Source organism: Sinohyriopsis cumingii, chromosome 4, assembly GCF_028554795.1.
Source record: "Sinohyriopsis cumingii isolate HCF-2022 chromosome 4, ASM2855479v2, whole genome shotgun sequence".
Lineage (NCBI taxonomy): Eukaryota > Metazoa > Mollusca > Bivalvia > Unionida > Unionidae > Sinohyriopsis > Sinohyriopsis cumingii.
The window spans coordinates 139,098,708-139,242,886 of record NC_142964.1 but is presented as its reverse complement, the minus strand read 5'-3'; the positions used below and the strand labels follow the sequence as shown (position 1 = coordinate 139,242,886).

Below are 144,179 nucleotides of genomic sequence, written 5' to 3'. Positions count from 1 at the left end.
CCATACAAATATAAAAAAATTTGTGTCCGCTTACCAAGAGACCAGAGACAATTATTTGGCATGACGATTAAGACGAAAATGGCAATAACATTAGTGGGTGAATTTTAAGTTTTCCTGATATTAGAAAGTATTTTGTTGACAACAGCTCAATCCCTAAATAGCATAACGTACACAAAACATTTGCCAGCATGTTATAACACATAAACCTGATGCAATAAGGAATTTTTGTTTTAAAAATGTGACAAAAGAAAGAGAGTCTAGCGATGAAAGTTTCTTACACTTATCATGCAAGTCGAAGTTCGAGACTGAATAGACGAGAGTAATTGTTTTCGTAGAAACCAATGTTGACATTTTTCGGACTGAAACCTCGCAACATTTTTTATACTGTATCCTTCCAAGGTATACCATGTTTAGAATAACAAATAAATCACTTTATTCAGAAACACCGAATATTTAACTACTTCAAGTTACCTTGTTACGTCTAGGGTCTTGAAATAAATAACAAGACAACCCAAAACCCAACAAGCATTTATTTCCCTAAAACATAAAATCAAACAAAGTGAAAGAAATAAGAATATGTTACAGTATTTGAGTTCCAAGAGTATTATCCTAAATTCTACTTTCAATTTCACATCAATCCAGAAACTATTCAAATATATTCCGATCTAAGGTTTTAATGTGCTTATGTGCTAACGCGATAGCACCACTGAATAATTACAATTCTAAACCCAAACCGTTTTAGTTCAAGATGATCCCGTGAATGTAGAATATCACTATGGTCCTCGAACGTTTCACATAATCCAACATACTTTTTAGATGTTTAAGTCCTAAAACAACTTCACTATCATCGAGGTACTATCTATTTTAGAATAAATATTTTCCGATCTGCAAGTGCAACAAACATATTATAAATAAATCACGATTTCCCTCACGACTTTTACGAAACTGGTATATGAATTGAATAAACTTAATATGAGCTTTAATTCACTAATATATTCCCTATGTGCGCACCAAATCAACAAAATCTGAATCACAATTAAAAAATGTTCTCGAACATTTAAATTATTGGATTGTGAAATAATCTAATAGTGATGTTCTGACCTTCTCAAATCATTATGCCAAACAACAGTTAATGCGTGCATGACATCTTTACAGGATAAATGTACTCCTAGTATCGTGTAATGTTTTCGTGGTCACCTTTCATGGCGTACTTGACCGAACTAGTTGTGGACTTGATCTTAGCAATCAGCCTTGATCTATAAATAAAATTTTACACGTAGTTTTACTAAAACACTGAATTTCAAGCATTAGAATATAAACATCATAAACCTAAAATACCTAAATAAACTATATAATACATTAATATGTAATACAGATATCCGTAACAACCTTTAAATGATAAATTTGATTGATGTTAGCACCAAGCACTGTATCAGTCCACACTGCAAAGGAGTTCTTAATCACATTAGTTTTGGACTAAATAAGGTCATAAATCTATAACACCTATTAAGGCCACAATACCTATTTGTTAGAACCTATTTTTTCAAAGACAAAGTAAGAGTGTCAGTGAAACAGAGATGCAAACAATAAACAATAATGAATTGTGTCACGAACAGACAAAATAAGTAAACGTTACATTTTACCAATACCACAAAAAAAACTTCACTTACTTCCACTTGCTCTTAAAATATTATTCACTACACATGATGAACGAGCTCTAAGGAATTATTTACATTCTGTAGAAGCTGGCAATAACATCTTATGTTAAAATGTATGGAAATAGATTGGAGACTGACAAAGGACATCAGCATAAAAACATACTCAAACAAATTAGCTATATTTCAATAAAAGTTAGAAACTGTTCAAAGTCAAAACAGAAAAAATGGTTGGACATCTCATATAACTGGAAAGTTGTGTTTTTTTCAAACAAAAGTTAAATATCATATGTTCAAGCACAATTGCGATTGTTTGAAAAGTTGAAACGGTAATATAAATGAAAAGGTGTTGTAATTGCTTCTACAGTCCCTGAAATGGGTATACTTATATTAACTGTTGCTCTGTCTGTATGAAATTTTGCATAATATATGTGATAGAGGATCAAATGGAAAAGAAGATTTTATTATTTACAAAAGAAAATTAATAAATAAATGATTTTTTATTATTTGAGTTAGCGAGAAAAGCAGCACCTGCTTTCCCCATTATATCCCGTAGTATAATAAGTAAGTGCCTGCAAAGTGTTTAACGCTTTTTTTCTTTTCTAGCTGAACATGTTATGTTCTTTGTTTCTTTTTTATTAGTTGTCTTGTATTTGCAGTTTTACTCCGTATAAACAAACCCCAGGCAACAGTAGTTAAGCTGGAAGTTCTTAATTGACCGTCACTAGTCCGGTTCTTTAAAAACATCATAGCAGTTCCCACAACTATTAACATTAATTAAAATTGTTCTCTGCTTATTTCATAATAAATATTGCTTTTTTGATGTTTCTGGATAACATGTGCCATTTGAACGTACGAGTAGCGAGGCGCATTAACGGATCTGACATTTAGATCGTTTCAATTTTAGAAGCGTAGCTTTTTCTCATTTTGTCTTCGCATTTCTTCTATTCAGTTTATTGCCGTACTGTCAAAGATTGTTTATAAGCATTCGGCATACCACTTTTTGTTAACATGATCTGGAAGTGAGGTTCAGTCAAAGTGGAAACTCGTCTTTGTGCATCTTAAATTGTTCTTGTAGCAATCTATTCTAGCCATTTCATGATGATGTCCTTCGGAAATAAAAAGATGCCGTCACCATAAAAACAACGTAATCAAATTTAACTTCTGTTCTGACATTGCCTTATGTACACTGGTCATACTATGCTATAGGTGAGTCCTGACAATGCTGTAAGAATCCCTTGAAATTTTAGCTATGATATAGTGGATGTTCTTTTCTCGGATTTTGGTCTAGTACTGTCTAGTTTAATCTGGGATTTTAAATCTGATTGGACTTCACATAGTATCTCTCTCTCTTTCTCTCTCTCTCTTTCTCTCTTTCTCTCTCTCTCTCTCTTTCTCTCTCTCTCTTTCTCTCTTTCTCTCTCTCTCTCTTTCTCTTTCTCTCTCTCTCTCTCTCTCTCTCTCTCTATTCGCTTCATCAATTAGTACAAGGTTTATGTTAATCCCAAACCATTACTATTTTTATATTCTTTCTTTATTCACTAATGAAATGTGTTTATCTTTATCATGTATCATTCAGATTTAATTACTACTGAAACGTTTATTTCTTATTGATCCTTCCGCTCTTTATTTAGTACCGCTGACCTTGTCAAGGGGAAAATACATTTGCACAGTATCGCATGACTGACAAAAGGGTGGGGCTTAACTGAAAGTCTGATTACACATTTTAGACTTCGTCTCTCTCAAGTTCTTCAGAATTAAGCAGCTTTCAAAGATTGACATCATCATACAAAATTCCACAATCCTCGATACAATTATTTTCTTCTGAAAGTTACAAATTGTTTTCAAATTTGTTTTACAAATTGTTTTCATTTAGATGCTGAATATATAACGAGAGTGCTGCACGAGAGGTTGCGAGAATTAGGGGTCTCGCAAATGGCCAAAGAGTGACAACAGGAACTCGACAAAAGGTTTGCAAGTTTTCAGTCCCAGATCCAACCAAAAACATTTTCTAGAACCTTCAAGCTTACGTTTAAGGTAGTCCTTCATCTATTAGTACAATGTGTTTGTAATTCCCGAACCACGATGTGTTTTTATTTTCTTTCTTAATTGAGAAATAAAATCTTTATTATGTATCGTTGTAGCATAATTGCTGCCGAAATGGTAATTTCTTTTCTTTGATCTATCCCATCTTTACCCAGTGTCACTGACCTTGCCGACGGAAAAGTATACTTCAACTGCATCAGATAACTGACTTAAGTGTTCTCTAACAACCAAAGATGGAAGTCTGAGTACACATCGAAAGTTTCGTCTCTCTCTCCATTTTTTCTTAGTTAAGCAATTTCAAGGAGGGGCATCATCATACGAAATTTCACACCTTTCGATAAAATTGTAAAGTGTCAAAATGTTTTCATATAAAGAGTATGTGGCTTAAGAGAATAATGGATCTCGTAAATGGTCGCATGGTGACCACAAGAAATCAACAACAGTCTGCAAAACTTCACTCCCAAATCAAACCAAGAATATTTATAGAATACACACGCTTTTTATATATATAAACACTAACTTTATGTGCCATTGTTTACAGCTCTTTGTCTTCACATTTATTTTAATTCAGATTTTTAAAAAAGTTATTCTAAAGTCTAATTGGTGTATTTTCCAGTTTTCTGAAGGAAACAATCACTTAAGAAATGTAACTGTATCTTCAAAAGCTTCACAGATCATTTAAATTAATATCAGTCATACCCAAAACGTGTGTGTACTTGCGTGCATGCGTGAGTGTGAGTGCGAGGGCGCGCGCCGCGCGCGTGTGTGTCTGTGTGTGTGTGTTTCGGGGGGGAAGGGGATGTACAAATTCCACGAGTTTGAGAAGAAAGCAAAGCCACTTAGAATCAGCAGCTTTGTTTTTAATCAAATCTAAAAATATGTTCTCCTATTGAGTATTTTAAAAAATATGGATGACACGTGTCTCTACTAACATTACAAGTTTGTGCAATGATGTAAATAACAAATATATAATCTACGTAACTTTTATTTTATCAAACAACACAAACAGCACATGCAAACCCCCCAGAAATATGTTAAGTTTCACGTCATGTAGTAATCCATGGAAATTGCCATGGTTCTGCTACTCTTTCCCCACCGAACTTCATCCCACAACAAACTGGGAGTCACAAGGCTGTGTTTCGTCATCAGTCTTCACCAAGTGTCCATTGCAACCGTCCTCGTGAAGTCTTATCTTACACCCTGGTGTGTGAAAAACACCGGCATGAACACCATACCTGCGGAAGCAACAAACTGATACACAGATGGACAAACCATTGAAAAAGGATTAAATACAATTTACGGTTTCATGACATTTCGAAATGTAACTCCTGGTATCGATCTTCGACTCGAACTTGTTTTTAACCACTATATTTCGATAAATATATTCAATTTGAACTACTTCAACTCATACACGATTACTTCTGTTAGCTTGTCCTACAAATCTCAACCACTCTCATTCAGTTTTAGTTCATCCTGCTAGGTAACGAATCTTGAAATCTCATTCGATCTTCCATGAAACAATTCTGAATTCTTCTATTTAAGTACGTATAATTCAACTCACTCGCTCTTTCTATTCGGCTGAGATTTCGATCTCCCACAAAAGACATTGCTTAGTTATAATAAGCAATAATAATAATAATGAATACTGAACCGATTGGTGTTCCGTCAGTTATCACCACATAATTTATCCCAAATGCGTTACTTAGGTTAATACACCTGTATAATATATATATATATATATATATATATATATATATATATATATATATAGCACATAACACCCAATACCAAATGACGTCATGAAGCCTTCTGTGGTCAAGGGGTTATGACGGAGACATAACAATGTGTCTCAGTGTAATCGAAAACTTTATTTGGATATTTTTTCAGGATATGTATGTATGTATGTATGTAAGTCGAAAACTTAAAGATAAACAAATCGAATACTTCGCATAACTTGAATAACATACTCAATACTGGCCTAAAGTCTTTTCTTTCATGCTATCAAGAAAGAAACTATAAACGGTTTTAGGTTAATTTTCGAAGTTCTGCTGTGTATATATCTTTTAGTGTTTGACCATTTCAACGTTTTCCAACTTACGCACAACAACTCATTGTTCCATCGGCATGGCACGTGCAGTCCAAGCATTCTGCTTCGATCCTGAAGGAGCCAGGTTTGTACTGGGTACTTTTGTATTCGCATACATTGCCGGCATTACCTTAAAATGATGGGAGATGCATGAATATAACACTGACGAATCGCCAAATTAGCCTCGCTAATTGAGCCCACTTAAACCCAGATAGCGGAGAGCAAGGATACCAATATTATAGCTAAGGCTACGTTGAGAGTGCGAAACTTTAAAATGCGATAAAAACGCGGTCAAGAGCCATAGAAAGCAACGGAATCTTGAGAAACCATACTCCATCATCACTAATGTTGAACAGTGGAAGCATACAATGCCCACTTTCCCTCCTAGGCGAGACATGATTATATTTTTTTTTGTTTTGTGTTTTTCTAAACCTTGTTTGGATAATAGGAAATGAGAAGAAGAAACAAACGAACGACCGAACGAGAGAAAAGGACAAAAATTACTTATAAGGAGATCTGCTGATGTACTGTATTGCAAAGTTGATACAGCACTTCGTCACAGAGCATCCGCTTTCACGCTTTTATTTTTATTGTAATTATTCTTAGTCAATAAAATATTAGATGTGAATGTATCCTTCTCTTCAATTCAAAATTTTAACCACGTCTGCAGACGCTTGCCTGGTGCAATCATATACATAAACAGAAAAGAATAAACAACCTGCAGACATTTATCGAGCTCAATCCCTTTCACAACATGTATTACAAACAAAACAATCACATAGGGAGTAGCGTTAAAGCTCAAAAGAAGGTAAAAGTAAAGGGGAATGATTTGAAAACTCGAACAGCTTTGATGTCACGGACATACAAACTTGCATACAGCGAGCCAGCTTAGTTATGTTTTCTAACTAAAAACCTCTGCCATAGGCTATTTCTGTTTTATTTGTTGATAATTCAAGTTTATTTTACAAAATTTAAACTTTTCGTTATTGTCAACAAATAATGACGAGCTAAATTTATATACAATACAGAGTATTCTTGATTTTGGTTTTTGGTTGTTTTGTTGTCGCTTTATGTTTTCTAAATCCTCTTGCCCTGTTAAAACTAAATTTTCTTCAAATTGTTTTTTTTATCTATTATAAATGTAATAATACAAATTACAGTACTGCTTCTGGTGACACAGAGCATCATTTCTTCATTTTACTCTCAAAACTACCATTAGTATCAACAGAATTAACGAAATAATCTAAATATTGCCATAAAGGTATTCATTAATATTACCAGAATTTTTTAACTTGTATAATGGCATGTCTGTGATCATTTTCCTTCCTTTTTGTATTACACAGAATGAAACAGACCTTTGAGTAAAAGATACTACTATCTCAAAGTATAAAGCAGTCAGGTATTACTCTAATTTAGTCCATGTATCTTCCTTTTTTATCAATTTTTCACTAAAACCTAAAGGACATATATTATCATGACTGGGTTCTGCGGTTGCTTTGAAAACCTTATACGTGTATAAAGATTTAAAAGATATCTTCGAAACCAATTCCCATTTTGGAATAATTCGTGAAGCCAGAGACAGAAAGGCTTTAAGTAAATTAAGTGTTTCATCACAAAAAATAACTATCGAGACTGGTTTAAACTTAGGAAATGTAAATTTTTAGTGAAGAATGATGTCCAAGATGAATACTATTATGACAGTTTGTCCTTTATACCTCTCACTTAGAAAACCTTATGTTGATCCCTATTCTTGACAGACCTAAAAATTTACAAACTACTACATTTACTTTAACGTAAAGAGTAAACAGCTTTAAAATACCACGACAAAAGTGTATATAACTGCATTCCAACAAAGATTCTCTCTCTCTCTCTCTCAGCGGACTTATTCATTTATTTATGCAACAATGTATTGTATTTGAACTATATTTTGCAATGACTATGTGCTTTTTTGCATAAGTTAAATCAATACATTACTGTTCCATTAATGAATCATGCAGTCTTGCCTAACTTTTAAAATATTGATAAGATTCTCAAACTTTGATATTTTCTTTTCTTTGCGCAAAATTATAATTTTCTTCCATACGATAAAATCAATGAAAGTCCATTGTTCACAATTTATTGTTGTCTGCAATTTTGTAGCTGCAACTTGCGCGAACTCGTTGCAAATGTTGAGGCACAAATCTCGGTATCAGAATGAACTTTTTCATTTTAATTTAATTCCTTGATGGGTTAAGCTATGTCCCGCACCTTGTTCATACTCATTTCAGTTTATATAACATGTGTGACTAAATAACAAGTACAATTTCATCTGCAATTGTAATGAAAACTGAAATGTCAAGTAAGTGTGTGTGATATGCACGACATGTCACTTTGTGTTACAAGCATCCAATCAAAACCTCAAAAGGTCTTCCTCAGACTGTCATTTTGCTATATTTATCACGTTTATGGCCGAACCTTTGTTAAGAAATGGTGTGGCATGATGTTACGAAGGTATGAAGCCTCATAAATAAATAATATATTAAAACAATTTCTTCTTAAAATTGTTTTAAATGTCATAGTTATGTCATAGTTATATGCAAGCTATGTCAGCCTGGTCAGGGATGCATAAACCTATTCGAGTAAAGTAGTGAGACTTTTACCAAAATGCACTTATCAGGCACAAAAGCCATAAATCCACTAAAATAAATGTTCCATGTAAGCATCAGCAATATGTCACAGATATTTCATTTAAAAATTTCAAGCACATCTTGATTTAACAAAGTTTTACTGATCCAAGACCTCCGTCTTAAATGGATTCAAAGCCTGAAGAAAAACTGATTGGAATAAAGGTGTCCTTAATTTCATCTGGGAATAAAGTATGAGGGTAGTGACCACTCAACACCCCTGTAAAATAAGCGAAATCTCACCAACCCCATCCAATGGTTTTGATTGGGGAATTTTCTTTACAAGGGTATCAGTTCTCTGAAAGCACGAAATCTGGTAAACTAGAATAATTGTTTCGTGCAAAATAGTGATGTAGGAACCTCAAAAGCAACCCCCGCAACTCTGTGTGTGTGTGTGTGTGTGTGTGTGAAATTCCCATGGAATAATATTACATATTGGACTGGAGCCCATTAAATACTTGTTACACTCTTGATTTAAAAAAATGCTCTATTTCTTTCAAAATATAATAATTTAATGCTGATTAACAGGTGGAAAATGGACAATATGTAAAGAAGATATGAAGGAGAAAAGATAGGATAATATTGTCCTGAAAGTACAACATCTTTAAAAAATTTTGATAAGAACTATAATTGTCCCACTAAAATAAAATCTACATTAATGCCGTCTTCATTTTTGTCCAACTCAAATTATGCTAGATTTGACCGTCTGTGACCAATGTATAATCTTAAAGAATTGGCTTTGAGGGAGTGGATAATGGGGTAGGAAAGATCGCTGGGATTGTCATTGATGTCTTCTTTGTATATACAGAACTGTTTTTGCTCCCAATAGTATGGAGCATATAGACGCGGAAAGTAAAGCTATTTTACCCAGTGAACAATATGAAGATTCAAATATAGTAGAGGTCACACTGTTGGAAGTTTCTTGATAAGATGGCAGAAACAGCATACAAAAATCTGGTGAAAATAGCAAGAAGACAAATAAAGTGGCATACATTAAAGAACTGTGCGCTGACTTTGTTTCTTTTTTAATGAGTTTTCAAAGAACTCCTAGCGTCGGTTTTAAACTTTGTTCTTGGTAATGTTTGCTACAGTAACATCATGTTCGTATACGGTGTTATAGTTTAATTTTACCTGTTGCCGGTGCAGTTACGATGCAAAATGATTCAGCCCGATGCAAAACAGTCAAAACCAACAGTAGAAGCAAGGGCGTCTGTCTCTTTATTATGGACATCATTTCTGTAACGGACGGGAAAGTAACTAGACACCCAATATACATGCATGCATATTTAATACTCTACAGCGCGATTTGATTGTATGAAACCATCCTTGTGATAAGGCATGTATGAAAGTTCACAGTGACAAGGGCAGCTATTTAAAAACTTTAGAGAGAAAGGTATGTATGTATGCATGTATGTATGTATGTATGCATGCATGCATGCATGCATGTATGTATGTATGTATGTATGTATGTGGTTTACCGGCACATCAGTGCAGCATAAAAATCGAGGACGAAGGCAAAGAGGGCAAATCCTTAAAATACAAAGCAAAACGATCCAAAACTTTCTCATCAAGAGATGCATCCCATGGCAAAAATGTTGCTTCCATTACTTGTCTGTTACTACATGCAGCTATTAGCATATGGATAACCATCAACGTAATTTTATCATCCAGTGAATTCCAATGGGTTTAAATTCCTCCCGTCTAGCGAGTGAGTTCTGTTGCACTTTGAGGCCTTGCCTTCGACATTGTTTCATCCCTTCTGAGTGCCTGACCGAACGGATTCAACCTAAAGTTCGTGCAAGACTTTAGTTATCATAATTCGTCGTCTCCCGGATGGTGGATTTAATGCCATTTTGTCCGCACATAATACGCTATTAATAGCGGGTAGTATATTTGGTGGAGGAAACCCCGGGGAAAGCCCGGGAAAAACAACCTACCACGAAAGGCTATTTGCAAACTTTCTTACATACCCACGATGACCAAGGCGAACCTCTGAACAACAGGGTCAGAGGTCATATGTCGGCAATCTGTAAAGGCGGACACCTTAGACAACTCGGCCATCTCAAAGCCTCTCGCCTTTTTCCTGGAAAGTGTTGTCTTAGAGGCAGACCATTTTTATTTTTTCTTTGTTGTGAGATAGAGGAGGCCGAAATTTACTTACTTTTAAACATCACTTTAACATCGTCGACAATAATGGAACCAACTATCTGTTTACGATGACAAGGCAAAAATCCAAGCATTCTGTCATAATAATATTATTCAAAAGTTCAGCGAAATACAGCAAATTATGCAGCAAATACATGACATTCCAAAACCTGTAATATTAACTTCAACATAATACCTGAATGTGCGTTATGTCGTGAATCAGTCTGATAATTCCATTTATGGTTCAACAGAATGTACAAGTACATTATTGTGTTAGGATTTACGTGCGATTGCCTGAAAGCCAGATGAAAAATGTCCATCAGATGGGAAGTTGGAAACTGGCAACTCCAGCATCACTATGCTATGTAACTCATCATTACTATGCTGTGTAACTGTAGAGCCAAATTATTTTACCTTATCATATTCAGCTATGGTTGGGAAATCTCTAAAATTAGGTTCCACTGTCACGATACTCTGATTGATATGTCTCTTCTTTACAAATGTGTATCGCAATTTAAAAAAAGTTAAGATCAGAAGTTTACCTCACAATTAAAACGTATGCCTTAGTCGTCTTATTTCTGTTGAAGTTTATGACACTTTTCACCTGTTTAATAAAATGTTACTATTTCTTGTTTATAACAGAATCGACCTCAATAAGTCACATTTGATAAAACCCTGCGAGTTAATGAGGCTGTGTAGAAGAGAGATCACAAATACAAGCAAAACAGAGACTTGTCCGGTGAAAATAAAAAAGCACTGATCCTTCAAATATAAATTTTACTAAATCTAAGACAGAGATTAGACCTCTTCATTACTTTTTACTTTTATTATTTCTGGGTATGGGAGGGGAAATTGCTGAATCTAAATATTTGGTACCACTCTTTCTCGTTATGCAGTCATACATTGTATAATAAGCATGACATGTTTTAGAGATACATTGTATAATAAGCATGACATGTTTTAGAGATACATTGTATAATAAGCATGACATGTTTTAGAGATACATTGTATAATAAGCATGACATGTTTTAGAGATACATTGTATAATAAGCATGACATGTTTTAGAGATACACTGTATAATAAGCATGACATGTTTTAGAGATACACTGTATAATAAGCATGACATGTTTTAGAGATACACTGTATAATAAGCATGACATGTTTTAGAGATACGTTACCTCTCAAAGTAAATCGATCTCCGAATACCAATGAATATTTAGATGGAAACAGGTTTCCTAAATTCATGGGAAGTAAAGGCAAGTCAGCAATCACTGCGAATCTAAAAGGCACAATAACATCTTGTTTGCCATCAAATTCATCAGGTTGTTTTGTTTTTCAACTTTATAAAACAAATCCCCTGAAATGGACACGAATCTCTATTACATACTCATGTTGATGATCATTGTTGTAGGGTATATGGTTTAAATAACTTTAAATAGGCGATAGATAAATCATGTAGAACCAATAGATCTGGTGGAGAAAAAAATTGCATCTGTGGCTGTCTCTAGGAGTTACGGGTATTTGGTTTTCTCCGACGTCTTGCTGATAATATGTGGTTCACCCAAATGATCCCAAGGTGCGGCTCTTGGTTCATTCGAAATGCAGTTACAATCACATGTTGAAATCAGTCATTTTCTCGCAAACGAAAAGGAAGAAAAAAAAAGAATTTGTAAGACTTTCGCGCCAAGAACATGTACATAGCAAACTATTGTAACATGACGCTGAAGGTACAAAACAATAAAACCAATTATCATATGCTCATTTTTTTCTCCGTTAACTTTAAATTGTCAGAATGGTGCAGTATTTTTTATACTGAACACCTTGATATTGCACGCACGCATATTATTATTATTTCCAAGACATGTATCGGAACTATGTTAATTAATATTTACATAGTTCTGTCCATTTCCTAGACAGAGCGCGATGTACATAAATCGTGTGCAGATAAAACCAGTGAATTTCCAATTGAGAATGTCATCTGGGGAGCAGTTTGGATATCGCCTTTGTGGCTCACATTGGTCCTGTCAGCCCAGGCCACCCGAACCGCTTCAGCTTTCATTTCTATCCAGTCAAGTCAGGCTGATACTAAGTGATTTTTGCCTTACGTATTGGTAAATATACCATATTAGAGTGACGCGTGATAGGAAGTAAACAACATTTAGCATTATGCTCTAAACAAAATTTTGAAAACGGCAACTGTACGTGACTAAAATCGACAATCTGTAGACATAGTCTGCTTTAGAAAGATAGATGTCTGAAAGGGACGACAAATGTTATGGCTAACAATGCAAAAACTAGTTTACGTCCTAAATCACTTGTTCTTCAAAATCCCTACCATCAAAGATTCTGACAAATTATTTCATTCTTTTGCACAAATGATTTACGTTCATCTCGCTATTTTGGAAACGGAGATAACAACGCCAAATACTAGCAATTAAACTGATATCCAGGACAGACGAAACTCGATCTACGTAAAACTATGTTCCAAAATGTGAAATTCTATGTGTGTTAACAGAAAGAAACGTGTGTGTGCGTGTCTGTCTGTCTGTCGGGGACAAGGTAAAAAAGTTACAAATTCCACACCTTTAAATTAAAACACAAACCCGCAAACTTGCCCACCTCACTGTGAATATGCAAGCTGAAAAAATCTGCTGCTTTGTGGACAAATCCACAAATGTGTTCACCCTGACCAGGAATTTTGAAGAGGAAGTAGCAGTTTTGAATACAGTGGTGCCAAACAAGACTGGAATTATGAGCATTTCAAAATATATGGATGACACCTGTAATCTACTAAAATTACAGGTGTGTACAATCATGCAATAACGAATATCGAATTAACGTAACTTTCATTTTAAAACAACAAAAAATAGCACATGCAAAACAGAATTTTATTTATTGTCACATCATGTGGTAATTCTTGGACGATACCATAGTTTCAATACTCTATCCCCATGGATCTTCAGCCTATCACAAAAGGTATTTCGCAAGGTTGTGTTTCGTCATCAGTTCTCACCGCGTGTCCATTGCAACCGTCCTCGTGAAGTCTCATCTTACACCCCGATGGCAGCTGAAAAACTCCAGCATGAACACCATACCTGGGAAACAACAGATTGATACATAGAAAAACAAACCATTAAAATGGATGAAGTAATAAACTTTTTTGGTTCCATGCCATTTAGAAATGTAACGCGATTTCTAGCACTCCAACTTGATTACTGCTGCTCCTCGTATTCCACTGGATCTTGATGTTAACCACTCCATCTCGAGAATTATGTTCAGTTTCAATTAGAATTCAGTTTTAATTACTTAATCTCAATTAGGATTACTTCTATTAGCCTGTCCCACTTTACTCGCCCACCCCACTCGACTTCGATCATTCAGACTTTATCGTGATTATTTAAGCTCAATTGCATCACTACAACTAAGCTTCAATTCTTCCTGCTCGATCAAGAATCTTAAGATCTATCTTCCACGAAACAATTTCAACAGTCTTCTTTTGATTACGTATAATTCCACTCGCCCCTCATTTCGATCCTGATTGGTACTCCCGCGGTGGATATTGCTTTGTTATTTTAAAGAATACAGAACCTACTGGTGTTCCCTAGGATATCCACACATAATTTGTCACATGAATACTGCATTATTTAGGTTAACACACCTATATCATATCCTTTTTTTATATAAATGTAGCACGTATAAGGCCTCATAGTAAATAACGTTATGAAGTCTTGAATGATAGATAAATATTTGACTGAGACGTAAGAATGTGATTGATGTCATTTAAAAATTGACTAAAATGTATTGCAAGATTAATAAAGTCATTAGACTTGAAAATCCAGTACATACTTCATGAATTTTCTTCGCTTTGTTACGGCCGTGTATGCATAGTGTGTAAAAGATTTGAAAGTACTAAGTTTGATGTATACTGCAATTTTGTGTCCACTTTTGTAACGAACCCAGCTGTACTCAAACATCCGTATTGCAAGTGCCGATTCAGCATATATTGGCATTTGTTCAGGTCTCCAATCAATAATTACTGAGCAACTAAACAGGGATACCAGTCTCGGGGGGTGGGAGGAGGTGTCAGTTAGATATCGTTCTAAACACTTCTTCTGTTTGTGCCTTAACACCATTTTGAATTGCTCTGGCAGGTCCAAATTTGCTTGCGTCTACCCTGTACAAAACTGTTGATTACGGTAGCTGACACCGGAACTTCGCTTCTGACATATTTAACGCGAACAAGATCCTAAGCACCCCATCTTAACTGTCCACATCGTTTACGCTAACTTCAGTTAAAAGTTCATGTGCAAAGATGGGCAATGTGTGTGCTTTGTTTTCAAACGTTAACACTGATATCTATATATATATATATATATATATATATATATATATATATATATATATATATATATATATATATATATATTAATGAGTGACCTGAGCCCTTCAAACAAACCAGAAAATTTACTGTAGGGTCTAGGTTTCATGCTGCTATTCCGTCCACCGTAAACATCCTTGAATATTCACTTCTGCACTCAGCGTTTGCTCACGGAAGGAATATAATACACATCATTAACACTTTTCCCCAAAAATATTCATACTTCACGTACAGTAGGGTAAATCACGTTGCTTGCCCAGCCTTTGAGACTATTGTCCGTGTTCTCAATAAATTGCTCCATCTTCAACAGAGCACCACTTTGCGTGGACATATGAAAAGCACTTGTCTCCATCTAACCATGATATATCGCTCTTCTTCTTTGTGCGCAGATTTTACTAACAAGCGAGCGTACTGACTGTATTACTTATCAGAAAGTAATCTTTTGGCTACGAAGACTTGAAACGTATATTTTTTCCCCACAACATCTCCCCGCAAAGATATGTGCCGAAGAGAAATGGAAAACAAAATTTAGAAAAACTGATTAAACAACACATACATGTATCATATACATTTATATCAGTATGTATGTATGTATGTATGTATGAATGCTTACAATTTTACCTATCATTTATGCATGTTCGATTAAAAATAAAATACATGCATGACTAATTGGTAAGCTGTAAGCAACTGTACGAGACCATGTTGACTTAGTCACTCAAATATCAACAAATCGAATACTTCGCATAACTTGAATAACTTGCTCAGCACTTATACCTAATTGTATTCTTGCCTGCGATTTAAAAATATACCTCGAAAAAAATGAAAGTTGAATGTGTTTAGCCTTTTTAGTTTTCGATGTTATGCTTTGTCTATCCATCTTTTGGTGTTTGTTCATTTTACTGTTTTTCTGACTTACCCACAACACCTCATTGCTCCAGTTGCAGTACACGTGCAGTCCAAGCAGTCTTCTTCAAACCTGAAGGAGCCAGGTTTGTACTGGACACCTTTGTATTCACATACATTGCCGGTATTACCTTAAAATGATGGCAGATGCATGAATATAACTGACGAATCGCAAAGTGAAGCGTAGCCAAGCTACTATGAACCCCCACCACACACACACATACACACACACACACTTCCGAAAAAAGTGAGTTTGCTTAACTAAAGTTAGCAAGGATACAATAATTTATTCAATGTTACTTTGAATATGTGGATCTTTGAACGACCGATCAAAATGTCATTCAGCTATCGGTCAACTTCCATAGAAAGCTGCAGAATAGTGAGAAGCCATACTCTATCAAGATGGATGTAAATCCGGGGAAGTACACAATGCCCGCTGTCCATACGAGACTGGTTATGATTATATGTTTTGTTTGTTTTGTTTTGCTTGTTGGCGGGTACCTTCTTTTGCATTATAGGAACTTTTAAGAAACAAACAAACGAATAAATCAAAGAATGAGCGAAAAGAAAGACAAAACAAATCACTTTTGAGTACGTCTACCTGTGTAATGTTCAACCTTATTAATACAGCACTTCATCAATGATCATCCACTTTCACAATTTCCAGTTGTAATTAAATTATTTTCATTCAGCAAAATATTAAATATTATTTTATCCTTCGTTTCCACTTAAAATGTAACTACGTCTGCCGACGCCGGCCAACATGCCCATCTGGGAAAGAGGAACGACCGGCTGGCATCTATCAAGCCAGGTCAATACCTTTCATGTTATATATTGCAAGCAAGACAATCACGGATGGAGTGGCGTAAAATAAACAGGATAGTAGATGTAAAGTGGCAAATTTTGAAAATACGAACTGTTCAGATGGCACGGACATGTGGAGTTACACACAGAGACCAAAGGTAGTCATGTGTATAACTAAACTCCTCCTTTGGTTATTTTTGTATAATTTGCTGATAAATCTAATTTACGGTATTTGAATATGTATACACTTTCCATTTTGTCTTCAAATAATCACCTGAACTAAATTTATATACAATATAGAGTATCCTTGTTTGTGCTTTTTTGTCTGTGGCAGCTTTGTTTTGTTAGCTTTTGGTGAGTTATTTTTGTTGTAGTTTTGTTGTTTTTTAAATCCTTTCATCCATGTTAAAATTCGATATTCTTTGCATATTTATTTTCTTAACTATTTTAAATGTAATAATACAAATTTAAGAACAAGAAAATCGATGTTGCATCTGGTGACACAGTAAATCATTTGTTCATTTTACTCTCAAAATTACCATAAACATATCCATTAATATTACTAGAACTCTCTCAAACGTACCATAAATGTCTGCAATAATATTACCAGAATTTTCTAAGCTTCTACGTGAATAGATCATTATCCTTCTTTTTGTGTCATACAGAATGGAACCGACCTTTATTTTAACAAAAGATACTTCTGATCTGAGGATACGGATAAGTATGGTATTGCCTTAATTAAGTCCATGTATCTTCCTTTTTATATCCTTTTAACCAAAATCTAAAAGACACATATTTCATTCTGATTGGAGTTCTGCAGTTGATTCAAATATTTAATATGTCAATAAACATTTGAAATATATCATATAAACTGATTCCTGTCTTAGAATAATGGCTAATGCCAGTCACAGAAAGGCTTTAAGTAAATTACAGGTTTCATCACATCCATTAAATACCGAACATGTAAACATGTAGGTAACGAATAGCATGAAAGGAAATGTGAAGTTTGTGTAAATAATGATGTCGAAGATTAATACCATTTGCATTAATCTGTCATGCATACCTATAAGTACTTTTTGCATAAACTTATGTTATATTTCAGTCTTGCTACACTTTTGAAACATTTAATATAATCGTGGCTTCGAGTCTAGGGTTTGGCCAATGTGGGTATGTCAGAAAGATTGCCAATAGCTTCCTCTTGGGTCATTGGTTCTTGCTGGGGTTTTCCTAGTTCTTCTTCCACCAGTTATACTGGCCGCCATGTATACCCGTACGTGTGCTGAAAAATGGCGTTAAATCCACGACTATGTCATGCATGTTTGTTCCTCAACCTGCCGATTAAATTTTCAGTTTATATTACATCTGTGACTTGAAAACAAATACAATTTCATCTCGCTAAAATATTTTAACAAAAGTTTTGGTAGCGGCTCGTTAGTATTGTTAAGCAAAATCCACAATTTTAAAGAAACTGAAATGCCAAAAAGAGTAGGCTTGTCATAGTCGACATGTCAATTGCCCTTATAAGCATCCAATCAATCGACAGACCTATTACTATATCTATCATGTTAGTGGGAATAATTCTAGAAAGAAAGTGTGACATGGTGTAAAGAAAGTATATTACCCTCAAAAACAAATAATATATTAAAAACTACTTGGTCTTAAAGTAGAATTAAAAATCATTTGTACTGTGCACGCTATGTCAGCCTGGTCCGGGGTACATAAATATATTCGAGTAAAATTGTTTCTGTTTTGGGAGTTTATCGCCTTTTTTCAGTGCAAGATAGACTATACATTTATCTGTCAATATAACTGGTGAAGGAAGAACCCGGGAAATCCCCAGCAAGAACCAATGACCCAGCAGAAGCTACTGGCAACTTGGCAAGCTTTCACACATAGTAACATTGGCCAGAGACTCGAACGTACGAGGGCAGGGGCGAGATGACAGTGATTGGTAAAGGCAAGCGTTTTAGACCTCTCGGCCATCTAGGGTCCCAAGAGTAAAATAGTGAGACTGTTACTGTAATGCAGTTATCAATCATTAGAAGCCAGTAATACACTCATTAGAAGCAACTAATCCACTCAAGCAAGTGTTTCATGTAAGCATGATCAAATCTTAAATCGACTCAAAGCCATAAGAAAAATAGATCTGAACAAAACTTTCCGCATTTTCATCTGTTAGTAATGTAGGAGGGGAGTGGTTACTCAATAATGTTGTAAAATAGGCATAATCTACACACTTCACCTTTAGTTTTTGATCATAACGTTTTTACAGTGGTATCAGTTGAATCAAAGCATGAAATACAGTAAAACAGAATAAAAGTTTTATGCAAAGCAGTGGTATAGCAACCTCCAAAAACAACCCCTGCAACTGGGGACTGGGGTCAATTTCTCATCAAATAACATTTTCGTTTGCGTAAGGAGTCCATAATTTGTAATTGCACCAAAAATACAAATATATTTTATTGCTTTCAAATATAATTATTTAATACTCATTAACAGCTTGAAGAAAAAAAAACAGTATGGCAAGAAAATGGGAAACAGTAAAAGAAAATCGGCTCGGTTGATATTGTCATTAAAATATTGCATCTTCACGAAGGTTTTGTAAGAAATTTAACTGACATGACTATAAAATGAGATCTACATAATTGCATCACTTTTTTCAAGTTCAAACCATACTCAAGTTAGTCGTTTTTGACAATGTCAAGTTCAAACCATGCTCAAGTTAGTCGTTTTTGACAATATCAAGTTCAAACTATGCTCAAGTTAGTCGTTTTTGACAATGTCAAGATCAAACCATACTCAAGTTGGTCGTTTTTGACAATGTCAAGTTCAAACCATGCTCAAGTTAGTCGTTTTTGACAATGTCAAGATCAAACCATGCTCAAGTTGGTCGTTTTTGACAATGTCAAGTTCAAACCATGCTCAAGTTGGTCGTTTTTGACAATGTCAAGTTCAAACCATGCTCAAGTTAGTCGTTTTTGACAATGTCAAGATCAAACCATGCTCAAGTTGGTCGTTTTTGACAATGTCAAGTTCAAACCATGCTCAAGTTAGTCGTTTTTGACAATGTCAAATTCAAACCATACTCAAGTTAGTCGTTTTTGACAATGTCAAGATCAAACCATGTTCAAGTTGGTCGTTTTTGACAATGTCAAGTTCAAACTATGCTCAAGTTAGTCGTTTTTGACAATGTCAAGTTCAAACCATGCTCAAGTTAGTCGTTTTTGACAATGTCAAGTTCAAACCATGCTCAAGTTGGTCGTTTTTGACAATGTCAAGTTCAAACCATACTCAAGTTGGTCGTTTTTGACAATTTCATCTTTACGTAGGGGAGGTTGTTTGGATTGTCAGTGAAGGCTTCTTTTTAAACACAGAAATTGTTTGCACCCAATAAGATGAAGCATATATACATGGAAAACAAAACTATATTTTCCCAGTCAACAAAATCGGTGTTTTAAATATGGTATATGTCACGCTATTAGAAGTTCTCCACAAAAAAATAGACAGAAACGGCATACAAAAATCAGGTGGACAGAGCAAAAGGACAAATAAAGTGGCATACAGTTGACGACTGTGCGCTATTTAAGAATTCTGAGCGCTGGTTTTATACCGTTTTTTTGGTATTGATTGTACAGAACCATCGTGTTAGTATACTATGTTACATTTTGATTTTACCTGTTGGTGGAGCACTTATGAAGCACGATGATTCAGCTTGATGCAAAACAACCAGAACTACCAGAAGAAGCAAGGGCGTGCGTTTCTTCATTATGGAGATAATTTCTGTCACGCTGGGAAAGTAATTAGACATCCTATATACATACATATATATACATACATTACAGTGCGATTCGCATGTATGACACGATCCTTATGATAAGGCATGTTGCAAAGTTCACAGTGGCAAGGACATTTATTGTATATAAAAAACATAAAAAATAAATGTGTGTATGTGCTTTAGCGGCACATCAAGACAATCCAGAATATATGGAGCCCAATTAGTCTACATATCCCAAAACCAACATATTAAACAAGGACGACGGCAGAAGAGGCAAATACATAAATGCATAGCAAACAAGTTTAAGATCTTCTCACCAAAAGATGCATCCCAATGAACAAATGTTGCTTCCATTACTTGCCTCTTACCATATGAAGGAAGAAGCATCAAGTCTATAATACATCTTTGAACCTGAAGTGGTAAGAAAACTAAGAAAAGGAAACAAAAGAAAAAAAATCCCACGAATTAAGACAACGTAGACATATGAATAGCGACCTAGATAATTTTATCATCCAGTACATTCCACTGGGTTTACATTACTCCCGTCTAGCGAGTGAGTTCTGTTGTACTTAGAGTCATTGCCTTCAACATTGTGTCTTCCCTTCTTAGTGCATGTCCGAACGAAATAGGGCATTAGTGCGTTAGTGCAAGACGATAGTTACTACAATTCTAATTCTACCGGTTGTGAAATGAACGCCATTTTGTCTGCACATAAACAATATTCATTTGGAGTAGTTTATTTGTTTGAGGAATAACCCAGAAAAACCACTGGAAGAACCACCGACCCATGGGAAGCTATTGGCAAGCTTTCTCACATACCCACGATGACCAAGCCGGTTCGGACCCACACGGACAGAGGTGAGATCTCACTGATCTGTAAAGGCCAGCGCATCTGCCACTCAGCTACCTCAGGGCCCCTCGCCTTTTTCCGGAGAACTGTTGTCTTAGGGACGGACCATTTAATTTTTCATTGATGAGAGATTGAGGGGGTTGGATATTATTTATTTTTTAAACAGCACATTAGCATCGTCGACAGTAATTGTACCAATGTTCTTTTTACGTGGAAAATGCACCTAATCCAAGCATATCAGAGTACATACTTTAGTCATAATAATAGTATTCAAAGGTTTCAGCTAAATACAGCAAATTATGCAGCAAATACATGACATTCCATAAACTGTAATAATAACCTCAACATAAATGTACGTGCTGATGATACCGTCGTCGCATCCGTCATAGCTAGAAAAAGTGACATCCATGTCTAGCGAGAAACAGAAGAGATATAATCTCTGTAATGCTTGTTGCCTGAATGTGTGTTATGTCTTGATTACTCTATTTATGGTTGAACAGAACGTACAAGCTATGGAAACATCGTGCACTATTGTTTCACGTTTTACGTGCGGTTGCCTGAATACCAGCTGAAAATTGTCCATCAGACGGGACGTTGGAAATAAGCAACTCCAGCATCACTTTTCTAAGTCAACGTACACCCAAGCTATTTTACCTTATTATATTCAGTTGTGGTTGGGGCATCTCTGAAATTAGGTTCCTCTATCACGCCACTCTGGGTTTTTCTCACCCATGCGACAGAGAAATCTAGCTGTTTATCTAAACTTACTTTTCTTGTCTCAGTCTAGTCATCTCTCACCAGTCGTCTCAGTCAAGGTGTCCACGCGCTCAGAAATGCTTTTTTAAAAAAGTAACCCTTTTTATCGTCTGCTGTGCCTGACGTAGTTGTTTCAAAATCAAACAACAACAACAGCAACAAATACATAACAAAAACATAGGAACTTAAGGTCAATCCATTTTTGAGAACACACCATACAAAAACATTTCGCGAGAGACAAAAACACACACGGATACGATGTCGATCTTTTTGGTATTTTCCTAGTTCGTTCCACACAGCATAGTCAGTTTTATCCTATATGCAGGCCTTGCTCGGTACATTTTCAGGTCAGCATCAATAATTGTATACAAAGCTACCGAACAAGTTTTAAATACTTCGTGTGAAACACATTATATACTGTTAGCTACATTTAATGACGCTGACCTGAAAATGTACTGTGCTACAGATAGGATAAAATTCTCAATGTTTTGTGAAATGAACTATGACAGAAAACACGGATCCATGCACATACACTATAGACCTATACACTTCATAGCCTCCTAACTCTCTTAACAACTACAGAAAACTTAGTAACAGCCAGAAATGTGTTATGTCAAACATGCTTTATTGTAATTTTGTTAAGCATATCAGTTGTGACATAGTTGTACCAAAAATATACCTACAATATTTAATGACATGTAATGCACTTACCAGCCAGAATGAATCATTTATCCGTCAACACATTAATCCATAAGCAAATTTAACTGTAGTACTTACCATATTTTCAAGACAGAAAAATAAATTTTCAAAGAATCCGTGAACTTGAAAGTGTAGCACATCTTTTATAAACGGGGATAATTTTACAATCAATATTAAGGACAACACAAGTATGTCATAAATAGTTTCACCTCCAAAGAAAAGGAGAGATATATATACGATAGTGACGCAGATCACTAATTACCTATGAATAATCTAATGCAACATGTTACTCTTCGTTACAGTATGTACTAAGTATAACTACAGTAGAGCTGAATACCCTGTATCGTTTCATTATTTACAATATAACTTTTTAAAATTGGAACTGAGAAAAATGAAACAGTTTCTTGTAACAAATATGAATTATTTAATGCCAATTTTATATAATGTCCATATATTAAATGTGATGATACATCATTACTATGTCACGTTTTATATTGTTATTTTTCTTTGCTCACGCGTATAAACTGTGTACTTTGGATGCAACGGCCACACTACAACCCTCATTAACAAATTTGTATTAATGAACCGCATGTAAACATTTGCACGTGATCTATATTACACTAGTGAAGAGTTCTTTTACTTTAAAGGAAAATATTGGGTAAGAAAAATAATCTACGTTGGGGTTTCGACCGAGAAAAGGAAATCCCAGTCGCGGGGTTACAAACCCCAAAATAGATTCTAAATATCTCTTCCTTGTAACTGCATATAACAAAACATGTTTAGATAAGAAGTATACCTCACAATCATAACGCGTGACGTAGTTGTGGCATTTCTATTAATATTTGGGACCATTTTTAACTGTTTGAAGAAAATTAATAAAATGTCACTACTTGCTGTTGATAACAGAATCGACCACAATAAATCACATTTGATAAAACCGTGAGAGTTAATGAGACTATGCAGAAGAGAGATCATAAATACAAAAACAAAAACAAACAGTGACTTGTAAAATAAAATCAAAAACTTATCTTTTCACGTATAAATTTTACTAAATCTAAGAATGAGATTAGACCTCTTCATTACGTTTTTCTCTTGCTATTACTGGTGTGAGATTGGTAATTACTGAATCTAAATATTTGGTACCACTCTTTCTCGTTATGCAGTCATACATTGTCAAATAAGCATGAAAAGTCTTAGAGAAACGTCACCCCTCAAACCAAATCGATCTCCGAATACAAGTGAATAATTAGATGGAAATAGGTTTGCATAAATTGATGGGAGGTAAATACAAGTCAGGAATCAATGAGAATCTGAAGGACACAACAACATCTCATTTGCCGTCCAATGCATCAGTTTGTTTTGTTTTTCAACTTTTAAAACAAGTCCTCTGAAATGGACACAAATCTACATTACATACTCACGTTGAAAATTGTTTCTGTAGGTTACATGACTTAGTTAATGGTATAAAATATTAAAAAAAAAACGTTTAATGGGCGGAAGATAAATCAAGTAGAGTCAATAGAACTTGCGAAAAACAACCAAAGGCAGCAAAAGGTTTGCGTCTGTGGCTGTCTCTAGGAGTTACAGATAATTCGATTTTATCCGACATCTTGTCGATAATATGGGGTTCACCAAACTTCTCTACTTGGGAATCTTGGTTCATATGAAAGACTCTTACCATCACATGTTGAAACCAGCGACATTCTCCTAAAAGAAAAAGAAAACTATACAATTTATAAGACGTTTGCGTCATGAACATGTGCATAGCAAACCGTTCTAACATGACGCTGAAGGCACAGGACAATAAAACCAAAGTATTTTTCTTGCATGCGTAGGAATTACTACCATCTGCACCATGAGTAGACGCACATGGTGAAAAAAATCGTCCAGGATGTCTAAGTACTGTGTTATTCTCGATCTTTAATTCAAGAGACTCTGATTAATTTTCATTTAATTCTGGAGGTTTTTTTCGGCGATTTCATCCAAGTTTATATTATATCTATTCTGTTTCTCTATCAGCTGCAACTACATCAAAACCATATAACAGAAGGTTATTTCCTTCTAAATGATGTGCCGTTTACTATTGTCATAACTGTTATATATTTATTGTGCTGGAATCACATATTTGTTTCGTTCTTATTATTGTGTTTTACTTATGTGCTACAAAAGCTGATACTACCATTAATTTTTACTTATAGTGAACATCAACGGCATCATTATAAATATGAATTAACACTTAATACGAAGTATACTAGGTTTATTTTTGCTGATTGGTAATGTACGATGACAGGTATAAAATTCAAGATAAATAATATTCGGTTTAAATTTTATTTACCAAGAGCCACAAGTTATATAGAAACCACTTTGAAATAATCCTTCTTACTGCTGTGTTAAATCCGGTAAAGATTATTGGAAATACTATACCATAAACAATTTCTTATTAACGCAATCCAGCAACTAAAACACTTTCACCAGATGACACTGTCTCTATAGCAGCTTCTAACTAATTCAAAACTTTATTCATTTATGTATTTCTTTCTTATCTTTGTATAATGTTGGTTCTTCTTAATCAAATAATGTGTAAAATCTTTTATTTTGGGCAGACATTCTTGTGCTGTTTTTTCATATGGACTTTCACTCACGTTCTAACGATACCGGTTACGCTATTTATTGACTAAACATTTTGTCAGGCAACGTCCATTTGCTATCAGGTAGTCGATTATAAACTACGGTAATTAAACTGGAATTAATAGATTTGCTACATCTTTGATATCCATCGTTGATGGTGGACAAGTTATAAATTTCAACAGCTTTTCAAGAGCATGAAATAGACAACATTACGGGTATATAATTCCTGTGAACGTGTATTAAGCTGCCCACCATGTTCAACTCTATGTGGATCTTTCTATTTTTTGAAGATGTTTTCTCGGGGTCTTTACCTTCCTTGTTTTTATCTTGCTTCTTATCATGTCTTTCCTCCATTTAATTTACAAGAAAATATGTAAAATCGATAAATGTAAATCTGAATAAACATGAAATGCAAGATGATTTACAGTGTTCTTTACAAAATAATTTTAAAGGTAATTTGTTCAAATAATAAAAGGCTGGCTGTGTTGAAAGGGAGGTTCAGAGTGTGAAGAAGGAAAAGACATAACCGAGATTAAAAGACGTCATAATTATTGAAGACCAAGTGGGGAAAATACTTTCAAGCTGGGTTAACCAAAACAAAGAGCTCATTTAAAACAATACTTGGAATAATCGATACACAAACACTATAATGATGAAAACTTCAAATTATATAGTGAAATAAGAGTATAATTTTACGAGCATTGAGGCAAACAATTAAATCATACGCATACTTAAATATTATCTATGTTCCACCAATTGTTGGCTTTTTTTGCGATGAGTGTGGCCGCACAGTTCACCTATTTTGATTTGTCTTATTCTGAGCAACAAAGACGATGTTTTCACTGGTCAAACGCAAGAGATATGATACTGAGCAAACACGTGTCGAAAATGCCATGATGTAAGGGAGAAAAGATCAAGAGCAAACGTTAATCATTCAAGACGGACATTTTTATCATTTAGGAAATCTTGAGCAGTGTTGCTTAATGTAATTTTTTTGTTAGACTTTATTTAATGATGTAAGAAGACTTGACAGTGATAAATAGTGCAACAAGTGTGATTAAAACCACAAATGTCTCAACAATAAAACAAACAGTACATATTTTATTCATCAAGCATATTTTCAGCATTTGCAGATTATTTTCACTTCTTCTTTAGAAATCTTTTGATTGAAAGTTATCAAATATCACTCAATAAAGGTGGAGAAATCCCTAGTTTAAATGACAAAAACAATCTTATTCAAATACCACAGAAGCACGTGGAGATGAGACAGATACCGATAAAAGTTCGCATTTTGGTGACCTTTGGCATTTCCAGTCCAATTAACTTTAGTATCTTATCAGATATATAAAAAATCTTTGCAAAGTCCCTTTGAGAAATTTGAATGCTCTTATATGGTGGTTATTAGTGTCCAGCAGATCTTCACTTAGGGCTGTGGAGATCTGATCTTAATCAGATTGATTAAAAAAAGTACTGTAAAAAAGTACCTAATTCCATTTGATATCGAGCAGTAATCTTTTACTCATTTTGTAAACTATTTAAGTTGTTGTTTTAAATAATGCTGCTCATTATTGAAATTACCGTGAAAATTGTGACATCTAACAACTCCAACATTTACGACGTCTTCTTGAATTGTTTCTGTTCCATTTTTTATAAATCTGTTTTAGCTAAGTTTCGTTCTTTTATGTCTTTATATGTGCCATCTAAATTAAACATGTGCAGTTCCTTTTGCACTCTTCAATATCTTTAGAAATTACGTTATTTTTAGTTTGTCTTCATTAGATCCCAATTGTTCTAAATGTAACTTGTCCTTTTATTTTCTATTGAAATAACGAACTGTTGCAGGGAATGGTAAATATTTTGATGCGCATAAAAAACCAGAAGGCGTCACACATAGATAAGGATATGGTAGATATACATGTCCAAACAGAAACTGAATGTCCTGTCATTCACGCTGGTGATTTTGTATGCAAAGAATGTTCATTAAAAAACTAAACTAAACTGATTATTTAGCGGCAAATGACTTCATAATAAAATAGTCCAGATGTATTCATATCGACATTCATGGTGAAATATAATTAAAATCCAGAGAATGGTGAGGTTTCTCTTAATTAAGGATCATCCGCAATGATGATCCTGAAGGTTTGTCAACTAGAGCGATAGGGAAATTGATGAGGATTGACTTTTATGAGCGATTTAAACATTGAGAATTTAGCAGACCAAAATCTAGTTCATACTTCCACTACAACATGTGAATTATTTCAGGACAGCCTGAACAAAGAGTAGCTGAACTATTTATATCTTATTGAACCTACTGTTGGATAAAATTTTCGATGACTCGGACTAATTAAATACGACAATTATAAACAAAAGCACTGAACTGCATGAAATAAATCATCAAGCAGGCGAACTTTCAAAAACCTGTCTTCAAACTAAAGAAGTCAGAGCTAAACAAGACGATACCACTTAGAAAAAAGAAGACGTAACTGAAGAAAACTTTTGGAAGGGTATATATCCAACAAAATATAAATTAATTATTAAATTATTTATGCCACAAGAAGCAAACAAGAAGAGAAAGTTTAAAGGAGACTGTTAAAACTTTTGCACCAAAGTTAGAAGCTGTAAGAATGGAACTTGAATATTCTGACAAACAAATAAGATTTTAAAAGATAAAAGCACAAAATAAATCATAATGAAAAAGTATATTTCAAAATATACTATACAAAGTAAAAATCAGGAGAGTTAGAATCTCTTAAAAATATCAATAAAAAATATCTTTAGACTAATCATTAAAAAACACTTAACTTTTATTAGAAGAAAAGGGTGTAAAACTTAATTCTATAGATGAAGCAATAGCTATGACAATATCAACATTTATTCTTACAATTCCAAATTTGGTAAAATTTAACTGGTGGTGTCCAACAACATCTACTCCTACTGCATATATTTCATCAAAGCGAATCATTCAGTGACAAATTGAAAAGGGCTTGGAAAATATATCCCAGTACCTGTTTGGTTTGGATCATCATTGTCTTGTGTTGTTTGTGCTATGATAAATTGGATACCTAATAGATACAGAGGCACCACCATCCTATCGTCACCATAATTCTTACCTAAAGATTTTGTACTCACCCTGTCATCGTTTTCTCTGATTCAAATTCGTGTCACATTGTTGCGGGTTATTACTTCATTGTGCATATTATGGCTCAATCTCAGCTTCAAAGAATAACTGGATGTATATGAACCAATGCTGCCAGCCGTTGTCACTCAATAAAATGAGAGGCCGTCACCACCAAGGGCATGGCCGATCTCACTTGTGTCTCATCTTTGATGACCTCAAATTACAAAACTTGCGTACCATTAGCCTTTCAACAGTATCTGATACTGTCAAAATAAATTGTAAATAGATGCTCTATTTTGACACTGTGCACCTAACAGGCAGATTAAATCTAATGCTTTGATTTAATATTAAAACAATTGACATCTTTCAGACCATTGCTATTTTGAAGAAAGAGGTATTTCCAGTCGGTTGGTTGGTCTTTGTCTGCCATCAAATTTATATAAAAGCTGACAACATCAACCTTCCATTGTATTGAACAGTACTAGCCCCATCATTATGTGTACGATTAGGATGATTTAACACATAATTAGATGTAGGCACTCCCAACCTTTTATGTACGGTTTTATGTTCTGGCTATTATTTATCAAGTCTTTTGCCTTGATATATTTCCAGTAATTATGTAGTGAAATTCCAAAATTGTTTCATAACATTGCTACTGTTATTTCATTTTAAGGCACTGTCATTGGGTAAATGTAATTTGCCTTTAGTCAGCAGTTTTCACACCTTGAAATAAAAATGAATTTTGTGTAGTGATTTGACTAACTCTGGGTATGTTTTGTCTAATAGATGCATTAAACAAATCCCACAACCAGCTGTTGTCATCCACAGGTTTTAATTTACGGGATTCTGCCAAAGTTTAATGTCATATTGTGATCTGTATCCTTTTATAAAATAATTACTGTCAAATTGTATAGTCTAGTTATTAAATATGTTGAGTAGACTGCGTGTAAAACCTTGAGTTTCAATACAGTGAATTCGAATCCCATTAATGTTGCTCACCAATTGTTTGGATTTGACTATAATATTGTGTTGAACAATGCTGAACCAGAGATAAATTTCGCTTTTCGTGTGCATACAAATAGAACCTGATTTTTCGCATTCACGCCCAATTTTCTTTTGACTTTTCTCTCTGATCTGTGTATTTCCTCTAGTGTAATGGCAGAATAATCTTCATTCTAGCACAATCTTTGCATCTCTGTTATTTTGTATTTCGTTTTTTTTTCCATTTCTTCTACAATATTTGCTTTATCATTTTTGTAACATTTTATAGCTGGTGGGACCACAAAGCATATGAATTCCAGCATTACGCAGGCACTAACAACTCAGAAGAGTTTTTCAGGTACATGAAATATGTATATGGACCGTCGAAAGTCTGCAGCACCACGCTAATCTCTTCTGACGGGACAAGGACAAAAGATAGTAACACCAAAATGTGGAAGGAACACTTCTCCAACCTACTGCATATGCCCTCCACCGTAGACTGCAGCGTTAGACGCAATTGTCCCGAAGCCAACTATCTCGGACCTGGACTTGCCCCCTACCACGGAGAAAGTCGAGCGAGTCATCAAAATGATCAGCTCTGGCAATGTACCAGGCGCGGATAGAATTCTTGTTGAATACTTCAAAGCAGCTGGCCCTAAGGTACTTGAGGCACTTCACAGCATTTTGATCAGCATTTTGGAGGAGGAGTTCATGCCACCGGAGGTCAAAGACGCAATGATTGTCACCTTATACAAAAACAAATGGAACAATGCTGACTGCGGAAGCTATCGAGACATATCACTGCTGTCGATTGCAGGCAAGATTGTGGCTCGCGACCTTCTCAACCGTCTGGTCGGTAATGTCTCGGAAGCCTTACTACCGGAGGCCCAATGTGGCTTCAGGCCAGATCGGAGCAGGATCGAAATGATCTTCACAATGAGACAGATACAGAAAAAGTGCATTTAACAAATCATGAACTTCTGCGGTGTCTTCATAGTCCTCACAAAAGCCCTCGATATGTTCAACAGAGATGCACTATGGGTCATCTTACCACGAATAGGTTGCCCTAGGAAATTCATTAAGATGACCCGACTTTTCCACGACAGCATGACTGGACTCGTTCTCTACAACGGAGATGACTCCGAGCCATTCAACGTTTCTAACAGCGTGAAGCAGGGTTGAGTTCTAGCCCCAGTATTAGTCAACCTATTCTTCACATCTGTCCTGAACCATGCTACACGTGATCCCCAGAAAGGAGTGTACATAAAGCACAGACTGGATGGCTCTCTCTTCACCTTTGCCGACTGAATGCCCGGTCCAAATCAATGGATAAAAGTATTCTTGAAGCACCTTTCACGGATGACTGTGCTGTCATGGCACACACGGAAGCAGATCTCCAGATCATCCTTACTCGCTTCGCGGAAGCCTCAAGACTCTTCGGACTCACTATCAGTCTTAACAAGACAGAGATGCTTCAATAACCTGTCGCAGGCACCATAGCTCGCCTCCCAACTGTGTCTGTAGAAAACACCCAACTGAAAGCTGTCGATCACTTCAAGTACCTTGGAAGCATCATATCTTCCGACAGATCGCTAGACAAAGAGATAACAGAACGCATCAGCAGCGTCAATCAATCATTAGGACGTCTCCGCTTTCGAGTGTTAAATCACAGGAATATCAAACTGTCCACCAGTTAAAAGTATATAAAGCAGTTGTGCTAACAAACCTCCTATATGGAAGTAACACCTGGACAACGTACAAAAAGCAAATCAGGCAACTTAAGCGCTTCCACACGAGAGCCCTGCGCTGGATTATGGGCGTCAGATGGCAGGACAGAGTGACGAACCTATAAGTCCTGGGCAGAGCAAGCTTAACTAGTATCGAAGCGATGGTCATAATAGCCCAACTCCGGTGGATGGGTCATGTCATCCGTACGGAGATTTGGTATGGAACTCTATCTATTAGACACAAAAGAATTGGTCGTCCGAAGAAAACATTCAAAGACTCCATCAAGGACAGCCTGAGATGCTGCTTGATATCTGTGACAAACCTTGAGTCCTGCACGAAGGAGAGACCTGGCTGGCGTGCAGCTGTTAGTAATGGGTGCAAAACCTTTGAGGATGTCCGCAGAACGAAGTCGCCGACACCAGGGAACGCAGGAAGGCCTCAACGTCAAGAACGGTTCCCTCCAGTGTATACACTTCTCCAGGACATGCGCATCTCGTATCGGACTCATCAGTCACATAAAGACCCATCATCGAAGAGCAGAGCAGGATTGACTTCATCGAGCTTGATGGTCAACCAACGAACGATCTTAGATCAGCTTGTAGTCTTGTGGATGTTTTCGAAATGTAGTTAGAATCGAGTTCATATTTTTGTTTGTTGTGTCTTTCATTTCTTATCGCATTTTTCATCTTTACCAATTGTTTATTTAACAGCGTTCTTTTTCAATGGGCTTTCTCTAATTTTTCTTCTTGGTACGTTCAATTCGCATCTCGTGCATATTTTAATGTCTTCGATTTCTAATGCGATGTTTTATCCCCATATTTCTCACATTTTAGAAACTGGTTACCATTCCAAAGTTGTAATGTTCCCTTTCTGTGTATTGTACCTGGTTAATTTATTCTAACACAGAAGGTTTTCTGCTAGCTTCCAACTGTAGACGATTCATCATATCCTTTCCAATTAAACAAGTACACATATTGTTCCTTTGATTTGTATGGTTTTGAAATCTTATCCACCTTTTATACGTATAAAGAGATAATGCTTGTTCTTAAAACATACGAACAGTACCATATCTCTTGTAAGCTACCGAATCGCCTAAACTTCATTCCTTGATTTTCAATATTTCCTCGCTAATTTGAAATTACAACTATTTCCCATATTTTATATTTAGGAGTTCCAAATGTACTTTTGATTTATTTTCATGTATATGTATGTGCGATAGAGTTACTGTATCCGGTCAAATCATTTTCTGGCTGCATCTTGAGTAAAACATTCATTAAATGAACAGAACAGCTTCATAACAATCACAGTAAACGTGACTATTTCTTATCCATTATGTTGACAGATTTTCATAGTACATGTTTGCCATATGCACAGCCTAATGTATATAAGTAACTTAACCTCTGATATGGAAACAATCCTCAATACTTCATGTGGATTCAACATGCTGTTGAAATATGTTTTATGCACATGTAAACTACATGAATGAGTATTTGCTTAATTTAAATTAGATTGGAATTTAATTGCATAGCTAGTTGATATCATAATAACAAATGGTACAGTAAGACTGAATTCATTATCACACACGTATGTATGTATGTATGTATGTATGTATGTATGTGTGTGTGTGTCTGTGTGTGGATGGATGGATGGATGAATGCGTGTATTGTAAATAAATGTCACTTTACAACTGGTAGGCTTGTTTATCCCTACACTGATTTAAATTCCACTGGGACTATTCTTGTGACCTTTTCCTTTTGTCAAAAAAATCTTTTTATTTCTTAAACGCATTTTCCTCATCAAACTGTAGGCCTGCTTTCCCTCATTTGATCGCTTCTGTGAAAGTACCGTATATGGTCATCTCTCTCTCTCTCTCTCTCTCTCTCTCGCGTGTTTGAGAAGACATATATCGCTGTTTGAATGTTTTTGCATCCATCGTCCTACGTTTAGTGATTAGCATATACATTTCTGTAAATAAATCGTTTTCTTGCTTGTTTGTGTAACGTATATTATACTGATGAGTTAATCATTATTCCAGTTCAGATGGATTTTATTTTCAAATATCTTGGCCCCATTTAATTTATTGTCACAACTGACTATCATTTTGTAAGTGTCTGTACTTTCATGATGGTAGTAGAGATGTTTTGTTAAAAAGTTGTAGTTTGACCATGAAAAAATTATGTTGAGTGTTTTAGACAGTTTTGTTTGGGGTACAAGGATGTTTAAGCGGTTTATATCCTGATTCTTTCGCAGCTCTCAATTATCTACTACTTAGTGTTCTGATCGTTCGACACGTGGAAATCGTAAAATAGTTTGGGTTTTTAAAAAAATTGTTCATCCAGTATAAGGAAGAACTTAATACTGAATAGAAATTGCCACGGATGTGCTAATATTTTATTTTCAATCATGCATCATTTGGTAGATGATATATGAAAATAGGAATTTGAAGAATTTAAAAGTAGTATGTTGATTTTTCCTTACAGACAGACCAGCTGTAATCCAGTAAGATAACCAAGGGAAGTGGGCAATACCGCACAACCGCCACCACCCTCCGTGTCCCAATAGCACATCTGACATAAATAATAATTCATTTTCAGTTGTGCAAATAGTAAACATTTATTGATAAAATTCATGAAAATACACACATACGAGGATGTATGTGACTATAAACGTTGCCATTTCAAATTGTAGTATAGGTAAAGGAAAGTATGGGCCGACCGTGTCGTTATAATAAGAGCACAACACGCTTTTTCGTATAATCTGTCAGCACAAAGCTTGAACATTTTCCTGGCGAGATGTTGGCACCGCATTGAGATAACATCAGGAAACGAATTTTGTCTGCGTAATTTTATTATCGGAAAAAGCTTTACTGCGTTCTTGTAATAATGCCCGAGGTGAGCCCAAAACTCTTCTTTACCTATACTACAACTTAGAGATCCCGATATACTTATTTACACAAAAATGATAGCACAAATTTTAGAAAAATATGATGTCAAAAGCACAAGAGTTACCTCCTTTGAATGCATGAAGGTGACAAGAGTTATCTACCTCCCTTGTATGCTCGATGTTTATAGCAACACAACATACGCAAATTTGCCTGGCCACACACTTGGCAACATAAGATAGTGTGGGTTTTTTATATACATCCTGATGACTTAGCTATAGTGATTATTGGATAGGCTGGTATCTCGAAGAGTAGGGCAATTATATCTTGCCAAATGGACTAAGACGTAAGTAGGAGGAGGAGAACCGTTCTAACCTTTGATACAAGCATAACAAAACAATTGTCGGAAGTCGACAGGATTTATATGCTAAAATCCCGCTTTCGAAAGCTGTTAAAACTAGCCACCGGATGCAGTACGACAGCAATTAGGATGTTCCTTAGTTGCTAAGGAACTAAAAGATTATTCAGTGCAAGCACCCGGTACGAGATTGCTTTTTCAAAACAAAGATTGGCGCGCATAGTAATGCTAAATGGAAGAATTATTATATAATAGATTGGAATGCTATTTTGGTCAAATTTGTGAAAGCAAATCAAATGAAACCGAAGTCACCAGAGTGGTAATGGCTCTGCCAACCACAGGAGAAGCCTCTGCATTCTTGGGATTCCTCCATTTTGATTGCTTGAAGACATAGCTAGAAATGAGCTTGGCAAGGGGCACACATGTCATTTTTCCTTGCATATAGGGAACATAATTGAGCCCGTGATCAGAAAGTATATTTGAAATTACAACACGCGAAAAAGTTGTTGGAAACGATATCTGTTTCAGAAGTATCGGTCGTTCCAGATACAGTCAAGACGGTTACAGAGCAGACGAAAATACATTTCTGCTTCTAGAATTAAATTGTCCCTTTGAAAAGGAAGTTTGCAAGCTGCATGATTATTATTTTCCGCAAGTTTATCCGGCTTGGAAATCTCCGTTATAATATCATATAGTTTGCTTACAGACACGAATTTTCGGAAGAGCTTGCTTGATGAACGTGGATTTTATCCAGAGTATAATTTAAAAAAGAGACTACGGTATATATGAGAAGAATCCGATCGCTTTTGACAACAGACATCATAAAGAAGAATCAGCATTGTTTCTGAAGAAATATTTCTAACGTGAATACGACTGTGTGATCACGGGCGTCAAGTATGAGTGTATGACCACAACAAGAAGGTCCATATCTAATCCTAGTTCATCTAGTTGCTTTTTGTAAGTTCTGGCTCATTAAAGACATCCTATGGTCATAAAAATTTGTTGTAAAGTCCATCTTAAACCCTTTCCTTCAGGAAAGAGTGTTCTCTTGTTGGAACCATATCCTCTCTTTCCTAGCGGCCATGCTTAATGACATTAAGAAATACCTTCAGTATTTTATTTTTGTTGGGATCAGGATCAGGATGTGATGGATCTAATAATAGCTTTGGAGAATACTCCTCGTCTAAACTACTTTTTATTATTTTATACAGATGAGGCACGATTCTTTTTATGGTGTCGCTGGCGGTATCCTAAGCTGTTTGAAATGATTATTTTCTTTGCTCTCTCGCCTGCAGCATATTTATGTTCGAATGTATATGGCTACTGATAAACGAGTTATTCCATTGCAGAAGAAAGTATGTTTTCCTTTTTTTTTTTTTCTACGTACTTGATAACATGATGGTACGCCTCTACTATCATTTCGAGATTCTCTGGTATGGGATATTGTGCTTGTTCTGTAACTGCAGTAGTGAATATTCAATATCTGAATAATGACCTGGCAACTTGTCTTTCAACATATTGTAATAAACCTGCATAGTCTGCGTCTCACGTAGTCTCAGTAATCAGATTCTGATGCTTCAGGAGTGCCAGGAAAGTTTCCTGGTGATATCGCTGCTTTAGCAGATGTTCTGATCATACCGACTCTAACATCAACCTTTGTTTAATGAAATCGGTAGCATTGTATTTGTAATTGTGGTTGTAGTTTGTTCTTATGTAATTATTTTCGATCGCTTTCAGCAAAAAAGATGACAACTCAGCAGCTACGTTGTCGATGATGAGCTTGAAAAGGTAAAGATTATTACATTTTTCTTAATAAAATCTTTATTGGTGTCATATCAAATGTACGATAATAAATATGACCGGATATTTCATCACCAGGATCGCCTGTACCGCCAAAGCGCCTGTTTGGTATACATTTTTTTCACTGCCAAATGTTGCAAACTCTAATTTGTCCTCTACTAATACAATTCCAACGTGCTTGAGTGCTGCGGCAAGAACATTGATGTCGCATTTGTCATATCCTTAACATTTTTATTTTTTATTTTTTTGTATATTAAGCTTCTGCAGTCTTAATTGCAGATTATGGAATTTCGTCTTCTTATTGCTTGCTCTGCTTCATGCTTCACGATTTCTCTTTGAGGATCCTCATCTACAGGAGATTCTGGTTCCTCATATTTTTCTTCAGATAAATACATCACCTTGAGTATATTTTCTACGTCATCATAGTCTAATGAAAGTTCTCTGTAAAATCTTCTCTGCTGACTCTTTCTTGCAGTCTTTCTTATTTTTAGATTTCATCGTCTAACTTGCGTGTCCTCGCTTTAGTTCTTTTTTTCTTTGCTCATATTTGTGTGTTTAATATCAAGATACTGTTTTCTTGCCTGGTCTGTGTTATCCGTTTACAAGTCTACATTTTTATTAATCCGCTCTTCACCTCTACACATGTTGTGCTAACCTCTAATGAAGGCGCATAAACACTACTCGAAATTCTGAATTCTTCTTGCGGCTTTATAGTTACTGGACTATTTACATGCACAGATGATTTCTGTTAATAAATTTGCCTTCTTTGTGATCTAAAGGTAAAACGTAGTTAATCACCTTCAGACAAATATGATGTCATCCCCATATACATGATGTTCGCAGCTGGATTATCCGCTAATATGTAATCTGCCCTTGACAAACTTTTAATATGCATTTTAGACGTGAAAATACAAAGTGAAAATGTAAGAGGAACTTACGGTAATCCGAATTAATAACAAATAATCCTAGAATTACTAGCACAATTATAATGAATATAATTCGGAGTAATCTTTAGTGGTAGCTGAAGGTGTTGATGTGCTGTAGTGGCCTGTATTTTCTAATGTAATAATGCATGATTTACCTGAATTGCAATGATGTGCCAAAAGTCTTTTGTTGAATCACAGTGATATAATTAACGATTTGCTTGTTTGAATTCACTATAATTCCAAGTTATGTCTTTTTCCAAGGATATTATTGATCACTTTGTATTCCCAGCGAAGAAATAACTTGAATTAGGAAATACAAGCCAAATGAAATACTGAACACAACAACTGATACTTCTTCAAGCTCTTACAGCACGAATGAATAATTTCTAGATGATCAAGTTGATATATTTTTAAAATATAAGACACAAAGGAAGAGCCTGAATGTACGACAAGTTCAGTTCCAGAATAATTCAAGCTATAATTAGACAAAGTTTGCTATTGAAATTATAATATAAAATGTAAACATTAGGAAGACCCGGCATTTTATGGGAAATTTCCAATGTTCTGGACTCAGATTGAGATAAACATGTTTACAAAGTCAAAATAAATGATTATGGTCAGGTAGAAAATGAACTTGAATTTTGGACAAGTCAGCTATAAACTACAATTTTACATATATAGCATATAACGAATAAAAAAAGAGCCATCAAACAATACAAATTAAATATACATATGAACAACACGTGCAAATGAATACGTTTCCTTCAATTCACCACGTTCTGAATATGGTCGTGCTAAATAAAATCAGACTATCTGCCTACTATCATCTGACGCTATATTTTGGACGACAGCGTTAATATGCGAGCTCATCGCCACAACAGAAATAATGCTGAGGATATCTCAGCGCCAGATGCTTTTGAGGAGCTGTACCTGAATGAAAAAATAAAAAAACCAACACCTGAATTACTCACAAAGACTATTTTGCGAACATTCTAATGCCACATATGTGCAATTAAAATTGTACCACTCGTTGTTGATTGGAGTACGGTGCTTTTATCGTGGCTGAGCAGCAGTAGTAAATGGCGTCTGCATTTGTGCCAATAGAGATTCCTGGATTTCCCATAGAAGCAAACGTTTTTTGTTTGCTTGTTTCCAAATTTGTGGCTACTACATGACGTGCTCTAGTGTTTACCTACACTACCTCTTCTGCTTTTATCCCCGATGTGGCTAGCTCGAGATTTTCTAACATGTTATTTGTCATGTCACCATCAAAGTTATCCACAACAAGATTTTCCGGGATGATGCCGCGATGACATTCAGTTACGAACCTATGTGCAAGTATTGTCTTTGGTTTTGTATCCGTAACTGTGACTAATCAAACTCGCAGTACGGTTACACTTGAAACTGCTGTCTTATTTCACCACGCTCACTAGCCTCGTAGTAGTTGTATAATGGTGGGTACTCCAGGCGAGCAGAATTCACCGTGATATCGTCTGTAATTAATGTTAAATCCGGTCGCAGCAAACAAAATAATATGAAATATAGCATAAGACAGCCACACAAAATTCTACTCTGACGTCATAAAACAATACAAAAACCAGCATCCACGAATAGACGACTAATATTTATTTCGTATCCCGTTGCAACAAAATAAGACAGAACGCCGGCTGGTACCTAAAGAATCATCTGCATGAAACAAAGAAGCAAAAGATTCTTCTTCGCCCATATCAATATTCGTTGTGCTTACCGGACGTTCTGTCTTCTTTTATTTTCAAACTTCGTCTCACAAAATATTCATCCGTGTTGGTACTGCTTCGAGGTTTTCTAATCTTTTATCCAATTTGCCGCCATTCACGTGATCAGTTATGATATATTTCGGTACCAGACCATGCCAACACTCAAAATAAAACTATGCGCGCGCACTATTTTTATTTTTTTTTTTTTTGCATCTACCTACATGAGATCAAAATGTAACCATTATTATGTTAGAATTTTATGACGTAAGATTATCGTAAAGTTCTGCTCTCAGTTGCATCACATAGATCAAATACAAGTGTTCTCTGCAAGCCACGATATATAAATAAATAAATAAATAAATAAATAAATCTCTTGCTCTCTAATTCTCTCTTTCTCATTGCACTGTTTATGTAAACACTGATATAGATAAAATAAATGTCAACTGGATATGTTGTATTCTTAAAAATATAATTTATGCGAGCGAGTTAATTCTTGTGTGCAAACAAGTGATGTAACAGTGCACGAAAACAAGGGACGTAATTCTTGTTACCTTAGTGCGCTAGACATCATTCTTGTCTAAAATCATTATGGGTGTTTTGTGTAATCATAGGCCACTGCATTTGTATGGGAAAATATAAATGGTTTTTTTTCTGAACAATACTTCAGGACTTTAGGAGTACAGCATTACTCAAAAACAAAATTCATTGTTTCCAATACAATGTAGTAACCTTTTTATTATATACTCATTTGGTTTTCTATTTAATAATGAATAATATAAAAAAAACAACCTACAAGAAACAAAGTAACTGAATTTATGTTCAATTCCAACGTAAATACACAACTGTAAGCTCAACAATAATGGTAACAGTATTAATGCGCTCATAGCATCGCCAGAGACATTTGTACTTGGTTGAGCGCTCAGTCATTCGTTTAAAAAAATAAATCTCATTTTGGTCTAATGAAAACTAAACTTTAAGTCATAAATGAATGAATGCGCATTGAAGCAACTTTTACAATTGGTCGAACAATTTATGCTTGCTTTCCTTGTTGTGATGGACTGGATTTATTATTTGGGTTAATTCCGTAGGATGTACATGCAACTGGAGACACTAGCCTTGATGCAGCACTCGTAATTTTTGTTCAATCACTGATTAGTCGGAATAATAATATGGGAAAGGTATATGAATTCATTTAATCAAAATTTTCAAACAAACGCACGATTAAATATTGTTTACTAGGAAATATCACATTAATTTCGTTTTCAGTGCACTAAGGAGAATGTGAATTCTGTTTGGAAATGTTATCGAAGATACAGTACAATTTCGCGATGTGGATCAGTTCTTGGAACCCAAGTAATTCTGATAAGCAAAAATAACATAGAAGTACATGTTGAGGAAATTCAGGATGCACAAAGGTAAATATATTTATTGCCATTTATTACAAGTTAAAGGCGACATGTGTTATGCCCTGTCTCTTGCATGCTCTTTGTTTCATGGACTCAAACTAATTACGTAACCTGTCTGACTTCTATCGCTACTTTAAATTCACACATTATGTCAAAACGTAAAACATAGAAAAATGCAAAACAGCTGCGGTGCGACAGTCCATTTAGCAGCGAAAATAATACATTTTCGTCGTCTTGGCTTATTGGCTCTAAGGCTCTTGGTTTTTTTTTACCAAACCCGCGTTCTTCAGTCGCATTTTTTTCCTTTGAATTTAGTATTTGGACTCGCTTGTAAAATGGGACGTATTTAGTCGGGGGGGGGGGGAGGAAACAAGTTCATATTTTCCCATACATGTACAGTAAAAATTGTATTATTTGCTCATTTCGGATTCCTACCTAAGACATAATGATAAAAGAACATGCTACAAAAAACAAAATAATTGAATGTATGCTGTATTTCAAAACAAATACACAACCATAGATTCATCAATACACAATAACTATTTTAATACACACATAGCACCGCCCAGCTAGCTTTGACTTTCTTCGCGCAGTCGACATTAGTTTACAATATTTCTCGTTTTGGTCTCCTTAAAAATGAAATTTATAGTAATTTTTTTGAATGAATGTACAATGAAAATCTTTTCCAGTTAGTCTGGAATGGATGGTTTTGTTGTTTTGTTTTTTATTTATTTTTTTCTCTCGTTCCAACTCAAATGTCCTTTTCTGCTTATGATGAACAGGATTTGTTGGGTTAATTCAGTGCAGTAAGGAGATTATGATTTCACTTGGAAATGTAGTTGAAGTTACAGTACAATTCCAGTGTGTATCAGGTTTTCCATGACATGGGTCATGTCATTCGGATTTGCAGAGCTAACTAAGAAAGTACATTTTGAGGAAATTCATGATGTATAAATGTAAGTGTATTTATTACCATTCTTATCACAAGCTAAAGAACACATGTTTATGCCATGTCACTTGCATGATTGCTGTTGGAGTAACCCCATACATCATACATTGTATGTCTTCTATCGCTAGCCTAACATTGCATTAAAATAGTTAAACGGAGAAAATTGCAAAGCAGCTATTGTGTGATAGATCATTTGCCATCAGAAAAAAATACTTTTTCGCCGTCTTGGCTTATTGGCTCTGAGGCTCATAGTTTCCTACCAAAACCTTCAGTTTCATTTTTTTCTCGAATTTAGTGTTTTGACTGACTTCTAAAATGGTACGTCTCTGATAGATATGTGATAGTCCCTGGCCTCAGTATGCTCTTCTGTGATGTTTTTTGTAGACCCTAGAGAGCACTGGTCATAGTCTGAACCTTGTATTTGCGAAAATTTACGAATATTTCTCCAAAAAAATACTGTTTAAATTATCAGAATGGTATTTTCAATTACTGCGTCTCTCTGGTTTGTTGTTGACATTGCCAATATCACGTTCATTCGTTTGCTTTTTGAGAGTTTCATTCATGACTCAGTGAACTCGATCACTTCGTTAACTTTATCATCTCTTCTTTCAAATGGACAAGACAGTTTATTAAGTTCATCCTGAAAAAAAAATCTAATAAACCAAAAGCTAAATTGTATACTTGCTGAGAGTGCATTGTTTGTTTCAGAGTAGTTCCTAACACACTTTGGTATTCATACACACGCGTGGTGTGTAGTATGAAAAAACATGGAAAAATACTTCACGATTCTGACAATGTAAAGTTAACGAGAAAAAAATGAACATATAATAAATAAGAATATATGCCGCTCTAAATAGTAGCACTATATAAGTAGAGGTGATTACAGAACTCACCCCAAAATTACAGCAAAGCTTTCTCTATAACAATTTTGTGCAGACAAAATTCGTTTCCATATGTGAGCTCATGACGGCACCAGCATATTTTGAGGGAAATGATGATGGCCTGCGCTTTCAGATAATACGAAAACAGAGTTCCCTGCTCTTGTAATAACGACAAAATGTGAGCCCATTACCTATACTACTTTAAATGACTTTTAACGTTTGAGATGTTTGCACCGAACTTTCAGTATCAAAATGTAAAATCACATTAACATTTTTCAATTGTGTAATTAATATTTTTAAGAATCTGCATAAAATTCGTGAAGTAGTACACGGCGGAATGACTAGATTTAAACATTAAACTATATAATAGATATGTTTAGAGCCTAACTTTCTTCGTTAACACTTACAATTAAATTTCTCCAGGAGTCCTCGCAAATGATTAAGTGTGTCCTCTATAGCTTTCATTGCCTTCAGTCCCTTTTGTTAAGGTCTGTAGACATATTTTAATTGATTTTTACTTCTAATTTCAATCAATATTATCAAAATTGAATGGAGTCATCGTTAAATTTATTCATTTAATCCCTTATCTTGAATCATTATGAAAAACAGTTAAAACTTAATGACGTCATGACACAGTTCATTATCTTAGATTTGCATGCTCCACTTCTTTGAGACGTTTCTTGTCAGGAAAAGCTATTTTGCGATTTCAATACCTAATAATCTCGGATCACAAAAATGAACTTACGTCGGACTGTCTAAAAAAAATAGGAAACAGTATGTGAACATTCGCTTATCAATTCGTTCGATTTATCTCAAGCATAAGATGCGAGTTATCGATGTATTGTGTTGGAATGGAAATAAAACAGCAAACAGAGACACGTATAGCGACACTATACTACTTGATACAGACAGCATTTGTTCATCAGTATGATTTCCATCTGAGTAAACGTTGAATTTAAAGAACACATCTTGTCAAGATTAAATATCGATTTTCTTCTAAAAAAAGGGGCTTACTCTCATAAAAAGGTGTTAGGGCATTCTAAAATGTACTATTCTAATATTTGATTTCTTAATTCTGAATGTTTTCTGAATAATTTTCATTATTCTAATACATGTCACGTGCAAAAGCATGCATCTACAGCAGTAGTACTAGTACTGTTGACAACGCTATCTATAAACATGGTGGATTTTTTTAAACCAAAATTTACTGCGCAGCTCGAAATGACATGTTCATGTCCAGTCATTCAAATTATTGCAAGCTCAGTTACGAATTACTGGAAAAAAAGAAAAAATAAGTATTTAACTTTCTCGAACTATTTTTTAACAAAATGAGTTTCTTTAATTGTGGATTAGCATTCAGAGCTGTGATTTATTCAATAATTATTGTCATTTTTACATTTTGTCACGCTATTTAATACATGATTTAGTACTAAATCCCTCTTTCTCGTGTGCAGAACAATATCATTCAGGTTGGGCTATAGTGGCTAACCGCCTAGTTACGAAGAGTGGACCTTGATAACCCAGGTATGAGGCCATCTATTCTTTATGCACCATTAGGTCTGTTGCCGTAAGAGAGATGACCCATTTCAGCGTCTTTCTCCTTAGTGTTTGTTCTGATTTGCTTTAAAATGATTCAGTTGTGTGATTCTAAGAAGGTTGCTATTTGCACTAATCAAAGAACGTGACAAAAGTTCGGATACCTTACCCTATGGTCGCTAAGTATGAATACCAAGTTACTATCGGATCATTGATAACGATAGGTAATTGCTATACACCCTCGCACATCCACCCTTTTGGTACAGACACGAAGCCATTTTACCAAAATGGACATGCCCAGCGACAGATCACCATCACAACAATCTTTTCAGAATGAATAGCCTAGTGATAAGAAACTTAAGACCCCGGGTATAAAAGGCCCTAACGCTAGTTTGTCTGTCGCCCTGCACGAGCCATTTTGTTTTTATATCAAATTTTACTTCAGTCTCTAAAATGAACAAGCTTGTGATTTTATCGCTGCTTTGTGGCCTAGGATTTGCTAATCTTATAAAACGTAAGTAGTTATTATTTATATGAGTCCTGCTTTATGGTCTAGGATTCGGTAATCTTATAAAACGTAAGTAGTTATTGTTTATAGCAGTCCTACTTTTTCCTCATATTAAATTCGTTTTTCCTTTCGAAACACAATTGGCATTTTGTGGCGAAATATGATTTTATATATTACATATTGAAAACATTATAAAGTATGGTATTGTAAGCGTCTCAAAGCCGTAGATTACACATATCCACATGTTGTCCGAAATTTTTTAAAAAATATAGACTCTTAGGATGTATTCGTGTTGTTTAAAGATTCTATTTGGTTTTAGTTTGCTTACAATCTGATACAGAAAATCTTAAAGTTTAAGAGTGGGTTGTTTCCTCATATACGTATTAGTAAATGTTGTTTATTGTTTCTTATGAAAACTAGCTCTGATTAACAAGCAATCGTTGAGATCGAGCTGTTAAGTTCGAAATGTATTTCCAATGCATGCCCAAGTGTACTGACCATGGAAGCCAAGGCGAAATATTTGTTTATATGTTTATTTATTTGTTGTTTTTTTTTTGTGTGTGTGTGTTTTGATGGACGTATATCAAGTTTGATATAAAGTCGGTTGGGGACAGGATAAAGGCAAACAAAGTATGTTTCCCATGTCTGCAACAAAGTGCGAAGGCGCCACTTTTAAATCTGTTTGGATTGAAATACCTTATGCATAAAGTCTCAGTTAGTTTGGAAAAAGGTAATGTGATGTTCATTCATCCTACCATTGCTAAGCATGAACTTTGATCAAAGACTGAAATAAGTCTTGATTCCCCTCATTATGTAACCTTTTAATTTTTGGTTTTCGCTCCTCAACTTCATGTGTCTTTATCCAGTGCTCCCTAGATCTACTTCGTTTTGGAGCTTTCACTGGTTTAAAATGATATTCCTTTCTATATGTTCATTAGTAATCGAAGCAAGAATAGTGGATAGGAAAAGAAAACAGTCTTGTCTTGCAACTTGACTTGCCAGAGATTCCATCTGGGCTTGAAATAATTTTGATATCGTTAAAAGATGTCAAGATCCAATTATTTTGCACTTTTAAAACTTGGATCACATTGTTAGAATTTTTGACAGCAGGAGGGGGAGGTGTCATCGTCATAGGGTTATCGGTCACCTTCCACTTTTAGGAGAGCAATGTATTTCTAGAGGTTCATGTCAGTAAGCTCCTAAATGGGACTCGTCATGATCCTCAAACGGAACTCGTTCGTTACATTTGTCTCCCGTAAGATGGCGTGAGAGTATTATGGGATTTCTAGTCTGGATCACTGTTTCATAAGAAATTGCTTAAGGGCAAAAAAAATTTATACAGAAAACCAATACGATACGTACGCGATATGGAGAGTTCGAGAGTATCATGCATTCTGTGATTTATTTTCAGTTGTTTTTCTTCTTGGGGAGGGGGTGCGAGAAATATATGTACTCACTCGTGATAATCCTCAGACTTATTTTTATATACTCTTTTTCAGGCGAGGCACAGTCATGCCTAGGTGAGTAAAAAAATTAACTTATTTTTACAATTTGGTTAATTTAATATAGATTTCACTATATATCCAACATATCCATAATTGAGCTAAAATTTGACAATTATTGTGTGACTTGCAGCCTGAGAGAATCACAGAGTATCAGCGTTGTTAAACTGAGATTCATGATAATTGTATGAAATGGCCGAAATGAACACATACATATGTAAATCTCTTCCCACGAGTATGTAATCAATGATTGTATATGTGTATACAGCCTTAAGATTTACAACAAACACAAGAGAAGTTTAATATTCGACATAACCAGACAAAACAAATGTCATCAAAAGTTCTTGATTTGCCTTTGCTTAATAGCTCTGAAAACAAATATGAAAGAATCCTCGTTCGTTTTGTAGCTGATAAAAGGTCAATAAATCTCGCTTGGCACATTGGGTATTTTCCAATAAGATATATTTCGTTTGAGTCATTAATGTGAGAACGTGCTAAGTCAAAAGCGTATTCATCTAATACAGCTAACTACTGATTTATTATCCTAGATAACATATTATCAAAGTGTGTAAACACACTTAGAAGCTTTGTTGCTATAATATCAATTTGTATTCGATTGCTGTAACGCCCGGGAGGTGACATGCATTCTTTTGACTCCGCGAAACCCTTCAATGACGGGTTTGATTAGTTCGTAAGGAAAATCTGGTACCAAGTGTACTGATTCACCAGCTGCTTGTGATTTGTCATATTAACATCGTATGAATATGCTCAAACTTTGATTGTATACATAACTGAAAACGATTTTTTAAAATTATCTATAAACTCTTACACGGCCACAAAGCCCCAAGTGTTGAATGAAATATTACATTGCAACATGCCGTGTGTGTGTCTGTGTGTGTGTGTGTGAGAGAGAGAGAGAGAGAGAGAGAGAGAGAGAAAGAGAGAGAGTAAATCTGACGTTTCCAAACATTATTCAACACGGAAGAGACAGTCAGACAGAGATTATCACCATCATCATCATGGTGGTAATCTACTTTAAGAACCGTTTCGCACATTTTTCAATGAGATAATTAATTTTCCACGGAAGAAAACAACACTAAGTGTTCCAAACATTTGAAATTAAACTTAACAGCACGGCCTTTACGTATTTTCTGTTGGTTTTTCATCGCAGATGCATTCCAGAATGTCCCGAACCCATGTACAAACAATGCGGAACAAAAGGTCTACTTCCCTCATCCTACGGACGCCAGCAAGTTCATCCAGTGTGACAAATTCGGTAGAATGTACATAATCCAGTGTCCGCTTAACCTATTGTATAACCCCGCCACGGCCGTCTGCCAGACTCAGGCACCAATTGTTACCACACATGCGCCCTCTGTCGTCAATCCTGTGAACCCAGCCAATCCTTGCACTCCTGAAAATCTGGTTGCTGGTAACATTTACTTCGCTGTGACGGGTAAATTCAAGCTTGTCCCTGTTTCTTTATGTTTCATCTCCGATACTCGTTCCTCATTTTTCATGTTGTTGTTGTTAATTGGTTTAACGCCATTTTTCAGCACAAGATAGGCTATACGTGGCGGCCAGTATTAATGGTGGAGGAAGAACCCGGGAAAACCCCGGAAAGAACCACCGACCCACTCCATTTTGTTAGTGACAACTGTATTGCTGAATATATGCCTATATGTCATGCCGACATCTGGTTTTATTCAAGTAAACTTCAGCTTGATGTAGTGACATGCAATATAGCTAAATGAGCAGAAGAAATATTTTAACTAAAATTGTTATTCTATATTGGAAATATGTTTGGAAAACAAGGATATAGGAATTATATTTTGAAGCTATCAGACATATTGGGACTAAGTAGCAACATACTGTTTGGAGATTTGTTTGTTTTAAGAAGTTTTAAATTAAAAACTATATGTGCAATTGTTTTGCATTTCTTTGAAGACTGGTCGTAGGGTAACCATACTAATGTTGAGATGCACAGCCTTAAACGTACGCTTTAAGAGTAACCACAATCTAAATATGAAGTAATTTTACCGCAGGAGTTGAAATGGTTACTTGAATTGACTACGGAAGGTGTTGACAATAATTTTATTTTAGGGAATAGCTATTTGCCGTCGATTTAAGAAGACACCATAGAGCATTAAACGGTCATTGCCCCTTGTTGTTTCTCTTGGATGAGTTATAAAATAACGGTGTCAAATGCCTGACTGAATATAATCCAGTTTTTTCACCAATGTCATACCTGGCATTGACCAATTAGAAGTCTATATCTGATCATCAGAAGATGTGATTGACCCTGTAGTTGTTCCTTTGAAGTTATTCAAAATAAAGAAGTAGAAAAACCATTCTGAAAAATCGTTTCTCTTTGGTTTAAAAAAAATAATTAACTTGAAAGTAACAATGACATTTATTGTTACGATTTTCTGAGATTTATTTATTTCCTTAGTAACTGATATTTATAATTTTGCACATTAATGTAGATAAAGTGCTAATAGGCCAAATGTTTTCACCTGTTTTTATGCATTTGCAAGGAATTCAGTTTCATATAAACTGTTGCTTGTATGGTCGTAAGACTTCTTATGTATGCTTTCACTTTTATGACTTATGTTGGCACTCGAAGAAGAGAAATTGTGATTGAAATGATTGACTTTTCTTTGGAAAGTTGCAATGCTAATTTATTTTGTTTTGTTGTTAATTGTGTGTGCAGGAGTCACACTATATCATTCTGAAAAATTTCCTTTTCCTACAAACTTGTATATATTATTAACCGCTCTCGAAGAGAAAACTATTTTGTTTTGGATTCATTGCATGGGAAACGCCACATCAATATTTCATACAATGGCATTTGCTTGTTTTATTGGAAGTTTTCTAAAGTTCTAATGTTATTATTGTACAGATAATTTCTTATCCTTTTTTAGGAGATGAAACTCGATTTATCGAATGCGATCTGCTCGGCCATGCCAACGTCTTGATGTGTCCTTCCGGTCTGGTCTGGAATGAGAACCGTCTGTCATGCGTCTACAAATTCGGCACTTCTGGCACAGGTTACGTTTTGGGAATTTCTTTGCTGAATGAAGCAAAGTCTTAGTCATTTTTGAATCGATACTTAAAATTAAAACAGTTTTAAAAAAAAGTGACTTTGTTCTGGGTAAAGTTCAAAACAACAGATTTTTATTTATAAATGTATTGCTCTTTAATCTTTGTTACATTTGTGTTTGAAATAATGTACATCAAGCACCAAGGCTAGTGTTTAATGGAGATAAAGGATAAAGTGATAGTTGTTGAATTGAAACTTTACTGATGAAAAATATACTATTAAGTTTGATAACTTGTTTTCATTTAATTGTTTTCCTGTAGAGACAAAGATGTTCGCCATGTTTCTTTTTAACTTTCAATAACAACATTATGAAAGGAGATAGATTTCATTGTTGGTGTTATCGATCGTTCGAGAATATATATATATATATATATATATATATATATATATATATATATATATATATATATATATATATATATATATTGATTTATCTTTCTTGGATCAGGTACTGGCACCGGGAACATTACCATCAAACCGGGATCATCGACCATTAACGGACTGAAGAACCCTTGCACCCGTGAGACTATTGCTGCTCTTAAACTGTTCTTCCCCCACCCAGATCCCACCAAGTTTATTCAGTGCGACCTGTGGGGTGACGTGTACGTTGTCTCCTGCCCCTCCGGTCTTGTTTGGAATCAATACTCCGAGACTTGCGCGTCTGCGTTCGTCAATGTAGGCAGTCCCGCTGGAAGAAAGTAAACTAAAAGAGCATATCATCTCTGTAAGATTCACTTTGCCCATTAAAAAAAAATTAAACCTAAGCATAGTTTTTGAAATGTTAGTCTCACATTTTGCATTAAGAATTATTTCAGATGTAGAAATACATGTTTGTTTCAAACTGTAGCCTATGTAATTGCCTGGTGTATCCAGGGTATCATTTTATATTAATTGATATCAAAGTAGTCATCAAAATACATCAACTAGAAACGAAGACATGTATAAGTTTTAAGCTTTGTTTATTAACATTTATTATCAACTCTACAAGGGTCAGCTGAAAGAAAATTATCTGAATTTTTGTACATATTTCTCTTATGCAATTGTTCGCTCCTTACAGGCAATATACTGTACACTGTTTATTCCATGTCGACACTTTTCTGGGCATTGTCGTAGATGCTTACTTTAGATATTTCATGTTTTCCGTTGTTTCATTTATATAAATGATTAAAAGATGTTTTCTTCTTTGAAATGTGTCCTCTTAGTTGATTTCCTCTCAAGCAATACAAACAGTCAAGATCGTATTATATTGGTAACAAATATCACACTTTAACAAAGCGAATTCGTCTGTGCCTCCAGAACAGACTTGACTCTTATTCACATGCAGCAATTTTGGATCTAATGACAAATCGAGCCTGATCAAATAACTCTGCACCGCGTCTTGTATAAATTAAAGGACCAAAATAACCATAAAGAAATAACTCTCTGTACCGCGTCTTGTATAAATTATAGGACCAAAATAACCATGAAGAAATAACTCTCTGTACCGCGTCTTGTATGAATAATAGGACCAAAATAACCATAAAGAAATAACTCTCTGTACCGCGTCTTGTATGAAATATTGGACCAAAATTACCCTAAACAAATAACTCTGTAACACGTCTTGTATGAAATAAATGACCAAAATGACCATAAATAATGAACTCTTTGTACCGCGTCTTGTATGAAATGTATGACCAAAATAACCATAAATAATGAACTCTTTGTTCCGCGTCTTGTATGAAATGTATGACCAAAATAACCATAAATAAAAAATTCTTTGTACCGAATCTTGTATGAAATTTATGACCAAAATAACCATAAACAAATAATTTTCTGTACCGCGTTTTGCATGAAATATATCAGGTACAGCGGTATGTATGACATGTTTCAATGCAACAATTTTAGCTTTAAGCTATGGCATTATAATTAAACGAAGATACTTTTGCTATTCCAAGTGAAATACGCAATACACAAGTGGTCGTTGCCCCAACCCTACCCCGAAAATAAATGTTGGATTTTGGCTCATTTGCTTCCTTTTTGGCAACGTGAGTTACGTTACATCAAAATTATCGCTTAAACATAGTAACAAGGCGAATTACGATATAAAGCTACAAATAATTATACACCCAAATTTAATAACTTTTGGCATATAGTATGTCAGAAATAAATGGGCTTGACATTCATGGGTAAAAATCAAGTTTAGCTGAAAACAAGCAAGGCAAAACTTCAGATCTGCGGCGTGCATTGCTATAACCACCTGTTGCTCTCCATCCCGATCCATTGATGGAAAGAGAGTGGGTGTTAGATTGTCGTTAAGACAACTGTCCAACTATAACTTCTCAAACCATATCACAAGCTCTGATGTGCCTATCTCAGTTGGCGTAGGAGAAGTGTCAAGTACGCACGAACCTACACCCACAAGACGCATGATGTATCTGCAACATAATTTTTACGAATAGCAAACGTAAAGTAAAGAAAAGAAAAGACCATGCGCATGAAAAGTGCTCTTCATATTTAGTATGCTTTGGTGGCAGGCATGATGCTAATTCTCACATGAAAACTTTAATTAATTTTAATTTAACTAACGGTACGTGCTTATGATTTTTCGACAGTTTTGCTCCTAAATACCATAAGATTCCAACTCGCCTGTCAACTGTAATATTGTGCTCATATCGATATACACCTTCAGTTCTAAAACCAATGTCTGAGTTCTCTAACGGTGGAGGGGAGCTGTTTAACAATTGTAGGCCAGGACCACGCATGGACGAGAAGAATCGTAGAGTCACCATATATATTCCTTTCAAAGGGTTAAAAAAAAGCATAATAATAAACTGCTGCCAGAGATGACCAAGTGGCACAATTCTAATTCATAACTTACGGACATTAAACGATATTTGAAACCGAATCTTATGCGCTCTTTGCCCAAGCTTCACCAAAACATTTGGAAAATAACAGAAGAAAAAAAAACTGGAAAACAACGGTTTATCTTAGGGGTAAAAGATTCAACTTGCAATTTAACAACTGTATACAGTTTGACCCTATTAAATCGTATCTATGTCTTTTTGTGTGGTCATTGGCTGTAAGAAAATACAGTCCTTGTGATCGATATTAGACCTACGTGCAGTTTCTGTTCCCAATATCTAAGCCACATAGCTATGGTTGAAGAAACACAAAAGTAATAATTTACTGCCTTTGCCATCCTGATATCGAATCCTGATTCTAGCACATGCAATGATGAATGGTAGGCCTCGAAAGTAGGTGATCTCTAGCTTCTGCATGAGCTGCGGTAGCAAAGTAGTTAGTGACGAACTCGCGACCAGAACGATGCGAGTTGGAATACTATCCAGACTAGGCCGGGACGTTCACCTCGGTTTGTCTATGAAAAAAGAACTTAACTCCAAATGCCTCTACATCATATAATATTTTATGTATTCGTGTGTCTCTAAAAAAACAAAATCCGGATTAAGGTAGACTGTGGACTCAAAAAAGAAAATCCGGACTATGTAGAATGTGTACTCAGCTGGAAGAGGATATATATATATATATATATATATATATATATATATATATATATATATATATATATATATATATATATATATATATAACGTTTGTACAATTATAGCACCATTGGTTCGAGAGTTCAGGAGCAGTGCCCCTTAATTTCTCAGTTTTTCTAACGCATGAGACAAGAGGCGATGAATATCTGACGTATAACTGGCACTTCTGACTTTGCCGTGTTAATAAATCCGCTACATTTTCGGCCGTAAATCATCCGATACATGTTTGTTAAAACCTCTCCTGTGGCCTAGTGGTTAGAGCGTCCGCCTCGGATGCAGGAGGTCGTGGGGTCGATCCCCGGCCGAGTCATACCAAAGACTTACAAAAATGGTACTAATAGCTGCCTCGCTTGGCGCTCAGCATTAAGAGGTTAGTGTTAGGACTGGTAGGCCTGGTGTCAGGATAATGTGACTAGGTGGGACATCATGCTACATGCCTGCGGCATGATGCCCCAGTGATAGACATCACTTTAAACTGCCACACTGCAGACATCGTAGCGATATGACTGAAAAATTGTTAAAGCTACGTTAAAAATCCAAATCACACACACACACACACACACATATTTGTTAGAAACAAAACTGGTAAAGAATCCAAACAACATCAACAATTCCTCATATGATGTTATCCATAACGCAAACAATCTTTCAAAATAGTCTAACGCGTGCTGAGATGGACGCTGCTGTTGTTGTTGTTGTTGTTGTAGGGTTTAACGCCATTTTTCAGCACAATATAGACTATACATGGCAACCAGTATAAATGGTGGAGGAAGAACCCAGGAAACCCCCCAGAAAGAACCACCGACTCACGAGAAGCTACTGGCAAGCTTTCTCACACACCCACATTGGCCAAATCCTAGACTCGAACCCACGCAGACAGAGGTGAGATGGCAGTGATCCGTAACGGTGAGCACTTTAGACCAATCGGCCACTCGGGGCCCCTGAGATGGACGCATGATGAGACAAAATAATCATGTCAAAAAGCACTTATATCAGAGTCACATATTACATTCTACCATTGATCGAGCTTTGTTGTTCTACATCTTAGGTCGGATTCCTACCACACTAAAAATAACAACACAAATTCACCCAAATAATATAGCATTAAATAGCATTTGTGTTTACTCAAATCCATCCTTGTTGTGCTTGCAGGCAATTATTAAAAATGTCGAACTCTCATTCTTGAATCATTAAAAAACATAATTATGGATCAGTTTGAGCCACATGAGAATTTTCTGATTTGCTTCATTAAATGGCACTGTTAATTTGTTGATACGTACAGACATTTATGAAGCCACTAACGTAGCATAAAGATAGTTTATTAGAATATCACAAGAACCGTAGTGTCGATGTTAATGTTTTCCAAACGATGGAAACGATCAAGTTTCATCCAATGTGCACGAGTACAAAAAATATTCTAATTTCGAGACAAAACAATTTAAGTTCAAGTTCTTGTTTAAAGACATTAAAGGATTAAATTATGTTGTTTAACCCGACGTTCCACATTTATGCTTCTTTTATTGCATATTATAATATGATTATCTAACATACACTAATCTAAAAATAATATATCAGAAAAGACCGTAATGTTGCATCTGGGATACCCTGCAATGCGCCTGTTATGGGGACACCAGGTGCTCAGAGAATGTTTTCGTTTCGTAGTAGTACAAGACGTCAAGATGCATTATGATCATCTATGCTCTTGACCAAATAAAAACTCACGTGACCTCTGCGTACATACGTGTCATTATAACAGTATGGTGCACATGATGTGAATCCTTATCTACAAACGTGTTAACCCGTTTATTGCCAACCCCAAATAGATGATGTCTTCTATTCACAGCTGCAGCAGTTACAAATTGCAATGTCTGCGTTTATTCCACATAAAAATACTAAAATACTAACATTGCAGAACTTATATAAAATATTCCGATTCAAAACTACTTGCCGTCGCTTTTGAATACAAGTTTGGCCCGATGCACATCTAAAACCAAAGTTCTGTTGCGATGCATGAACTAAAAGTATAGAATGGATCAACTGTAGTTGGATGCCATGAGATAAATAAAAAACCCTGGTAACATCTGCACGTAAATTAGAAGCATTATCTTTTGACTCCTTTGAGGGGGTTGTAAATTGAAGAAAAAAATATATATCAATCTCTTTTTTTAATCCTTTGTGGTTTATGTTCCTGGTATATATGCCACAGAATACGTAACATTCACAATATCGCACAGTCAGGGCTCGACAACTCGTTTGGCAGAAGTGAGGGATCCATTTGAGCGAAATGCTGAAATTGTGCATTGTAGTTCTTGTACTAGCAGTCGCAACAGCAAGCCCACACTTTCAAAAACGTAAGTATATTTTGTACATTCATGTAACATTTAAATTACATGTAATTAAAGATTTACACTGCGTATTCTGTTATTTACTAAGATTAACCATTTACATAGAAAGAATGCATAAGCAATCCAAAAACAAATGCGCTTGAAACGATATGGTCTCTTGTTGGATTTCAAGGAACCCCCTATACAAGTAGGTCAAGGTCGATATTTTACCAAGATTCTTCGGTTTCTTAGACTTCAAAGACTATTTGCAATATCAGGAGTCTAACGCTCATTCAAACCAACTGAACAACAAATAAACAAATATTTTTAAAATGAATTTAGTGCTTTGACTCTCTTCCGTACCTGCAGCCAATTTAACGTCAAAAAATGTCGCTCCGAGAGGCGTGAGTATCAATGGTAGTATTAAAAGGCTGGTGTAGAAGGAATATTTATGAATAAGGTAGTCAGGGTTTTCGTTCTCATGCTAATCGAAAAACACGAATGGTACAAACCAAACAACACCCTTTGGCTCATATAAACCTGATCATAGAGAGAAGAAAAAAAATTGGCATAGTAAAACTGATGGGTAAATAGGACACCCTAGAAAAATAATAGTTTGTGATTTCTTAAAAATTAGGATATAATATAAGGTAATTACACGTGCTCGCATTGCAGCTTAGACTACGCCTGCGTCATCGGGTGCGATAGTTACTTCTCGTCTATGTATTCTTCTCAATTAAAATACCGATTCACGCTAACATGTTTGTCTTCGCTGGCAATGACAACATTTTTCAGCGTAAATAATGCAACAGGCCTTAAATATATGAAAAAATTAAATATCAATCGGCGGCTCATTATTGTTGCAACTATAACACTCATTGTTGTTTTACTATTAAGGAAAGGACTGATAGAACATATATGTACAATCAACCATAGCTATTGTACGCCAATCAAAGAGTAAGGGTGTTCTTATGAAATGGAAAACTAAATTACCCTTATTCACGGAGTGGTCGATATTGAACTTGGAACCCTTCAGGTGAAAACAAGCTATGTTACATCTCTTTGTGAGAGGATCGCACCAAGTTGTCCGTTTTATAATGAAATAATGAATAAAGCAATCTGTTTGGCCAGACCATTTTGAATTTGTGGGGTTCATATTTGTATGAACCCATTTTGTTTAAGCTACGCCCACTTGCAATACTTTTCTGCAAATAATGTTCAGTGAGGACTATATTTAGAATATAAAGGATCACTCAAACTCAGACTTCTTAACTGAGATTTTAATTATGAACCAAATACTGGACCTTTTATCAAACAAATGAGATATCTTTGCTAATGCTAAAAGTAAAATACACCTTAAGTGAATAAATAAACATCGTCTACTTACATATCTTGATAAGAAAGACATGACGGTACCGTGAGAAATTCATCAGTGTGTGTATAAATTAACGATACGATATCTGTATACCGTTACAATATAGAAATTTGATATTTGTTTTGTAGAATAAAATAAAACAAAATAAAAGGAGAAGAAAATAGAAAAATATTTTGTGTCCACAGGTGGGTTTGAACCCGCAACCTTGGCACTGCTTTAAGCACTAAGCTATGCAAACATTCAACGCACGAGGTATGAAAGTCTCTATAGTCTGTTTACGAAAAATTTTAATCATCAACCAAATACTCGACCTTTACTACAAACAAAAATGATATATTTTTGCTAATGCTACAAATGAAATACACTTTAAATGAGTAAATAAACATCGTCTGCTTACATATCTTGATGTGAAGACATGACGGTACGGTGCGAAATGGCATTTTGAATGGTGATTTTTATACAGTACAAAACATTGACGAAAATGAAGAATAAAATGTTTTACCTAAAAGCAATGAAACAGTCTTTGTGGACGATAATTTATATCGTGCAAGTATGGATAGTTATTGTTTGAATGAAGTGGCGGCCTCGTCTTCAATTGAGAAGTGGGCGTGGCTTAATAAAACAATTCTTTTATCTGCTTGGCAGCATATATATGTGTGTGTGTGTGTGTGTGTGTGTGTGTGTGTGTGTGTGTGTGATGAATCTTCACTGTTTTCTATTATTGCACCTTATGAAAGAGATTCAAAATATGATTAAATAAAAGAATGATTTTAAATTAAGAGTTTATTCAACTATTTATGCTCTTGAATTTAATTATAAGATTGATTGTTTATTTTTTGAAATTCAGCGCAGATTATACAAAGTTTGCACAGCGTTTTTATTTCGGTTCATACTTCGTTGAATTTTAAAGAAAATGAACAGTCAATCCTTAAAGCATATCTATCATTCTTTTTAAATTGTATAATCTGAAAATTGGAACCTTTGTAAACAAAAGAGGGAAACAAATAACAGGTTTGTCTTACTTTTAAAAGGGATTTATTGGCAGGATATAGCTTAGGAAAAGGGCATCGGGCCTATTTCCAAATTGACTGTCCATTTCCTGTATAACAACATGGTTGTCAACGTCAGGTCTGTTACCATTGTCGCCAGGTAGCTACTACTGTCCATGCTTATATAAACATCACCAATGTCTTTATAATAGTCATCTACAGTGATATTTGTAACCGCTTATACTATCTACTTCTCTTTTCAGGACAAGTTGGCTGTGTGGGTAAGAATAAACAAACTTACTGTAATCTTCACAAAAACCAAAGTAATTCGAGACCGGTTGAGTGAAAGATAGAAGCTCCATTGCCTAGCCCACTTTTTATTTAACTATTAAAAAAATTTCTTCGTTTTTAAAAACAAAAATGTTAACATTGAGCTTAATCTTAGAAGTGATCGCCGTGTTGAGCTTCGGCCAAGGCAGGCTGGACAAAATAACTACACCCCACTTTTGTTTTTAGAGCTCGACAAAAAAGAACTACACCCCCATCTTTGTTTCTATTGTTATTTATTTATTTTCTTCCGGGGCATGGAAAAGGTGAAACTTTCGCAACCTTAGCAAATTATTAGCTTTTTGACTAATTAATTTTTGGTTAATTGCATCCTCATAAATAACGATTAAGACTACTGCGACGTTGCAATATTCAATCAAATAAATTCGAACACGAACAAACACCAGCTCGAATCTACCTACAAAATTATTGACTACAAATATGAAATCTGCAATACGAAAACATGTATTAAACATAAACAATTGATATTTTCAAATGAAAATCAAAAGTCTAATATAGATACAATGTATTGAATATTAAATACATTATATAAAGGAAAAGTTTTGAATTTAGAATACATATTTGTTCACACTGAAATACGAAATATTGTATATAAATTAAATGCATTGCATTTAAATATATTTCATTGAATATTGCGACATTTGACATGCCATATAAGACCTGCATAGGCGATCACGCAATTTAAAAACGCATACTACAACGCTCAACAGTCAAATCGGCCAAATAGAAATAGCAGGAAGAAGTATGTAAAAATTAGTTTTAAGGTAGGCAGACGTGTGTGTGTGTGTGTGTGTGTGTGTGTGTGTGCTCGCGCACGTATTAATTTTTTCTTTACTTCTGTGATCGCTGCTACTTAATTTACATTTGAAAACCTTAAAATCTGTCCAGACGAATAATATAATTTGATGTAAAATTTTGTAATAATATTTTTTATTCCAGATGCGTTTCAGAATGTTGCAAATCCCTGTGGAGATAATGTGTTGGGCCAGCTCTATTTCCCGCATCCCAAAGATACAAGCAAATTTATTCAGTGTGACAAATTTGGCAGAATGTACATTATCCAGTGCCCTTTAAACTTCCTATTTAACCCTGCTCAAACCATGTGTCAAAATGTTGCGTCAACTACGCCAAGTATCATTCCAGCCCCTAGCAACCCATCCAATCCTTGCACGCCAAGCAACATTGCATCTGGAAAATTCTACTTTGAGAATAAAGGTAAGTAGCAATTTAAATTAATTAAGCCTTGCACGACTACTGTTAGATTATTATGTTGAGCCTGCCTTTAGCAATTAGAAAGACAAGTCTTGGAACTATAACTTGGTAGCGGGGGGTAGGGGTGGCAACGTTGAAATATTTCAAACGTTTTAAGTTTACAGCATTCATATACGGTAGGATTTGGTAGTAGAGTGATATGTGTGACTACAATTACAATTCTGAGACTCAATAATATTAAAATTAAAATGTAAATACGTCTTTAAAAAATAAATGCTAAATTATATTGTTAGCAAGTGTTTGTTAATTTTTGAATAGACATACAGTATTGCCCCGTCGTTAAAACCCTTGTTTAATGCCACTAGGTGATAAAGTGATTTTAGTTTATTGACTTTTGTTAATTGATTTATTCTTCCAGCTTTCCCAATTCATTTAAGATGATACTTTGAGAACCGTAAGGACAGCGGGACTGCATAAAAAACATTTTCTTTTTACAAGTTTCAGCGTGTTCGATCTATTTAGGTTCTAGGCAAAAGAGGAACTGATACCTAGAGTAAGCGAATCAAGATTAGAGTGATAGAAGTTTAAATAAGAGGAATTTTTATTGTATATTAAATAAAAGTACGAGACACCTTTAGAAACAAAGACGAATAAATAAAATTTCCTTTGTAAGAAAAGCGCTTGGGCCAGTGTTTAATGCCAGCATTTATCAATTTTTTATTAAAATGGGGTGAGGATGGATGTTGGCAACTAGCACAGAAACTGTTCCCTGTGGCAAAGTAGGCGAGCCACTAAAGAAAATTAACTACGGGCGCCTCGAACCCTCGCGCACTCACTTGTATTTTTAAGATATACTCTTAGACCAGTCGAATTTATTCTAATTATATAGTGTGATTTGAACCCACGGAAGTCACTGTAATTACATACTGGGAACTCTATCTTGTAACAAATGAGCAATAACTTTCCTGTTTCAAAACCGAACATTTTTTTTTTTTTTGTGCATGAAGTTTCGTGCTAAAGTTTATGTCAATGTAGTTATGAAGGCGCATTTACTCAAAATTGAGTTAAAATTTAATAATAATATAGTTTAACTGAAGTCTATATAATCATGACGTTAAAGCTTTGCAACTTAAATGTCATCAAAAAAGCTACCAGACTAAAAATTATTGATCGCTATGAAACTTACTACGGTGGCTAAATTGGGTCAAGATGAGGGGACAACGGGTCTATCATAAGAAATAACAGTTAAACACGAAGGTTGTTTCAATACGCTCAGTTTTCTTTGTGACATCACAGCGCGTGGCATGGAATCCGGTTCATACTGGATCACATCTTTATCTTAACATTGATTTTGCCTTATGTTTATCTCGGGGTGTATAAATAATGACCTACCTTGGAATGTGGATGTATGCGAATCCAAATAAAGTGAATAATTGCCATGTAAAGATACATGTAATCAAATTCTAAGAAATGACACATAATACGCCGGCAGATCTGGGTCTGTGCAATTTGTTAGGAGTATTTTGTTAGGAGTAATCAGTAGAACAAACCAAATAGACCATGATCTGCCTGTGCAGTATGCAACAGCAGATCAGGGTCTGTTTTTTGCTGATGGACTCAACTTAAAACCGACGTTATACAGTAATATAGAGACAAAACCACTACCATAATTCTTGTCAACTTGGTGGTTAAAATGCTATCCGAAGAAAACATGATTACTGCGCCACATTCAATTTATACTGCTTTTTCTACGATCTTGTCTTTTTTCAGAATCTTTGGCGTAGAATGTGAAGAATTTGCCAAATATGAAGCATATCTCAGCTAAACTATAAATATCTCATTCTCGTAGACAGAATGAGACCATTACGGCGCTTCCAACATAGCTTTGTTTAGAATAAGAAATTCCCTCTTGATTTATTCCGGCATGATTTAATTCCTTTGAAAACTCTTTTCTGGCGAAGAAACATGTGGGTTTGTTTTGTTGTTTTTTTTCTTTTCTTTTTCTTTTTGTTTTTTTTACAAACCGATTCCTATCAATATTTTAATTTTATTGCCATAAAAGAATATTTTTCCTTCTACTGAACCGGGCATAATAACGATTTCATTTAATTCATTTGATGTATATTGCGGTTGCTACGTTGTTATCTGTAGACTACCACTTATGTTGCGAAAGAAAGGCCGACGATGTTCGAGTTGTAACTTTGTCCCGTTCCGCCACCCTACTGTACCACGTGTACAAAAGTAGTTCCGAATATAGTTGTAAAATTGCGGCGAATTACGTTCGATTTTTCTTTCCAAATTAGACGGAAAAGTCGAGGATATTCTGACTAAGGAAAGGAAAAGAAAACATTGGATACAATTGAATGAATACTCATAAATTTGAATGGGTTTAGGTGATTCTCCTCCCGCGGAGTCGACATATGATGCTACAGAAGAGACCCACAATGTTGTGATTGTGACCTTGTCTCCGTCCATTGCCATCTTGTACCATGTGAATAAAAAGTAGTTCCCAATATAGTTCCCAATAGCGGCAAATTAATGCGAGGTTTTCTATCTGACATAACGGAAACGGCTAAGCGATAATTGGTTGATAGTTCGACATATAACGTTAGGTAAATTTAACGTTGGCCAATGAAACGTTTCTTATATCAGAGCGACGGTTACACAGGTAAATAATGGATGTACTAAGTCCGTCCACTTGTCCGGAAACAGACTGCATTTGAGCCATCACAGTTTTGTGATATATATATATATATATATATATATATATATATATATATATATATATATAGGTATGTGTGTGTGTGTGTGTGATTTGTTTATTTTGGTTTGGTTGTTTTAAAATTTAATTTCAATGTATTTGGAAAAGGAACGCTGGATTCGGTCTGTGGGCTTGTGTGCTAATGCGTGAAGACGGTTTAAATAACCCGGAGGACAAAACATGCTACGTAAATTATCTTGTTTTAAAGATTTAAACCTCTTTTTTGTAGTGTTCATGTGCTAAATTAAAAGCGATGTGGAGTGTCAAGTTTAGCTTGTATGGCCATTGCATAATACCCTTAAAACTATTGTTGTGTCGATTAAGAAAAGCTTTGTTTTTAAATGAATTATTAATCCAGTTCAAGAAATAAGGTTTGGATGTTCTTTCACGTGCGCTTATAGTTCAATTCGCGATTCAATATGACTGACACCCCCCCCTCTTTATTTGCGAATTTACTTAATTATATACGTGTACGTTTCTTCTTGATTTTTTTAAAAATGCCGCATCTCATTTAATATATGAATTTATGAGTTTGCTTTTCAGATAAACTCGAAACGAAACTCGAATCTTTGTCAAATGAATGTCATCTTTGAATCATTTTTATCTGTTTTGGGAAAGAAACTAAATGAGTTAGACAACTCGAGTCCAGTTCTATATTGTTTGATAAAATGAAAATATAATATATTTAACAATTTAAAAGAATTTTTTTTAAAAAAAACACGCTCTTCTCGTTGGCAAAGAACATGACACGAAAATCAAAGTATTTTATGTCGACACTTGCCCCGAGTGAATTCTTCTATTTTAGGGTATGCAAAAATTACATGAAAAATGTGAAGTTATGACGATTCGAATTTGTATATGTGTAGTGGCAGTCCGATAGGTGGCGGACAATAGGTCTGAATGTCTGACAAGCACCCAGTGACCCTGTAAATCACACGATGCTCATACATTTCCCAGAAATAGCATTAGCTGGTAGTTCATATGGTATAGGCACGTATTACGGTTTGAGTGCAGAAAGATATAAATGTTATTTGTATGTACCTCTAAGGCCATACAATTAATTGGTGAACAACTAGAATCATTGGTATTAAAATGGAGACATCCAAATGATGCGCACTCAAACATCAGACCGATAACAGGATCAATATATGGCAAACGCGCATGTTAAAAAGAATCAATATCATTTAAAACATTATTCTGTTTAAGATATAGCTATATTTCATTACAGGTTTGTCTCTCTGATTCATATCTATGCGTGTTTTGACTGTCTGTCTGTGTCTGTCTGGTACTATCTTGAACTAGATGAAAATATTCCAAAACAAATATGGGACAATACTTTCAGGTATAAGAATACATACATTATGATTATATCGTGGTACATAGTAAACTCGTCGCATTAAAAAAAAAAACATTATTCCCAAGTTACCTAAAAATAAAAACATATTTATTATTTTCTAAAATACTGATATAGTCTCTGATTTTATGAAATTTAAATCTGATGGAAAAATAACTCTAGATATGACAACTATGAAAAGATTTTAAAATTGTGTTCTTACAAACAAGGCTTAAAATATCGATGGTTATTGCGACTTCTCTGAAGTTTATACAATAAAATTTGAAACAGCAGAACTCTGATTTTAATTTATATATTTTATTAGGCGATGAGACGCAGTTTATTGAGTGTGACATGTTGGGCACACCCAACATCATATCCTGTCCTCAAGGCACAATTTGGAGCGAAAGCCAGCTGTCCTGTATCTTCAAATCCACTCCAGCTCCTGCGGTATTAGTCCCTGACACCTCCGCTATTCGCGGCCTGAGAAACCCATGTACACCGGAAAACATACATGGCAATAATCTCTTCTTCCCACATCCAGACCCAACAAAATTCATCCAATGCGATCTGTGGGGAGATGTCTTTGTAAACGCTTGCCCTACCAATCTTGTTTGGAACCAATACAGCAAGACGTGTGCATCTCCTTTCCTATTGGCTGTGGCAGCCGCAACCGGCAAATAAATCTTAAATAATTTTCCGGATTTCCTGAAAATTTAACAATAAAATATCATATACAGAAGTAAATGGTTTTGCCTTTTTACTTTTAAAAGTTTCTCACGTCAATTATAGGCATTGAAATTGTGCCATTAGGAATTTTAATACTAGAAGGCGGGGGCTATAATTAGCCTGAGGACGACCTTTAAGTTCAAATGTAAAATTCACAGCACTCCATATATTTATGATTCATATAATCAATGTCACCCCACCACCACCCCTGTCCCCCCTCTCTGTCTCTCCATTTTCACTAACAAATAAATTTCTCGTTGACTCCAGTCAGAGGCATTTCTACAACACATTAAATTGTCCTCTATGGTCAAACTTTGCTTGGACATAAATACTCCACATCCCATTTTGCCCTAATCTACCATCTACCATGCATCTATTCAGCATTAACATGTGATTGATGGGCACATAACTAATATCAGCAAACAGAACTCATAAATTATTCAGATTCGAAATATGTTTATTCATGGAGTAATGAAGACTGTGTTGTATATTCATTATTTTCAGTAGTAGTAGTAGTAGTAGTTGTTGTTGTTGTAGCGGTAGTAGTTGAATAAAAATCAGGACCGGTTCCGGGGGTCTTCTTACTTTCAAAAGGGCCCGGACTTTCCTCGAAAGGGCAACAAAGCAATAACCTTAGTGTCTATGTACTCAAAGTGTGCACAATACCCCAAAAAAAGTGCGCAAGAATAAAACTATGGTTCAATTACAAATGATTTCTTTACGATCGCGCGCGTGCATGCGTGTGTCAGAGAGTGAGTGCATTTGCGTTATTTTTAACGGGGTGGTGACAGGGTTCCCAACTCCGATTCGGCCCAGCAAATATCCTCGGTTTTTGTACGTAATCAAGACCACAAATATGAAGTCACAATAGTAACAACAACAAAAAATAAATCCCAAATCACGCCATCCTTTTTAAAAATATACCAAATAAATTATTCATTTAAATTAATAACATTATAAACGAGACTATTTATATACGAGTACAGATGTTATAATAAATACGTTATAGTGTAATTGCATCCCGAGCTTACCTTTGATCAAGAAGTAGACGAAATGTTTTCGTTATTGTATTATCTCAATATGTTGTAAAGCGTCGAGGATATTGTTATACCATCCGTTTGTCAATTCGCCTGTCTATCTACTGCTGGCTGTACACGGGAGGTGGCTGGCCAAATCCTTCAGTACGGTCTGTCCTGTTGAAATGCGGCAAGCTTCTTTTCCTTTTTGAAATCGGCTTTTATATGTGTATTAAACAATTTTAATACTCAGTTTTTACCAGTTGTTTTGTGAGTAATTAGTGCATGAAAAAAAGCAAAAGAGAACTGGATAGAAGAACAGTCAAAAGACATTGAGGCAAACTTGAAAAGGAACGACAGCAAGAAAGCATACCAACTGGTCCAAGATCTAATAAGCACAAAAGAACGACGGGTTACCTCCTTACAGGACAAAGCCGGAAACTGCCTCACAGAAGAAAAAGACATTCTGAAAAAATGGACAGAGTACTACGAAGAACTTTACAACCGCCAAGCCACAATAGATCCAGAGGTACTGAACGTTACCCCAGCAACAAACAACGACAACCACCCTATCCTACGTGAAGAAGTAGAAGCCGCATTGAGATCGCTGAAAAAGAGGAAGTGAGCAGGAGTGGACAACATCCCAACTGAACAGATCCAAGCTGGAGGAGAAACAATGATTTCAGGGTCCAAGATACGAAGCTAGAAACAGTCCACAGATTAAAGTATTTGGGGGCAACGGTAACAGATGAAGGATCGAAGTCTGAAGTACTCTCCAGGATTGCACAGACAACACCAGCGCTGACAAATCTGAAGCCCATCTGGAAGGACAAGAACATCGCACTCATTTCAAAGGTCAGACTGATGCACTCACTGGTGATCTCCATATTTCTCTACACCTGTGAATCATGGACCATAACAGCTGACTTAGAGAAAAGGATACAGGCCACATAGATGACATATTTCCAAAAGATCCTCGGCGTCACATACAAAGACCGTGTCACCAATGAAGAAATATGGCAAAGGATCAGACAAGCAATTGGGCCTCACGTAAACTGCAGTGGTATGGGCATGTCTCACGATCGTCGGGACTTGCCAAAACAATCCTTCAAGACACTGTACAAGGAAGAAGAAATAGAAGCAATCAGAGAAAGAGGTGGGAAGATAACATTCGAGAGTGGACAGGCTTGACATTGAGCGACTCACTGAGAAAGACGGAAAATCGAGAGGAATGGAGGAAGCTGGTTGTTCGGTCTTGTGCGTTGCCCCAACGATCTACCAGACTACGGGACTGATGATGATGATGAGTGTATACGGATATCAAGTGGCAATGATTGGTCTTGCAGAGAAACACTTGTATTTTAGTGAAAAGTTTATATTTATAAAATGTGTGAGAAATATCCCTTTATTCAAAGTACATACTAGGAACTGGGTGGTCATTCTTGTACATTCAGTATTTTGGCTATCATAAGTCTTGTCATATATGTATAAATGAAAATTCCATGTTCTAACATATCATACTGGTTTATTTCTCAGATATTCTGACATTTTCTTTGTACAGTTAGATAGTTTCAAAGACCTGTACTTAGTAACGTGCTCGCGAAATCTCGATACCTGCTAAGATCTCACTGCAGGCATGTTTTTCCTCCAACTGTTGATAGGCGAGTGCAGAAATATGCAATAAAGATTTTTTATAAATTATTTTTATCAAGTTATTCAGGTTAAATCTTCGTACAGCCTCTCTTTTATAGTGCTCATTTCCGACAGTAATACGCTATTTTGAATAGTTTCCTCTGACAAGACAGCTTAGACAATCAATATGAGCTGTATGCATAATACAAGTTTCTCTTAATTAGATTTTTTTGTACATACGGGGATTTTAGGGCTGTTTATATTTATTCAAGTAAAAGAGTACTTTCTTGTTTGACTGTATTTCTCGCCTTCATGATGAAAGGTTTACAGTAATAGAACAATGAGGTACACAGCACGTATTATTTAATTATAATAGTACTGCCAGTGCTGGCCTAAATCGGCAAACCAATATCATAGGCTGATAACAAGTAAAATCTCTCTTTCCCCAATCAGTTAGTCGTTAAGCGGAATGCATAGCGGAGAGCATACGACCAGACCAAAGGGTGCTGTTCATTATGGGGAAAAAAATTACAGAAATTCCATACTGTCAAAGAGATGGAGGATACTCGTACTCTGCTGTCTCTCAAACACCAGAAGTGTGAAACAGCTGACAGCGAAATAGAATTGTGTGCCCAATAAAAATGGACTGTCTTTCCCACTTTTCATAGACGTCAAAATTATATAATAGAAGAATGATGTACCCGACTCACACTGAGTAAAAACAATCAGAACATCGCTCCTCTATTTTCGGCAAGTGAAGAAATAACCTCGGTTGTAGTGATTATATATATATATATATATATATATATATAGTGCCATGTGAACAAAAGTAGTTTCCAGTATTGTTCTAAATTGTGGCAAATTAAATCCGTGGTTTCTTTTTCGACTTGAATGAAAAGGACCAAGATGTGCTGTTTGGAAAAGAAGAGAAAAAACCAGTCTACACAAGGCTTTTTTAAACCATGATATCCATTCTCCTTACAGTAGGTTACCTCCTTCTTGAAGAATGATATCACTTGCCACAGTGACGTAAATATGGTGACAAAATGCCATCTTGCAAAACCTGTATGCATTGATAACTACATCACACTCAGTTATATTGCATATATTCGATGTTTTCACAACAATGGATTTCATGCAGAATGTTTTTGTTTCATTTTGAATCTATGACAATAAATTAAGGCTGATCCAGTCAACTTACTCATTTATTAATGCACAAAGTCAATTTACTAGGGTTTAAAAGAAACAGTCATTTGGGTTTAGATTCAAAACAGCCTTCCCACAGCAATATATTCTGAAAGGGTATGAGCAATTGGACCATCCTTGGCCTTTACCTTAAATTGGAGAAAGAAATATCAGAAGAAATTCGCCACCATTGAGAGTTATGTTTGGATCTACTTTTGTACAAATGGTACTATATGGCAAAGGAGCCAATCGGATAATCGCTCTGTAATTTCTGCCAATTCAAGAAATAGATAAGATCAGTTGTATTTGTAGGAATACACATAAATTTGATGGGTTTGGTCATTTGCCTTCCGCAGAGTGTACCACATATGGTGACTCTGAAAAGACAAATAGAAACTTTTATGTTGATATCAATTTGGGCCTCGCTCAACATAGATTGCATCCAGGAGTAATCATGTTGTCCCTCTGTCAAGCAAAGACTGTCAACAATTTGGTTCTGCAAGATAACTTCACTGGGAATCATAGGATTATAACCATATCCTATAAGCAGTTTTATACTACTGGAACATAAAATATTTGGCTTTTGGTCTTTCGTGTTACACATTAGACAAGTTATGGATCTAGGATCCTCAACTTAAAAAAGGATTGTTGCTTTTGATTTCAACCAAATCTGGCATCCAGCTGTATCCTGATTTCAAGCATTCCACGACTTAATTTATGGGAGTTATGTCCCCCTGAGTGCCATTTCCTCCAGACATTTGATTTCCCAGCATAGTTTTAATAAGCTTCTTTGGATTTTGATCAAGGGTAAATATGTAGTGCTCAGCTATTAAGTTTTACGGATGTTGGTTAAAAACAGATGAAGAGGTGAAATCGAGGGGGAAGGGGGACAAGTGTGTTCTGCCCCGCCATGCCCCTATGTGTGGGTGCCCATGATTTTGATGAAATTTGGCTAGTAGCTTTATACTAACCTTGAATGTGTATGATTTCCATCAGTTCTCAGTTTCATTCACGAGAGTTATGCTTTCTGATTCTGTTTTTTGCAGCATAATTATATTGAAAATCTTAAGTGAGCTTGTTTTCCACCATTCCACAACAACATTTAAATGAGCAATGACCCTCGATACCCAGCCCTACCACCACCTTTTGGTTTCTGTAACATAACTATAATAGTAAAACCCCGGAAAGAACTACCGACCCATGGGAAGCTACTGGCAAACTTTCTCACATACCCACATTGGCTGAATCCGAGACTCGAACCCACGCAGACAGAGGTGAGATGGCAGTGATCCATAACGGAGAGCGCTTTAGACCACTCGGCCACTCAGGGCCCCTACAAATTTTGTTATGGTAGGAATTGCATTTAAATAATAAAAACATTAGCATGTTAAAACTATATTACTAGCTTGATACCAGCTGGTAAACAGAGGTCAGATGGCAGTGATCCATAACGGACATCACTCTAGACCACTCGGGGTCCCCAGCAAGACAAAGAAACTTAAAACTAAAAGCATTACACATATGGCAAAGTTAAAAAAAAGTAGTAAATTATCATCTAAAAGGGAAGAAATCCATCTAAGCACTAAGTGTACACAATATAAGCCCATATTTAAGTTAATTGAAAGACATAAGCAAATATACAAGATTGGAAACTAAAATACTAAACATGCAACCGATTAAAGTAGCAGCACTAATTGTGTTTACATATGGAGCATTGCACAATATGCTGCCAAAATAGGTCTTTAAGAAAGATTAAACATTGCTAAAGCTGACGTTTGGGAGAGCCCATACTTGGAAGTTTATAAGTTTGGAATCCCTGTACAGTGTGCAAATATGTTAAAATATAGAATATTTAAATATGTTGGCCATTTCTTGTTCAAATCTTTAAAACTTGAAATGCCAAGGAGTTTGTCCTTGAGATATATTGTGCTGACAAACTGGCAAATCCAAGAGTTCAGATTAAGGTTTCTTGAAGTCATTAAAGAAAATTCTCAAAGTTCTTTGATTGCTTTTTTCAAGTTTGTTCACAAAGCAAGCAATTATTGATAGACAACATACCTAAGGTCATACTATACTTATAACCAGGTAAGTTGAAAAACATCTAAATAAATGGCTTAAAATCCCAAATTTATATTAAGCAAAATTCTGAGGGTTTTCTTCTTGATATAAGAAAACCAGTCAGCTAAATGGCTAAAAAATTTAATACTTGCACTAATATTGCATACCTGTCAACTTTTCGAAAGCCAAGTGAACAGAATGAATTAAAAAATAGGGAGATTGGGACTTAAAACTGGATGGTTTTTAGCGGCATTGTTTAAGCTTTGTTTTCACTAAATATTGATTGATCTTCCGAGTCCATTACATGTGAAATTCTCAAAAGATGTACCGTTTCTCCCTGTGATCCATCTTATTTTCCTCCTGGATGTGCCCTTTTTTCATATTCTGGTCAGCTGTGGCCAAACTGCACAATAGCTAAAGGTTAATCTTAGTAAACAAACTAGAAAGCCAGTGTGAATAACTAACAGTTAATCCTTATTATTGAAATTATCTCGTGAAAAGGGCTGGTCCTGTGACATAATTAAAGAAACCATGTTCAACAGTGTGTATCATGTAAGCACCAGTAATTGATTTGGCAAGTAAACAATGTTCTATTTTGTTGTAACTAATGGTGCCTAAATATGTCTCATGTGCCAACTATATGTGCCAACTAAATATGTCTCATGTGCCAACTATATTTCTCCCATTTTATATGTGACTTTATTTCCTTATTGACAGCTTGTAAGGCAATTAAAATTGTTTACTTACCTAGATATTTGTTCTGAATTATTTTAGAGCACATATGCTGCATGGTATTTTTTAAATTTTTTATTCCTTCTTTTATTTTAATGATGGTAATTGATGTTTTTATATATGGTACAGTAATACCGGATGTTTGTTCATGTAAGTTTCTTTGGCATGATTGAAATACTACAGCATTTACAGTGATCATTCTTGGATTGAAACTAACTACGGACAAAATTATTGTTGTGGCATTTTTTTGTGGTTTATTTTCTGATATTTATACTGTTGCAGGAGTAAAGAAAAAACAAATTTAAATGAATAAGGTTTAAATTTAATTCTTTTTTCTGAAGAAAACATTCTTTGTTGTGTGATAATTATTTCTTCACAACAATATTCACAGGTGATACAATATAATATGGATTCTGTGGACTGAATATGATATATCTATTTATGTAGGATTGTTTTAGGAGAAATGAAAATAGACAGACATAATGTAATAATAATGAGTTCTCTACAAAAACTGTGAGATATTATGAAATCAGGATGTAGACATGGAATGACCCCAAAACACTTGAGATATTTTTGTCTCCCGGGCATGAAATTTGACAGGTATGATATTTATAAGTCAAAGATTGAAATAAAAATTCTTTATTTTTCTGATAAAATAATGTTAATTACATGAAAATCAGTTCTTTATCTATGAGAAACTGATGTTAAAATTTTTTTATAAAGTCTCCTTTACTCCTACAGCTTTCATTTCTCTCTTTCCATTCTTCTTACATTCTTCTGCATTTCATTACAATCAAAGCTTGAGAATACATTTGAGAACACAGGTTTTCACGACTGAAACAAAGTTTTCAGAGCTGTGATAAAGTTTAAAACATTGTTAAGGTTCCAATTTCTCATCTTACTGTCCCAGAAGAATTAATTTCTGGTGTGCTTTCATCATCTGATGAATCTTCTGAAACTTGCTGTTGAACTTTCTGAAAGACCAAAAGCAATATGAGATATGTCACTGATAACTTATTTTTGGTTTTTATATAATTGCTGCAAAATTAACAAAAGCATAATACATCAAATAATATTGATTAGTAACTCACTTACTAATTAGAAAAAATACTGGTTTCAAAATCAGCCATTTGTGCCATTCTGCAAATCAGGGTGCTCCAATTTAATATTATTTCTAAAAAAATGGAAGAAAAAAAACAAACACCAAAGACAATATGTAATATGTGGTTTATATCATTCCCTCATTACATGCAAACCTGCTTATAAGTGCATGATCCAAAGGCTAAGTTCCTAGGAGTAAAGAAGGTGTTCCAGATCAATGTCATTTGGTACAATCTACACCCAAAGAGCTGTACCTTTTTTGTGTCTAGTTCTAATGATGTTGTAGGAGTTCAACAACATAACACCACCTGGGGTTTCAATAAGAAAGCACATTTTTTTAAAAATTATGTTTCCCCTAGAATACTTACCTGATCACATTAACATCAGGAATATAAGCCTTACTACCTCCTAAATCCAGTCCTCCCAAAGATGAAAATTGGTCTTTCTGTCTATAATATACAAAGGGCAATCATTCTTGCTCATCACATTCCCTTGCTGCATACAGGTGATGCTAGTTTAAGCTGAGTGGAACATTGTGTACCAGGATGCTTGAATGGCAAGGAGGATGGGAGGGTATCAAAGTAATGTGATTGGATATTCTAAGAGAAACAGTTTTTCTAAAAAACTGTTGCTCTTTCAAATATGTTCACCGATCACATTAACCTTAGGAGAATAGGTAATAGGTGGAGGGAATACTGAGCATCCAACCTGTACCCTTGGAAACACCTGAGAGGAAAATATTGGAATCCCATATGAAGGTTATCCCACTCTCCTTACTACAAGTAGCACAACCCAAGGCAGAAAAGAAGAAATACTGAGAGCTTCTTACCAAATAAAATTTTCAGATGAATCAATGGCCTTTATATTTCTTTGATAGAGGTAGGACAGTCAAGGCAAGAATCAGAGAGATTACTATTATCTCATGGGCAGTGATCTTCATGAGGCAACTCCATTCTCGTGATATGTCTGAGTATGCCGTGCATATTACCCACTTCAATCCCAATTAAGAGGGATTAAAGGGTTAGGTCCCCTTTCCCACGTTTAAATGGGAGAAAGGCATCTTTGAGCTCTCAACCTGGCTCATACCGTTTCAGATAAAGTCTGAGCAAACATACCAGATCCTGTTTGAAAGTCTCGTAGGTTGTGGCAATGAAGGAAACTATGACTACTGAAAGCAACCAATTCCTGGTAACGAAACCAGGCTGCATCTTACGGACCACCAAGCCATCTGAGAGAAACTGAAGGTGAACTGGGTCAACAGAGAGGGCATGTAATTCACTGACTCTGCAAGCTGAAGCAAATGCTATCATGAGACTGACTTTGTATGAAAGGAGCCTCATCAATGTTCCGCTTAAAGGACTGAATTTGGCCAGGTCAGAACTCAAGAAAGATTTCACTTAGGAAAACAATGTGAATGATTTAGGACTTATTAAGTCAAAGTTGAACAAAAAGTCATAGAGGACTTTGTTATGACCAAGATCCTCTTGACCATAATGAAAAAAGTCAGCTAATTGTAGGAATAAGGTACTCAAATGATGATGTTTTGACTTTGTACCAGTCCCTAAAAGCATGCAACTTCCCTCTGTAAGCCTTTAAAGTGGAGAGCCTTCCAGGTCTTGCCATAACTGAAGGGTTGTATTGTTTCTGCTGGAAGACTCTCTGGACATGAACTAAGCTTGAAGGAGATGACTGTCCAGCCTAGGATGGAATATGTAGGTTTGTGGGTGTTTAGAAAGGTTTGGTCCAACCATGATCTTTCTTTCTAGAGCAATAACTAGATAAAAAGTTCGTAGATCCAGAATTTGTCCCAGCTGAGAGGGGCAATCAGAACTGCATTTCTGGCCTCTAAATTTCTGTATAACCATAGGAACCAAGATCATTAGTGTCAGGATAAGCAAAGGGTCACAGACCAATAGACTGCGGAAACAAATGTGGACAGTTTGTGATTCTACCTGGTTGTAAAAAGATCAGTTGTTAGATACCCCCATAGCTGACAAATCTGAGGAAAGAATGACAGATGGAGTGACCATTCTGTAAGGAAAATCTGTTCCTACTTGACAGAATTGGCCAAGGTGCTAAGTATAACAGGAATATGTCTGATGTTGTTGTTGTGAGGTTTAACGCCATTTTTCAGCACACGATAGGCTATGCATGGCAGCCAGTATTAATGGTGGAGGAAGAACCCGGGGAAAACCCCGGGAAGAACCACCGACCCACGAGAAGCTACTGGCGAGCTTTCTCACATACCCACGTTAGCCGAATCCAAGACTCGAACCCACGCAGACAGAGGTGAGATGGCAGTGATCCGTAACGGAGAGCGCTATAGACCACTCGGCCACTCCGGGACCTGGTATGTGTCTGATCTGGATGTCGGTGTTGTGTTGTGTGTGCCAACAGCAGAATGCCCTGACTAGAATGTAGAGTTGGGGTCATTTGGTACTGCCTTGTTTGAGGAAGTACATCACCATCGCCGAGTTGTCATAGATGATCCGCACTATCTTGTTCTGAAGATGGTCACTCCAAAATAAAAAGGCTCTTATGGTAACTTTCATGTGAAGACCTGTGTCTTCTGGACCCCACTGGTCGTTGATAGTATCCAAGTCTGGTAACAGATGGGTTTCTCAACCACAGGAGCTAAAGTTTATACACACAATCAAGTGGGATAAGATTTACTGCTGCATAAAACAATCCAAGGAGTTGCAGAAACCCCCTAACTGTGATCTATTTTGTGTTGGAAATGGTTTCTGCAAGGATAATGATTTGGACCACCCAACGGTGGTGAAGAGGTTGAGGTGAATGAGGAAATCCATACCCAGATGGACAAAGATGTGACTTCCCAATTTATCAGAAACTCTGATGATGTAAAAAGGAAATTGGAACATTTTTTCCTTTGACGCGAATGGAACTGATCACATGTTTCTGGAGGATGCCATCCAAATACACTGCTGTGGAAATAGATTCAGTCATACAAAACTGGGAATATGATAAAGTGAATTAGTTTTTAAAGGCTCAAGGGCTTATGTTCAAGCAGGTAGAGAGCATAAAAATAATAAAATTTCCTGTATGTAAACTAGGAATTTCCATGAGGATAGATACTTTAAAATCTGCATCAATCAGATCAAGACAGATGGTAAATTTCTTCTAACAGATGGAGAGGACGACTGATCTAGCCAGTTCCATCTTGAATGGCATTGACTGTCATAACCAGAAAAGGTTGGAGGAAAAAATATCTGTAGAATGTGAATTCAAAACAATCTCTACTGAAACGAGATCTCCTTCAAGAAAAGTGTGTCGTTTGTCAAGTCTGATGATAAATCATCAGGAATGGAGAGAATGAAAGGGAAGGGGGTTGTCAAGATAAGAACCATTGCCCCTCTGAGACTCCACTCATTTAGTGGAGAGAGAATATTCCACTGCTGTTTGAAGAAAAAAAACAGAAGATTCAGGAGACTACCTGATAGTTGTCTGAAAGTGATTGGGAGCCTGAGTCAACAGTGAGAGAGCAGAGGATTGGGATAGAGAAACTTTGCTTTGAAGACGTGGCCATTATATTGAGAATGAGCATCGAAGCAGTGTGCAAAAATGTCTTTATGCACTGTAGATGCAGGTTAAGAAAGATTGACAGCAGCAAAGTTCTCATTTAATGCCAGATCTGTGAAGTAGGTGTCAGAATAGGTCTTATACAAAGATCCACTGGAAGTTGACTCTCTGAAAAAAAGCAGCTCTGAAATTGAATGGGTCACTGCTCTTGTCAGACAGCCTTGACAAACTGAGGTGACACTAGACGGTACGGATTGAGGGCTGGATGGTACTGTCTGCAGATAAGACGGCATCAAAACTGAGGTGACACTAGATGGTACGGATTGGAAGCTGGACGGTACTGTCTGCAGATGAGACGGCATCAAAACTGAGGTGACACTAGACGGTACGGATTGGGAGCTGGATGGCTGGACGGTACTGTCAGCAGATGAGACGGCATCAAAACTGAGGTGACACTAGACGGTACGGATTGGGAGCTGGATGGCTGGACGGTACTGTCTGCAGATGAGATGGCATCAAAACTGAGGTGACACTAGACGGTACGGATTGGGAGCTGGATGGCTGGATGGTACTGCTGCAGATGAGACGGCATCAAAACTGAGGTGACACTAGATGGTACGGATTGAGAGCTGGATGGCTGGATGGTACTGTCTGCAGATGAGACGGCATCAAAACTGAGGTGACACTAGACGGCACAACTCATTCAAGTCAATATAAACCTCATGTGCTCAGACTTACAGGCCTCAAGGCCCTCCTCAAACATGTAGGGAGACTTACACCACCCAAGCTGCCTAGAAACTCCCCCAAAGTACCAAATTTCTCCAGATGTAACAGCATCCCTAACAAAGTTGGTCAAAAAATCAGTACCCTCGGTTCTTTGATTCTGTATGCTCAAAACATGAGTACTCATGGTCCTCCCTGTTTCTTGCCATTTTCCTTTGAACTGTCAACCATGTATTTTCCAACCAACTGGTGCACATGCTGGTTCACTTTGTATATGCAAGTACAAGTCATGATACTTCTTGCTGGCTTACATTATTGCATTTAGCATACTTAGTTGTTATGGTTGATTCTGAAACAACAAAGTAAGAAGAGAAAAAAATTTAAAGAAATTCATAACTAACTGCTTAAATAACATTAGAAAACCTGCTATATCAGGGGTGTGAGTGAACATGAACTTCAACACATTCTAATACAGTGTAGCTGTGTAGAGCCAAGCAGTCAGAGAATGCAGAAACTAAGTCCATAAAGGTGAAAGAAAATTTATATAAATTACAGTCAAAATTAAAAAAATAATGTAGAATAATCCTTAAACAACCTAAATTAACAAAATTCTCAAAGGATGGAATGAAAATAACACAAATATCCACTTGATTTTGGGGGCAAAGTGAATGATGTTATCAGTTCATACAGTGAAACTTCAAGTAGCACCACCTGTAGGCAGCTAGTGGAGGTATTGGGCAAGAGTTACTGCCCTTGGCAATCTATATTTTAGACAGAAAAATGAACTTTCATCTTTGAGAGGGCTGGATTCTGGAGATAGTAGGGCTTATATTCCAAACATTAATGTGATCGGAGAACATATCTGAAGAAGAAACCAAGTCACAAACTAAACTGAAAAACCTACAATGGTAAAGTAGCAGGCTAAATTCAAAAATTAGCAATATCATGCAAGAGGCAGTAACCCCCATCCCCCACTTTTATCTAATGGCAACAAGGGGTGGGAGGAGATACCTTAAAAGCTAAAATGGTGTGATTATTTTAACTCCATTATAATCATCTCTCCTTGTTGGAGACATGCAAAGTTTATCTGCATTAACATCATTGTGGCACAGCAACACAAGTAGGTTATTTAGTGCCAAAGTAAATGAAGTAAAGTGCATTGCCCAAGGACAGTAGCTGACCAAAGCTTGTCCGATGGTCGGATTCAAACCTGCACCTTTTGGTCAAGATTCTGGTATTCTGGTATGCTATCAACTGAGCCAATGTGGCCCTCAATTAATATCACAGTTACTTAGCTGATAACAGAATATATGCCACGATTCAAGAAAATAAAAAACCTAGGTTTTATTTTTCAAATACAAACAAATAATCCAATAATGTAAGAAGAAAAAAACAATGCCAGAATATGGTTTATCTACATAGTGTACATGTGCAGAAACTTTTACATATAAATAAATTATATATTAATTTCCAGAAAAATTGGAAGAAATTAACTCAGTTTCAATATCTGTGTGTGTGTGTGTGTGTGTGTGTGTGTGTGTGAAAGCTTGTGTATCCTCCAGCCAATCTTATTTCACCACAACCCCAAGAAACGCCTTCAAATTGCATAATTATCACAACCCCAAGAAAAACATCCATACTGCATAACTGACCTATCACCACTTGTCAATCAATCTGATCAATTAGCCAATCAGCGAGCATAAATTAGACACACCTCCAGGCATGACTTGTGTCCACTATTTTCCTCCAACAAGCTGTTTGTGGCAATAATGAATTAATATATTAAGTATTTACAAATTCTGCAATCATTTGTAGATTTTTTGATCAATAATGGTGAAAAGAACTCAATGGGAGCCTTGTGATTCTGACAGTTGATATCTATATCATTTTAATGTTGGAATTAGACTTATTTAATTTCCGAAACATAGATGTAACTTCAATGGTTAAAGATTTGTGATTGGGTGTGCAATCAGCTCAATATAGACACAATTGTTGGCAATTACAACGTGTTTTTTCCAAAAAAGTATGTAGAAAAGCATTTTACATTGATAGCTTGAAGCACAAAAAAACTCGAAAAATATATGCATTTACATATGGACATAAACAGACATCATTGATAAAAAATTCCATCTGACTAACATAACAGAACTTTAAATTATTATATTGCAACATTATACTTCTTAAGAGTAATCATTTACAATTTTTTATTGATTTTTAATTCATTTATTTCCAAGGCATCATTAAACGTAAGTCAGATAAAATTAATAAGGATAAGATTATATACTAAATATATCTTTTGGAGTGAATTTCCTTTTACATGATTAAGTTCTCAAGCTTCTTTAACATTGACTTGTATTATTTACTGAAATAAAACACTTAATTTATTACTATACAAACTTGAACAACAAATAAAATATTGCCTACTGCAGTATAATTTATGCAACTTTGTAATTTTAAATTTATAGGAATAATACAAATCACCTTTAATAAACAAATCTCTTAAAAAGAACCATATTTCTTTGCCAAATACTGCATGTTTGTCAGTGGTTAAAAGGCTATCATGTCACATGATCTGGTAGACAGAGGGATCTATCATCTTGCGTAAGGTCAATTACTACAACCCCAACAAACACCATCATACCACATAATTACTTAACACCAACAAACACCTTCATACAGCAGAACCTGTCGTGAAAGACCACCCCTTCTGTCAAAAAAGTATGGTCTCTCAAGACAGGTGGTCTCTTGTAACAGGTAATAATATTATATAATAATTAAATTTGTGCAATGAGGATAAGGTCTCTCAAGACAGGTGGTCTCACATAACAGTGGTCTTTCAAGACAGGTTTTACTGTACTACATAATTACTACAACCCCAACAAACACCTTCATACTGCATAATTACCACAAAAGCTAACCTAAAAAACACCTCCATATTGCATAGCTCATTTTTAAAAGAATCTTTAAATAGTAACAGTTATGTGAACAGTTTTACAATATACAACATGTTGCTGAACCTTTCTGAGGCAAAAATTATACTAGGCATTTATTGATACATGATAAGAACCTTGGATTACCTACATAAATAAATGGAGCTTAACAAGTTAAAATGAAAATGAACCATTTACAGAAGGAGACGTTCTTACCAGTTTGAGAAAGTCTATAAGCTTTTGAGGATCCTCCCCTGTGGCTAAATCAACAAAGTCTCTTGGCATGGCATATGTAGTGTATGGATTGGGCTGAACTCCTGAAGAGTTTTCTATGTATCTAAATGCTGGAACCTGCAACTAGGAATGATGGAATCAGTAGGATATGAGAATCCATTCTATGGAATATCCACCCACGGATGAGAATTTTCAGTTCTTCTCTGCAAAATTCCAATCCAATGGGTGGGATTTTTCTATCATAAACATATATTTATCATTAATTTGTTTCTCATTCAAATCAGGAAAGATGGGATCATCTGTATGGGTGTAATCAAAGAAATAAGAACAATAGCTAACATCAAATTTAAGTAGATAAAATAGGGTCTGTCTGGAAATGAAATTTAGGAGGAAATTCTCTCCCCTTCCCCCTTCACCGATTTGAAAAAAAGGAGAGATTTTCTAAACAGAAGGTTAAACAAAGCAAACAGGGTAAGGTTTGCAAAAACTAAGTACAACTTTCATGCATTCAGTTTTTTTTAATGATGTTTTAGAAATCATATCAATAACACATCGTAGGATATACCCTGAGAAAGATTTGTTTAAATGTTACTTTTTGGTTTGTTACTTTTACAGCACAGCAAAAGAAGTCAGTTATTTAGTAATGAGGCAAAGTGAGTAAAGTACCTTACCCAAGGTCACACCATAGCTGACCTGGACTGACATGATTGTTTTATGTACACTCTTCAAAAGTTTTTAAAATATACATATATGTTGTTCTCTCCTTAATTTTTGTTCCACACAAGATTACTGTATCCTGCTGCCTTTCTCACCATCCAGCAAATGAATTGCTTTGACCCTCTATCCAAATGATAAAAACTGCCTTTGACATAATGAGCCCTTTGAGTTGCACTATTAATGTGACTTGAATATGTGTAAAAGGGAGATAAGAAATGCTTGCACAATAATTCATATGATATTCTTTCATCTCAACAATGTCTTCCTCATGAAGCAAAAACTTTAGTTTGCATAGTGTTATATATATTTAATCTGTACTGTTTGTTGGCTTTTTTCTCCATGATTATATGTTATATATAACTATATTTTGTAACTGACCTTAGTCCAAGATCAAGTTCATGGTGCATCTGACTAGGCACATTGATTTTATAAACAACATATTACTGAGCTAATATTTCTTTGTCAGTATAGAATAAATATTTGGATCATTATCAATGGAGGTAAACATGTTTATTTTAATCTGACTCCAGGATATGGTATTCCCCCATGGATAATAAACCTGTTGTACCTGATGTTTACCATGTTCTTTTTTGTAATTTTAGTAACAGACTTTATCTTGTTGACAACTCAGAATGTTCTAGAAATGAACTTTTGACCCTCATCCTAGTTCTATTATTGTGTCTTATTTTGTTTATATAATGATGTTTACTTGAAAAATTACTCATTCTTGCCTTATTGTCATGTTCATATTTTCACATGGGTGGAATTATCTATTCAAATTATTATTCACTGGAAATACAAAGTGCTCATCAATAATATTCTTGGGCAGAAACATTAATTTAGAACTACAGTGAATTCAGACAAGGACATTTTTTGATGTTGTAATACATCAAAAGATTCAGCACATCACTACTATCTAGGCCACTGACACACACACACACACACAATGCCTTCATAACCTGAAAATAATCTGTCCAAAAGTAATAAAATTAGAAAAATTGTATATGAAAATACAATCAGTTGGATAACACAGATTCAACTATTCCGATTTGGAGGTGAGTCAATTTATCAATCTCTGGTCAAATTTTAGTGGAATATTAAAGTTGTAAATTTATCATGTCATCATGTGTGTGGAAAAATTTCAAGTAGTATGAACATATTGTAACCAGCAACTGTATAAATAATGTCTGTTTTTGCTACTCACCTGTGGGGGTGTTAAGAAAATAAATAAACACACTTGGATCAAATAATCCACACTTTTGAAAAAACATATGGTTAATAAATTATATGTGTCATTAAGTCTTTTTGTTGTTTACCAATTGAATGTAACAATTATAGTTTGTTGATGGCTGAAAAAATAAAGTTGACTGATTTAAGCTTTGGACAGTATATGGCTTCATTTCAAAATAAAAAGCAAAGTCAATTATTGCCTTATTAGCAGCTGCTAAAGTTCTAAAAATACGACCTAAAAATGACTGCATTTTATTAGTTTTTCATAACGCATTTAACTGCAAGATATCATTTTGTATTCCTTTATGCATTACTTGTATTATGGTGACACCATCAAGCAAAGCATAGATGAGTAGAGATACTGACCAACATAAAAAAGATTTGCCATTAATTGTTTAAACTTAAATTTATGCACAAGTGCATGTTATAATAAAGTGACATAAATACATGACAATAGAGGTGTTCATGAATTTATTTCAACCTTTATTGAATATACATGAAAGCTAGAAAATTCATGTATATGTATAAATATGATGACATTGTAAATTATGAATGCATGTGATTTAATTATCTGGAAAATTCATCCAGACATTCACTGGGAACGAAGGTGTCCAGATTAACAAGTTTCCACTGTATAAAAAATCATTGGGTGGCAGAATATATTTATACCACTTAAGATAAGTTATATATATAACTAGGTGGCTTAAAATATTTATAATACACTGCTCCATAAATACAACATGATCATTTAACTCGAGGACCCATTTATAATGCAGCAGCAGGTATGGATCCCATTTTTTTAAATGACAAAAAGTAGACCCCTTTTTGCTGAATTTTAATAAAATGGCAATCAAAACTGGTAAATGAAAAGTTAGTGCTGGAAATTTGAATCAACAACATGAAACTTGCAACCTTTAATAAGTCTTAAATTATATTAAATCTTCTTTTAAAAATTCTCTACACTGTAAATAGTGGGGGCTCCGGGTAAGTAAGTGATCCCAGATGCTCTCCTTTTACAGATCGAACACACATATCACCCCTGTCTCCACAAGTTCAAGTGTCAGCTTGACGTACATGGGTATATGAGAAAGCTTGCCAGTATCTTTCTGCTGGTCAGTGGTTCTTTCTGGGGTTTTCCCATGTGCTTCCTACACTAAGTACATACTGGCTGCCATGTAAAGATTTATCACGTTCTGAAAAATACCATTAAATCACTCAAGACAAGACAAGACTGTGAAAGGCAACATATGATGAAATGTTGATCAATTCAAATGTTAGTAACACCTAATGGTGGCAATACTTTAAGAAATTAAATAAGTTTTGCCAAGTGAAATTTATGCTTTAATTTTACAGTGGTCCCTCTCTTATACAGCACTCCTCACCAGCAGCCAGCTTTTTTTCAAAGTCAGTTTTTTCAGTACCGATGAGCTTGTGTACAAAAGTATCTGGGGCCCAGAGTGGCTGAGTGGTCTAAAGCACTCTCCGTTACGGATCACTGCCATCTCACCTCTGACCGCATGGGTTCGAGTCTTGGATTCAGCTAATGGGGGGTATGTGAAAAAGCTTGCCAGTAGCTTCTCGTGGGTCGGTGGTTCTTTCCAGGGTTTTCCCGGGTTCTTCCTCCACCATTAATACTGGCCGCCATGTATAGCCTATCGTGTGCTGAAAAATGGCAACAAAAGTATCCCTTGTGGGTGGCCAACCCTAAGATGTGGTATGCAGCCAGCATTTTAAGCCAAAAAAGTAACATTTACCCCTCACAAGAGGTCAAGTTTTAACTAATATGTGTTAAAAACCAATAACTGAGACATGGTACAGTACGTAATCTGATCATCTCTACTAATGTCTGTTCCCAATATTACTGTGAGAAGTGTTGGCTAAAGTACATTATATTATAACATGTACCCAATGGTTAACATTATGTGATATTTAACAAATGCCAACATTTACAGGAAATGGGCTCAACAATATTGTGATGAGTTTTGGGCTTCAGAGAGCTGTTGAGTTCTTCTCTTTTATGATTAAGACCTGGGGTAATTGTCAAGGTCACAACAAGGTCAACATGGGCAAAATATAGCATCTGTGGATTCAAACACAAAGAGAAATGATCCTTAATCAAAGCAGGATACCAGGTAAAGACCAAAAATCATGCGACAGCACAAGCATCACACTTTATAAAAAAAAAAGCATTTTGTCTACTTTACAAAGGTTTTATCTCCATAATTAAATCACAGTACAATTATCAACATAGGAAAAAAATCACAAAACATTAACATATTATCATATAACATGGAAAATTCTTACTTCAGAAGAAAAGTACAAGTTACTGAACTCTGTAACAATAAGGAGAGTTCAAGAGTTCTTGCCAAATATTTTGATGTTGGAAACACTCAAATAAACAACATTGTAACAGATAAGGAGAATATTCTGCAGCAGTGAGAATACACGAGTAAATAAGAATGATACTAAATGCCAAGTGATATTTGTACATGTACCTAGATTTAAATGATAACATTTTTTAAAGGTTTTGCAAAGCATATGCCCACAATACCCTACTCATACTTAAGAAGCATTGTCTATTCATGTAAGTTCACATGATGTACTAAAAAGTCTAACATTTATTGTGCAGATCAGAATTAACTAGTATAATTTCCCATCAGGTGACACTGGATGGAAAAATCCACTGTCCCACTAGCTGGAAAAAGTTCAAAACATTGGACAGGTAATAATTTCTTAAACCGTAATTTTATTCTTAATGTATGGAAAAAAAGGAATTTTCATTAAAATAAACCAAACATGCTTTACCTCATCTTCACCATTCAACCTCTCATTGCCTAGCAACTCCTCCCAGCTAAAGAGCAGTCCATCTGTAACCTCACCAAAGGGGTTGAAATCTATCAGCAATATCTTGCCCTTGGGTTAAAAATGAATAAGTGACAGAATTTTAAAAATGTCAAAATGTTGAGTCAAATTAATCTAAATAATGCCTTGATATACACACTCATATTTATAGGTTACTGCATTTGTATGGGAAAATATGAACGAGTTTTTCAAATGGAAATACTGCACAACCTTGGGAGTGCAGTATATCCATCTGATAAAATGAGTTCATATTTTCCCATACAAATGCAGTAACCTTTGTATTACATGCAAATTTTTTTTATTCTACATAATGCTTAATTATATTAAAAAAATATACTACACGAAACAAAGTAACTGAATGTATGCCGCATTCCAAACTCAATACACAGGAGCATATTCATTATTACACAACAATATTATTACTGTGCACATAACTCTCCCCAGATAAATTTGAACTTAGTCGCGCATTCAACATAACTTTCGAAAGAAAATGGCGTGTCTAGTTAAAATTGAAATTTGGAGTCATATTGTGAATGAATGCGCATTGCAACAACTTTTCCATTTACTGCGCACATAACTCTGCCCAGATAAATTTGAACTTAGTCGCGCATTCAACATAACTTTCGAAAGAAAATGGCGTGTCTAGTTAAAATTGAAATTTGGAGTCATATTGTGAATGAATATGCATTGCAAAAACTTTTCCTTTTGATCTGGAATGAATAGATTTTGGTATTTTTTTCAATTCTACAAAATTTCATGATTATGGACTGGATTTATATGTGACAATTCCACATGAAATACATGGGACTGAAGAAGCGAGGGAGAAGCATGTTGACATCTGCAAATGTGTTTCTGTTTCTGTCACTGAATGTCTGAAATCATAATGTGGGAAAAATATGAAGTCTTTCAATTGCAATTATCAAAAAGATGCTATGGAATTTAATGCTTATTTCATTTTGAGTGCAGTAAGGGGGATGTAGTTGCACTTATCATTGAAATAACAGTACAATTTCGAAATGTGTAATCATGATTGAGAACCAATGACATGGCTCATGTAATTTGGATTTGCAGAACTAAGAAAGTACATTTTGAGGAAATTCAGGATGTAAAACTGTAAGTATATTTTTCTGCCATTCTTATCACCAGCTAAAGAAGACAGTATATGACTTGTCACTTGTATGTTATTTGTAAGGACCCTTTCTTGCATCTGTTGTATACTGTAGCTAGCCTAAATCCGAAACATTGTATCAACAAAGTTAACACGGAATGTGCCAAAGCAGCTGGTATGTGGCAGTCCATGAAACATCTGTTTTAGTTCATTCAGAAACAAATTTAAACAACCACAATGTAAAGTGCCTCTTACGCGAGTGTACATGATTTGTTTACAAATCAAAAGTGCTGGCATATAAATCCATTGTTTGTTTATAATAGAAAGTAGTTCCTTTATGCACGTGAATGCAATATCTGTTTGCACACAAGTTCAGTATCAGGTAATACTGAATGACTCTGACAATGTAAAGTTAATGGAGAAAAAAATGAGCATATATTAACTGAGATTATATGAAGTTTATTCATTGTATGAAAACCCTTCAAGTCTGATTTATACTGCTAGACTTTATATAGAATCAAAACACTTGTGGACCAACCTAATACATTTATGAAAAGGTTGGGGGCATACTTATTACCAAGGCAGCCCTTGTCAGTATTTACCAAAATTGTTGTATTACCGTGCCAAAGATGACACCTAAACAAGAGGTAAGAATAGGTTACTTAATACTGCACTGGGCTTACTGGTCAATACTACTGTACAGTCTATGTTGCCAAAGAAATAAGACAGCAAATCACGTCTGAGAAGAAAAAAGTAAGAGTAAGCACTTGTGTTACAACAGTTAGATTTATGTGACAATAGCTACACTCATGTGATAAATAGTTATACCATGTGATAACAGATACACTCATGTGATGCTAGTTCCACTTGTGTGATAGTAGTTACACTTGTGTGACAATAGTTAAACTTGTGTGATAATTATTACTTTTGTGTGATGATAATTGTTACTTTTGTGTGATAATAGTTACACTTGTGTGATAAATAGTTACACCACATGATAACAGATACTCATGTGATGATAGTTCCATGCGTGTGATAGTAGTTACACTATTGTGTGATAATTGTTACACTTGTGTGATAATAATTACTCGTCTGATTATAGTTAAACTGGTGTACCAACTGATCAAATCCTAATCATATTTAAATAAAATACTTGCTAATAATTAAACTGATATTAAACACATCTGATGTTTATTTATTTCTATAAACAGCAATAAATAATTCAACACACTTCTTTAGTTGCATCAATTATCTTCTTTTTCACATGTTTATAACAAGTACAACTCCAAAATATTTAGACAAGCAAATGACACAAGGATTTAAACAATCTTTGTCACCTTTTAATACTAACACTTCAAACATTTACAACTGACCTATCGCCACTTGTCAATCATTCTGCTTGATTAACCAATCAGTGAGTGCTATTAGACACAACTCCAGGCACTGTTTACGTCCACCAGTTTCCTCCAACAAGCTGCTTCTGTCGATATCGACCCGGCTATTTTATAAATTTACAAATTTTGCAATAGTTCAGTAATTTTTCGATTCATAATGGTGAAGAGGTGTCAATGGGGGTTTTGCAATTCTGATAGTCATTATCCAGATCGTCACAATGGAGGACTTAAGTTTATTCCCTTCCCGAAACCAATAAGTAACTTAGAGAAGTGCAAGCAATGGATAAAGACGTGTGGTCGGCAACATCATCAGCTGAATGTGGACACAGTTGATGGCATATACTACAGCTTTGTTTGCACAAAAAAGCATGTCCTTTTGTTAATTTAATATAAAGAAAATAAAACCTTTAAAAAACCCTGAAAATCGGTCATGTGTGGAGCAAGCACTGCACCAAAAAAAATCGTCAGATAATCGACTGTGTGGAATATAGCAATCACTATATTGTGCATCATTTTAAAGTTTGAACATTAACCAAAGCCCCGATCCCGTCTGTAGGCGTGATCCGGTTTCTGCATTCAATGGCCGATCCCGCCTGTAGTCGTGATTTTTTTACTGCATTCAATGGCCGATCCCGTCTCCAAGCGTGATGAATGTGTGTTAGATTCAATGTCTCTGATTAGTTAGAAATGGGTTTATTCCAAGAACTAACAACTATTAAACCAATCAGAAATGATTTTACTTTCATTTGTGGAAATTTGAATTGTTCAGAAGCTAAGGGCTCCTGTTTTGAAAGCGGTTTAACTACACGTGTTCTGGTCATGAAAAATCGTAAATGATGGCGGACGTAAGAGTGATTTTTGATGAGAGCAAAAATGAGGAGTTTCTCGGGTTTGATCTTGAAAATACTGAGCAAGCTGAGGAAAGATATGTTCGGCAGTTGGATATTTTGTGAGATTTCGATTCGGACATAGAAGTTTCTGAGATTGAATCATCCAAAGATGAGGATGCTGACAGCGATGATGATCGAGTTCTTGTGGATAAACATTGCACATAATTTTGTAAATTCTGTATAAATAAGTTGTGAAAGACTTGGACAAATAGGGAAAAAAAAATACATCACTGTGTAGACAAATTCATTTGCAATAAATGGTGAAACTTTCTTGGATTTTAATTGGATATAGGCAGAGAAATTAAGGTAAGAGTGAATGCATGTGCACGATGTTTACAAAATTTTTCAAACAGGTAAAAACTCTGGGGCACACGCAGCTAGACACAGCTTAGCGCTGCTGGGGCATAGCAGCAGTGATACTGATAACGGGTCTGGGGCTGAATGAGTTAACATTTTAATGTTGGTGTGTCCCATAAATAATGTATCATTGTCTCGATCTTTTAGACACTTCAGCAACTCTGTATTTTTAGTTATCTGTTGGCAGGGAGTATACTACATACTCCTGAAGTAATTTTCCTTTAAGATATGTTTACTGATTTACTCAAATAAAGGACATCATACATATTTTTAGCACTTCCCTGATGGACAGCCCACAGACAGATACCCAGACCCAATACCAGTCGATGCAAAACTCACATGATGCACACCTGCAAGACCTACACTGAGAAAAAGGTGGAAAACTCTATCCAATGTAACAAACATGTAAGTTGGAAATTATTATGGGAACAAAACTGATGCTTAGTATATCAAAGAGAAACTACTAAGAGAGAGAGAGAGAGTTCATGAAGCGTGTGCATTTCAGTGAGGACGAAATTTTTTTATTGTATTCACTATTGCATATTATACATTGACTATGTGGCTTTATATATTTGGAGGAGTGTCAGTGGGCGGAGAGAGGAAGGAAATAAAGTCAATAGATCAATATGCATTCTGCTGTGTGTATACAGGTATGTCTATATGCATTCTGCTGTTTGTATACAGGTATGTCTATATGCATTCTGCTGTGTATACAGGTATGTCTATATGCATTCTGCTGTGTGTCTACATGTATGTCTATATGCATACTATTATTATGAGGCCTGCAAGATAGATTAGTTCAGCACATTGTGTCACCTTTTTTTTAAAAAATAAGATCATTATTACCATTATTCATATTATTACAATAAAGAATACAATCAGAATTTTAGCACTTATTTGAATCCAATGAACAAAAGCCCTTCTTATTTCAGTTCAGAAGAAATGCAGAACTACTTCGGTCTGCTGCTGATGCAAGTCAAGAAAATGATGACAGTCTGCAGCAAGATGGCACTTTACAGGAAAATTACAATCTTGGTACATGTTATTTATTTATGTTTGTTTAATTCCTTAAACACGTGAAAAGTGAACACAGAACATAACTTCTCCAAAATTCCCGCCATCACCTTTTAATGGCAAAATCTTCTGTATATGGAGGTCCTGTCTTGTGTATGTGACAAAATCACAAAAATGTGCACCAGTGACTAAAAACTGGCCTTGCACTTGAAACCAGTAGTTATGATTCCTTTTGAGTACAATTTCTCTTCCATTCTTCTCAAGAAATAGTGTGACCTTCTTCTCATATGACTCTAAGGCATCAGCAATAGTCCAGTCCTGTATAGAAAATGGACACTTTACTTCCTGAACTCGGGGCCCCGAGTGGCCGAGTGGTCTAAAGCGCTCTTCGTTACGGATCACTGCCATCTCACCTATGTCTGCGGCGGTTCGAGTCTAAGATTCAGCCAATGTGGGCATGTGAGAAAGCTTGCCAGTAGCTTCTCGTGGGTCGGTGGTTCTTTCCGGGGTTTTCCGGGTTCTTCCTCCACCATTAATACTGGCCGCCATGTATAGCCCTATCGTGCTGAAAAATGGCGTTAAACCCCACAACAACAACAACAACAACTTCCTGAACTCCAGACTGCCCACCTTCACATATTTTTCCATCTGGTGATGCACCCGAGAATGGAAATAATGGGTTCACATTGAACTAACAGTCGTGTACATGCAATGATTATTTGTCTTCTTCATGTACATAGTTTTTGCCACTTTTTCACTGGAAATACCATAACTTGTGGCAGCTGATTTAAATGGCTTTGGCATAAAAATACTATTCAAGAATTTATCTGTCATACATGCTTTTCTTAGGATAAATCTTCCAAAGTTGGATGCAGTTATTCTATTTTCTCTCTCCTTGTACCACTGGTCACAAACATTCTGGTCCCTTGTGTTCCTTTCTATCGATATCACTTCTTCCACCGACAAAGCTAGACTAGACCACTTGACAGTGTTTTCCAACACAGAAGAAGGTATCTTAATATGTTTATTTTGGGAAAGTCAAGATCTCCGCAGTCTGTATGCTTTTTTCCTCGAACTTTTACAGCTTTTATTAATGGGATCTGAAAATGGACAAATGATTAACTGGCATAAATGACTAAGAAAATTGAAAATTTAAATTATACAAATTTTCGTATACATTAAAGAATATCTGAATAGGTATACTTTCTACTTTCAGGTGTATCAACATTGGAACTCCTTGTTTTGGCTGCAGAGAACAGAGCACTGACAGAAACTTGCTCAGCAAGTACTTATTAATGAAGAACAGAGGTGTTAAAGTACAAGAGTGGAGAAAAAACAAGAGAAAACATGTCTAAGTGAGTGTACAGTAGCAACTGTGAGGGATAGCCATCTGAAAGATAACTTTAAATACCAGATTTATTTATGAGCAAATTATGAACATTTTCAATTTCCTTGTGCAAGATGAATTTGAAACACCTCTTAGCTTCCCAAGGACTATAACCAGCATTCAGAACATGCCTTTGGAAGATCACCTGTTGCTGACACTAAGTTAAACTTGAATTTTGACTTCAAACATTTAGCCAATTCGTTAAAGGCCTTGTTGGAATTGATCCAAGAGGATCTTTTATTTTTATATCTATATTGTTTTCTGGCTCAGTTTCAGACAAAGAAATTACTACACAGTGTGGTTTGCTATCATTATTGCAACAGTTGCTGGACTGTGGAAAACTGAAAAGAGGTGATGGGGTGATGGTAGATAAAGTTTTTTTTAATTCAAGATGAAATTGAAGAACTTGGGCTAAAACTCATAATACCCCCAGGTGGAGGTCAGATGTCAGCAGCAGATGTAGCATGGACTAAGAAAATTGCCACACACTGTGTCCATGTGGAACGAGTAATCTCAAGGGCAAAAAGTTCAAAATTATCGACACTAGACTGGACTTGTGTTTATTTGCATGTGTGAATCAGATTTGGTTTTGTTGCTGTTTCTTGACTGGCTTTACTCATTCTAGACTGGCACATGGATATAAAGCAGAAAGAACAAGAACTAAGTACATGATAATCCAGAGGACTGCCTATATTCTGTGGACCCTGTTTTGTCTGTATTGTATGATCAGGAGTAGCCACAAGATATGATAATGGAAAACCCTTTAGACCTTGTAGAAATTATACGTCTGTTTCCCCCAGTTTTATCTTCCTATAATTAAACCACAAAAAATGTATATTCAGCATTGTAAATAATTGCTTAAATGCACTGCCACAATCATGTATTTTACCAAAGGAAAGATTACTCCTTGAATAATTATTAATAAATAAATAAATACAAAATCTACACCCTTTTTTCATTTCTGTTGCGTATATGAGTTTTATATGTACCAACAAATGACAAATGTAAAAAAAATGTTTTATTACCTATTGTCTTCAAACAATGCAGTAAGTGGTTTCCACTTCCTGTTTATCTTTCCTGGTTTTGTGATGACCATAGCTGAGACTGGTTCGGCTTGTATCTTTGCACCTCTTGGTTTGTCCCATTGCTGAGGCAAACTTGTGCATGATGGTTGTGCAGGTATATCTTTAAATATTTCCAAAATCCAGTCTCTGAGGGTCATTAAAAGTGCAAGAACATGGGCACACTGACCAGAAACTCTGAAAATGTCACAATAAGAAAAAAATGAATTGGCTAGTCTGACAAAATAAGATTGAAGGTACCCAGAACAAAAAAGGGTCACATACATAAAGGTCATTTTATACCTAAAAAGAACTGTATATATATTGTCTATTGCAGTCTAATTCATGCTCCTTTTGTAATTTTGCCTCTACAACAATGGTAAGAATAAATTTTAGTATATGTATCAGTGAAATTGAAACATCTTTTTGTCAAATACTAAACAAATTTGCAACTCTACATACTACACAGGTCTGTATAGACTGTAGTGTACATGTACACAACATACATGCATATAGCACTGAATCAGCTGATTGATAATACAGACACATTATCACCAAAACCAGAATACGCAAGATACTCCTGTTTAAAAAGCAGCCTTCATATAAAAATAAATAACTGAAAGGGTTCTGATACTTACCCTGATTTACAGCTGCATAAAGCTTCAGTCACTCGCTTCTTTGAAGTATCAATTGCCATGATAATTGTATGTGGTTCTTCACTCTTGTGCTGACTCCTAAATATCCTGCATTTTACTAGAATTTCTTCATTCCGATACAAAAAATCTTCACATCATCAACATAGGAGCCTTTACTAAATGCTCTCGTTTTTTGTCTCTGTCTCAATGTTGTTTCATATGGCAAATATTGCTCATCAATATCGCCTGGTATATCTCTTAGTGTTATCACACCCGCCATTTTCACAGAATGTTTGTCGGAGGTTAAGAGGTTGTCAAGTCATGTGTTTGGTAGGCGAAGCGATCTACCTTGAAGGTCTATTTCACACGTGTTATATATTACTATACAATGTGTGTTATCATTCATGATTATAGCTTCTAAGGGTTATGTAGATGAATAAAACAAATAAAAACACAAGTCACTCGATGGCATGGGGAGAGAAAAGGAAAAAGCTTGAGGACAGATAGTAGTTTCATGAGTATTTCAGATTACTAAGCTTTAGAGCTTGATAGTTTTACAACAGAGTTATATTAAATTTATTACCTGATCCCTTCTGTAAACATCAAATACATCTGCAAACAGATAAATAAAAATCCTGCAGTTATTAATAAAAATAATTTCTTTCAAGTTAATCTCAATATCAGATTATATTTCTTTTGTGTTGATCTTGATTTCATAGTTACAAAATGTACATAAATCAATAATAATGCAAAAAGTTATAATGAACATTTACACAGATTTATGACAAAACGATCAAACTGTCATACAAAAATACACGAGACTATCTTCTGAGAAGTTTTATTTTTATCTTTTTAAAAAAGTTTAAAGATAGAAACTGTCATAAGCATCACTGTAGGAATTTCCACCCCCAGAATAGAACTTCACATCAGAGTTTATGTTCTGCTGAGTATCTTACACCAAATTCTAATCACAAAGGTATGTGATTTGTGATTTGTGATGTGATGTGATGTGATTTGTGATGTGATGTGATTTTGATTTCTAATGTAGCATTAACACTTTTTCAGTCACATCGCTATAATGTCTGCAGTGAGGCAGTTTATAGTGATATCTAGCACTGGGGCATCATGCCACAGACATCTAGCATGATGTCCCACCCAGTCACATTATCCTGACACCAGGCTGACCAGTCCTAACACTGACCTCTTAATGCTGAGTGCCAAACGAGGCTGCTTCTTAGTACCATTTTTTTTAGATAAGTCTTTGGTATGACTCGACCAAAGCTCTAACAACTAGGCCACCAGAGCAGTCAATCACAAAAGTATAATTTTCCTATCTAACAACAATGCATAGTGAGTAATAATTTTCTAACTTCCAGGCAAAAGGTGAATACCATAAAAGTATGGCATATTTGTTACATTGACATGAAGGATTTAAAGATATTTTAGTTCATAGAAGTTCATAATCACAGTAAATATATAACGTACTTCATTACAAGGCAGTAGCTCTGTAAGGTCACCTGCTCTATAACTCCCATGGGCAGTGTTATAATGAAGTAGTACTGTATAATGTGTATTGTATAATGCATTTCATTACAAGGCAGAGTATTTCTATAAGATCACTTCCATGGATAGTGTTATAATGAGGTAGTACTGTATAATGCATTTAATTACAAGGCAGAGAATTTCTAGAAGATCACTTACATAGTGTTATAACGAGGTAGTTCAGTGTCTGTTTCAATATAACTTTCAATACAATCTATACAAAAAATGGTCAGAAAAAGAAAAGGTAATAGATGCTGATGGCAAGTAATGGTTTATACTTAGCTGGCTTACAAGATATATCAGGAAAATTGCCTTGTATAACATGGAAGAAGAAAGCCTGTATATCTGCTACAATCTCATCCTTGTGCTGTCCTATGAAGCTGCAGTACATTGTATGATGCCTCTGGCAGATACCTGGGAATAAAGAAATATAGACAAGTGCCATGCAGAATCCAGTCTCATCTCTATGTGTGCACTGATGTATCCGTCAGTATTAGAGTTGGAAACACTTTAACACAAAACCTTATAGTACGGACCTCATGCATTATGAAGCATACCCATCACTAAATAACAAAAGATAACTGCATGCCACATCTCAAATGCAGATTAGAATAATATATTCCATCCAAACTATACAAAGTTTCTTTCATTCTTGCCATGGTCTGCAGTTACAGTGTTATTTTTCCACAAATGTGACACTCAACATTGAAGAAAACAATAAAGATTTGGTTACATTCTGGAAGCCAGAAGGGATAGCTGAATGTTCTGGATGCACATGCAATATATAAACAAACATCGACCACTTGTTAATATAGTCAACATACAGTTTTTCAATCTGACTTTAATTAAAAACAAAAGCACCAAAATACAGAAATTGACAAATCATGATACCAAAAATTCAAAATGTAAAAACTTTTGCAAAATTTAATTTAAAAATAAATAAATTAAAATTATATTTTATTTCATAACTTTACATGGCTGATATTTGACTTTTCAAATGCTTTTCCTGCCAAAACTTAAGTGGTTATCCCGATCTATGTATATATGCCAACTCATATCAAAGTGAAACAGGAATGCTGGCTTTAAGGAATGCTGGCTTTACAAATCAGTACAAAAAGACACTAAAATTCTAAATTTTTATATAACATTTTTTAAGTTTTATATTAAATCTTATTGATTCAAGTGTTTCTTGGCTTAAACATGCTTTCTACAATAATCTTTCACAGCATGTGACATGGTGAATTAAGTCCACTTAGAAAAAGACTCCATCAAAAAATAATGTCTTGATTATTCCATGTGGAATTTCTGTGGCACACCAAGTTTCTTCAACCAGATATAATCTTTACTGACCACTTTTATTTGAACATTTTTCTGTAACTTTCTCCAGTGAATTAGGGCACCATGATGAGGTATTGGTCAATATATTTAATTGCTTTTGTGATGCAGGTACTTATGTATGCTTTAAAAAAAACTACAATCAGACATTACAGTGATCTAGATATACTACTATTAAAGTTGTGGATTACCTACATAAAATGATATCGATGGGAAAAAAATAGAAATTTGACAGAAGTAATTCTAATGGTATAATTTGAGGTTAAAACTAGGAAGTTATTCTGCCAAATTGGAATGGCTGGCATCTAACTAAAGACTCACCTATTAAAGAGCCATTTTTTACAAAGCATCGGAACTCATTTGACGGGTTAAACTCCCTCCACTTTCTCAGTACAAGCTCATATTTAACCTGGATGTCATTCTTATAATTTTCATCATCCTCACACAGGGCAAATCTAAAACAGAGAATAGCAACAATCGTTACTATTTGGACACTACAGAAATGAGGAAAGTAAAATTTTAAAGTTTTTGTGCTGACACAAAATAAACGAGAACAATAATATTTTAAACAACATGGGTTATCAAGTGGATGCTAATCAAATAAACAAAGTAAAATTTTAAACTGAGAATAAACAAAAACTTTACATTAGGATGAAACCCATCTACAACAACTCAGATTTAACAAATTACCAGATGTGACAAAGTGCTCACATTAGTTAATAATTTAAAATCAATCTCTGTATTTCTCCCAATTTTTGACTGCCATTTGTTATAATATGGAATACGTCAAGAGTAACATTCAATAGTCAATAAGGTACATAAACAGTGGACATTCTGTTTGTAATTTAAGTCTGTGTAAAGAAATTGGGAACAAAGTCTACAAGCAATTTTTTACACAAAATTCTCATCACATGACTATTTCATTCCTTGCCACCCAAATCAGCCTGAGTTGGTGGTGTTGTCAGAATAAGCACAAGAAGATGTTGGTTATACAGACCATTTGGACTGTTGGATAAATGGATGCCTGCATGACGGATACATTTCTTGAGAATAAATTCTGTATCTGGGGGATACTTTGCTGGTCTTTTTAATGAAAATCATAAGAAATTAATTTTGTAATTTAATTAAATTGTATGCAAATTATAGAGCTGGGTACCACAAAAAATTTGTATAATACAGTGGTATTTCTGAACACTGCATGATACATACCACAGTATACTGCAATTGCATTAGGGACCAATATAAGGTTCTGTGACAGAAGACTGTCACTATTTTAAAGAAAAAGTCCATCTTTAAGTAGCTGGAAAAAGATCTTACTCCGATTTATAGCAAAATACTATATATATATATATATATATATATATATATATATATATATATATATATATATATATATATTATAATTGGAACAAAATAATTATCTTCAGATAAAAGAAAAGAAAATATCGGGAGAAAAAAAATCGCAGCCCCAAATGAAATGCAGAGTACCTTGTAGCAAAATTTTTTTCTTCATATGTTGAATAAGTTGTAATTTTAAAACTAACTTAAAAGAGAGTTTATTAAGCATACACTATAGCTGAAACTCTGTAAAAGACAATGGAGTTACAAAAGAAAGCTTACTAAAAAAAATGAAGTATTGATCCTGATTTGCTAGCTACGCTACTGATATAATAGGAAGGGAAACTGAGTCGGATGCCTTCACCCAGGCAGCATATTTATCAGAAAGGGCTAGTAAACATCAAACTACTCAACAAATGAGAAAATATTTAGTGGATTTGAGAAATTACATAAAATTTAAATAGCAAACAAATGCTCACCTGAGAATCTTAGAATGATTCTTGTTCTTACAAAGGAATAACTAAAACACAACATTTTATTTGTTTTACAAAAGAATATTTTCCAAAAATTTAGATTTGAACTGAATACTTTTCACAAATCCCATTTGACCACCACCTTGGCATATGTGTCATGTGTCAAACATGTGAGTAATGAATCATGAATAAAATTATATTTGTAATATTTACAATTTTAGAAAAAAATCCAACTGGTTTTTTTTAAAAACAATAATAATTTGCTTAATTATTTTATCATCTAAAATGAATCATGCTGTTAATAACATTAAATTCCTAACAAGATTACTCAGAAAAATTTTCAGTTCCTTAAAGTACTGTGTTATGTACCACCAGGAAAAAAACCCATGGTAAAACAGTAAGGCAAAGACCTCTAGTAAATTATGTTTCTCAGAAAACACATCCCCAATCCCATTAATGTCTTGAAATTGACTATACTACCTCTTGAATCTAGCAATCTCAGGAAGACTAAATCTTCTTTCCCTTCTATACATCATATGGACATAAGGAAGAAACTCTTCCAAATTAACTCCCATCTCCAATGATAGGTTGCTACTTGAATACTTGGATGTGATCCAGTTTAATCTTAAATGAAACATCAGTGAAGATGCTTGCATTAGTGAGGAAGCATTGGAGGGTTTTACAGTAATGTGACTGGGTAATTACTCATTAAGAATTTTTATATATAATTTACACTTTCAATCGTATATGTTCCCTGACCATGCTTGGAAAATGAATAATATATACATGAGCATCCAACTTCAATTATACAAGGGAAATATGTCTGGATTCCCCATATCAAAGAGAAAACGCTTCCATAATTTGAAAGCAACACAAGTATTGGTCAAGTCAATAGTTTTGTAATGAGAAATGAATGGCATCTATCTGCATACAAAGAAAGTTCAAGGGAAATTCAGCAAAAGCAATATGTCAGTTAAGAGGTTGGTTTGTTGTTAACTGGGTTTGACAGAGCATCCAGTACTCAGGATTCTTAGTCTGTGAATAGAGCGACAGTATTCAGGTTCCAACTTGTTACAAAGACATCTATCATTGGACATCCTTAAAGTGCACAAATCCAATGAAAGATAAATTCAATGGATGAAGGGACCACTACATTTTATGAATGAGGTTTATTTTTGACAAAAAAGTGACGAGGGCATGGCCTCCTGATAATGTCTTATCTCGACTGTGTGCTAAAAGCACTAGTGAAAAAGCCCAAGGTCAGGATGCATAAGTTAGGTGATTTTGTGCACCAAGCCCCCCCATATTTGTTTTATTTTGTAAGACAAAATTAGTGTTGTGTAGCCCTGTTAACCACCTTAGCAATGCAGCCAGTTGACTCCTTCACATGCTTTTTCACAATATCTACAGAGGCCTTGACATTACAGGTCCGGTTCAAGGATGGCAGTGGTAGCCACTGGCAAATCATGGCAAATATCAACTGCCTCTTAAAGCTGAACTCCCTCCACTCCTATTTAATTTGTGATAATCTGACAGACAACTGGAAACTTTCATAATCCTTGCCATCTGTGGCAGCAGAAGGGAGAAGAGGTGTCTGTTTTCATCATCAATGTCTCCAGTGGTCTTGTCTTAATAGGCCTGATTCATGGACTGTGGCAGTGTTAGGAAGAAGGGGTGTTTGTCTTCATAATCAATGTCTGCAGGGGTCTTGTCTTACCAGGCCTGATCCAAGGACTGTATCAGTGGAAGGAAGAATTGGTGTCTGTCTTTATAATCAATGTATGCAGTGGTCTTGTCTTACCAGGCCTGATCCAAGGACTGTGGCAGTGGAAGGAAGAAGGGGTGTTTGTCTTCATAATCAATGTCTGCAGGGGTCTTGTCTTACCAGGCCTGATCCAAGGACTGTATCAGTGGAAGGAAGAAGGGGTGTCTGTCTTTATAATCAATGTATGCAGTGGTCTTGTCTTACCAGGCCTGATCCAAGGACTGTGGTGGTCAGCATAGGAAAAAGTCGGATAAACTCAAGTTCTTATCCATGATGATTGTCCTCGTAAAGCAAAGTCTGCAGGTCCAGGCATGTCAATCTCAGTAACATGGAAAAAGTGCCATAATCCAATACCTATACTTTCCAAACTCCCAGACAGCTTAGAGGAATTTCTGAGACTCAAAATATGTTTTGAGAACTTAGGAAGGGACAGTGCAAGGGACCAAAAAACCTGACACTGTACAATTAAGAATAGTCATTTATTCCTAAAAGACTATAGAAATTAAAAATTAAATATTTTCCCAATATCTGGTATCCATATGGTATTTGCAGAATGTGCAAAAAATAAAGCACCTCTTTTCTGTTTTACCTAACAATGTGAATTCCATCAATCAGGTGTTCTACAATGTAGTGCTGCTGGGATTTACTCACATCTTGTCCAGAATCACAGCTAACTTTACACATTTTGCTTTCAAAAATGAATCCCACTTCCAAACAATTCCAACCACAGGAATAATCATGTTTCCTTGTACAAACAGAGTAAATCTAACTTCAAAGAACCATTGCCTCTGATCACAAACTTGACAAAAATCTTCAGCAACATAAACATTATCATTCAAGGATAAGCAATGATGAGGAATACCTTTTGTTTAATTTACTTCACTTCAAATGAATTGGACAGTTCCACCGTGTGTATGTTACACTGGCAAAAAAGTCAAACGGACTCTCCGATAAAGGATTCTTAATACAACATTACCCTATATATAGTTAATTTAGTAATCTGTGCAAAACAGTTACTTACCCAGTATATCTGAATGACTTACATTTTAGTCACTTAGATGACACTCAAGTGTATAAACGGCTCCAAGGTTATAGTTCTTAATGAGCATTAAGCAAAAAATTTACTGTTTATGCAAGTTATGGGTATATACTGTTATGTTGTGTCACTGGGACAAATGGCTGGACAGGCAGCCTGGCAACCTACATGGTTTGTTACTAAGATGGATGACTGGACAGGCAGCCTGGCAACCTTCCTGGTTTGTTACTAAGATGGATGTCTAGACTGGCAGCCTGGCAACCTGCATGGTGGTATTATTGGGACAGGTGATAAGATAGGCGACTGGAAGACCTGATGGACATTCAACAGGGTGGCAAATCTGACAGACTGATCATAATATCGCATTAAGATTATGTATGGTATGTGGCAAGACATTCTGATGTGACCAAGCTCTGATCCCTGGTTGAAGTGTTGTTCTTTGTTGTTGTTGCTGTGGGGTTTAATGCCATTTTTCAGCACACGATAGGCTATGCATGGCGGCCAGTATTAATGGTGGAGGAAGAACCTGGGAAAACCCCGGGAAGAACCACCGACCCACGAGAAGCTACTGGCAAGCTTTCTCACATACCCACATTGGCCAAATCCTAGACTCGAACCTAGTTAAAGTGAATGACCAGCTACAAATGGAGAAGTTGTCAATGGCAATGATACTGGTAACATGTGTCTGTGATATTAGTATTATATACCATGTGCCTGAACTTACCAGCACTAAGGCAATGTACAGACATGCAGGATGAGTTATGCACACTTGTCTGCCAAAACATGGGAGGATAGTCTCATTTCCGAACCAAGCTGGTATAGGAGATATATCACGAATGGAGGGATAAAAATCCATTAAAGTCTGCAACTGCATTTATCATCTGCCACTTAAACAATGTTTGGGGAGGGTGTAGCATGGATGAATCTTATATACACCAATCTTTTACTGCAAATTGGATAAATGTACCAGTTGCTAAGGGCATGATTCTAAGAATATTTGAGGTTGGAGGATTTATTGTGGTAACCACCACTAAGTTAGCTATAGAAAACATTTTAAGATGGAGGTTTCCTATGCCCCAGTCCACAGACATGGACTTCATCTCTCTCTCTCTATCTCTCTCTATGTGGACTAACTTTATTGTAACAATGACTGGACTACTCTCCTCTAACAAGGTTGAGCAAACACTGCAAGGCGAAGCTGATAAACACTTTGTACAGGCAAGGTACATATTATAAGTGTCATCACCGACCTTAAACATTTTCCATCTGTAACATCTGTATCATAAATTACAATGAAATAACAAGAAATAAGTACAACTAACAAACCAAAAGTGTCATCTATATCCATTATTAAAACAAGTGATTAACTATTCATCCAGTGTTTGCAAGTGAAATATGTGAACAGTAAGTATCAATGGTACCACGGGCAACTACAAGGACAAAAAAGAAAGATCATAATTTGCACAAAATATGCATAATTATCAATAAAAATCAAATAAAAATTAAGTTACCAATATCTTAGATTAATTTTAACAATACTGTACCAGTTTTTCGTTTGGACCAGTAGAATTAATTATGATCCTGAAAGCGTGAAGTTACTCATACTGCAGGAAAACCTAGCAGTTGGAAGGGATGTAATTTGGAAGACTTTCTTCCCTTTGGCTATGTTATATATATATATATATATATATATATATATATATATATATATATATATATATATATATATATATATATATATGTATGGGGAAAAAATAAATATGTTACCTTTTCTGATGGCCGGATTTGAGAGTAACAGAATTTATATCCTAACATGTGACAGAGAAAGGCATCAATAAAACTGTTCACTCAACATAATAAAGACAAAGGATACTTCAAACCCCACTTGTGATTAATTGTTGTTGTTGTTGTGGGGTTTAACGCCATTTTTCAGCACACGATAGGCTATACATGGCGGCCAGTATTAATGGTGGAGGAAGAACCCGGAAAACCCCGGAAAGAACCACCGACCCATGAGAAGCTACTGGCAAGCTTTCTCACATGCCCACATTGGCTGAATCTTAGACTCGAACCACCGCAGACAGAGGTGAGATTGTGATTAATTAACTCCTATGGATAGAAAAACCCAACTAAAACCGGGAAGCCATGGTAGATCACTTAATAGAGCATCGGACGTGTAATTCAAGGACTGTGGGTTCAATACCAGGGATGGCACTGGGCTTCGCCAATGTTACAAATTGTGACTGTTTTTACTTATTGGCTAAAAAATATACAATCTGATGATTTTTTGTGGCAACATTTTTGCGCAATTAATCTTGCATATACAATCTTGGGTCCCAAAGGCACCATGAAAGGAAGCCACAAATGTTGATATTAAATGCACTGACAGCACTGGGTTTTGTAAAAACTGTGATACACCCAGATAGTCATGCTACTGGATTAGCTACAGTCGATTAACCTCTGAAGACAGGGACAGGAATGACTGCAATCAACCAAGTAGGGGGGTTTGGGGGGTGCTGAATGTACTCAAAAAATAGTTATGCTGTTGGCAGTATATAACTGTAAATAATTAATGCCCCCTGCCTGCTTTGCTGCTGCACTTCATGAAGTTAAATTCCATCAACCAGGAATTCTGAAATTTATTTTTGCTGGGCTTTGCTTTCTTTGCTGATAGCAAATTGCTTCCCAAATTGTCTTAAAAAATGAATGACACTTGAACACTATTCCAATAACTGAAATAATCAAGCTACATTAGCCTACGTATATGGAGTAAAATCTGACTTAAAGAGATGCTGATGCTGTTTGCTGTTCCCAAACTTGTCAATAATCTTTAATATAGATGTTTTAAACATTCTCATTCAAGGCAATGATATGTAATAACTTTTCTTCTTCAACATGCATCTACCATCTCTCCAATATATCTTTATTGGGTTGTTCCACTTCGTGAACTTCACCTATACAAATTAGTACAATGTGCTCACCCACAGCAGTCTTCACAGTACAATAACACATCACACTAGCTGCGGTCACTCAGTTAAGTAATATGTGAAATGACTGTTTATACCCAACCTCTCTGCTTTTTAGCTGCTGCTTTTTAAACTGCCCCATGGATAGTTTGACATGAACTCTAAACAGGACTGTTTACTGTTTATACAGGCTGTATGTTATGGACATAAACCGAAGTGATGGATTTTTCCCCCAAAGGTTACTGAAAATCATGTTTTTTTAAACAAGACCATGTCAGGGGGTTTGAGAGTATACAACTGTCTTTTAGGATGACACAATGTTATGGCAGGTATGTTATATGTGGTGGATATTCCATTATAAGTGGTGTATATTTCATTACCTACTATATGTAGTGGATTTTCCCTTTTGTGGTGTTTTTTTCATAATAGCTGGTAGATATTCCATTATATGTGAACATATTTCATCATATGTGGTATATATTCCATCATACATGGTGCACATGCCACTATGTATGGTGCATATTCCATCATACATGGTGCATACACCATTATGCAAGGTGCATATTCCATTATATGTGGTTCCCATTGCACATTGTGCTTTATTTATGCATATTATATGTGGTGCATAGTCCAAAATAAGTGGTCCACTCAACTTTATATGCTATCCTTTTTATATTATACTATTTCAGTAAAATAATTTCTGCTACTCTTGCGGATGTTGCTGCATGTCCCCAAAGATGGGTTGTTTTCATGCATCAAAACTGTGTAAAAATGTCATCTGAAAAGTCGCTGAGCACTCAATTCAGTTGAAAGAAAAAAAAGTAGATATATAATGTTCAAGCTGCTCTCTGATGTAGACCTGGTAAGGATGGGGGCTGACATGATTGGGGTAAGGGACTGATTGAAGGAGAAAATGAATCATCTAAAGACTGCCATCAAAGACATGAGTGATCTACCATGTACATGTACTAAATTCACTGCTTGATCAAAAGAATTGTCTACTTAAAAAGAAGTGACTGTTACTTTAACAAGCCAAAGGTTTACTGGGTCACATGCACTGGCAGAAAATGTGGGAAAATATTTTAACAATAACTATGAATTAAGAATAAAATACATGTACAGTAAATACGAGTATTTTCATTTTTGAATTTTGGCTTAAAAACTGGCCATCATGTACAAACCTGTTATGAACAATCAAGTATCTTAAATGAACACTTTCTGTTGGCAAAAGAGGTGATCTCTCATGACAGGTTTTGACAAAAAGGGGTGATCTCTCATGACAGGTTTTGGCAGAAGAGGTGATTATCTCATGACAGGTTTTGACAGAAGAGGTGATCTATCATGACAGGTTTTGGCAGATGAGGTGATCTCTCATGACAGGTTTTGCTGTACTTACGGCTGTGTTAAGTCATGAGTTATAAAGTCAGAGCTCTTGAGCAGCAAGTATATATCACTTGGACAGGTGCATTTCAATGTCTTGTCAAAGGAGATCCATGCAGCATCCTGAAAATAGTCCATCAATTTTTCTTGTGTAACAAGCACCAACTGTAAAAAAGCAGTTAGTTGCAATCACATAATGTACCAGATAAAAATCAATGCTGTTCAATGTTTTTATGATTCAAAGTGTACACCTTGATGTGCGGATGCATTATGAAACAGTAAATCTGGGACTATGCTGTTTGCATCGGACATATTTAATTCACAACTAAAGATGGTGATAAACAAGGCAACTCAATGTTCAGAAGTGGAGATTGGAGAGTAACTAATTATTCAGGGGGAGTGAGACTGTATATTAACTCAGCATTTAAGGGAAGACAAATTAGGGTAATTCAGTGTTCAGGAGGAGACAGACTGTTAGGTAACTCAATGTTCATGGGGAAAGAGACTGTAGGGAAGCTCAATGTTCAGCAGAAGACATACTGAATGGCAACTCAGAATTCAGTTTTCAGAGGTGAGAGGCTGTATGTTGATTTTCAATTCAAACGAATCCATACAAGTCAAGCAATTCCCAACAGGCTGAAGGTTTTAGTGGCAGCAGCAAAACACTATATTAAAGTATCAAACGCTAATGCAAATGGGAGGTCAATACAATCAACATCACAGTTTTAAAAAAATTAAAATTCTGTAATATTTTGATAAAATGCACTAATGTATAGTAAATATGGTCTTGCATCTCAGAATATGGGAATAAATGAAGGCGGTTTACAACGATAAAAGTTTGTTTCTCTGACTCTAGTGGCACTTCAATGTTAAATTCTACCAACCATAAATATTGTCAAATCACCAACTTACTTTAGGAACATTATCCCTTACTTGTTTAGCCAGTGTATCAAATATCTAGCTGCAATTTCAATTCCTCTTTATTCCTACATAACAACTGTGCATCCCCAAAAAGTATGTACATTAGAGACTGCCACAATACAAAAATATTTTTAGTAGTTCTGTTCATACAACTTTTTACATTGTTTTTTGCACAGATTTTATTGCATGTAAAAAAGGACACATAGACATAGTTGTTCATGAAATGATGTTTGCACTCACAGCTAAAAAGCTAATCTGAAGACTTCACACTCACAGCTAAAATCTAATCAAAGATCTTGCAATCACAGCTAAAAAGCTGATTTGATGACTTTGCACACACAGCTAAATAGCTATTCAAAGATTTGGCACTCACAACTGAAAAGCTGATTTGTTGACTTGGCACACACAGCTAAAAAGCTGATCTGATTACTTTGAACTAAGCTAAATAGCTGATCTGAAGACTGCACTCACAGCTAAAAAGCTGATTTGATGAATCTGCACTCACAGCTAAATAACTAATCAAAGATTTGGCACTCACAACTAAAAAGCTGATTTGGTGACTTAGTGCTCACAGCTAAAGAGCAAAATCTGAAGACTACATTTGCAGCTAAATTGTTTACCTGAAGACACTTAAGAGAAAGGATCACTACAAAACCCTTTTTTTTAGAGTAAGTCAATCTAAACAACAAATTATCTTTTTTATAATTCTGTTATGTAAGATTCATTTGTATTAATATTTATATTGCTTCTCTTATTACATCTAAATGTTCTTTCTCTTTTCTTGATAAGCATCTGATAATGATAAAGACCACTTACAAAATCCACAACTGTTTGTAAATATTTATAAAATATGTAAATTAAAATTACTTACACAAATATCATAAACAAATTTTTAAAACTGCATCTTGTATGGCTTATTACAAAATTAATAAACCATTTCATCTGCACAAAAGATTTTCATAACACCATAACTTGAAGACAGGTACCATATTAATCATTTATATTGTTGTTGTTGTTGTTGTTGTAGGGCTTAACGCCATTTTTCAGCACAAGATAGGCTATACATGGCGGCCAGTATTAATGGTGGAGGAAGAACCCGGAAAACCCCCGGAAAGAATCACCGACCCACGAGAAGCTACTGGCAAGCTTTCTCACATAACCACATTAGCCGAATCCGAGACTCGAACCGACGCAGACAGAGGTGAGATGGCAGTGATCCGTAACAGTGAGCGCTTTAGACCACTCGGCCACTCGGGGTCCCAATCATTTATATGTCACATACAACTACAAACACTGACAATGATGTGCTGCAGCATAATGTGCCAGCAGATCTGGGTCTATGTTGTTTATTCTACTGATTACTCTTGACAGACTGCACAGAACCAGATCTGCCAGTGTATGATGTGACAGCAAATCTGGATCTATGAAGTCTGCAGCTGAATCTGACTTGTATGCAAGTATATATAGTAATTTCTTTATGGGGTGCCATTAAAGAACTGTAATTCTAACTATTTCATTTTCAACATATTCACCTTTTCCCATAACTGATTTGTTCACCACCTTTAAAAGAACAGCATGATCTCAGCAATTTTGCTGGACATATATATATGTATGCATGGAACTGAATACTAATGCCTGTTTACATGACTTTCTTACCCTATTTATTGTGACTCATAACACTGGTTTACAGAGCAATATTAGCCTTTTTATTTAGGGAACTGTAACTAATAACACCTGTTTACAGGGGTATATTGTCCTATTTATTCATGGAACTGTGACTCATAACACCTGTTTATCGGGGTATATTACCCTATTTATTCATGGAACTGTGACTCATAACACCTGTTTACAGGGGTATATTGCCCTATTTATTCATGGAACTCTGACTCATAACACCTGTTTACAGGGGTGTATTGTCCTATTTATTCAAGGAACTGTGACTCATAACACCTGTTTACAAGGGTATATTACCCTATTTATTCATGGAACTGTGACTCATAACACCTGTTTACAGGGGTATATTACCCTATTTATTCATGGAACCGTGACTCATAACACCTGTTTACAGGGGTTTTTACCCTATTTATTTATGGATCTGTGACTCATAACACCTGTTTACAGGGGTATATTGCCCTATTTATTCATGGGACTCTGACTCATAACACCTGTTTACAGGGGTATATTGTCCTATTTATTCATGGAACTGTGACTCATAACACCTGTTTACAAGGGTATATTACCCTATTTATTCATGGAACCGTGACTCATAACACCTGTTTACAGGGGTATATTACCCTATTTATTCATGGAACCGTGACTCATAACACCTGTTTACAGGGGTTTTTACCCTATTTATTTATGGATCTGTGACTCATAACACCCGTTTACAGGGGTATATTGTCCTATTTATTCATGGAACTGTGACTCATAACACCTGTTTACAGGGGTATATTACCCTATTTATTCATGGAACTCTGACTCATAACACCTGTTTACAGGGCTTTCTTACCCTAGGTGCACTCCAGTTGAGTTTAGGAAACACACAACCACCTAATTTCTTGATGGACTTCTTCACTAGATTTTCAAAATCTGGAAACCTGGGAGGCTCAGCTACTGGTGTGCTTATGTCTTCAGTACTCCAGTCAATCTAAAAAAAAACACAAGAATTCTGCTGAATACTATTAGTGTCATCTTACAACCATATCAAAACATAGGGTTTCATGGAATCTTCATATCTCATGTGCATTTTCATGGAATCCTCATGTCAAATGTGCATCAAAACAAGGGTTATATTGATTCCTCATGTTCCAAATACATCATAAACAAGGCTTCCATGGACTCATCATGTCTCATATGCATCATAAACAAGTTTTCCATGGATTCCTCATTTCTCATTTGCATCATAAGCAAGGGTTCCATGGAATTCTTGTATCTTTTACATACATATCACCCATATATTTAACTTAAAGAAAATGTAACAAAAATGTTATATTGTTGACAATGATGATGAGTATTTCACCATGATAATGCAGGGTGACAAAACAAACACACCTGGAGCATAAAAAATGGATGACTGTGATATATATTTTTATCTCAGTAAGTCATACTACAAATGATGAATGCAATCATTAAGTTGCATGTCTGTACAGCTCACCTATATTAGAAATACACAGTGGTAGCTGCAAAAACTAAGAATCATACATCACTGGTTCTGGAAAAGTAGAAAACACATGAACTTGTACCTCAATTTCTGTCACCAGCTTTCAAAGTAACCTATTTTTTATGTTATTGTTGTTTACAAATTTCACATAGAAAACTCAAAGTTAAGATAACTCAAGCAGTATGATCTAAAACAAAAGATAATGTTTTCTCGTTAGAGGGTGTCAACTGTCTGCTAGAACTGAATATGGCTTTTGTGAGAAAGTTTAGAACATTATTTCTATACTTCATATATAATTTGAATCAAATACAAAAAAACTCTATTCCAGATGTATTGCAAAAAATCCAAACATTTCTGTTAATGAATTTCAATGGTAAGTAATGTATCCAAGCAATGAAAGGTTACATGAGAGATAAATCCATTTGCACATACTGTATATACTAGCTAAGTGAGAGTAACCTGACTGCAAACTGCACAGACCCAGATCTTCCACTGTATAATGTGTCAGTAGATATGTTTATATGCAGTTTGTCTGGATTAATCAGTAGAACATAGACCTTGATCTGTTGGTACAATATTCAATGGCAATTCAAAGTCTATCTACTTGCAGTGGGACCAGACATGTACAAAAGAACATATGGTACATTTTTGCATATGAGAGCATCATTTCTGTAACCATTATGCTGATTTTTATAAAACTTAATAATAAAGAAGTATTTCATTTATGGGAGACTGATCTGATATATGCAGCACTGCATTTGATCCATATCAAAATTTCACTTTGAATTGGTCAGTCTATTTACACAACTGAAAATATTGGTAACAGAAACTTAACTGTTGCTTGGAACAAAAAGCAACTTTTTAAATAATATTTTAAAGAAAAGAGGAACTGTGTTTACCTCATCACCAATTATGTTGTCATCATCGGCATTTTCATTTGATGAAGGAGCTACTGATCTGAAATAATGCATTTTATACGAACAGACAAATAATAACTAATACTTTGGAAAATCGAACATTTTCATTAATTGTCAAAAATTTATGTGGTGAAGTTTCATTCTGTATAATTATCTGATTATGTTCAAAAAAGCTAACAAGACAATAAGATTCTGCCTGACGGATGATGCGTATTTAACCTTCTTGATGATCTTCTGAATATATTATTTAAAAAGTATATAGGCTTGGTAAATAAATATGTAACATATCATTACATCAAGCAGTACTTGGCACATATGCAAAATATATTTTTTATATTCAATATATTATTATATTCCCTGTAATATCTTTAACATTTGTACCAATTTTATATTTTAAAAATTCCTGCATATATAGTAAAAAATATGAACCATAATTTTTTTAATTTTATTTTTACAATTTAAAATCAGAAAATGTTTAATAAGAAACGAAATGAGTTAGAAGACATTAAATATGAATTGACAGGGTTTTAAAAATTTAGATGGTATAATTTTTTATGACACTATGCTACATCATCAGAAAGTGGATGCAAGAACATAAATATTTTATTACTGCTCTGGTAACACAAGCCCATCACCAAGCAGGTACTCCAAAAATTCCTGAGGCAGTGGGATCACTAGGCTGAAATAAAAATAGAATCAGTAAAGGAGGTTTTCTTTTTCTCTCTCCATCTTCCATGCTTTATTAGTGCTGAAATGAATACCAAATTATCCTATTCATATATTTGTGACATGTTATCAGATAGATAGAATTTAATTATTCAACAATACTATAAATTATCTTTTTGTTTACTTTTTTGGTAGGTCTAGCTCAATTCTACAACATACTGCCACCACAGAGCTGCAATGAATGCACTGTGAACTCAGTCATTTAAATTCACTTCCATGATATTCTGGACATTTTGCATACATTTTCTTCTACATAGAGTCATAATCAAATGAGTTTAGGTGTTTCAAACTCAGCACAACCAAATTTTATTTTACTATTGCAGATGGTCTATATGTTAACAAGGGCAGTAACTCTCCAACACTTGACTGTTCAGTTAAATGTGGGGACCTTAAAAATAAATTTATGAGGAAGTACATTTCTCACAATGAAAATCACACAAATCGACCTTTGATTTAACTTGACAAGAGTGCAAAACATTGAAGACAATTCAAGAACACAGCTGATGAATCACTTGTTTCCTAATTTTAACATGCAAAGTCTACAATTCAGTCTGAATTACAGGATTATAAGTGTTTAATTCAGAAGTTCTCAAATTCAGTCATGTTAATTTGCTGAAAGGATTTACTGCCTTTGATATGACCCCTATTCCAAACCATAATTTGTAATGGATTTATTGCCTTTGATATGACCCCTGTTCTATACTATATTTTCTAATGGATTTATTGACTTTGATATGACCCCTGTTCTACACCATATTTTCTAATGTTCTGTGTAGGTGAATTTCAATTCTGATTACTTTTGAGGGCTGGTAATAATATAGCCCAGTGTAAAACAATAACCACCAATCATATTCATTGCATGACATACCAAAAGTATACAGGGGCCCCGAGTGGCCGAGTGGTCTAAAGCTCTCTCCATTATGATCACTGCCATCTCACCTCTGTCTGCGTGGGTTCGAGTCTCGGATTCGGCCAATGTAGGTATGTGAGAAAGCTTGCCAGTAGCTTCTCGTGGGTCGGTGGTTCTTTCCGGGGTTTTCCCGGGTTCTTCCTCCACCATTAATACTGGCCGCCATGTATAGCCTATCTTGTGCTGAAAAATGGCGTTAAACCCTACAACTACAACAACAACAACCAAAAGTATACATGTATACAAAAAAGAATGGATCATTATATAAAGTAATGGAGAAAGTCGAGTAAAAGTGGCGAATTTGATGATCAGGAAAGTACTTAAACCATACACTGCAACAAATTTTAGAATATCTCCTTTACACTGATGTAAGTTATAAACATACTGATAATTTAAGAAAATTTACACAAAATTAGCAAGGGGTTAGACTCTGAAACACACGAGTTTAGCCACCTTGTGCTGATTGGAAGAAATGGAGTGAGTGTTACTGATAGTTCTCCCTTTTGTTGCTGACAGAAATGGTTTCTTGCATTTAGCGCAATCTACTGCCGAGTCAGGTTTTGGGTGTAACTACTCACAAGGTAAACAAAGAAATATTTTAATTCTAATCTTCTGTTCAAATATTCACACAAAAATATACTGATTTGAATGTCTGGTTATTAATTTCAGTTAAACGCTTTATCAGAATGAACTTTTTCAAGTAGCCAAGTCTCTAACAGATTTTAAATTGCAAATTATCTCTTACATTTTAAGAATTCCAAAGGAATACTGTGTAAAATCAACTTGTTCAAACATCCATTAACATGGCTGACCAAATCTGAGTGGATAATAAAAAGTATATAGACAGTGCTAGACTTGGTAATCTCCCCAATAAATATCCTTCAATTACCATAAGAAAGTTTAACATTTTAGCATTAAAAACTCAACAAATAACTAATACGCCCTTGAAACTTGGGAGAATTCAATCTTTAAATTAAATGGGTGATAAATTACATATAGCAATTGCATGTCTTACATGGATAATATTGACTTAACATTATTTATTCAGCTACCTGATCAGGATAATAACGATGGACACTGATGAAAGTTGTAATGTCATTTCTCAGTCAACTATGTATTTCTGATGACTGTTGCTACCAAAACAAATATATTACAGTGTTGTAATAGTGTACGATGAGGACTGGTTTATCAGAATCAGAACATCTGCTCTGATTTGGACATTCTTATAAACAGCCTTATATAGCAAGCTATTCACGACACAAGATGCTAATTCTTTTAATGATGGAATGCGCGTGTGTGTGTGATTAGGATTTTTAACGTAGCTTTAACAATTTTTCAGTCATATCGCTACGATGTCTGCAGTGTGGCAGTTTATAGTGATGTCTAGCACTGGGGCATCATGCTGCAGACATGTAGCATGATGTCCCACCCAGTTATATTATCCTGACACCAGGCCGACCAGTCTTAACACTAACCTCTTAATGTTGAGTGCCTAGCAAGGTAGCTGTTAGTACCATTTTTTAAAGTCTTTGTTATGACTCGGCCAGTGTTTAAACCCACAACCTTCTGCTTCCGAGGCAGATGCTCTAAACACTAGGCCACCGGAGTGGTCCTAGAGATGGAAGGTTGAAATATTGAAAATCTACTGAAAACTGATTTTTAAAAGTGAAATAATCTTGTTATTTATTCATTGTAAAACACTGGCACAGTCAGACTTTTTAGGATGCACTGACCAATTATTTTCTCACATGTGCAAATAATTACAGTAAAGCAAGATCTTATAATACAGCATCATTTGCACAGTGGTTCAGTTGAAAACCTTTCCTCTGGTTTTCAATTTCCAGCTTCTTTGATGACTTGCTCCAAAAAGTACTTTAGCAAGGAATAATTTAATAATACAATTGCCCTTGAGATCCTAGTGCAAACAGTGGAACCTGTCTACTGAATAAGCTTGGGGCATGTAATATAAGAAAAAAATAAGATCTGACATTATGACAAACACCATCAGCTGTTAAAAATACATTATTTACAAATAAAATTTAAAACAAGGTAAAGAAAAAAATGGTATTGTCCCACACCATATTTTGACAGTGTCGTAATCTCACAGTTAGAATCATCACCACATTTGTTTACACTGATCAATGCCAAGTCACTCAGACTAATTTGTTGAGAATCCTATCATTATCATTTGTGAAAAAAAAGAAAGATACATATAAAAAGAACTCCATATCACTCATTCTTTTTTTTAAAATCAGTAAGTCCACATAAAAATCCTAACTAATTATACTGACATGTCAAATCAAGTTCCGATCATAACAGACATCTCGTCTGCTGTTCAATATGTAACAGAAATGAGCCTCAAAGCTGTTAACACTGTTAAGAATACTGTACATTTATGTAACATTTTATGTGGATGTTTCATTACTGATATTGTTTGAGAGAGGGTTCTTCATTATTATAATTCCTGTAAATGTACCAGAAACATACTTCACGATATAATTTATAACTAAATCAGCATCCTCTATATATTTTTTATTTACATCAAAAAAGCAAAAGGATTTTCTGATATATAAGAAATTTTAGCGTGGCAGTATATTTTCAATCATCCTTTTAGAGTATGTTGATATTTGACTTATTTGGACCAGTATATTTTTTTAATTTGTTTGATAATGGTATGCATGTCAATTAAATTGAAAATAAAACCTTCTCTTTATGTATTCTGTCTCTGATTATTCGCACTTCTTGAGAAATTAGTTATGAAGGGTACAATACAGTTTTGATGTTCCAAACACTGTACATCATGAATTAGGGCTGTGAATATTCACAGTGCCAAATCTGTTTTAAAATATAGGTCATACACTAAATCTAATATTTTTATTACAATTAAACAATATATTAATAACATCATGATTTTTCCCAATTAAATTCTTGCATCTTCTGAGACAAAATCTCTCCCAAAACCTAAATTATGATAAATATAATAAAATTTTAGGAATGGAAGATAAAGTTTCTTAATGTAATTTTTCCAATAAACTTGAGTTATCTATGTTCTATTGACACTGCTCTGCAATATAAGTGGTTGTCTAATTGAAAGCACGCAGAGAAGAGTATTATAGAATACAGTGGTACCTCAGGTTATGAACGCCTCAGGTCACGAACAATTCGGGTTACGAACAACAACTTTGAAAATTTTTTGTCTCGGGTAACGAACAGTGCCTCGGGTTACAAAAGATGGCGAGAGAGAGAGAGAGAGCAAGGTTTAACGTTGGAGACAAACGATCGCGTACAGTACAAACGAAGGCCACGCAGTACTAACTCCCAACACCACTCCTCTGCTTCAACCCATGGACCAGCAAGTGATCTTCAACTTCAAGAAACTGTACACAAAGGAGCTCTTCTCAAGGTGTTTTCAGGTCACTAATGACACCGAATTGACTTGGAGAGATTACTGGAAAGACCACTTCAACATCCTCCACTGCATCAACCTCACTGACAAGGCCTGGAATGATGTCTCCACCCGTACCTTGAAGTCTGCCTGGAAGAAAGTTTGGCCATTGTGTGTACCAGAGAGAGAAGAGTTTGAAGGATTAGAGGCAGACGCAACAGCTGTAGTGGATGAGATTGTGTCTTTGGGCACAAAAATGGGCCTGGAAGTCGATGGCAACAACTTGGAGGAGCTGACTGAGGACCATAGTGGAGAGCTCACTACAGATGAGCTTGTGGATCTTCAGAATGAACAGCCAAAGACATTAAAGGAGGAGCAGTCGTCCAATGATGAGGAGCCAGTGACTGTTTCAACTGCCAGGATTAAAGAAATTTGCAGCAAGTGGGCAGACGTCGAAGACTTCATTGTGAACCATCATCCAAACAAACTTGTTGCTAACAGGGCAGTAAACCTGATGAATGATAACACGATGGCCCACTTCAGAAAGATTCTCCAGCAAAGGAAGCGACAAATTTCCCTTGATAGTTTCTTGGTGCAGAAAGATTCCCAGTTGGCTGCCAAGAAACAGCGACAAGAAACTCCTGAAACTAATGATTCAGAATAGCAAACAAAGTGACAAATTTCCCATAATCGTTTTCTTGGTAAGAAAGATGGACTAAATCTTTTTTTATTTTACATTTAATTTATTTGGTTGTTTTCTTTCTCTTTATTTAATACGTGAAGTACTCGTATTCTTTGCGTTTTGTCAGGTAAACGACCGGATGTTAATAAAAAAGAACGATTCTTTCATCTTGAAACGGATTGTCTCTATTTCATTGATTTCAATGTTTTGGGTTACGAACATTTCGGGTTACGAACCGAGTTCTGGAACGAATTAAGTTCATAACCCGAGGTACCACTGTATAGCCAAATATCATGTCTAATAAAATTAGACTTTATGTAGACCACCAACCAAAATAAGCTGCCTCCTTGTATCGTGCTTTCTTTCTTTCTTTTCTACAGAAGGTATAAAGACCTGCATTGGCAATAAGCAACAATTTATGAGGAAGACAGCAAAACAATTTGCAGTGATAACAATGACTTTATTATTACTAAACTTTATGACGTTCCCCAAAATCAAGAGTCCTGAATATTTATACTCTCTGCTCACATGTATTTCTGTAAATGTTGAACAATCTATTATATCACAGTTGGTAATTCAGTTTTCTAAACTTTACTAATGAATGAGTTTTAAGCTGAAATCTCTAACAACTTGCTTGGTATCCTAACAATGGGTTCAAAAGCAAAATGTACAAAATCTGAGACTCTGGTCTAATATTTTCCCTTTATGTAGACTACCAGCCACATTATACTGCCTCATGTACCATGATTTTGCAAGTAATTTATCCAGTACATTGATCAACTGTCAAACCAAAAACAATACAAATAAACAGTTATCACAAATACATAAAAATTTCACTAAATCACCAATAATATGTACATAACCAACTGATATATAAATGTAAACTCATTCTCTACATGTGGCCTATTCAACACACCATAAAATGCAATGTAGAAAAGCACATATAAAATCATGAGTATACATACATGCATACACGACATATTCAATGTCATTAAGCATATTATTCTATACTGTGTTTGATCTTCATGACTGGTGACAATCAGGACAGCCAACAGAACTGAATAATGTACCATCCAATAAAGTATGCAACTAGTGATACCTGATCAGTTTGTAACTGTGTTAAAATCTGTCTTTTTCTTAATTTGATTCATGCTCTTGTTTTGCAGGAAGTCCCTTCTCTCACTCTAGCAGAAACACATACCTCAACTAGAATAGTTCTCGTGCTTGCTATCAAATTCAGTAAACACCCCATTTAAGCATAAATGTAAGTATTTTTCATTATCTTTAGATGGGTATTTTGTGTGTGTGTGTGTGTGATTTGGATTTTTAAAGTAGCTTTAACAATTTTTCAGTCATATCGTTACGATGTCTGCAATGTGGCAGTTTATAGTGATGTCTAGCATTGGGGCATCATGCCACAGACATGTAGCATGATGTGCCACCCAGTCACATTATCCTGACACCAGGCCAACCAGTCCTAGTACTAACCTCTTAATGCTGAGCACCAAGCGAGGCAGCTGTTAGTACCATTTTTGTAAGTCTTTGGTATGACTCAGCCGGGATCGAACCCACAAACTCCCACATCCAAGGTGGACGCTCTAACCACTAAGCCACTGTAGTGGGTATTAAGAATGAAAGACAGATGATACCTGACAATATAAACTTTAGTGGATTAATACTTACAGAAGCACATACTGTAAAAGATGTGATGACAAGAAGTAAAATGTAAACAGGCAAATAAGTCATTGTATAGTATGAAGTATTTCAGGAATGTTTTGCAATTTTCTTTGCTATTATCAGTACTGACAATAACTGTACCTACAATATGGATAGTTTGTTGGCCATCAGGTTAAAGGTATGCAGTCAGTCAAGGGACCAGGCTGACTGGATAAAGATCAATATGGCAGCCCCAATTGCTTGCCATTGTGATGTATGCCACAAGCACTGTATGCAAGGAACAATGTATATGAAAACGTAACACTCCTTGCAGCTTGATTCATCTTCATACAACATAATTACAATGCAATGGCTCAATACTATCTCACTGCACATAAAATACAATATCATATTGTCTATTTAACTCATATAAATACATTTTCCACAAAGCATATTGTACCTGAACATTTAAATTACAGATTTTAAAGTTAATAATATATAACTTTAAAGTTGGTACGTACTATTCGTGATATCTGACTATACCACACCTACCACAGTGCATAGAAACAACAAAACACCTAAATGCATTGAAAACAACAAAACGTTATATCGTATAATAGATTAATTCGTACTTTTTAAATTGAATATTAGTTATATTAATATGTTCTTTCTAAGTCGCCAAGTGGTGCAAATTGATAAGAAACTGGAAATTGTGAATTTTGGTGATAGTTTTGAAAGTAAATAAATTTAATATTAATAGTGAGTATTACAATTTATATGTAAGTTTAATGCTTACGCTATTAATAACAAATACATAATAGTAATGATTTATTAATAATGCAGGGATGTATGAACTTTGTGAAAAGCAATTAAATAAAAAAGCTGTACAGTGTAAGTGTAACTACAAGAATTATGTGCAGACAATTATTTTAACGATCTAAATACAAAGATATGTGCAAGAATGGCTTGTCAAATCATTTCTGTATTTATTTTGGTATTTACGTCACAACAAAAGTTCTTTGCATGTGATTCAGAGTAGTTACATTTTCATACCGATTTCTGGAGGCATCACACCCACCTCTATACTCCACAAATCTAGTGTACTGTTCTGATGATATCTCCAGATGCAATTGCGGCAAATAATATGACCATATTGGCATGTTTATTTCTGCACTAAGGGCATATGTATGTGCTATTTCAGAATACTAATTCATGACAATGGCATGAATCTTCACATAAAAATGATAAAACTCTGCATATCTTTGGCAAGTTCGCTATGTTCTTTAGTGAATCAGTATAGATGGCTGAATTTCCCTGTGGCACATCTAAATTGGAATGTAAAAATGATACCATTCAGTGATCAGATCCCTGTAGGAAGTGTATTGATATGTCTCAACAAGAACTTAAATCTTGGTCTTTAAAATCACTAAAATTCCTCTGCAAATCCTGTGCATTTGAAGATGATGAGTATAATGCACCAAATTTTTCATTATGTTTTCACTCTCTGTATTAAAATATGATGCTCACATGATTAGCAGATTAAATACATATGAAACTGTATTGAACTCCACTGAGAGCCAATGGCTACAGATTATATAATCTTTAATTCAATGCATGAAGGTAAGAATGAATGCTGGCTGGTTTCTAAGGTTGAATTTATGCGATTAGTGGTAGATAATTAAATTAATAATGGATTTGTCATACATTCATTTCTTTTACCATGTGGAAGACACTTTTTAGCATGTAAGTTTTATTGGACACTATTGGTACAAAGTACAATATTCGTGTTAAAGGTTGATTCTCATAAACCTAACAAAACATTATCATACTTACACCAGTACACTCACACTCTCTCTCTTTGTCACTCCATCTCAAGAGAAAGAGAGAATTAAGAATGTACACCAAACACAACAGAAAGTGATATACATGGATTCTACAGGAGAATGCTTGATAATACTAGGCAGAATTAAAATTTGATACAAATAATACTATCATACACGTTAGAAAATTTTGAATTTATACTCTATGGAGATTCAAACCCCCAATCTGTGAGTAAATGGCACTCATCGCCTTCAGTTTAATTAATTTGGTATGTGTTTATTTCTGTTGTTGCTATATTTAATGTTATTTGTTCTCTGAGTGAGCACATCAGAGTTGCCTTACATGTATAATTTTGAAATATATATAAATAAACCAATGAAACAAATACATTTTGAAATATGTTCCAAATATTGTCTTTGTGCATTAAACCCATTTCTGCAACTATCTGGTATCCCAAACTCTTCCTCCAATAGCAGAATAGGATTGAAAAACATTTAATGAAAGATATACTTGAAAGCTTACATTAGCCAACCAGCAGTGTACTATGTACTATTAGCTAGTACATTTGTAGTGATATAAATACCGAAGTAGGTATGGAAATTATTTAACACCCCATTCTTGCATGTTTCTATGCATTTAAACCATACAAGTAATTGTCTACACATAATTTACGATAGTTACACTTAAACTATACAGCTGGTTCATGCAATCTCATACATCCCAAAATCTAAAATAAGAAATATGTAATTATTAATAACCACAATATAATAATCAATTTAATAAATCATTATTAATATGTGTTTATTATTAATAGCTTAAGCATTAAACTCTTGAATACATTGCAATACGGGGCCCTGAGTGGCTGAGTGGTCTAAAGTGATCACTATTATGAATCAATGCCATCTCACCTCTGTCTGCATGAGTTCGAGTCCTGGGCTCAGCTAATGTGGGTACATGAGAAAGCTTGCCAGTAGCTTCTCATGGGTTGTTGGTCCTTTCTGAGGGTTCCCCCCCCCCCTTCTTCCTCCAATTTTTATACTGGCCACCATGTATAGCCTATCTTGTCCTGAAAGATGGTGTTCAACCCCATAACAACATTGCGATACACGCATTTAATATAAAAAATGTTTCCTTTCGAAACTGTCGTCAAAATGTGCAATTTCCAGCTTCTTTTAATGTTGTATTACTTGCAGTAAAAAAAGTACATATTAATTTATTATATAACTAATATTAAATTTCAAAGTTATGAATTATACATACGTAACCAATACACACTTTGCTATATACGATATAAATGAAGTGCGTTTCGGTGTTTTCATTGCGTTCTGATGTTTCGATGCGTTTCAGAGTTTCTATACACCCCACCCACCCCACTTTAAAGCCAATTCGCATACCAATAGCCCTTAAGTGTGCCAAAACTTTGGACTCCAGGATCATTACCTTTTTGTCGTAACGTCTTTAAATACAGAATACCAGGATGAAAAACTACAGTTTAAAAGATTTTCAACCTTCATCTTGATGACAGAAAGCCTTCCTCGTAAATTATAAATAAATGTAGACCGAATTTGACAGTAAACAAATTCAATCACAGAATCAGTCTACGCTGAGTTAATTCAATGATTTGACAGTCTCACTGTCACTGCTTCACTTGATTAACGACAATATCATTAAATCTTGGTGTGTATATGTTTTCATTAACAATAATATACAGTCGTAGGCTAGGAGGTCTCTGGATTTTAAGTATGTTACGTTCTGACCCAACGATTGTTTGTACACTTAGACCATGTGAGCAAAGAAAGTGATGCAATCACCTCCAATGTGAAGAGTCAAAAGTTGTTGTTGTTGATTGTAAGAATCTCCGGTACTGTGTTGGAGCTCCTAGATTTTGGGGTCTGAGTAATTAATAGGTCCATTTATAGTGATAGAAGGCATGGCCGGAATAGATCAAGTATTAGGGTGGCTTTTTCCCCCACAATTTCAAAAGGACCCTGATTTTCCTCGAAGGGCACCAAGGCAAAAGTCTACGTTTCTACTTTGTCAAAGAGTGCATCATACCAAATCAACTAGCGCAAGAATAAAACATTAGTCAAATTTCAAGTGCCAGGTGACTGTACGTTTGTGTGTGTACATTTTTTTTTTAGCCGGAGGCAGGCACGGACACAATGGACCCCCTTCAGTCCGGCCCTAAAGGGACTGATTGCAGTGCTGGGGAAATGAATGTGTTTATACCCTGAAATTAGATTTAGGTACGTTCTTAATGGGAGTGTAGCAGGAATGTTATACTCAGAATACGTTTATTCTTATGTAGTCGAGTCAATGGTAGAAAGTAAAATTCTTGCTCGCTGGTGATACATGTTGTAAATGAGGCTTCCACTAAGACATTCAATGTCATGGTTTCGATTTGTGCTTAGGTTAAAGCAGTCCGACCCGTCTTACTACATTTTAATTATTTTGACATGTATGTTGGGGTGTAAAAATATCTCAAATTGGGTGGGAAGGTTCAGAGTAAACTCACACGAAAGTTAAAGGCTGTCGAGGTGGTTAGAAAACTACATTATGAGGTGCGCGGTATTACCGATTTACCGGTTGACCGCGGTCACTTTTTTCCGGAGGTACGTACCTCGATACTTTTTCACTGTACCGGTACGTCGGTAGTTTTTGGCAGTAAAGAATTACGGAAATTCCCGAGTAATATTGTTACGAGTTTAATGATACTAACAGCATATTATTATTTTTTTTTACAAAACAGTTGTATTTGTCACAAGTTAATTTTAAATATTACAAATATAATTATATTTATGATACTTTAACCATGTATGGCAACTTGGTGACCAAATGGAATGATGTGAACTATATTCCGGTCAAGCACAACATTTGGAAAACTTTCTGATTTAGAAAACAAATAAGTCATCTTTTAATTATTTACTACCGTATGTTAATGTGTTTTGTACATGCATTCATTTGTAAGACTGCTAATCGTCCTAAGAATTTCAGTAGTGCACTTGTTTTGTTTTAACATTACGCAATTTCTTAAGTCCACTAAATATTTACTTTTTTGTTGAGTAAGCGTCTTTTATACTCGCTGAATCTTTACTTTCACTCTCTGATAAATATCTTGCCTGACTTGGCATTCACTCAGTTTCCTTGTGTACTATAGCAATAGTGTAGCTAGTCAAGCGTAGGCTTCATTGTCAACACTCCCTGTTTTATCAACAAGCTCTCTAATATCAACACAATGCCTTTCACAGTGTGTCAGCAATAATTAAGCTTAATGATCCCACTATAGTTACTGCTTTCAGATTACAGCCAATACAACTATTAACATACACATATCAAATTCATCGATCACATAATTGGGGTGAGAGGCAGTGATTTTCTTTTGAGCTTGGTTATTTTTTCTTTTATCTCAAGATAATTATTTTTTCAAATGATATAATGGATAAAATATGTCATTTTTCTATAAATCAGCGTAATATGTATTTCCAGCTACTGACGGACTCAATTTCTATCATTAAAAAAGCGTCAGGCACCTGTTTTTGAACATTACATTATTGGTCCCTAATGTAATTGCAGTATATCATGGTATGTGTCTCGGTATGTGCAGACAAATCACGGTATACCATGGAACAAAATGTTTCGTTATACAAACTCCACCACAGTCCGTCACGCACTGCAACGAAAGTTCGCTGTCATTGCTCAGGATAGCAGCTGCATCAGCTCTGCAGACGTGGCTGTGGACGAATCTGAGCGTCGGTTTGTTCAGACTGGCCTCTTCCCGTGTCTTGCGCATCAGTGTAAGTTAAATGCCTCCTTAACCATGTAATTCCATAGTTGTTTGCCAGGGAGTTATCAATCAAGTCAAAGCTAGGCCGGGGTTGAGTTTTTTTTTTTTTATGTACCATTATCGCTTAATGACAGCTGCCTGTTTGGAATCTCGAACTCCACAGATTCCGGCTGACTAGTAGTGTTGCCCAAAAGTGCCAGTATTTCATTTCGATGTAAGAATCTATGTTGCTTGTGCCCACATGTATCTAGACAGGGGTTGTAGCACATCTCTCTGGAAGAAACTATCGAATGAAGAATCGTGAGTTCAGACATTTTCAAAGTTCCAGATCTGCTATGTCACTTCTAGGTCATAGACAGCTTGTGGGCGTGAGAAGATGCTATAAATATTTTGTGAGGTAGAACAGGGTTCATCCTTTTCTTTGAGAGAAGGATTGTTTCCACGATGGAATACAATGCTCTTCTCCATTTTTGTGTCCTGTCCTCTATAACTGCTTTTATGTTGGCGGTCCTGAAAATACTAAGGTGAGTTGTTGAATTGATTTCCTTAATTAACGTTTTACCCAGGCTCCGGGATTATGCTGCTCTTCTTTTCGAGTCGTTTAAGAACACGATGTCACTTTTGAATGCGTTGACTCGGTCAGCGCTTAAAACGTTGTAGATTCTTTGTAGAGCGATCTGTAGGTTTACTGGGTTCTTAGCAATCACTGACAAGTGAACAACCATTGTGGGCGATCCCATAAAGGTGGTCCCGATTGACGCCCCAAGATTCTTCCCTTGGATTGTGAGTAACAGGTCATTGTTGAAGCACTTGTAGAGGGTAAGAGATATTTTGACGACTTAGTTAATTCTGTGACCAACGTGGGAGTGGTAGCTGAAGTGGTCGAACCGTTTTACTTTACTAACTGATGCAGTATGTACGTCTTTAAGGATGAAGCAAAAATTGCCTGTAATATTATGTGTATGTAGCTTCCTCAGGAGGCATATGCTGTATGATATCAATGTTTTTTTCAGCATCAAGAGTGGCTATGGCGAGCATCTTGTTGGTAATTTTTGCGTTATTGATTGCTTCAGATATCAGTAATGCTGCATGTTTGGGGAAGTGTTGTTTTGTGTGAAACCCCTTTGGAATTTATTTTAGGTAGGTTCAGATTACCGTGTAGTGGGGTTGAAGCCCTGTTTAGTTTAGTTTTCTAAGGATTTTGGCCACCGTGATGCACCTGTAGTTGCTGGGTAACTTATGGTCCCTCTCCTTTATCGCACTGGTGTGATGATCCCCACCTTTAACACTCTGGGATATACTGGATGATACTATTCAGGAGTCTAATGAGGTATATAGTCTGTGGCAGGCCGCCATAATTAAGATGTTTTGCGGTCATGTAACGTGGAAGACTTAGAGTCGAACATCATTCCAAGGGCTTCAGGCTTTGGTTATTTTATTGTGTCCATATCCCCGGATGTAAGCTGATTTCCAGGACGCTTTCCAGATGGAATATATCTATTATGTTTTGGAATGGGCTGTTGCCGCCTTGGCAGTGTTGTGTTATGACGTTCTGTTTAATGATGGTGTTTAGGTATATGTCTTGTTCCATCTAGGTTTGTTGAGCCTATTTCCCTGACTTTTGCTTGCTTCTCATTTTTTTTATGTTACCTCTAATCAGTACTTTTACCATGGTATGATGGATGTGTTGAATGGGTCGTGTGACGTATCGCAAAGGTTGACATTATGGTTAGTTAGGATGTTGTCTTTCTTGGTCATGATGGTAAAAGTTGTTTTTAGCAGGGTAGAAGACAGGGCACTTGAGACTGTTGGCTTCTACAAAGCTGTTGGATCACCTTGTAAAATTCATTTGGTAGCTTCCTGTGCATGGAACAGTTTATATCACCTCTAATGATGAATGTGGGGATTCCGCTACACTTGTCAAAGATCTCTTGGAGTTCTGCTATAGCATCCAGGAATTCTGACAAGGATGGAGTTTTACCCCGCTGCCATTCAATGGATGTACACCGAGATGAGAAACAACACTAGGGTCCTCACTAGGGATTCCGTTCCTTAGATTTATTGCCAACCTGCTTACGTTCTCCTAAAACAATATTTCTGGATCCTGGATCCGCTAGAGGTGGTCACTTAGTTATTACATTTTATTGCACATCTGCGCCTGAGAATTATTTTGTACAGAAAGCTCACTCACATCATGCATGTTTTGGACACGTGTTTTCAGCGTATTAAATCGTAAAACTAGAGTGGGCTTTGTGTTATACGTGTGTTTTCAACATCATCATCATCATCAGTCTCATGACCTAGTGTGGTCGTCGAGGCACTGTGCTGCTGAACATCTGACCAGTTCCCTCCACTTGTCTCGATCATGTGCCAATGCCTGTGTCTCAGCAAAACTTTTCCTGGTCCATTCTGTGATGTTGTCAGTCCACTTTTTTCTCTGTCTACCTCTCCTTCTGCCATCCTGGACGCTGCCCCGCAGGACTGTTGTGGATAGACTGTTGGCTCTAGTGACATGGCCATACCATTTCAGCTTTCTCTTTTTGACGGTAGTGAGGAGGTCCTCATATTGGCCTACTTTGCGCCTGATGGTGTTATTCACTTCTTCATTTGTGATGTGGTCCATGTAAGAGATGCCAAGGATGGTTCTGTAGCATCTCATTTCAAGTGACTGGATTCTTCGTTGTAATTCTGCTGTCAGGGTCCATGCCTCACATGAGTACAAAAAGACTGAGATGACTAGAGCTCGCAATAGTCTGATTTTAGTTTTCAGACAGATATTCTTGTCTCTCCAGATGGGTCTTAGCTTTGACATAGCTGCCATTGTTTGTGCTGCTCTTGACAAAATTGCTGCTCTTGATCCCTCTTCAGTGATTATGGAACCAAGATATTTGAACTGGCTCACTGTTTCCAGTTCATGTCCTCTGACTTTAATCTTGGCTGAGATTTGTTTGCCACTATTTGTCATCAGCTTTGTCTTCTCAGCGCTTATCTCCATGTCAAATCTGGAAGATGTTTCATCCAGGTTCTTCACTAAGGTGGCAAGCTCGCCTTCACTGCCTGCCAGACCATCAATGTCGTCTGCAAAGCGGAGGTTGGTGATGTTACGCTGTCCAATGCTGACTGTGCCACAGTGGTTTTCCAGGGCTTCTCTCATGATGCGCTCTAAGTAGATGTTGAAAAGCGTGGGTGACAGGAGACAGCCTTGACGCACTTCCACTGTTGTCTGGAACCAGTCCCCCACATAACCTTGGGCAATTACTGCGCTGGTAGCCTTGGCGTACAGCTGCTTGATGGTATTGGTTAACTTTTGACCCATGTTATACTTCTTCATTGTGGCTCACAATGCCTCATGCCACACTCTGTCAAAGGCCTTTTTGAAATCTATGAACACATGATAGATGTCTTGTTGGTGTTGCGAGTACTTTTCGTACAGAACCCTGAGATTGAGTATTTGTTCTGTTGTGCTTCTTCCACTCCGGAACCCGGCCTGTTCTTCAGCGATTATTTCTTCTGCTTGTGGTTTCAGTCTGTTCAAGATGATCTTCAGCATTATCTTTCTAGCATGGCTGATCAAACTGATAGTTCTGTAATTTTGGCACAGCTGGAGATTGCCTTTTTTGGGAAGTGTTATAATCAGTGACTGGGTCCATTGTGTTGGCCATTCACCTGTCTGCCAGATCTTGTTGCAAATTTTTGTTAGTAGCTCTTTCACTGATTCTCCCCCATTCTTGATAAGTTCAGCTGGGATGTTGTCTACTCCAGCTGCCTTCCCATTCTTCAGTGCTCTTATTGCTGACTCCACCTCTTCTTTGAGAATGGGGAAGTCATCATCATTTGAGGAGTTTGGAACTTCAAGCACCTCTGGGTCTCCTGTGAACTGATGGTTGTAGAGTTCTTTGCAATACTCAGTCCATCTTTCTGCAATGTCACTCGCTTCTGTGAGGCATTTTTCATTTTTGTCTTGAATGGTACTGACTCTTGGTTGTTTCTGTCTGGAGAGGTCTTTCACAATTTGGAATGCCTTTTTGCTGTTATTCTTTATCAGACTGCTCTCCATTTATGTGCACTTTTGTCCAATCCAATTTTCTTTTGCTTTGCTCAAGTTTTTTCTGATATTCTTGTTTATTTCTCGGTACTCCATTGCCCATGTTGTTGTGTGTCTGGCGTTTTTGAGTCCTCTTCGGGTATCACACAACTTCAGAATCTCTTCTGTAACCCAGGGTGTTTTCTTCGGGCGATGGAGGCCAATGATGTCCTTGGCAGCTGCTGTCATGACTGTGTTGAAGGTGTCTGTCATCTCATTGACATCACCATCCATCACAAGGAGTGGAGCAAATTCTCCTCCAATTTTGGCTTGGAATGACTTGCAGATATTAGGGTCCTTCAGTTGTTCAAGGTTGAATTTGAGCTTGATGTTCTTTGGCTTGATAAGTTTCTTTAGCCTAACTCGGAAGTTCATAATCACGAGGTCGTGATCACTCCCAACATCAGCACCTGGGAATGTCCTTGTTTTTGCTCTATTGATGCCAGATCGGTAACGGTTTTGAACCAGTATGTAGTCGATCTGGTTGTGATGGGTTCCATTTGGTGAGTGCCATGTCCAGCATCATGAAGCTTTATGTTGTCCCAGGGTGTTGGCTAGTACCAAGTTGTTGTAGCTTGCGAACTCGAGCAGCCGTCTCCCTCTTTTATTGGTAAGCTCATTGCAAGAAGGTCCACAATGTACTTCCCAGTCTTTTAGAGCATCTTTGCCAACTTTGGCATTCCAGTCTCCTTGGACGATGAGGATGTCTTTTTTACTGACCATATTCTGAATGCCCTGTAGTTTGTTGTAAAACTCCTCTATTTCTTCATCATTAAGATCGGTAGTTGGAGCATAGACTTGGATAATTGTGATGTTAAAGGGAGATGCTTTCAGACGAATGGAAATGATTCTGCTAGATATGTGGCAGCATTCAAGCACAGATCCCTTGATGGCTTTGTTTACAAGGAAGCCTACTCCATTTATGGACTTGTCACACTCTCCACTATAGTATAATATATGCCCATCTTCGGTTTGGTGTTCTCCTAGGTATTTCCATCTAACTTCACAGAGTCCCAGAATGTGCCATGTGTAGTGTTCCAGCTCATGTGTCAGCTCTTGGAATCTTCCAATTTGCGCCAGAGTTCTAATTTTCCAGGTGGCGATGGCAATGTTGTCTCTCGCTCTGATTTTATACATAGTACCAGTAGCACACTTGTCACCTCAAGCATTATCAGTGTGTCTTGGGCAAAAGTCGTCTGGCGGAGCCCATCCCTCTCCAGACCAAGGAGTTGCCAGAAGGCGATGTAGTACATCGTCCAACATATTTACAGCAAATCTTAGGTTCATTAGCAACAAATTATGTTAATCATTGTTGTTTATAAACAATCTCCCCCACTACGGACAACAGTAGCGGCTTTATGAATACTGAACTGTTCTGCTCCACTAATATTAAACAGTGAAGAAAAGCTTTTACCGGAGGAAAAGAGGTTGGAAACAGTGCTACCTTTTGAGGTTACCAATGTAACAGTAACCTACAAAGCCAGTATGATTGTAATAAGATCTTAACTGTCCTATGTGAAGGACATATGAGATCTGATTTTAATCAGATTGCCTACAGAGCCGCTGGGAACAGAGAAGGCATATATTTTTGTATGTCGTAGCTGTGTTGAACGGATTCTCCTATTGGGGGTGGAAGAAACTGGGTGGCCGAACAGGTAAGACCAAGTTTAAGTATGGACTATAGTGGACCTTAATGAAAGGGTGCAACTGTATGGTAAATTATGTAAAGGTATCTAAAGTACATAGTCCACAAATTCTTTAATTCCAATAAACTATCTTTGGGAATGTTACCTTTAAAATTTTACTATTGTTTTGAAATTGAGCGCCATACTTCTGCTGTTTCTTCCGCTGGGCATGGAGATTTCACAATCTCAGCCTCACTGATGGATTCAACCCGACACACATATTCAGCAGAAAATCTACAATCTGTGGTATTCAACCTAACCTTTAGTGCCGGAAGTCCCGTTAGCCCAGTAGCTGATGATTCAAGATCCACCGTTGACTCACCATCTAGAGCCGATGTTGACAGCACTGCAGTGGATTTCAACGTCACGTATGTCATCAGCACAGAGGCAAATGCTACGTATCTCGTCAACGACGCATATAATCCTGACGGATCTTCAGCAACCCATGACATCACTTTTTCGCTAACCAATGTTCCGATATTTTTACCCTAACTACACCTAGGCGGATCGATCAGCAGCTTCAGTGTTTCGAGTCTGGTGATTTCATTGGATGCGGCGGAAGCCACCGCATCCAATCAAAATCAACTTGTTCAAATTTGTATACTGTTTCTCCATGGTCGAGAGAAGGGGAGCACATAACTGGAATGGACTCATAAATAAGCAATTTTTCCATCGCCTGTCCGTGTTTGTTCAAATACATCATTTCCTTCAAATAAACCTGTAATGGATACTCTCTGGTACGTAGTCTTACTTTCCTTGTTAAACTTACAAAGTATCTTTTTGAAGTCAATTACCTCTACCATTTTCGGCCGATGTAGGAAGCACCGCTGTTACATGTTATTTGTTAGTTGGCATTATGGTGGCGCTCACCAGATAATATGTACTTTTGAGAGAGTGACGTATGTAAGGTGAAGTAGTTCGCATTTAAAACCTGCACAGTAGAGAGAATGTTTGCATACCCCTATGCTACATTAATGTAATGTGGATATTTCTTTTGGATATTGTACTTTTGGAAATTTTACATACACACACTGCTAACTAAAATGACTGCTCCCTTGTGTTAAAAAATCAGTCTGAATTAGTCTAAAGTACACTATACATAGCAGCTATTAAAATAGGGAAAATGAATTTTGCCAGACTAGACAATACCAGCTTCTGAAAGTGCAATGAATGAATTACCAAATATATAAAATGTAAAAAAAGTTATCGGCTCTTATTTATACAATTTACCTCTGAAGTTCAGAAGTGAAAATAACCAAGTAGAGCTAGCACTTTTTTGAAAGTTGCACATTTGAAGTAAGGCCAAGCTGTATACTCTATAACCTATAGTACACCCATCAATCATACACTAAAATAAAGGGAATTAAAGGTTCTTTGCATTATACTTAAGATATACAAGGTCTTTTTTAAATGGCCAGTATAACCAGTGAGGAAAACCGGGGACATTCTTTTTCTTTAAAATACTAACCCTATGCAAAATGCGAAACTGTATAGCGCAACCTATATACTAAGAGAAGCAACTTTGAAATTCAATAAATGCCGCCAGGACAGGGCGCTGAAATATATGATCGATCCGCCAAGGCGTTGCTTAGGTTAAGATATCGTAACCTTGGCTATCGAAGATGGTGACACCACAGGCGCCTTCATCTCAGATGGTGCCTCTATCGCAGATGATGTCTTCAAAGTTGCACGAAATGGTCCCGCAGACACCACCCTAATCAAAGACAGGTAGCAATAACTGAAAGTGTGACATGTGTATGGATAGTAATCCAGTAGTTTACTTAAATTATTAAAATACATTTCATACAAGTTATATGGTTAGACAAATCTTGAAACAATCGAAGAAAGCTTCTTTGATACGGTACACTTTTACTTTGCATTCCACGATGACTTTCGCATACTAAGTTAATAACCTACATGGTTTTGTTTTAATGTTCAAAATATGCCTGCATGCATGTACACCTCTTTACAGGTCTCTTTGTGAACCAGCAGTAGTTAAGTGGGGCACTATACGTACAATGGAAATTAGCATTACGGAGACCCCTGGGTAAATATACGTACAATGGAAATTTAACATGGCGAAAAATCGTGGGTTAATATACGTACAAGGGGAATTAACATGGGAAAAAAACTGTGGGCCGATATACGTACAAGGGGAATTTAACATGGGGAATAGATCGTGGGACTGTCTAGGGACAATGGGAAATTTAACATTACGGAAACCCCTGGGGGATATAGCCTCAAGGGAATTTAACATATGGAAATTGAACATGGTGGGTCTGTATAGCGTCAAGGGGAATTGAACATGGTGGGATTGTCTAGGGACAATGATGGTAGAGGGTCAAACACAACAGAGACAGAAACATACATACACTAGTACAAGCGTGGGATTTATATATAAAGCATTACCAAGACCTGAAATCTTTGTGGGGTGTTAAAAAATTTGCATAATTGTAATAATGCTATAAATAGCTATAATCAAGGAAATGCTCAACGACAAAATGGATGTGACTAAAAGTAACGTTAAAATGACGAAATTGTCCCAGAATTTAAAGGAAAATAAACATATCCCCGAAAATTAAGTTACAATGGTTTAGACTAAAATGGATAAAATTAGTAACTACTTACAATATCAACTTCTGTGACGATCGTGGATAAATACCTATGTATCTATAATCAGCTGGAATTCCTATGAAATCCCACTATCTATTTATAGCTCCAACTTGTGGGTTTTTCCTTTGGAAAATCCCACTATCTTTTATTAGCCTCAGCTTGAGTGACGTTCCTGTTTATGAATTCTAGTATATATGTATAGCTACAAAATGTGGAAATCCCCAAGTCGATATTATAGTCTCAAAATTTCCAGCGTCAGTGACGTCACTGTACTGAACACTAGGGGATAAATGGCAACAGTGTTGCAAGTGGCTGACCTGAATACGCGCTACTGTAGGTAGGTAGGTAGAGTGTATCTGATAGGGATAAAGTGAGTTTTATAGGGACAAACAGAGACCAATACACACACACACACACACACAACATACGCGCGCAGACTCACACACACACACACACACACACACACACACACACACACACACAGGGAAGAGGAAAAAACAAACCCCAAAATATACTATCCACACTCGGGAGGAAGAAAAAAAAAAACAACCAAATATACGATCTACACAACGTACGCGAACAAACACAAACACACACACACACACACAACATACGCGCGCAGACTCACACACACACACACACACACACACACACACACACAGAGGAAAGAGGAAAAAACAAACCCCAAATATACTATCCACACTCGGGAGGAAGAAAAAAAACAACCAAATATACGATCTACACAACGTACGCGAACAAACACACACACACACAACATACGCGCGCAGACTCACACACACACACACACACAGAGAGGGAAGAGGAAAAAACAAACCCCAAATATACTATCCACACTCGGGATGAAGAAGAAAAACCAACCAAATATACAATCTACACAACGTACGCGAACACACACACACACACAACATACGCGCACAGACTCACACACACACACACACACAGAGGGAAGAGGAAAAAACAAACCCCAAATATACTATCCACACTCGGGAGGAAGAAAAAAAAAACAACCAAATATACGATCTACATAACGTACGCGAACACACACACACACACACACACACACACACACACACACACACACACACACACACACACACACAGAGGGAAGAGGAATAAACAAACCCCAAATATAATATCAACACAGAAGGGAGATAATACAAACCCCAAATAAACTATCCACACAAACGTACGCGAACGCATACAAACCCCAAATATACTATCAACACAGAAGGGAGATAATACAAACCCCAAATAAACTATCCACACAAACGTACGCGAACGCATACAAACCTCAAATATACTATCAACACAGAAGGGAGATAATACAAACCCCAAAAAAACTATCCACACAAACGTACGCGAACGCATACAAACCCCAAATATACTATCAACACAGAAGGAGATAATACAAACCCCAAATAAACTATCCACACAAACGAACGCGAACGCATACAAACCAAAAATATACTATCCACACAACGTCGCTAACGCATACAAACTCCAAATATGCTATCCACACTCGGTAGGAAGAAGAAAAAACAACCAAATATGCGATCTACACAACGTACGCGAACACACACACACACACACACACACACACACACACACACACACAGAGGGAAGAGGAAAAAACAAACCCCAAATATACTATCAACACAAAAGGGAGATAATACAAACCCCAAATAAACTATCCACACAAACGTACGCGAACGCATACAAACCCCAAATACACTATCAACACAGAAGGGAGATAATATAAACCCCAAATAAACTATCCACACAAACGTACGCGAACGCATACAAACCCCAAATATACTATCCACACAACGTCGCTAACGCATACAAACCGCAAATATACTATCCACACTCGGGAGGAAGAAGAAGAAAAACAACCAAATATGCGATCTACACAACGTACGCGAACACACACACACACACACACACGCACACCACAGAGGGAAGAAGAAGAAAACCATTATACACTATCCACACGCAGTGAAGAAATAACCCTTTATATATACTATCAACAGAGAGTGAAGAAAATAACCCATTATATTCCATCAACACAGAGTGAAGAAGAAAAAGTTTTTTGAAAGCACCTAAGCCCTCACCTGCAATGACCAACTCTGCCAAACACCTACACCCCACCCACCCCCACTCCCAACACTACAAAACCCATTTAACCCGTTATTTTATGGCATCAGTGTGTGATTTAGGAAACATCAAGACACAAAATGATGGACGAATAGACTGACTATTGTTTACGGACTTGCATGCCTAAAGAGCGTGCGTGAAGGAAAACATCCTTCCATTTCAATTCTAACTAAAACATGATCCAGAGGGATAGAGAGAGGTGAAAGAGCACAATTTCATAAAGTGTGAGTAAAAACAAAACACGCCATCCTTATTATACAATGTCAAGACCAAGAGACACGTTTTCTTTCTGGTCTATTCTCTTTTAGAAGGTAGTATGAAATTTCACATCAGGGCCAACGCATCGGCTCACACTGTCAATTTTTCCATTTCCATCTTTTTACTGGCACAAGTTCTTCATCATCTTCAATTTCTTCTTCTGAATCCCTCTTCTCTGTTTCGTCTTGTTTTTGTTTCTTCTCTTTTCTCGTAGGGCACTCTGAATTCCAGTGTCCTTTCTCCTGACAACGATATTACGTATCTTGACTTTTGTCTCTCTTTCTTAGACGAAGCAGGTATTCTGGAGACAAATACCCATTTACCTTTGCAGATATAGCAAACTTCATTAGCACTTACACACTTTCGTATGACTCTCATCAAATCAATGACCAAAAGAGTAAGTTTTGTTGCCACTTTCGCCTGTGAATTATGCTTTCGTATGACTTTTAGCAAATATTTGACCAGCAGGTCGATCTGTGCTGACTCTTCCATCTTCTTGATCGTTTGAGAGTGGGATGAATACTCTGACGCTAAGACACTCTCCTTATATACATGGACCTGCTGCGTATGAAACCTAGTCAAATGTAATTTTGCAATAAGATGAAACGATTTCATTGAGGAAGTAAAAAGCAATGATGTACCGTATCGCCTCACACAAAACCTGAAGTTTTAGTTCAAATCTGTGTCAGCGATTTCGAAGACGACATAACTGAGCTTTAATCAATGCTCTCCAATTATGCCACAAAACCACGAGTCCTGATTCACGCCAAAAGAAATTTCGTTCGGTCCATAAAAAATAGTATCACATCTGAGAAACGCAAAAACGAACTTCCAGAAAACTGAGAACGACGGCTTACACCTACAACGTAAATGTGTGAGTTCAAGTAGTGCGTAAAACTTAGTCAAATTAGATTTTTATAGTCAAGACGAAACGATCTCTTTTCGAACAAGAAAGCAGACACCAAACGACAATGGCGATCCGTGTCACACAACACTTTTCAAAATGTATATTATCAGAGGTTTGTTCTAGCGATCTGCACGGTTAAATTAAATGTTGATGTATTTTGCAATAAGACGGACACAATTTCCATGGGATCGCCCATGGTACGATTGTTCGTGCATTAGTTTAATTTTTGAAAATATTTTTTTATATAAATCGCCTATAGGATAGACCCAGTAAAGCATGGCCATTCTCGTCACTGTCTGAATAGCTACTCAAGTCAATTCGAAGCGAACGCGGTAAGAAAATAAGTATAGCCAATGAAATGGCTTACAACGGGTGATGCATTGTTTTGTTCTAGGGCTGTGTGGCATAATAATCCCTATGTTCTTGCGTTGTTACCATTACAGTGCAGACAGACTGGAATGTGAACTTACCAGCCCTCTTTGTGTGTGTTGTACCATTTCCTCTTACCACATCAAAATACTGAGCGTCACAGTATTGGTTCGCGTTTCCAAGCTGACCATTTTTTTATATCTCACTTAAACATTTCGACATAAACACTCACATCGGTAGAGTCAGAACAGACGTGTTCAATTGTATTCAAAATTGTTGTGTTGTGTTGTGTCTCCGGTCTGTCCATCCATTGTCGACTCATCTTCCTACGAAGATGTGCTCAAGATAAGCCAAGTTGAACGAAGCCTATGTGCATTTGCATAGGGTCATGACAAGTCTGATACCGAGACCTGAAGAGATAGACAATATCATAATGTTGAAAGTCACTGAAGACCTGAAAGAAGAGCTCTTCAAGGAGGAATTCAAGAAGGAGAAAGAAGAATGGACGGAGAAGTACAGACTTCATAAACAGCAGAGAGAGCAGCAACAGCAGCAGCAGCATGAACCTGGCAGAGGCTTTGTTAACAGTTTTATCGACACCAAAGAGTTCTTCTTCTCTTTCCGAAGAAGCAGACCTTATCCTGTGAGAAAGCCTGTCGTCAGAGGAGGCCGTCATCTTATAACCTAAGCGATCGCCATAGCTTCAACTTCCCAAAAAAAAATTTCAGGGCTACCCCATACTCTCGAAAAGAAATCACATTCCATTGCCTATGATACGTTAGTCAGTTAGAAGAAAAAATACAGAAGTGAGTCTATCGGCACATGATTTCTTTATCTTGGTTAGAAAGTGTGACTCTAAGTTGTTCGTTTCCGTCGCTTATCAAAATTTTAAAAATAGTAATGTTCTGTAAAAAGTGAATGAGTGTTTCTTTTAGGTCTGTGCGTTTTGTTTTCTTTTGTTGGTGATAATATGGATAATGTAAGTTCGGGTACAACGAAATTTAAAGAATTAGGTCCAGAACTCGGTGTGGAGGGAAGAAATATACGCAACAGCAGCGGGAGCAAGAAATGCAGACCTAGCCAGTTAGCACTCCACCCACCTCGAGAACACAAATAACAGCTGTGGTAAGAGGAAATGGTACAACACACACAAAGAGGGCTTGTAAGTTCACATTTCAGTCTGTCTGCACTGTAATGGTAACAACGTAAGAACATAGGGATTATTATGCCACACAGCCCTAGAACAAAACAATGCATCACCCGTTGTAAGCCATTTCATTGGCTATACTTATTTTCTTACCGCGTTCGCTTCGAATTGATTTGAGTAGCTATTCAGACAGTGACGAGAATGGCCATGCTTTACTGGGTCTATCCTATAGGCGATTTATATAAAAAAATATTTTTAAAAATTAAACTAATGCACGAACAATCGTACCATGGGCGATCCCATGGAAATTGTGTCAGTCTTATTGCAAAATACATCAACAATACATCGCTAGAACAAACCTCTGATAATATACATTTTGAAAAGTGTTGTGTGACACGGATCGCCATTGTCGTTTGGTGTCTGCTTTCTTGTTCGAAAAGAGATCGTTTCGTCTTGACTATAAAAATCTAATTTGACTAAGTTTTACGCACTACTTGAACTCACACATTTACGTTGTAGGTGTAAGCCGTCGTTCTCAGTTTTCTGGAAGTTCGTTTTTGCGTTTCTCAGATGTGATACTATTTTTTATGGACCGAACGAAATTTCTTTTGGCGTGAATCAGGACTCGTGGTTTTGTGGCATAATTGGAGAGCATTGATTAAAGCTCAGTTATGTCGTCTTCGAAATCGCTGACACAGATTTGAACTAAAACTTCAGGTTTTGTGTGAGGCGATACGGTACATCATTGCTTTTTACTTCCTCAATGAAATCGTTTCATCTTATTGCAAAATTACATTTGACTAGGTTTCATACGCAGCAGGTCCATGTATATAAGGAGAGTGTCTTAGCGTCAGAGTATTCATCCCACTCTCAAACGATCAAGAAGATGGAAGAGTCAGCACAGATCGACCTGCTGGTCAAATATTTGCTAAAAGTCATACGAAAGCATAATTCACAGGCGAAAGTGGCAACAAAACTTACTCTTTTGGTCATTGATTTGATGAGAGTCATACGAAAGTGTGTAAGTGCTAATGAAGTTTGCTATATCTGCAAAGGTAAATGGGTATTTGTCTCCAGAATACCTGCTTCGTCTAAGAAAGAGAGACAAAAGTCAAGATACGTAATATCGTTGTCAGGAGAAAGGACACTGGAATTCAGAGTGCCCTACGAGAAAAGAGAAGAAACAAAAACAAGACGAAACAGAGAAGAGGGATTCAGAAGAAGAAATTGAAGATGATGAAGAACTTGTGCCAGTAAAAAGATGGAAATGGAAAAATTGACAGTGTGAGCCGATGCGTTGGCCCTGATGTGAAATTTCATACTACCTTCTAAAAGAGAATAGACCAGAAAGAAAACGTGTCTCTTGGTCTTGACATTGTATAATAAGGATGGCGTGTTTTGTTTTTACTCACACTTTATGAAATTGTGCTCTTTCACCTCTCTCTATCCCTCTGGATCATGTTTTAGTTAGAATTGAAATGGAAGGATGTTTTCCTTCACGCACGCTCTTTAGGCATGCAAGTCCGTAAACAATAGTCAGTCTATTCGTCCATCATTTTGTGTCTTGATGTTTCCTAAATCACACACTGATGCCATAAAATAACGGGTTAAATGGGTTTTGTAGTGTTGGGAGTGGGGGTGGGTGGGGTGTAGGTGTTTGGCAGAGTTGGTCATTGCAGGTGAGGGCTTAGGTGCTTTCAAAAAACTTTTTCTTCTTCACTCTGTGTTGATGGAATATAATGGGTTATTTTCTTCACTCTCTGTTGATAGTATATATAAAGGGTTATTTCTTCACTGCGTGTGGATAGTGTATAATGGTTTTCTTCTTCTTCCCTCTGTGGTGTGCGTGTGTGTGTGTGTGTGTGTGTTCGCGTACGTTGTGTAGATCGCATATTTGGTTGTTTTTCTTCTTCTTCCTCCCGAGTGTGGATAGTATATTTGCGGTTTGTATGCGTTAGCGACGTTGTGTGGATAGTATATTTGGGGTTTGTATGCGTTCGCGTACGTTTGTGTGGATAGTTTATTTGGGGTTTGTATTATCTCCCTTCTGTGTTGATAGTATATTTGGTGTTTGTATGCGTTCGCGTACGTTTGTGTGGATAGTTTATTTGGGGTTTGTATTATCTCCCTTCTGTGTTGATAGTATATTTGGTGTTTGTTTATTCCTCTTCCCTCTGTGTGTGTGTGTGTGTGTGTGTGTTCGCGTACGTTGTGTAGATCGTACATTTGGTTGTTTTTTTTTTCTTCCTCCCGAGTGTGGATAGTATATTTGGGGTTTGTATTTTCCTCTTCCCTCTGTGTGTGTGTGTGTGTGTGTGTGTGAGTCTGCGCGCGTATGTTGTGTGTGTGTGTGTGTGTGAGTCTGCGCGCGTATGTTGTGTGTGTGTGTGTGTGTGTGTGTGTGTGTGTGTTCGCGTACGTTGTGTAGATTGTATATTTGGTTGTTTTTTTTTTCTTCCTCCCGAGTGTGGATAGTATATTTGGGGTTTGTTTTTTCCTCTTCCCTCTTTGTGTGTGTGTGTGTGTGTGTGTGTGTGAGTCTGCGCGCGTATGTTGTGTGTGTGTGTGTGTGTGTGTGTATTGGTCTCTGTTTGTCCCTATAAAACTCACTTTATCCCTATCAGATACACTCTACCTACCTACCTACAGTAGCGCGTATTCAGGTCAGCCACTTGCAACACTGTTGCTATTTATCCCCTAGTGTTCAGTACATTGACGTCACTGACGCTGGAAATTTTGAGACTATAAATATCGACTTGGGGATTTCCACATTTTGTAGCTATACATATATACTAGAATTCATAAACAGGAACGTCACTCAAGCTGAGGCTATAAAAAGATAGTGGGATTTTCCAAAAGGAAAAACCCACAAGTTGGAGCTATAAATAGATAGTGGGATTTCATAGGAATTTCAGCTGATTATAGATACATAGGTATTTATCCACGATCGTCACAGAAGTTGATATTGTAAGTAGTTACTAATTTTATCCATTTTAGTCTAAACCATTGTAACTTAATTTTCGGGGATATGTTTATTTTCCTTTAAATTCTGGGACAATTTCGTCACTTTTAGTCACATCCATTTTGTCGTTGAGCATTTCCTTGATTATAGCTATTTATAGCATCATTACAATTATGCAAATTTTTGAACACCCGAGAAAGATTTCAGGTCTTGGTAATGCTTTATATATAAATCTCACGCTTGTACTAGTGTATGTATGTTTCTGTCTCTGTTGTGTTTGACCCTCTACCATCATTGTCCCTAGACAATCCCACCATGTTCAATTCCCCTTGACGCTATACAGACCCACCATGTTCAATTTCCATATGCCCGAGTGGCCGAGTGGTCTAAAGCGCTCTTCGTTACGGATCACTGCCATCTCACCTCTGTCTGCGGCGGTTCGAGTCAAAGATTCAGCCAATGTGGGCATGTGAGAAAGCTTGCTAGTAGCTTCTCGTGGGTCGGTGGTTCTTTCCGGGGTTTTCCGGGTTCTTCCTCCACCATTAATACTGGCCGCCATGTATAGCCTATCGTGCTGAAAAATGGCGTTAAACCCCACAACAACAACAACAACAACAATTTCCATATGTTAAATTCCCTTGAGGCTATATCCCCCCAGGGGTTTCCGTAATGTTAAATTTCCCATTGTCCCTAGACAGTCCCACGATCTATTCCCCATGTTAAATTCCCCTTGTACGTATATCGGCCCACAGATTTTTCCCATGTTAATTCCCCTTGTACGTATATTAACCCACGATTTTTCGCCATGTTAAATTTCCATTGTACGTATAGTGGCCCAGGTGTCTCCGTAATGCTAATTTCCATTGTACGTATAGTGGCCCACTTAACTACTTTCCATGAACTCTTGTAATTCTCCACCCACCGTACATTTTTCATTAAAATTTTTAAAATAAAATAATTAGTGGTAATCGCCTGTACATGTGTGAAAATTTATCGACGCTGAAATAATAAAAGGATTTGTTTCTCTTGTTATAGGTGAACGATACCATATAAAACACTGTAGTTATTTCCCTAATTGAATATAGCATTTCATTTGAGCAAGAACGAGTTGGTACAAATTACTAAAGTTGTTAGCCATGTTCATGCGAGACAAACTAGGAGATTTTCAAGCTGAATTTGTCTTCACGTGGACGTGAATAAGGGATATAACACACTATGAGGAGTGTGACAGAATGGTTACTAGATAATAGTATAGATCTTATGTTTCAAAATGACAATTTTTTTACACTCTGTAGTGCAGGTCTATTTTCACAAATGTTTTCATACAAGCAGTTTGCACAGAAAGTTCTGAAGAAAAGAATATATACTGATGTCTGTTACCATGGAGATCTGTTATGAAAAACGGATAATGTCTGAAACGAAACGAAACAACATAAATTTTACAGTATATGATTCAAATATCATCGACCTAAACTGATTGAAACTGGCAGCCATGTCGATAACAAATGCTTCCAAATCAATGCCGCATTATTAGATTGGTTCTTTGAAAATACATGATATTCCGTATGCATTTATAAAAAGTTATGATTCACACGCACACGCAAAATTACAACCGATGTATGTATCCTTTTGACGCGATTCCACTAAATCATCTAAGTTACGTACAGTCTTTAAGTTGACCACACATACAATTACAACCCAAAAGGTGTTTTGTTTGAAATATTATGGTAAATTATGCTAAAAACATATTCTTTCTCACATTCGGATACAAAATGTTCTACGGTTTCAATGGCCAATACACCGAATGAGACGTCTTACAAACATATCCTAGTAATTATTATTTTCACGTTATGTGCAGTAGTTTCCATTCAAATGTTTTTAAAATGTTCCTGGAAGCCTGTGTAAAATTTTGTAATTTATAGATCTATAGTACAGATATATAACTCGTATCGGATATTAAAAAGATAACAGATTTCGACCTATATGCGTCTTTATTTTTTTTTTCTTTAAGTTTTTGTAACCAGCCTTTCATTCGTAGACAGTTATATCAGTTTGGTGACGGTGCTATTATAGTTGTCATGAAAAGAAACAAATTTACTAAAATTTATCCAATTTCGACCTAAAATGTAATGGCATAACCTTGAAAAGAAGTCATCCGCTATTTATAAATCAGCGCTGCACTAGTTTTCATCTCTTTATTCCAAACATTTTAGCCTTTAGATCTTTTCTGACAGAACACCCTTCCTGAACGTTGACTCTGTAGATACTGCCACAAAAACTTGTAAATTAAATGAGAAACCTGTCAAGAATTTTCGGAAATAAAGGCAATTTTTGAGATATGGTTAAAAATAGAAGTAATGAGGATTTTTAAAAATACTTTTATATACTTTTGGAAAGTGCGTGGTATGGATTAATACGAAATAATCAGCTTCTTTAACTGCAACTCCATGTTGCATGCATCCACAGTATTATTATATGGACGCAAATAAAACTTTAGAACAGCTGATTTCGCCATCAAAATCAAAGGACTAGTGAAATAAACATAGATTCAAGTACCAATTCGAGTGAGTCAAATATTATTTTCGACTGGATGAATGTCAGTGATAGCGCAATAGTAAGGGCGGGGGTAGATCAACAGGGGGTACATTTGTAGCTTGACTGGTTCGCCCTGTGCAAAATCAAAAGTAAGTTAACTTGTTAAAATGGAGATTCAGTCTAGAATAATTCCTAACTCATATGGTACCCGACAAATATAATCACATCGGCAATCAAGCTACAAATGAACATCCAGGACTATAGATAAAGTTTAAATTAAAATTTTTAAATACTCACAACTTAATCATTGTCTTTTATCATTTAAAAATCATTTTATCATTTAAAAATATAAAAATAAGATATTTTTGCGAACTTTCAGAAATGTCTAGCAATTGACCTATCTTTTTTAATTAGCTTTTGTGCAGATTGTCTATTAAGCAACATTTTAAAAACAATTTAAATTTGTGTGTGATTTGGAGTTTTAACGTAGCTGTATCAATGTTTCAGTCATATCCTTATGATGTCTGCAATATGGCAGTTTATAGTGATGTCAAGAACTAGATCATCATGCCACGTGTCATCATGTCCCACCCAGCCACATTATCCTGACACCAGGCCGAGCAGTCCCAACAATAACCTCTAAAAGCTGAGTCAGGCAGCTCTATGTTCCGATTTTATAAGTCTCTGGTATGACTCGGCCGGGATTCGAACCCGCGACCTCAGGCATCCGAGGCGGAGCGGTCATGAAAGTATAAATGGGTTGCATTATTATCATTGGTGAGAAGCATATTAGTGCTCGAAATGTTGAAAGGCATTGCAACTATTGCAGCACAAAAGGACAATAGATTATTGAAGATTATTCTTTTCCGCTAGTTAATGACATCACCATCCGCAAAAATTTGCTTATTGGAATGTCGGATAAAAAAAAACTAATAATAACACTGGTCAACAGTGAAATCATTACTGACTTGAAAAGGCCCTAATCTGTAGTATTTTGGTGTGCCGAACACGAATATAACCGTGAAAAATTTGTATTGGCTCTCGTTTTGAAGATATTCATATACCTCATTTTCTATGTTTCACTGTGTAAATTTCTCCAGTAGGACTGCAGCAACATCCGGAATAATGATGTAACATTGCATAATACCATCATGCTCACATCATCCACAGTTGATTGCATCATTTTCTGATGCAATGCAATACTAATGCCATGCGGCTGCTGAAGTAAGTTGACGTCAGCAGTGTACTATACATGTGTAGGCCTATTATACTAATGCCAGGCGGCTGCTGAAGCTGACGTAAGCAGTGTACTATATAAAGCCCAATCAGATAGGTTCAGCATTTAAAATATTTTAGACGTTGTGCGAGACAGTTCAAGCTACTGTTACATAAAACTTATTATTTTATCCATTTACGTACAATAAAGAACAGTAATGCCTCGAAAGTGTGTTAATACCGCGGACAATTTTTGCTATATTTGTGGGGAAGTGACATTTGCCAACCAGAAGAAAAGTATCAATTCTCAAGTGAAGAAGGCATATCATCTTTACTTCGGATGCAAGGTTGGTGACCAAGACAAGCCTTGGGCTCCGCATATATGCTGTGCTACATGTACAACACAGCTTTCACAGTGGTTGAATTGCAAAAGGTCATCAATGCCGTTTGCAGTCCCAATGGTGTGGAGAGAGCCAAGCAACCACCTAAATGACTGTTACTTCTGCTTGGTTCCTCCTCTTTCCGGCGGAATAACGAAGCGAAAGAAGTCGAGAATAGTCTACCCAAACATTCCGTCTGCATTGAGACCAGTTCCACATGGTGAGGGACTTCCTATTCCAGAACCTCCAGCAGAATATTCTCTTGATTCATCTGACGAAGACAAAGGTGAGTCGACCTGTTCTTCTCCTGGTCCATCAGCATGCAGTGATCCAGATTTTCACTGTGGTGCATCATCAACCCCACACAGAATAACACAGGAAGAACTAAATGACCTGATTCGTGATTTGGACTTATCAAAGAACAAGGCAGAATTGCTAGGATCAAGACTCCAACAATGGAATCTTCTAGAAGAAGATGTCACAATTACTGCATATCGAAAGCGCCACCAGCAATTGGAGCCTTTCTTCAGAAAGGAAAGAAATCTGATATTCTGTTCCGATATTGAGGGCCTCATGAATGCTTTAAAAATCACTCATGACCCACAAGAATGGAGACTATTTGTGGACTCTTCGAAACTGAGTCTCAAGGCTGTGCTTTTGCACAATGGAAACATTCTTCCATCTATTCCAGTAGCGTATGCTGTCCACATGAAAGAGACATACGATAACTTAAGGCAGCTACTGAATTCCATTGAGTATAACAAGTACAGCTGGCACCTCTGTGGTGATTTGAAGGTAGTTGCCCTTTTAATGGGACTGCAGCAAGGATATACAAAATACATGTGTTTCTTATGCGAGTGGGATAGCCGAGCAAGGGAAATGCACTACATGAGGAAGGAATGGACTCACAGGCAGAATGTAGCCATTGGAGAGAAGAATATCCAACACCCAGCTCTGGTTGAGGCTCAGAAAATCTTGCTACCACCCCTTCACATCAAACTAGGTTTGATGAAGAACTTCGTGAAAGCCATTGACCGGACTTTGCCAGCATTCCGATACCTGCATGAAAAATTCCCTCGACTCAGCGAAGCAAAGATTAAAGAGGGAGTTTTTGTGGGTCCTCAGATTCGAGAGCTTTTCAAAGGTGACCGGTTCAACAACTTGCTGGAAGGTGACGCGAAACAAGCATGGAATGCTTTTCGCCTAGTTTCTACAAACTTCCTCGGAAATGTTAGGGCAGAAAACTATAAGGAACTAGTAGAAGACATGTTGATGAAGTATAAGAAACTTGGCTGCAATATGTCTCTAAAGATTCACTTCCTTCATTCCCATTTGGATTTCTTTCCTAGCAACTGTGGTATTGTTAGTGATGAACACGGCGAACGTTTTCATCAAGATATCGCAACAATGGAACAAAGATACCAGGGAAAATGGTCCACTACAATGCTGGCTGACTACTGCTGGACACTCCTCAGAGATGCTCCCGAACAGCTGTACAAGAGACAGGCGAAGAAATCTAAGATGTAGTCAATGACTTGATTTTTTATAGGTAGGCTATTACAGTTGACCTTTTACTATTGGAATGCATTTCGTTATGTAAACATTAATTTCTTGCAGATTACAAAAAAACTAGAGCCAATTTTGCAATTTGACTGTCATATTCGTGTTCAGCACATAAAAATTGATAAGAATTGACTAATTTTATTTCAGTAACATGACTTTTGTAAAAATTTGTTGTCCAGTGTAACATTACAGTGGTATCCGCCTCGGATGCGGGAGGTCGCGGGTTCGAATCCCGGCCGAGTCATGCCAGAGACTTATAAAATTGGAACATAATTATATTTCCTAATTCAAAGTATATAAATGTACATAAATAAAAACAATCAAAGAACGAATAAGGCACATTGAGAGATCTGATCCTTGTATTCCTGGTATATATTTATTTCTTTATTTATATGTATATTTCCTGCAGTGGACAAATATTGTTCCATAACTCGCTGCAGTGAATTGCCACAATTATTTCGATTGGAAAATCCACTAATTCACCGGCAAACATAAAACAAAATGAACTTATTTTATTTTCCAAGACTTATTATGCTATTTGAAACATGCCTACATGGATATCCGTATCAAAACGAATATCTGCTTAAACTGATACAAAATAATTAAATATACACTGAAAACCTCTAGTTAGAAATCTAAATGAATATTGTAATGTTTTGTATGCCAGTACTCAAAATCGTCAGGGAACATATTACACTTATTTTTAATGCGCGTTCCAACTAGAAAAGAATGAAAACATATAAATAAACAAAACTGAACATAATCAAACCGAAAAGACTTAGTTTAGCAGAAATGTATGAGTACATATTTGATTGTTACAGTAATCAAGCTGAGCATGAATTTGTCAATGATATTGAACCAGATTTGATTGTTACAGTAATCAGGTTGGGCATGAATTTGTCAATGATATTGAACCAGATTTGATTGTTACAGTAATCAAGTTGAGCATGAATTTGTCAGTGATATTGAACCAGATTTGATTGTTACCGTAATCAGGTTGGGCATGAATTTGTCAATGATATTGAACCAGATTTTATTGTTACAGTAATCAAGTTGAGCATGAATTTGTCAATGATATTGAACCAGATTTCATTGCTACAGTAATCAAGTTGAGCATGAATTTGTCATTGATATTGAACCAGATTTGATTGTTACAGTAATCAGGTTGGGCATGAATTTGTCAATGATATTGAACCAGATTTTATTGTTACAGTAATCAAGTTGAACATGAATTTGTCAATGATACTGAACCAGATTTGATTGTTACAGTA

At 36.0% G+C, this 144,179-nt stretch overlaps 4 protein-coding genes and 1 pseudogene across 6 annotated transcripts; 2 read left to right on the top strand and 3 right to left on the bottom strand.

The window, feature by feature from the left end:
* Positions 1 to 4,670: 4,670 nt before the first annotated feature.
* On the bottom strand, positions 4,671 to 20,874 carry LOC149802186 (uncharacterized). Of its 2 annotated transcripts, XM_089954401.1 has the most exons (5): positions 20,825 to 20,874; positions 20,357 to 20,469; positions 9,582 to 9,686; positions 5,800 to 5,917; positions 4,671 to 4,936 (listed from the first exon to the last, which is right to left on the bottom strand). In XM_089954401.1, the coding sequence occupies exons 1-5, from the start codon at positions 20,857 to 20,859 to the stop codon at positions 4,804 to 4,806; spliced, it is 504 nt and encodes a 167-aa protein (XP_089810527.1). In that variant the 5' UTR covers positions 20,860 to 20,874; the 3' UTR covers positions 4,671 to 4,803. The 2 variants fall into 2 exon arrangements, with proteins under 2 accessions (XP_089810527.1, XP_089810528.1); XM_089954402.1 differs by lacking the exons at positions 4,671 to 4,936; positions 5,800 to 5,917; positions 9,582 to 9,686 and adding exons at positions 13,471 to 13,691; positions 15,891 to 16,008.
* A 23,195-nt stretch (positions 20,875 to 44,069) lies between these two features.
* LOC149802185 (uncharacterized) lies at positions 44,070 to 49,991 on the top strand. Its single transcript, XM_089954400.1, has 5 exons — positions 44,070 to 44,203; positions 45,697 to 45,717; positions 46,871 to 47,155; positions 48,624 to 48,749; positions 49,251 to 49,991. Exons 1-5 carry the CDS (start codon positions 44,143 to 44,145, stop codon positions 49,502 to 49,504), a joined length of 747 nt encoding a protein of 248 aa, XP_089810526.1. The 5' UTR covers positions 44,070 to 44,142; the 3' UTR covers positions 49,505 to 49,991.
* A 4,552-nt stretch (positions 49,992 to 54,543) lies between these two features.
* On the top strand, positions 54,544 to 63,430 carry LOC149802184 (uncharacterized). Its single transcript, XM_089956600.1, has 4 exons — positions 54,544 to 54,692; positions 57,293 to 57,310; positions 58,317 to 58,592; positions 63,009 to 63,430. Exons 1-4 carry the CDS (start codon positions 54,626 to 54,628, stop codon positions 63,365 to 63,367), a joined length of 720 nt encoding a protein of 239 aa, XP_089812726.1. The 5' UTR covers positions 54,544 to 54,625; the 3' UTR covers positions 63,368 to 63,430.
* Positions 63,431 to 70,658: 7,228 nt separating this feature from the next.
* Positions 70,659 to 119,034, bottom strand: LOC149802182 (translation initiation factor eIF2 assembly protein-like). 2 transcript variants are annotated; one of them, XM_089956598.1, is made up of 11 exons: positions 118,672 to 119,034; positions 108,662 to 108,730; positions 108,034 to 108,091; positions 106,484 to 106,621; positions 103,070 to 103,176; positions 94,417 to 94,550; positions 93,052 to 93,174; positions 91,802 to 91,830; positions 83,316 to 83,423; positions 78,546 to 78,686; positions 70,659 to 71,009 (listed from the first exon to the last, which is right to left on the bottom strand). In XM_089956598.1, the coding sequence occupies exons 1-11, from the start codon at positions 118,743 to 118,745 to the stop codon at positions 70,929 to 70,931; spliced, it is 1,062 nt and encodes a 353-aa protein (XP_089812724.1). In that variant the 5' UTR covers positions 118,746 to 119,034; the 3' UTR covers positions 70,659 to 70,928. The 2 variants fall into 2 exon arrangements, with proteins under 2 accessions (XP_089812724.1, XP_089812725.1); XM_089956599.1 differs by having other exon boundaries at positions 78,546 to 78,680.
* On the bottom strand, positions 83,430 to 91,788 carry LOC149802183 (uncharacterized; annotated as a pseudogene).
* Positions 119,035 to 144,179: the final 25,145 nt, after the last annotated feature.

Excerpts from the sequence above, each read along its gene's own strand:
- LOC149802182 (XM_089956598.1), bottom strand. The coding sequence starts at position 118,745 with ATGAAGGTTGAAAATCTTTTAAACTGTAGTTTTTCATCCTGGTATTCT. Across the intron at positions 108,731-118,671 it reads AAAGACGTTACGACAAAAAG|CCTAGTGATCCCACTGCCTC; the intron begins GTAATGATCCTG and ends TTTTTATTTCAG. Across the intron at positions 83,424-91,801 it reads ATGTTTACAGAAGGGATCAG|GGCAAGATATTGCTGATAGA; the intron begins GTAATAAATTTA and ends TTTTAACCCAAG.
- LOC149802186 (XM_089954401.1), bottom strand. The coding sequence starts at position 20,859 with ATGTATTATAGACTTGATGCTTCTTCCTTCATATG. Across the intron at positions 20,470-20,824 it reads GATGCTTCTTCCTTCATATG|CGTGACAGAAATTATCTCCA; the intron begins GTAAGAGGCAAG and ends TTACTTTCCCAG. Across the intron at positions 4,937-5,799 it reads GGAACAATGAGTTGTTGTGC|GTATGGTGTTCATGCCGGTG; the intron begins GTAAGTTGGAAA and ends TTGCTTCCGCAG.
- LOC149802185 (XM_089954400.1), top strand. The coding sequence starts at position 44,143 with ATGAACAAGCTTGTGATTTTATCGCTGCTTTGTGGCCTAGGATTTGCT. Across the intron at positions 44,204-45,696 it reads ATTTGCTAATCTTATAAAAC|GCGAGGCACAGTCATGCCTA; the intron begins GTAAGTAGTTAT and ends ACTCTTTTTCAG. Across the intron at positions 47,156-48,623 it reads CATTTACTTCGCTGTGACGG|GAGATGAAACTCGATTTATC; the intron begins GTAAATTCAAGC and ends ATCCTTTTTTAG.
- LOC149802184 (XM_089956600.1), top strand. The coding sequence starts at position 54,626 with ATGCTGAAATTGTGCATTGTAGTTCTTGTACTAGCAGTCGCAACAGCA. Across the intron at positions 58,593-63,008 it reads ATTCTACTTTGAGAATAAAG|GCGATGAGACGCAGTTTATT; the intron begins GTAAGTAGCAAT and ends ATATTTTATTAG.